General features: G+C 50.4%; 4 protein-coding genes, 1 long non-coding RNA gene and 1 other non-coding gene across 7 annotated transcripts; 3 read left to right on the forward strand and 3 right to left on the reverse strand.

Annotated features, from left to right (window-relative positions):
• Window positions 1-3,668: 3,668 nt before the first annotated feature.
• TMEM119 (transmembrane protein 119) lies at window positions 3,669-9,959 on the forward strand. The gene is made up of 2 exons (XM_028146838.2): window positions 3,669-3,723; window positions 7,813-9,959. Exon 2 carries the CDS (start codon window positions 7,824-7,826, stop codon window positions 8,667-8,669), a length of 846 nt encoding a protein of 281 aa, XP_028002639.2. The 5' UTR covers window positions 3,669-3,723; window positions 7,813-7,823; the 3' UTR covers window positions 8,670-9,959.
• Window positions 9,960-24,566: 14,607 nt separating this feature from the next.
• Window positions 24,567-31,118, reverse strand: ISCU (iron-sulfur cluster assembly enzyme). Its single transcript, XM_008142503.3, has 5 exons — window positions 30,970-31,118; window positions 29,292-29,405; window positions 28,348-28,458; window positions 26,427-26,505; window positions 24,567-25,071 (listed from the first exon to the last, which is right to left on the reverse strand). Exons 1-5 carry the CDS (start codon window positions 31,081-31,083, stop codon window positions 24,986-24,988), a joined length of 504 nt encoding a protein of 167 aa, XP_008140725.1. The 5' UTR covers window positions 31,084-31,118; the 3' UTR covers window positions 24,567-24,985.
• Window positions 31,119-32,449: 1,331 nt separating this feature from the next.
• SART3 (spliceosome associated factor 3, U4/U6 recycling protein) lies at window positions 32,450-57,639 on the forward strand. The gene is made up of 19 exons (XM_008142501.3): window positions 32,450-32,845; window positions 36,573-36,699; window positions 36,975-37,079; window positions 40,143-40,327; window positions 41,010-41,061; window positions 42,275-42,399; window positions 45,790-45,945; window positions 46,625-46,763; window positions 47,207-47,314; window positions 47,984-48,061; window positions 48,188-48,246; window positions 49,448-49,557; window positions 50,537-50,649; window positions 51,437-51,513; window positions 52,098-52,263; window positions 53,840-54,291; window positions 54,727-54,879; window positions 55,700-55,890; window positions 56,227-57,639. The coding sequence occupies exons 1-19, from the start codon at window positions 32,528-32,530 to the stop codon at window positions 56,402-56,404; spliced, it is 2,892 nt and encodes a 963-aa protein (XP_008140723.2). The 5' UTR covers window positions 32,450-32,527; the 3' UTR covers window positions 56,405-57,639.
• On the reverse strand, window positions 54,186-55,704 carry LOC129148140 (uncharacterized). The gene is made up of 3 exons (XR_008555322.1): window positions 55,627-55,704; window positions 54,862-54,985; window positions 54,186-54,257 (listed from the first exon to the last, which is right to left on the reverse strand). It is a non-coding gene; the product is annotated as an uncharacterized LOC129148140 (long non-coding RNA).
• Window positions 57,640-58,171: 532 nt separating the features above from the next.
• Window positions 58,172-65,738, reverse strand: FICD (FIC domain protein adenylyltransferase). 2 transcript variants are annotated; one of them, XR_003617877.2, is made up of 4 exons: window positions 65,680-65,738; window positions 63,795-64,155; window positions 59,055-60,486; window positions 58,172-58,651 (listed from the first exon to the last, which is right to left on the reverse strand). XR_003617877.2 is itself a non-coding variant. In XM_054712822.1 (3 exons), exons 2-3 carry the CDS (start codon window positions 64,093-64,095, stop codon window positions 59,411-59,413), a joined length of 1,377 nt encoding a protein of 458 aa, XP_054568797.1. In that variant the 5' UTR covers window positions 64,096-64,155; window positions 65,680-65,738; the 3' UTR covers window positions 58,172-59,410. The 2 variants fall into 2 exon arrangements, 1 of the variants encoding a protein (XP_054568797.1); XM_054712822.1 differs by having other exon boundaries at window positions 58,172-60,486.
• A 2,201-nt stretch (window positions 65,739-67,939) lies between these two features.
• Window positions 67,940-68,069, forward strand: LOC114231967 (small nucleolar RNA SNORA33). The gene has a single exon (XR_003618002.2). It is a non-coding gene; the product is annotated as a small nucleolar RNA SNORA33 (small nucleolar RNA).
• Window positions 68,070-140,981: the final 72,912 nt, after the last annotated feature.

Here is a 140,981-nt window from a genome sequence, read left to right on the forward strand (position 1 = left end):
CAGTCAGATACTCTCTTGTTTGTTTACTTACTTCCGGGAGGCCTCCCCTCGGCTCTGTAAACTCTGTGCCTCTGTTTGCGCATCCCTGACTCCCAGGGCGTGACCCGAACGTCAGAGTGTTGGAAGCAGTGCAGGCGGGCTGGTGGCAGACAGCGAGTGCAGCCCCACCTGTAGATGCAGCCCCGAGCGGGGCGGGGGTTGGTCCAGCCACCCACAGCTGATGTGTGAGCTGGGGCTGGAACTCCTGGGTCCTTTTTCCTCCCAGCGGGGGCTCACCTTTTTGCTGTTCTGACCGCAGATGGCGGGGTGGGCTTGTGGGTTGGCTGAAGGAGAGCATGTGTGTCTTTGCGGGTGTGTATGTGAACAGGGCCGGGGGAGGTGGCACTGCTGTGGGGGATGAGGCCCCGGCGGGGAGGGTCACTGGCCTGGCAGCTTCAGTTCCAGATGAGACACGGGGGCTGGGGCAGACGGGGCTCTGACCCTCAATATGCTGCTGCATCTCGGTAGGTCATGCTGCTGTGAGCCTCAGTTTCTGCATCTGTCAAATGGGCTTCCCTCATCCCTTCACCTCTCCCCAAGCAATTATGGAGCCTGCGCAGTGGCAGGCTCTCTGGGAGGAGGAACCCCAGTGCTTTGGAGGGTGGGTGACCCCAGCAACCCACGGAATAGGTCACAATATTCCACCTCCATGTGGGAGACGGCCACATCCCAGTCCCTGGAAGCTGTGGCTATGAATATGTCACCTTGCATGGCAAAAGGGATTTGCAGGTGTGATTAAACATAGTCTTAGCCTGGCCAGTGTGGATTAGCCATTAACCGGTTAATAATGCAGATTTTGTAATAAAAGAGAACACGATAATTTCAAGAGAAACATCGAAAGTGCTTTATTCAAAATAATATCCATCGCTAGCTACACATTTCCCCCATCTGTCAGGTAATTTGTGGATACCGTCCCAATAGAACTTTTCTTGTTTTGAGGCAGACCATTCAGAGACCCAATTTTCCACTTCTTCGTACGTTTTGAAGTGCTGCTCAGAAAGTGCATGTGCCATTGATCCGAACAAGTGGTCATCTGAAGGAGCAAGGTCTGGTGAATACGGCAGGTGGGTTAATACTTCCCAGGCAAGGTCTTTTAACGTGTCTTTAACTGGTTTTGAAGTGTGTGATGGTGCGTCATTATGAAGCAAAATTACTTTGCTGTGTCTTCTGGCCCATTCTGGCCATTTTACGATCAAAGCGTGGTTCAAATTGATTATTTGTTGTTGGTAGCGATCAGGATTAATGGTTTCACTTGGTTTTAGAAGCTCATAATACACCACACCTTCCAGATCCCATCAAACGCAGAGCATTGTCTTCTTTCCGAAGCGATTTGGCCTTGCAGTCGACGTTGATGGTTGACCTGGATCAACCCGATTTTGGGATTCTCAAAATAAATCCACTTTTCACCACCAGTCACAATTTGATGCAAAAAAGACTTTCTTTCGTGCCGTTGAAGCAACATTTTATTGATGACTTTTCGGTTTTCCATTTGTCTTCCGTTCAGTTGATGTGGCACCCATTTTCCTTCCTTTAAAATCTTTCCCATTGCTTGTAAACGATCGGAAATTGTTTGCTGAGCAACATTTAATCTTTCTGCAAGTTGTTTTTGAGTTTGACACGCATCTTCATCCAATAATGCTTGTAATTGTTGGTCTTCAAACGTTTTCAGTTGACCTGGATGTTCTTTGTCTTTCACATCAAAATCATCACTTTTAAAGCATTTAAACCAGCGCTCACAAGTATCTTGAGATGGAGCATGTTCACCATAAGCTTCCCGAAGTATATGACAACTTTCAGCAGCACTTTTCTTCAAAATAAAGTAATGAATTAAAACTTCCCGCAAATGCTCTTTTTTTGGCATGAAATTCGACATTTTTAAGCATAAAAATATCTATGATGTTAACACCGTCAGAAAATTTGACATATGAAGTTTTGAAGCTTGCTGTCAATACAACAAAAGAGCATACATATCAAATCGCATGTATATCAACATAGGTGTCCACCTATTGAAAAAAATCCGCATTATTAACCGGTACACCTGGTACTGCCCAGCACGCTCACGCCCTCCGTCTCCCTCCTCAGAGGCTCCGTGGGGGGCAGGGCAGGATCTGAACCCGGGTCTGTCTCCCTCTGGCTCCTGGACTCCCTTTGGGGGCTGCTCTGCCCCTAAAGGGGGAACACAGAACGGACCCTGTCTTAGGCTGGATGGGTGACATTCTGGGACTCCCCCCCCCCCCCCCCCCCGGCTCCCGCTGACTTCCCAGCCCTCATTCCCTGCTCCTTCCTTTCGTCCACGTCTCCTCCAGCCCCTGGGCCTTTACCCAGCCTGGTCCTTCCCCCTGGAGTGCCTCTCAGGGTCTCTCCTGTTGAGACTCCGCTGGTTCACGGTCAAGTCCTCCAGGACCCTTCCCTGGCTCTGTCTCTCGGGGACCTCTCTTTGCCCCGGGGGTCCCCGAGCACCTGGCCTGGCCCCTCTCCTGCCGCAGACCCATTTCTGTTTTCTGAGAAAGTAGTTTGTCTAAGTGTCTTTCTCCCTGGAAGTCTTCAAGCTCCTGAGGCCTGGGCTGGGCCTGGTTCACCTCTCGAGCCGCGGTTTGCCGCTCGGTTGACTATTGAGTTTGCCGACCCCTGTCATATACTGCCCTTTACCTCTTTGCACAGAATATGTCACAATTGCCTAATCCTCACAGCTTCCAACTACTCGGTAACATTTAGTCTAGTCCAGGGGTCGGCAAAGTCATTAGTCAACAGAGCGGCAAACAGCGGCTCGAGAGCCACATGCTGACCACTGATCTAGAACATTCGTCTGCTGAATGAATGGATGAATGAATGAATGCAGGGGCCGCTGGCCCACTGGACTCCTCAGGTCAGCCAGAGGTCCCGGTTCCAGGGCTACTGCTGACCTCTCAGTCCTCTGATTGAGCCACTTGGGACTCATCTGCCTCAACTTTCCCCATCTGTGAAGTGGGGCCGCAGCTCCTGCTCGAACCCCTCCGAGGCCACTAACCTTAGAATGTCATGGCTGAGGGAGCCCAGCAAGCTTCCCACCCACCCTGCCAATGGGCCAACAGAGGCCTGGAGGAGGCAAGGCCAGACAGTGGCTGCCATAACGAGCTCCCTGCCCCAGCCGGGACCCCCCAGCAGGCCTCACTTATGCTCTGCCTTACACACACCCCGGCTCCCACTCTGCACCCCAAGCCTCGGAAAACCTGAGTCACAGCTGGAACCAAGGACTGGGAATTTCCCCCTCACTTCCAGGGGCCTCCGAACCGCCTGACCTCCTCTTCGGAGGAGGAGGGTAGGACCCCAGCTTGCTGTTTTTTTTTTGGGGGGGGGGGGGCCATTGTAGGACAGCCCTGTCTGTCTGTGTGCCCCAGCCTGCCCTGGGGACCATGGTCAGGGAGGAAGTGCCCCATCTGGGCTTCCCCGGAGCGGAGCGTGGAGGGGGCGCCTGAGGGAGTGTGAGCGAGGGGGGATGTGTGTGGCCCAGCAGAGCCCCACCCCTCCCCCTGTCCCCACCCTAAACCCCCGTAATGAAATCAAGCTGGCCCCGCAGCCAGGGAGGGGGGAGGGAGGGAGGGGGCGGGAGGAGGGCGGGGCGGCCGGCCCAGAGCAGCCGGGCACTGGCACGGACTCGCTCTCGCTCCACCTGGCGGGAGACCAGGCCTGTGTGCGGAGGGACTGGTGAGTCGGGTCCCCTCCTGCCCCCTCCTCTGTCCGGGGAGCCCGGACTTGTCTTGGAGTTTAGGGACTGGGGCCGGCGGGAGTGCTTTGGGGGGGGGCGTCTCTAAGTGTGTGTGAGTTTTGAGGGGGTGCCGGATGCCGTGTACGTGTGTGATGTGCTGGGGGTGAGGGGTGCCGGACGAGGGTGCCCCCGTGTGCCGGCGAGCTGTGCGTGTGCACCGCGGCCTTGCCACGGGGGATGTGTTGTTCTTGAGAGTGGACGCCCGGGAGGTCGCTCCCAGGGTCGGCGGGGGGTGGTGTGGCTGGGACTGTCCCGGCTGGTCTGGGGGGATCCGCGGGGTGACGGGGTTGTGATGTGCACACGCTGTCGGAGAATCAGCCCGTTGTGTGTTGTATGTTGTGTGTCTGTGCTGGCGGGCCTGTGAGCTCGCGGGGTGCCTGATGTGTCCGTATGTTGTGTACATGTATTGTGTGTCCATGCTGCCGCTGCTCTGTGTGTGTGTGTGTGTGTGTGTGTGTGTGTGTGTGTGTGGCGTGAGCCCCCAGGATCCCCATCCCTCCCAGGCCTCCCTCCAGGGCCCTGGTCCCTGCCCTCGGCTGCCCCAGCAGGGGCCACCGCGCTGCAGCCAGACCCCTCCCCCAAGGCCACTAATTGAAGCCAGGTTTTCCTGGGCCTCCCTTCCCCTCTGGCGACCAGTCTCGGGGTGGGGGTGGAGCAGCTGCCGTGGCCCCTCGGCCTCGGGTCTTGGGGTACCTAAGTCTTAGGGGTGGATTTGCATCCTTGGCATCCGCTGGGCCGTCACATTTTAAAACGCTAAACCCTGTGACGGCTCTAAAGAGAGGCCCTGCTCTACGCGGGGTCCTGGCCCTCCCTGTGGCGCCCACTAACTGACACCTACTGTGCTCTGGACACGGCTGTCTGGTCCTGACAGTGGTCCCGGGAGGTGGCCTTATCCCCACTCTACAGATGTGGAGACCGAGGCCCGGAGATGACACGCGGACACAGTGGGGTGTTCCGAGGGGCCCCTCCATTCTGGGTTCGGTTCAGGGCTCCTGACAGGCTGTGAGGCCGAGGGCAGCCCGGTCCCCGTTTCAGTCCCGTTCCCTCTGCGTAAAACCAGACGGTTGGCCTGACCCCAGCTGTTCATGGCCAGTGAGTTCCCAAGTCTTGGAACAAATTCGGACCCAGGAAGGAGGGAGGGCAACGGATGGGCTGCGGCCATTTCAGAAATGCCCAGGCCAGTGCACCCATTCCACAGATGGGAAGCTGAGGCCCAGAGAGGGCAGGGTCACACAGCGATCACCTGAGAGGCCCAGCCAGCTCCCACACTTTGCCTGCATATTTCCTGGGGGGCCAGGCGGGGTGGTGGGGTGTGGGGGCCCCTGAGAGTCGGGGTCTCGGCCTTTGAGAGCCAGAGATAGTTTGTGTGGCCTCTTTCTCTGTCCTCTGTCCCCCTCACCCCAAGGCTTCGGGGCAGGGAGCACTTTTCTCTGTCCAGCTCTCTGCTGTGCATGTGTGTGCATGTGTGTATACATGTGCATATGTGCATGTGTATATATACATACGAGTGTGTGTGTATGTGTGTGTGTGTGTTCCTAGATTCCTCGGTGATCAGACTTTAGGAGATTTCACCCAACGAGGTAAAAAAGTCGGCCTGTCCTGGAGGTGGGGGAGATATTGAGCAAATGCACACCTCGGGTGAGGGTCATCATTTGTTGACTTTTGTGGGGACATGCTGGCTGACCCTGGAGCTCTGCTGGGGTAGCAGCAATTCGGCTGCTCCCAAGTGTCACCTCCCAGCATGCCCCCAATTTACAGATGAGGAGAGTGAGGCCCAGAGGAGCTGAGATGGAGCCCGGATTCTAATCCAGCCTCCCCGGCCTCCCTGCTTTGGCGCCTGCAGACCTGCAGTGAGGGGTCTGACTCCACAGTCGGCCCCTGGGGAACCCCTGGTCTCCAGCCACCGCTGGTCACGGCTGAGGTCTGTGATGAGGTCAGCTGCCACCCCGAGAGGTCTCTCCGGGGGCTTGACTGCAGGCAGGGGCAGGGTGGGGACTGCTTAGACCCCGAGATCAAAGCTGAGTGGGACCTTTGCTACCAGTGCCAGGGAGAGGGGGGCCGAGAAGGCTCCTGCGGTTCATGTGGCATCTCAGTCTTTCTCCAGCTGACAGGTGATGTGAACCAGGGGCGTGAGGCCAGCCCCGGGCCCGAGATAGATAGATAGATAGATAGATAGATAGATAGATAGATAGATAGATAGATAGATGATAGATAGATAGATAGATGATAGATAGATAGATAGATGATAGATAGATAGATGATAGATAGATAGATAGATAGATAGATAATAGATAGATAGATAGATAGATAGATAGATAGATAGATAGATAGATAATAGATAGATAGATAGATAGATAGAGATAGGACACTTGGGTCACACAGAAGAAGGTTCAAACCCCAGCTCTGACATGTATCGTCTGTGCATCCTTGGGCAAATCACTGTCTGTCTCTGAGCCTCGGTTTCCTCCTCTGAAAACAGACGGTGGCAGCTTCTGCAGGCTTGCATCCACAGAGGGGCTCCGAGGAGCGGCCTGTGAGGAAAGCACTGACCAGCTCACTGGCAATGACCCCTGAGCAGTGTTGCCTCCTCTTATGTCCTGGAATTATCCTTTGTTTGTGCCCTCTGAGCCACTTTGTCCAGAGTCATGTCCGCCCAGTTCACGTCCATGAATGGCACTTTCATTGAGCGGCCCCAGCTCACTTGGAAAAGCCACTCAATGGCCTGGCGTCACTCCTGCCTCGTCTCCTGAGTCCCCCAGGTCACCGTGAGGCCAGTACATCACCCGTTTAATGAAGTGGGGCTGCTGGCCCAGGCGCCCAAGGGGACCTGCAGTCAAGGTGCTGGACACCTGACTTCCTTCTCCAGCCCGGGGACCTGCTGTGTGGCTTGGGGCCTGCCCCTCGCCGTCTCTGGGCCTCTGTCTCCCCATCTCAGTTCCCCGAGAGCCTCAGACTCGATCCTAAGGCTTTTCTATCTGGGAGCCTCTAGCTGCACCCAGTGTCAAGGTCCTGGGCCCTCCACCGGGCCAGGATGGGGTTCTCAGGGGGGTGACTTGGGGGCCACAGGAAGGGGTCCCTGGGTTTATCTGAGCACCTAGCCCCACTCAGGCTGGCAGGGAGGGTCAGTAAAGCGGGGCCATGAGGAATTTATTAGCTAGCCGGCTGTCTGGGCCAGATAGGGTCTAAGGGTTCATGTTGGGAGCTAGTGAGGTGCAGGGCTCAGCTGGTCCCCATTTAGAGGCGGGACTCAGGCTCCAGTGAACTCCAGCTCTGTCTCAGGCACGGGGGTGGGGGAGGGGGTTACCCTGCCGCCTCCAGGGCCTGCTCTGAGCCCTGAGGGGAAGTTAGCCATGGGGCAGATGCTCCCAGCATGCTCCTGGCGTGCAGGCCCTCTGCTGAGCTCAGAACACACGCAGGCTTCCCAACCTATGACTCTTCCCGAGAAGGGAAGGGGACCCCAGAGGGGCTAGGGGCTGCTGGGGAGGGCTCCCCATAAGAGGGGGGTCCGCTGACAGTTACTCAGTTTCTCACTTACTCAGCCCTGCCATCTTCAAGCCCCTGTTCTTCCTTGGCACGCCACGGAACCCCACCTGAGCCTCAGTTTCCATACCTGGAAAATGGGCGAATAAAAGTACCTCCCCCATTGGGTGGCCCTCAAGCGGCAATGAGAAATTCCATGTCAAAAAAAGATAAAATAGTACCTGGCACGTGGCAAGCAGAAAAAGGCTAAATTATTACTATTAAGTCAGTCAAGATACATTTATGGAGCACTTGCTGTATACCAGATACGGGGCCAAACCCCGAGGATGCCGAGATAAATAAGATCCAGACCCTGCCCTCCAGGACCTCAGAGTGGAGTGGGGCGGGGGGGCAGCTGTGAACCCCAATAGGAAGGAATGGGGGTCCTTTGTACCGTGGGGAGGCTCAGGCCTGAGGAAGGAAGTGACTTTGTATTTCCTGCACCTCCTTGGGGTCCCCTAAGACCCGGAGTCCCCCCCGTGACCTCTCTCTGCCTCGCTCCCCCACAGGTCCCGGCAGCATGGTGTCGGCCATGGCCCCCCGCCTCGTCGTGTCGCTGCTGCTGCTCGTGAGGGTCCTTCCCGCCGTGGCCCACTCCGTGCCCGTGCAGGTGTCCTTCCTGGAGGACATGGGGGGCAGCGGGGAGGCTGATGACTCCTCAGCCTCCTCCCCGAGCCTCCCGCCGCCCCGGACCCCGGCCCTCAGCGCCACGTCGGTGGGGCCCCAGCCCACGCCCCTGGCGGGCCCCAGGCCCCCCACCAACTTCCTGGACGGCATCGTGGACTTCTTCCGCGAGTACGTGCTGCTCATCGCCGTGGTGGGCTCGCTGGTCCTCCTGGTCATGTTCACCGTCTGCGCCGCCGTCATCACCCGCCAGAAGCACAAGGCCTCCGCCTACTACCCCTCGTCTTTCCCCAAGAAGAAGTACGTGGACCAGAGGGACCGGGCCGGGGGCCCCCAGGCCTTCAGCGAGGTCCCCGACAGGGCCCCCGACGGCCGGCCCGAGGAGGCCCTGGACTCCTCCCAGCAGCTCCAGGCCGACATCCTCGCCGCCACCCAGAACCTCCGGTCTCCCACCAGGGCGGCCCTGAGCGGCGGAGATGGAGCCAGGATGACGGAGGGCAAGTCGGAGGAAGAGCAGACAGGCGGCCAGGAGGAGGACCGGGACGCCCCGGGGCGTGGGGTCCCCTCGGAGAAGCCAGGGGTGACGGAGGAGCCATGCTCAGGGCTGCCAGAGGGGGTCCTGGGGGCCCGAGAAGGCCCAGGGGAGCCAGAAGCGACTCCCTCGTTAGCCCAGGAAGCCGGGGACCCAGCTGGCCCCCCCCAAAGCCCCTGTGCTTGTGGCAGTGTCACCCCTAGCGTCTAACAGGCCCCCGGGGCTGTGGCCCTGACTGTCGGACCCCTCGTGGTCCCCTCCTGGGCCACCCCCAGCTGCAGATCCCAGCGCGTCCCCTCCCACAGCGAACAGATCCTGGTGTCCGCTCCCCCCGGGAATCTCACCACGTTCTAGGCCGTTTGCCTCTGCAGCCCCAGAGGGCTACATCCCGGCGGGGCTGGGGCTGTGTCCCCCTTACAACCACGTCGCTTAGGAAGCACCCTTGGCGGGTCCCCTGTGACCGGGCCAACATCACCATCGAGGGTAGAAACGTAAACCGACCAGCTAGGAGTTTGGGGAGACTGTAACCGGGAGACAAGGAAGTGGCCGGGGCGCGGGTGCGGTTAGTGCTGCGGCAGAAGTGGGCCTCTCACCTGCTCACCTCATGGCAGGTACGAAAAATGAGCATTTCCCAAACTGGGTTCCCTGCGGTACCCTGACAGGTACGGAAAAAAATGAGCATTTCCCAAACTGGGTTCCCTGCGGTACCCTGACAGGTACGGAAAAAAATGAGCATTTCCCAAACTGGGTTCCCTGGGGTACCCTGTGGAAAAAAGATGTTGGCGTCCAATGAATTGAGGAAACGCTGCCTCTCGACTCCCAGCACCCCCTTCGACCACCCCAGGGCTCCAAGTCCTGCAGTCAAGGCCCCGTGGAACCTGGTTTCTGGTTTCACAGCCTTTCCCAAACTGCTTTTGACCAGGGAGTACTTTCATTATTATTATTATTATTATTGTTATTGTTATTATTTAGCAGCTACAGTGGAAACTGCTCCAGGGCGCACTCTGGAAATGACTGCTCTCAGTGTTCCGGAAGGCGTCCCGCAGCGTCTGGTTGGCCTGGGTGTGGGATGTGGGGGCTCAGCCCGCTGCTGCCGTGGGGATCGGGGGTGAGGATGAGGTGAATGAACTAAACCTTTTTGTCAGCCTCCCAAAGCAGCCTCGAAGCCCGGGGCTCTAAGTGAGGAGACCTCACTCTGGGGGGGGCGGGGAGGGTCTCTGACGCCTGGCCTGGAGCAGGGCACCCAGTCCTCCCTCCCCGGCACCCCTCGCCCGTCCCCCCCGGCCCCCCCGCCTCTGCTCACACTCGGTGTCCGGCAGCCTGTGTCCACAGCCTGCTTTAGTCTTCGACCAGGGAGCCTGAGCTCCGTCCTGATTTGATATGGGGAGGCTCTGGGGGGGTCCTCTTCCTCATTCCTCCATCTGGGGTCCCCCCCCCACCCAACCTCTGCACAACTTTCCAGGTGCTGAGCTATAGCAAACCAGCACAATAAACTTTACTCCGGCCTGAGTCTCGCTGCTTTCCTGAAGGGGGAGCCATTCTCCTGGGCTGTCCCAGGGGGTGGGGCAGCTTTCTCGGGGAGACACATCATTGGGGCTCTAGGGGCTGAATCAAGCGGGGAAGGGAGGCAAGATGGGTGTCCCAGGGGGTGGGGCAGTGACGCGTGTCCCCAAGGCTGAGACTGGCTCTGACTGGTGGCCACCAGCCAGGTTCCATGCGTGGCGGCCACAGGGGAGCCCCCGAGGAGACACGGCAGTGGGGGGCTCCCAGCGGAGGCTTCCGTTTCCCATCCCCCTGCAGAGTGGCTGAGGATGGGAGGATGGGTCCGAGGCAATGCCACACTCACCGCACCAGCACCCTCCCTGGCGCCTGGGGTTGGAGGCGGCCCTGGCCTTTGTCTCCTCGCCATCAGGCTGCTCCTTGCCTTTGATGGCAAGTTCCTGCGGCCACTGCTCCCCCTCTGCCCCGAGCTGCCAGCTGGGATCCAGATGTGGCTGTGCTGGGAGCTGTGCTGGAGCCCCGAGGTGATGGGGGCAGGGAGGCCATCGCCCCCACCCCCCTTCCCCCGCTGCCCCTCTCCTTCTCTCTCCTCCTCCGACCCCACATCCATCCGGAGGGGGCCGGATTTGGGTTTCCCAACACACAATGGCCTCTGTCTGGCTCAGTGGGGAACGGCCCTTCCTCCCTTAGCCCAGACCAGCCCCCGCCCAAGAACGTAGGGAGAACTGAAGACAAACACTGAACCCCGGAGGCTGTGTGGCTCTGACCAAGTCACTCAGCCTCTCTGGGTGTGACAGGATCTCGGCTGGTTCCTGAGCCCCTGCCGGGGTGTGCCTAGGAAGTGCATTAAGCTTCCCGGTGATGGCAGCAACCAAGTAAGACAGGATCAGGATTGGAGATGTTGGGGAGTAGGCAGGGGTGATTTCCCAGTCAGCTGCTCCCTGCTCAGTGGCTCCCCTCAATGCTCAGCTGGGCCCTCCAGAGGGTCTCCTTAGCCATAGCCCGTGACCCCTGGATCCGTGGGGGCTTAAGGAGGAGGTCTGAGCTCCAGCGCAGGAAGAAAAGTAAACTGAGTTGTGTTTTTTTTTGCTGCCACTCCCTCTGCCTATAACACCCTCCCACCCCTTGCCTTGTTAACTCCCTCTCATTCTGGCTTAGATGCCCCCTCCTCCGGGGAGCCTTCCCTGATGGCCCCTGACCCGCCTCTCTTCCACAGTCTCCTGAGCTCCATGACAATAACGATTGCTCACAATTAACAAGCACCTGTTACGTGCCAGGCACCGCTCCAAGCACTGGACTTGCCACCCTACGAGGTGGGCACTATTATTAGTCCCATGTCACAGGTGGGAAGACTGAGGCCCAGAGAGGTGAAGTCAGTTGCCCGGGTCAAACAGCCGGGATTCCAGCCCTGCAGGCTGATTCCCGAGTCCGAGTTCTCTGCTGGGCTCTACTGCTTTTTTGATAAATGAATGAGTGAATGAATGAATGAATGAAGTCCTTGGTGGGGGACAGCAGGGCCCCACTCCTACTTAGAGCCCCTCCCATCTGCTCCCACAATTGCAGTGCAGTTACCCAAGGAGAGCCTTTTATGGGCACACATCTGGCTGGGCACCAGTGGGGAGTGAGCCATGGAGGGAGACAGTGGTTGGGGGGCATGTGTGGCTGTGGCCGGGCCAGGGGGGAGAGTGGGCTTGAGGTTGGGGGGTGGGGGGTTCCTACTGTTCCCAGGGATCCAGGAATCTGCCAGGGCCTGAACAGGCCCCTACTGTCCCAGGGCTTATAAAACCGCACAGCTGCCCTCAGCCTGGAGTCTGTCCCAGGGCCAGGCCTGGTCTCCATAAAGGGGGAGAGAGGAGTGAGTGAGCCAAACTACCCCAAGACACGGGCCCCAGCTCAGTGTGGGAATGGAAGCTTCTGGGGTAGTGGATGGGGGTGGGGGGTCCTGAAGAGCCCCCTTCCCCGCACCCTGCCCCCCTCCGATCAGTCTTAGGGGCTGGGCATTCGCTGGCGGGGAGTCATGTATGTATCAATATTTCACTCCTTTTTACTGCTGAGTAGTATCCCCTTGTATGGCTGTATTACAATTTGTCAGTTCACCTGCTGATGGACATTCGGGTGGTTTCCAGCTTGGGGCTATGACAAAGAAACCTGCTGTGAACTACGGATGTTAGGTTACTTCTCCCTCACAACCTTGCTAATGAGATGGTCATTATTTCTCCCCATTTTACAGATGAGAAAAACAGAGAACCCGAGAGGTCAAGTAACTTGCCCAAGGACACACAGCCAGTAGGTGGAGCATAGAACCTTAGACAGTGGGAATGTCTGAGCTAAGTGACTTAAGGGAACCTCTACAGTTCAGAGGGTCTCAGAACCCCTAATCCAGACCAGCCCCTCAATCTCTAAGTGGGCATATGCAGACCAGATAGGAGCTGGGGCCTGTCCAGAGCTGGTGAGAATCGGGGTCTCTGGTGGGCAGTCTGGCGCTGTGTCCAGCCCTGCTCTGCCTCATCCTGGCTCTTCACTGGGTGTGGGGGAAGGATCGGGCCTGTTTGGAGTGGGACAGGGATTTGCCCTTTTTTTTTTTTTCCAGGAAGTTTTCATTTCAGGATTCCTCCGGCTGCTCAGAAATAGCAGGAAGGATTTGGCACTGGCTCCAGGGCCCGGGCGGTTCCCCCGCAGCTGCGCCCCTCTCCCCAGGCCGGCCCAGGGTTTATGGAAGCAGCTGCAACGTATAAAATAGCCCCGCTCATAAATCTGCTCCTGCCAGGGGCCCTGATGCCAGAGCCCCCTGTGATGCCCGGCACAGACCCCACTACCCCCGGGGACCCTGCAGGGACGCCTTTGGGTGCCCTGCAAGGCTGGAGGGTCCAGGTCTAGGAGAGGCCACCTGGGGCATCTCCCTTGGGGTTTGGAGAGCCAGACTCAGCTGGAGGGTCTGGAGGGGAAAAAGGAGAAACAGGATTGCAAAGGGGTCAATGACTGGTCACAGCAGGGGAGGAGGAGGGATAAGGAACCAGGAGACCCAATTAGGCCCTTCCTAGCTGTGTGGCTTGGGGCAAGTCAGCTTACCTCTCTGAGCTATGGGTTCCTCCCTTGCAAAGCTGGGGCCACGGCCCTTGCCTCGTCCCAGGGACGCCCCCAGGATGCTGAGAGGTTACTAGATGCAAATGTACTTTACAGTGTGCAGGGCAGTGTAGCATGATGGTTAGGGGTTCAGGCTTCGGAAGACCTGGGTTGGAATCCCAACTCTGCCATTTCCCAGCTGTGTGTGGTCTTGGGCAAGGAACTCCACCTCTCTGGGCCTCAGTTTCCTCATCTGTGAAATGGGAACAATGACGGCACCTACCCTGGAGGGGTGGTGGAGGCAGAGTTGGCTCGCTTAGAGTGCTTAGGACAGTGCCCCCCCAGGTGCTCCAAGGATGTGAGCTTGTCAGCTGTAAACTGTGAAGCGCTGTGCCCGAAGAGGAGGGACAGAGATAACTCCTGTCTCTCAGTGTTGGCAGTTCTGTGAGTTACCTCTTCCTAAACAGGTTTAGGTTTAGAAGCTTCATGAGATCAGTGATTCTTAGATGCTTGACATTTTCGTCTTGACATCTTTCCTTGGGGGCTAAGGCAGCGGGTTCTAGAAATGCCGGTGAAACCAGAGCAACGCCAGCAGCCAGGGGAGGTGCTGTGGACTTCAGGGAGGGGTGGAGGATGTGGCCAGAGAAGAGACAGGCTCACGCTGCCCTTTGGGCGATGTAAGCTCCCCCACCCCCCACCCTCTGCGCCCCTCTGCAGGGGTTTGGCGCCCAGAGGGGGCCCGGGGTCATGACGCAGCTGTTCCCTGTCTCCCTCTGGGGTGTGGTGACCCCAGCCAGGGCTTAGGCATTGTCTGGGCTGGCAGAGCTGGACACATGGCTGACGACATGGGTTGGGGAGCCCAGGGACTTGGGCCCAAGGGGACAGGCGCCAGGACTATTTCTCGGGGGCTGGAAAGGGGAGGGGGGCCCCGTGGGATACGTTGCCAGGTGACATGGACTGGTCCTCTCCTGTGTCTGTTGTGTTCCCACCTGGAAAGCAAACTGAATTCTTATCAGCACCGGCTCTGGCAGGAAACTCCGCCAGGCACGTGGTCTGCACGGCAGAAGGGCAGCCAAGGGAGGACATAGGTGTCTGCATCCCGAAAGACTGGTGTTCGAATCCCAGGGTTTGAACCCCACTTCCGGGCGGTGTGACCTTGAGCAGCTTCTGCCGCCTCGGGGAGCCTCGGTGCGTCCCCTGTGAAACCACAGGCCCTGGTGGGTCGCAGGCTCCCAGGAGCGTGGCCAGGGCCCGGATGGAGAAGGAGTCCAGGCTCTTGGGTCTCCTGATTGTCCCTGTCGCTCCTGCTGGCAGGAAGCTCCAAAGAGGTTGGTGGCGTCTCCTCCAAGCCCTGTGGGTCCAGCCCAGCATGGGGTGGGGTACTCAGCAGGTGCTCAATGAATGCTTCGAAGGGAGTGCTGAGCTACCATTGAGGAGCTCCTTGAATGAAGATCAGAGGGTCCCCATTGAGGACATTGGACAGGCTCCAGGAATTCCCCCCCTTAATCCCCCAATTTTGGGGCACCCACTGTATAGCAGACAAGGGTCCTCACAAAGCTGAGGGAGGCATGGATATTATCCACCTGCTACAGAGCAACACACAGACGCTCAGAGAGGTGAAGTGACTCGCCCAAGGTCACACAGCCAGAAAGTACCTGAGCTGGGCTTTGAACCTCCTGGGGCTATGGGTCCCCATAGCCAATAGGACTGCTCCACACTGCCTGCAGCCCTATTCACGAATGAATGAATGAATGAATGACTCCATGAATGCATGAATGAATGAGTGCATGAATGCAGGAGAAGGGGTTGAAGGAGGGGCACAAGGCCATTGTGTTCAAACTTCCCCGTGGCCCCACAGCTCAGCTGGCTCAGGTGTTTTCACTGCTGCCGGGGGCTGCGCGCCTCGTGCCTCGCGTGGGCTGCACGGCGGAAGGGCAGCCAAGTGGGCTTCGACCACCCAGAAGCCTCCGCGGGCTTAGGCGCTTCCGGTTCACAAACAGCGCATGCGCCGCATCTCGGCTGCTCACCCCGCACGCAATGCCTGCCCGGGCACCGCGACCCACCGACCCACCGACCCACCGACCCACCCGACAGGCAGCCCGAGGCCACGTGGCCGTGGCCGGGGAATGACCAAGCCAGTCTGCGGGACTCGAACGCCCCGTGGCGCTGCCCCAGGTGCTGCCTGCAGGAGAGACGCTGAGTGACCGCGGGGTCGGAGGTCAAGCCACGGCCCAGGGCTCTCCGGAGGCGGGAACGTGGAGATGGGGCCTGGGAAGACCTGGCCTTGCTCCTGGAGACCTGCTCTGCCTCCTGCCTGGCTGGGCTGCCTGGCCCGTCAGCCACTGGCAAAGGGAAGACGGAGGTTTGCTCTGGATTTCAGCGGGCGGGCCTCAGCCTGCGTCTGTGTGAGGTGTGGGCACCTGGGGGCAGAGCCGCAGGATGCCCTTTCCCTCACCCAGTGGTCGGCAAACTCCTTAGTCCACAGAGCCAAATACCAACAGGACAACGATTGAAATTTCTTTGGAGAGCCAGATTTTTTAAACCTAAACTTCTTCTAACGCCACTTCTTCAACATAGGCTCGCCCAGGCCGTGGTATTTTGTGGAAGAGCCACGCTCCAGGGGCCAGAGAGCCGCATGTGGCTCGCGAGCCGCAGTTTGCCGATCACAGCCCTAAATCAAAGGAATCCCTTGACTCTTGGACCAGAAGATCTTGGGAGAACCTGCTTCTTTCTCCCCCTTTCATTCATCCCAGAGAGACCAAACTCCCCACCTCCCCCTTTTTAAGAGACCCCCTGGAAGAGATCTCCCAGATTCTCTGGTCGCCTCCTCGCCGGATCTCAGCAACCCTACACCAGCAGGACGTCCCTTCTTCCAGCGAATCCCGGAAATCGGGCCCGGATTTCCCCGCCGCCCGGCCTGCAGCAGGGCTCTGGCCGGCGGGCCAGGCCAGCCGCTGGACGGTCACTTAGAAACACTTGAATTTTTCCCATGACCTCTCCTGAGATAAGAACATTTCGTCTCTGCCCAGATCTGATCTTCGCACTGTCTGGTTTTGAGCAAGAGAGAAACGGCCCGTTCTGGAGGGTCCCGGGGCAGCATCTACCAATATGGTACATTTCCTTGCCCTTTGCCCCGGACATTCTTTCCTGGAACCTGCCCCCAGACACCTGCCTGTGGACCCTGAGATGGACGTACAAGGATGTTTGTGCCGCTAAGTTTAGAATAAGCGAGCAAAAGGAAACCACCCACGTGCCCATCCGCGTGGGGTGGTTAAAGAGACGGGGTCCTGTCCTCGGAGAGGACACTCCGAGAGGATTGGCTTTGGGACCAGGGTCTGGAACATAAATATAGCCAATATTTTCCAGTCTGCTTCTCAGATAAATGATTTCGTGTGAAAAATCGCTACGAAGTCGGTTTGATCAGCGTCATTTAGCCGACGAGCCATCTCTGCTCAGTGACTTGTTGACGAGTGCGAGGTAGCACAGCTGGTGAGTCGGGGAGAGGTGTCAGGTGCTAGGTTCCACCTGGCAGCTCACCCTCCGTGTGGGTTGGGGTCAACCTTGCGGGAGCGGGGAGAGCTTTGTGCTCGAGGGACCCGCCCTGATGGGATGGACTCGCCCAGGAAAGTCACCTGTTAGAGGTATGAGCCCAGCCTTCAGCTCACCTGGGCTTTGGGTGTCTTTGGAGTGGAGCCGGTTCAGGGTTCCTCTGGGTCCGAGTGGAGGCCGGGGCAGGCGCTGGGCCAACAGAGGTCACGGATGGCAGAGCTGGGGGCCTTTGCGTCATCACACGTGTCCAAGGACCTCCCGCACATGCACGCCTTTGCAGACACGTGGCGGCTCCTAGGCCCTGCTGGTGGACCGCAGGTGAAAGGGGACGTGGGTACCATTTTCGGAGATGCTGCCAAGTGGCATTTCCAAAATGCGTCACCCATTCCCATTCCCGTCTTGGTCTAAGACAGCGGTCGGTAGACTGCGGCTCGCGAGCCACATGCGGCTCTTTGGCCCCTTGAGTGTGGCTCTTCCACAAAATACCATGGCCTGGGCGAGTCTATTTTGAAGAAGTGGCGTTAGAAGAAGTTTACGTTTAAAAAACTTGGCTCTCCAAAGAAATTTCAATCGTTGTACTGTTGATATTTGGCTCTGTTGACTAATGAGTTTGCCGACCACTGGTCTGAGAAGAGTGTTGTCGTTTTCCCACGCTTACAGCGCTGCTCGTTTCCCGTCTTTTTTCCAATAGGTGAGAAGTGGGACTGCGCTGTTGTGTGAGTGATGGAGCTCTGATTCCCGGTGAGGAAGCGGCTTTTCCTCATGGAGTTCCTCTACGAATGATCTGTTTCCATCCTTAGTCCCTGTTGGTACTGGCTGTGTATCTGCTGATTTTCATCTTCTTTGAGCCCCAGAACTCTTTGTTCTACTAGATTCTTACTAGGAGTGCTAACATATGTTGAATGCAAGTCGAGCTGGAAGGGGGGATGGGATACCCAGGGGCATCTGTGTGCCTCCCTTTGCCTCTTGCAGGGGCCCCTAGGGCTCAGTGGAGCATAGTTTGCAAATAATTGGCATAGTCCTACCACTCAAGTTACACATGGGGAAACTGAGGCCCAGAGTCACCCAGAAAGATCATGGCTGAGGCAAGTCTCCAGTCCAGGTCACCTGAATTGATCAGCGCTCATTCAAGGAGGAACTCTAGGGAAACATGATCAAAGCATCCAGGAGTGACTGTTACATTCCTGTCTACGCTCTTCACTTGTGGGGTGTGTGTGTGTGTGTGTGTGTGTGTGTGTGTGTCTTATTGCAATGGCTGGGACTTCCAATTCAATATGATTGGTGGATGTGGTGGTGGAAGTGATGGTGATGATGGTGGTGGAGGGAGGTGATGGTGATGATGGTTGAGGAGGTGATGATGGAGGTGGTAGAGGTGGTGGTGATGATGGTGGTGGAGGTGATGGAGGTGGAGGTGGTGATGGTGGACATGGCAGAGGTGGTGGTGATGGTGTTGTTGGAGGTGATGGAGGTCCTAGAGGTGGTGACAGAGGTGATGATGATGGTGTTGTTGGAGGTGATGGAGGTCCTAGAGGTGGTGGCAGAGGTGGTGATGGTGTTGTTGGAGGTGATGGAGGTCCTAGAGGTGGTGGCAGAGGTGGTGATGATGGTGTTGTTGGAGGTGATGGAGGTCCTAGAGGTGGTGGCAGAGGTGGTGATGGTGTTGTTGGAGGTGATGGAGGTCCTAGAGGTGGTGGCAGAGGTGGTGATGATGGTGTGGTTGGAGGTGATGGAGGTCCTAGAGGTGGTGATGGTGGTGGTGACGGTGTTGTTGGAAGTGATGGAGGTCCTAGAGGTGGTGACGGAGGTGGTGGTGATGGTGTTGTTGGAGGTGATGGAGGTCCTAGAGGTGGTGACGTTGGTGGTGACGGTGTTGTTGGAAGTGATGGAGGTCCTAGAGGTGGTGACGGAGGTGGTGATGGTGTTGTTGGAGGTGATGGAGGTCCTAGAGGTGGTGGCAGAGGTGGTGATGGTGTTGTTGGAGGTGATGGAGGTCCTAGAGGTGGTGACGGTGGTGGTGATGGTGTTGTTGGAAGTGATGGAGGTCCTAGAGGTGGTGATGGAGGTGGTGATGGTGTTGTTGGAGGTGATGGAGGTCCTAGAGGTGGTGATGGAGGTGGTGACGGTGTTGTTGGAGGTGATGACAAGGCTGCTTGTGGTAGCGCACATTCTTGCCTGGTTCCTGATTTCAGTGAGCACGCTTCCAACATTTCCCTGTGGCCGAGATGTTTGCTGTGGTTTTCTGATAAATGCCCTTTTCCTAGTAAATAGAAATTACTGTCTGTTCTTGGATTGCCAAGATCTGGGGTCGCACATAGGTATTGAAGTTTATCCAGTGCTTGCCAGCATCTACTGCGATGAGTCAGGTCTCTCCTCTCGCTGTGAGGAACGAGAGGAGGCCATCCCTAGGGAATCTGAACGAGCTGCTTTTGTGTCCAGGGACGTCCCTCCCTCGCGTTCACTTCCCCTGCCTCTTCTTTCTCCCCACAAGGCAGACACTTTTCAAGGCCTGGGGAGCTGGGCACTGGAGGAGGGCGAGGCATCAGAATAGAAATGATCTCCTCGTGCTAGGTCAGCGCTTTCCGCCAGCTCGACTTCTGCCTGTTTCCTGTGCTAATCCCCGGGGGAGCTGCTCCCCTCACTTGTTCCAGACACAGCCCCAGACATTCTGAGGTTGCCTCAAAATGCTGGTGGCCGACAGACAGGGGATCTTGAAGCTTTGCATTCCTCTGCAGGATACTAGAGGGGGCGGGGGAGGGTGGTGGTGAGGCTTACAGGGTGTGTGGTGGGGGGAGGAATTTTTCTTGGGGGAGGGGGAGTTGGTTTGGGGTGTGGGGAGAAGGGCTGGTTGCTAGGCACAGTCGGCAGAGATGAATCATGTTCTGGCGTGAGTGGGGTATTGGCAAAAAATGCGAAGTTTGTGGAATTTTTTGTTTGAGCTGGAAAGGAATATGGATGTATTGGGTCCAATCCCTCATTTTGTAGATAAACTACAAATCCAGGGAGGGACAGAGGTTTGCTCAGGGAGTAGGGACGGATCTCTCGCCTCCTAGCTTTCCAGGGGTGCAGGCCCGTGGCCAGAGCAAGCCGCTGGGAGCGGCTCCCATATTGTACGTAGTCAAGTTCTAGGCATCGGAGATTAGGTGGCGACCCCCAGACACACTCTCCCCGAGCAATGCAAATCCGGAGTGGTATGTGCTTCGAAGGAAATGAACAGCGTGATGGCTGAGCGACTAGCACCAGGTTTCTGCTTAAACCTGGGTTGAGGGGGTGGCCTGTCTGGGGAGGTGACACTTGGGGTGAGAGACCTGAGTGGAGGAGGCAGCCTTGTGAAGCTCTGGGGAAGAGGGCTCTGGGCAGAGGGGCTGGAAGGTGCAAAGGCCTTGAGGTAGGAGTGAGCTCGGTGAGTCTGAGGGACAGCAGGGAGGCCAGAGCCCCTGGAGCGGGCTGAGCGAGGTGCAAGGCGGGCAGAGCCGGGGTCAGGCGGGGCTTGGAGGCCATAGGCTCCACGGAGAGCTCTTGTTCTGCAGAGTAGAGGCCTGATCTCCCTCTGACTCCTTCTCGTGCCCCGTGGTGCCCGCTAAGGGCCTGTCCTTTGGATGAATGAGCACTTAGTAAGCACCTGTGGTGTGCCAGGCTGTCCTGGGCACGTTGTCTATGCAACCTGAGTTCATCCTCTCAGGTTGTCCAGGTGAGGAGGACACGTAAGAGAGGCCTCCACGGGCCCGGGACCACCGAGCCCAGGCATCCTGACCCAGGCTCTCGCCCTGGAGGCCCTCAGCTCTGTGAGCTCAGCCAGAAAATGACTCGCCCACACGAGCTGATTGTCCTTTGGTTCAGCAACCTCGAAAAAGAGTGGGAAAGGTCAGGAGGAGCCTCAGATCCCGGCAGCGGAGCAGGAATGCTGGCCAGGCGGCAGGGCCATGCTGTCCCATGCCTTTAGGGTTAGAATGGATGAGCACCCACTTGAAGGGAGATGGTCCTCAGGGGCCCAGCTGCTGTGGGAAAGTGAGCAAGATTCTGGGGCTGACGGGCAAATGGAACAGTGTGAGAAGCTCCCACAAAGCTCCTTTGCCCCCAGATATTAAGCTCAGCAGATGCCTGGAATTCCAGCATTAACCAGTTATTCTTTGGTGGTAAGCATTGCTCTTGGTTCCTTCACTTGTAAAGTACAAATGTCCTTTGGAAAAAGAGGAGAGGAAGTCTCAAATCCAATAGCGCGGTATGTTTAAGTGATAGGGGCTCTGACCCTGGGCAACTCTTAGGAGCCATCAGATTTGGAGCTCCCCATGGGGTCTACAGAGACTCTTGCTGGGCCTACACTGCTGCCCATCGCCTTCCTTTGCCCGATTCTGTGTTCTTAACTGCCCTTCCCACAGGCTTTGATCCCAGGGACACTCCCCAATAGACACCTTGTGTGCTAATTTCCATCTCAGGGTTGGCTTCCTGAGGCATCTGACCTGTAACAATGATGGTGATGATGACAATGATGGTGATGATGATGATGATGGTGACAATGATGGGGACAGTGTTGCTGCTACTGCTGCTATTGGTGATGATAGTGATGATGATAGTAGTGATGGTGGTGATGACAATGACAACCATGACAGTATTGAGGAGGGTTATGGTGGTGACGGTGGTGATAATGGTGGTGGTAGTGATGGTGATGATGGTGGTGATGATAGAGATGATGATGATAGTGGTGATGGTGGTGATGTTGATGACGATGACCATGATGGAGTTATAACGATGGTGATGATACTGATGATGGTGGTGGTGATGGTGGTGGTGATAATGATGGTGGTGATGATAGTGATGATGATGGTGGTGATGGTGATAATGATGGTGGTAATAATGGGGATAGTGGTGATGTTGATGACGATAATGACATGATGATGGTGCTGATAGCTAACAGCATGCACTTACCACATGCCTGGCACTGTTCTTTTTTTTTTTTTTTTTGCTAGACATTTGATAATTTAATCCTCACAACAGTTCTATGCCTTAGGAGCTAGTTTTCTGCCAATTTTCCAGAAACGGAAACTGAGGCTCAAAGAAGTTAAGGTCACATGCAGAGATCATGGCAGAGCTGGGACCTGAACCCAAGCTCCTAAGTCCCCATCCAAGGTTGTTTTTAATGTCCCGAGGTGCTGCTCAAAAGGGGCCAGTGACACAGGGTGGCACGTAGTGTTTGGGCAGAGGGAGATCCAGCCCAATCCTTTGACCCATTGGCCTGAGGCCCCAGGGCCAGTAAGGGAGGCCCCTGCAAGCTCCTTTGCACCGTAGCTCCAGGCAGGAAGAGTTGTCCTCACTGGGGTGGAGGGCTTTGGGGTTATTCTGAGAGCTGGGCTTCTCTGAAGTGAAGCCAGGGGTGGGAGTGTCTAACATGACATTTCCAAAGATAGCTGGGCGGGCTGCCGTGGTGTTTGAGGCTAGGCCTTGGGGAATAGCTGTGCCGGGTGGTTGGCCAAGCACTGTGGAGTGAGCTGGCCTGTCAAGTGGTATGTGACAGAAGTCACATGGGTGTGTCTCCTGCTTGGGTGCAGCAAGACCCGCTCTGCTTACTTTCGGAGGCCTTGCTGTGAGGCTGGTCCCACGGCACACACAACATAGGTTGTTAGTCTAGAGGCTACAGTGTTTAAAAAATAGTAATGACAGTACTACTACTAGTAACAATAGTAGGGATGGTAACAATAGCTACTATTAGTAATGGCAATTATGTCAATGCTAATATAATAATGATAATAGCAGTGGAGAATGCAGCCGTAGCCTTGGCCTAGAATCCTGCCCCCACCACTTCCCCGCTGTGTGATCTTGGACACACCACTTAACCTTTTTGTGTCTTCATGTGTAGAATGAGATAATCATAGTGTTCAGGATTTCTGTGAGGAGTACATGAGGTCCCAGCAACTGTGCCTGGTAGAGTCAGGGCCGAGGTTAATCATAATCATGACAACGGCCGAAACAGTGATGCACTCTTTTTATGTGCCACGTGCTTTACATGCATGATCTCATTTAATCCTCACGTCACCCTGACCAGGTAGGCCCTATTTTCACTCCCAATTTACAGATTAATAAACTGAGGCTTGGGCGGTTGAAGGCCTTTGTTCAAGGTCACACACTGGTAGCCAACATCTGAACTCACCCTGTCTGACTCCAACGCTAAGGCAGATGTGGGGAAGTGGTGGGAGGGGTAGAGAGGAAGAGCTCTTTGGTGATGGGAAGTGACCGATATCTTCTCACAAAACTGTGAGCATCCATCAGAATAATTTGAGCAAACTGCTTTGCAACGTGCACAGCGCTTCATGGTGGTTCCCACCCATGAGTGCACATTGGAGACTCCTGGGAGCTTTTAAAAAACACCAGTGCCCAGGCCCCACCCTGAGGGCTCTGATGCACAGCCAGGGTGAGTTGGCCAAATGAATGAATTGGGCTCATCCTGTTGGCTCACCTTCTTCATGCCAACGCTCAGGGCACAGGTGAGCCCCTGCTGTGCGGTAGAATCCCCGGCATGTTCCGCCAGAAGGAAATGAGGAGGGAGAAGCATGGGCTTTGGGGTCACCCAGCCCAGGTGAGCCGGCTTGAGTCCGTTGACCTGTTGAGTCAGTGTCCTTGTTTGAAACAAACCTCAGTGGGTGGTCATGGGAATGAGCAGGATCACAGACGTCAGGGCCTGGCACAGAGCATGGTGCCGGATGGACAGGTGTCACTCACAGGTCACAATCTCTGTGGGCGAGTCCACGTGGAGAGGCCGAGACCCATTTGGAGACCCAGAAACCCTAGACCTGAGCTCATCGGAGGGTGCACGATGCCCCCGTGTGGTTAAAACTAAGTTTGTCTCGAACAGGAGTGTCTCGAATGTAAATTTAAAACAATACTCATTTCTTTTAGCGGCACCACCTCATACTTGAGGTTGGGGCTATTCTGGTAACATCGTTTTGGCTGTTCACAAGCAGCTTCTGAGGCGTAGAACTCAGCTTCAACTCTCAGGGGATGTTAACAGGGACAACAACGTCTCATTTAAAAAGTCACAGACGTGTGGTGGGGAATTGTAGGGTTGTCCCATGTAATAAAGGAGAGACCGCGCAGCTGGGAGGGCTGTGAATTAAACAGAACATGCCACCCGGGGCAACCTGACATGGCCCCACCCGGCGGCTCTAATTTGAGATCCTGCCCTGTGGTCTCCCAGGCTGTGCGCGCAGGGAAAGGCCTTTGAAGTTCTGAGCCTTCTCCAGAACCCATGGGGTCTCAAAATATCTGCGCATATTTTAAAAAGAGGTGTATTTAAGAGAAGAGGAGCTTCTGCCCGAACCAAAACCACCATCAGGAAAGACAAACACAGCTTCCTTTGGAAGGGTGGAAGGTCTGAGACCGAGCTGGAGTTCCAGTGTCGCTTCCCTAGGAAACCAGGCCGCCTCTGGTGGGATTTTAGCTGGCGCTCGACTGGGGGTGCCTCAGAAGCCACCCCTGTCCTGAGCTCACGGTCCGTGTGCACACAGTTCGGAATGAACGATGTGCTATCACCCGTGCAGGGCAGGGCCCGGGACGAAAGCAGCTTCTTCCCTGTGGCGTGGCTCGTCTGCCACCGTACACATTAGTGTCACCTGCCCAGACCTAACCCAGAGCCCTGGGCTGCATCCTGTATTTTACACCCAGTCCCCAGGTGCTCTGTACCTGCATCTGGTCCACAGCTTCAGGGTATTGTCTGAGCCAGCATTTGTAGATTTCAGGATTTCATAAATGAGTGAAATGACAAAAAGAATCTTCTGTTCTCATTTCGAGGTGTCAATCCGTTGTTATTCTGCAGAGAACACCCCAAAGTGCTGGCCACCTCCTTTCGCCCTCCCCCTTGTTTCCTAAGCATGGCAGTCTCTGTGCGGTCCTTCCCGCCCTCTGTGCCCGGGAAGGAGCACTGTCGCCATGGGAACCCAAAGGGCTTTGGGCAGCACTCTGGGACGAGTGAAGTACCCAAGAGATAAGGCTTAGGGGAGAAAACGGTTGTCTCACATTCTTTAATTTATTATATATATGCAGATCTGTTTTATGTACAATACTTGGTTCTATCAAACAATCATACAAGGCATTCTATTGGTAATCCTCCCCAAAATAGATTCAGATAAAATAGATCTTTGTGCACTTCGTGGACTAGCAAAACTCAAGACTTACCGATTGCAGTTTTGAGGCTGTACACTCAATTCAAAATATACAGAATTAGGATTAAGGCGGTAAACGTGGGCTGAAAGAAACCACAGGATTCGGAACTACTGAACTGTATTCTGCTTGCATCAGAGCCACAGTGTGAACAGCAAGTGTCATGCATATGGCCTTTCACTGCCGTGAGGAGCGTCCTGAAATCTAAGGTGACAGCGCGGGGCGGGCAAGCAGCTGAAGGCCCTGCTGGAGGCATTGCCACGGGCTCATTCCTTCTCCGCCTCTCCTTTCTTGGGTGCTTGCTTCAGTTTGTAATCAGCCAGGGCGGCCTTGATTGCATCTTCAGCCAGCACTGGAAGGACAGGAAGGAGAGAGAGCCTGAGTTTCTAGACAGAGAGAAACAGTCTTAGGAGTGGAATTTCTAAGAGGCGAGGGCAGTGGTGTTGGGCAGGGCCTCATGGTTACCTAGGTTAGTTTCTGAGCCTCTGTGGATCGACTTTCTTTTCTGTACAACTGGACAATCCTGCTTTTCTTGCTGGGACTGTGTGAGGACTTACTAGTGGCTGGCACACAGTAGGGACACAACAAATATTCGTTCTCATCTGCTCACAGGAGAGACTGAAGTGAATGTAGTGGGTGCTGGTTAAGCTAGCTGGCATAACTTAGGTCATGTCGTTTGTTGATAGGATGGTGTCGGCCACAATACTCTCTAGTGATCTTAAACTTGAACACTTACTTAGGAGTGAGGCTATGGAGGAAAATAAAAATCGAGAGGGCTGGAATGAGAGCAGAAAGCAAGCCAACGGCAGAGCCTAAGCTCAGGTCTCAGGACCCGAGAAGCTGGAAGAAGAGGCTGGGGTTTTTCTGAAGTGTGTGAAAATGTTTACAAGCTATGCCCTTTATTCATGGCTACTTGAAATTCCAACTCAAGTGGAAAGAACTTGGGTCTTAGCAGACTTCCTGAAGACTGCATCTGCGTGTCCCTGTCCCAGTTCTCGGCTCTCCTGTGAGTCCTCTCCTGGCAAGAGGTCCGGCTCTCTGCTGGTGTTTAACTAATTTGGTCAGTAAACCCCCATCAATCTGTTAGGAATGCTGTTTCTCATTCCCTCCTTTCCCAAGAAGGTTGAGAGAAGAGGGAAATAGCTTTAAATTTAAGTCAGAGACTGAGCTGCAAAGCCAAACATCAGTCTTAAGGCATCTGGGCTTAGTCATCCCATAGATGCAGATACAGAGCAACGTATGTGGACAGGGAGTGAGGAAATACACACGAACGGGGTTATGTGGAAGCTGAATTTTCTCCTCTGTGGCCCTCACTTTCCTGCAATGGGGTGGGAACAGCACAGATTCTGGAATCAGAGACTGGGGCGTAGATCCTGGCTTTCTCACTAAGAGCTATGTGACCGGTGCTTAACCTGAACCCGTTCCCTCATCGTAAGGGGAGAGGAAATGGCGCCTTCTGTGGCCTGGAGGACGTCGCTGAGGTTTTCAAATGATGCTATGGAGTGCCCAGCACGAGGCCTGGCACACACCACCTCCCAGAGGCTGTCCTGGCGATGGCTGAGGCTGTGGGCTCGAGCCCTCGAGAGGTTATAGACGGACTCCATGACCACAAAGGACTCGTCATTACTCTGTCACAAATGCACGTTGACTCCATTACCTAATTCCTCCCAAGTGCCCGGCCGCTGGCCTTCAGGGGCAGAGACTTACTGGAGCAGTGCAGCTTCACGGGGGGCAGGCACAGCTCCTTGGCGATGTCTGTGTTCTTGATGGTCAAGGCTTCCTCCACCTGAGGCACATGGGAAAGACACGCAGTGTCACACGCAGTGTCAGCGATGCTCTGTCTTGAGGGACAGACAATACCCTGGGAGGCCCCAGGGGCCCTCAGGACAGGGTGAATCGGGTTGTTTCTGTTAATAATCCCAAAGGACCTTCTCAGGACCCCACCTGGGTGTCAAGGCTGCAGGTGGGATTCTCGGGTAGGAAGTGTGTACAGTGGGGGGCTGGGGTGAGCAGGGCCAGCACAGACACCCTAGGAGCTGAAGAGGACCTGTGAGAAGTCTCTTAGGAATCAGACTTGCTGGAGGCCAGAAACATGAGTCTTTTTCTTTAAAAGGCAGTGACTTCCTATGCTGGTTTTGTGAATATCAGCTTCTCTGATGTCCTCGTACCCAATGTTTAGAATAAGTCCCTTCAACTAGTAGTGCTGATGGCACTAGGCGGTCAGAGGGGTGGACAGGCTGTGGCACTCCAGCACCGTGGCAGTGGCACAGGTGGGTGCTGGGCTAGGAGCTCCCTTTAGGCTCACCCTCTGCTGAAAGGAGATCAGCTCCACCCGCCTGGGGCTCGGTCCAGAGTCCGAGGGCAGAACAAGAGGCCGGTGGTTCCTTGCCCACCTGGAACAGTCCCAGCATCTTAAGGAAAGCCAGCTTGCCCCACCTGTCCCCTAACTTCCCAATGCCACTAATTCTACTCAATTATGACTTAAGTTCTGTTCCTGGGAACTCAGATGGGAGGATGTCAAGGTCAAAGAAAGGTCCTCTTTCCCCATTTTCTGACCACAACTCACAGGCCCCTCGGGCCAGGTCCTGGGAACACAGGTGCCTTGTCTCCCCTTCCCCCCTTTCCCTACAGACAATTGGTGACAAATCACCGCAGAGCCACCTCCTGCCAGACAGGTCAGGCCTGTGCTTCCTTGGCCCAAAGGTGCTTGCCAGCCAGAAGGCCCCGAGCCACGGAAAGCAGGTGGTGTGTGGCGTGGCATATGCTTTGCTGTCGAGCTGCCCAGCTCCCTGAGCACTCTTCTCTATAACCCTGAACTTGGTCCCTCGGGGCTACAAGGATGAGCAGCCTTGGGTTTAGCTTTTCTGAGAGGTTTGAATGACTAGATTTTAGAAAATGACTAGATTTTAACCTGCTGTACAGACTAGTTCTTTACTGGGCTTGGGACCTTCTACTTCTGCAGCTGCTGGGGAAAGAGGCCTGGCAGAGAAAGGGATGGAAAAGATGTTCCCGCTTTCTTTTCTCCACTCGCAGGGCCTGCGACCAGCCACCTGGGTCACTGTTTTGATGTGCTTGCTCACCCTGCCCCTCCCCTCGATGTGTGTTTGATTCTTCAATCCCTCTGTTAGTACAGGCCGGTTTGTTATTCCATGAATCCTTAAAAGCCACCTGCAGTCCTTCCCGAAACAGGATGGGAGGAAATAAACAAGAAAACAAACCACTACACAACACTCCCTGACCTTACCGACACGCCTAAGAAATTATACCGCCAGCAACCTTGGAGAAAGCAAGGTTTCTTTTAAGCTCTATCTTGTTAGATGGAGAGGTGAGGATCTTTTTTCTATTTAATTAGAAAGAAAACATCACAGAAAACCCCAAATAAAAATTATCCAACAACACAAAAACCCCAAACTAAAAAACACTTAACAAAACAATCCACTGTTCCCAATGTGGAGAATTTAATAAAAATCTGGGTAGGAGAAATTAAAAAGAAATTCTCAGAATGTATTTTTTTTAAATCAGTTATTTCTGCCCCCCTCCGCCTCCACCCACTAGACCCTTCCCTTAACTGAGAGCCATGTTTGTGGCAAACGTGACTTGATTCTGTCAGGTTTGCGAGTGACCTTACCGTCTTTCCTTTCACCCATTCGGTGGCCAGCGAGCTGGAGGCGATGGCGGAACCACAGCCAAATGTCTTAAACCTGGCGTCCACGATCTTCCCCTTCTCATCCACCTGGATCTGGAAGAGACGGGGCGGGGCTGTCTGGAGAAGCGGCACTCACAGGGCTTCCCCCAAGACCTCGGTCTTGTTTCCACTTGACGTTCTGGCATTAATGACGATGTTTCCTCAGTTTGCTTTGTTTCGAAGAGCTCAGGGATGAAGAATTAAACAGACAATCGTATGGGCCTGCTGTACAGATTAGTTAAATAATACGCCCCTTTGAAGTTTTGGTTTTGTTGTTTTGGAACCCTCGCCTGCTTTTTGGCTATGAAGTTCTGCTCATGCTGCTGTGTCACTCTGCCCTGGAAACGCCGGGGGAGCCTACGCTCATGGTCTCTAGTTAATGCTTTGTTCTTGGACACCAAACTGCATCTAGTGGTCCCGCCCTGCCCTGCCCTGGTGGTTTTCTGAGACAGGTAGGAAGATCGGCACGCTACCCTCCCTCCATGATGAAGCAGATTGTGAATGAAGCTACGGTTTACCCAGCCTTCCTGTTGCCTTCAGTTTGGGGGAGGTCTGATTGATTGGATTTCTTATCTCACAGGGGATGGCTAGCTCAACGGCTGTGGTTTTCCTTTGGTGAAACTCAGAACCTTTTAACTGACGCTGGAATTTAAGCTGTTTCAGTGAGCAGCTCAGGGTGATCAGTTTACTGTATCGGAAAGGGTCAGCACAGAGTACCAGCAGGAGCGCTAGGACAGGCTCTGCTCTGAGCATGCACAACCCGCCTCATCCCGCCTCACAGGAGTCCAACTGGAGACCAAAGGAGATGATGGTGTATGCAAGTGCTCTGTGAACTATGAAGCACCGTAGGCCAACAGATTCCCATTCCAGATGAAAACCAGCTGTACCTGTAATTTCATCACATCGCCACACGCTGGAGCCCCCACCAATCCAGTGCCTACATTTTTAGATGTCTTGTCAAGAGACCCCACGTTTCTGGGATTTTCATAATGGTCGACAACCTGAAATGAGAGTTAAGAGAAATCATGATCACTCCTTTTTGGTCTCGACTTAATGGTAAGCACCAAGTCAGCAACCTGAACTTGGCAGGCAATCACTAAATGCCAAATTTTACCTGGGTGGGAAGGCTTACGCTCAGGTCAACGAGAGCCGTTTGTGACCCAAAGTCTTTTTGCGTCTCCTTTCCAAGGACCCTAAGAGGTTTGTGATACTGGAGGGAAACCATGTATTTGTTCCACAGGCTTTTTAACCACCTGTAACTATTGGACCTTTGCCCACCTCAATGGCCAGGGCTGGGCTCCAATGGCATTTTTGTGATTCCCAAATACAGTCTCTTCTCGAAGGATAAGAATTATTCAAAAATTCTAAAAGTGACTATGAGCCATAAGTTGAAGGCTTTCCCAGAAGCCTCGAGGAGACTGCTACAGGGGAACCATGCTGTGAAACGTGTCCAAGTGGGTACGATGATTAAAAATCACAGTCCCATCACTATTTCAGGGCCCTGGAACCTCCCCGGTGCAGCAGCGCACCCCGGTGGCCAGGAGCCTGCCAGCCCGAATCCATCCAGCGGGCACTGTCAACAAAACACACCCCTGGGTGGGGGAGGAGCCAAGTCCTGGGCGACGAAGAAGCCAGGAGAGAAATGTTTATTCAGACTGGCACACGGAAGGCTCTAATAACCTTGAGATTTTTTTTTTTTTTTACCAGTTAGCCTAAGTGTACAGATCGTCCGGCCCCCCTACCCCCACCGTTCGGACAAGGATGTCAACTCCAAGCCCAAGCACCTACAAGGTAATATCCAATCTGTACTGTGGGCCCCCAAGTTGATTTACCACATTCTTTAGTTAGTTGTGTCCGAGTGCTACAGTCTCCTGTCCAAGGGACTTTACACGTCTCTTCTCCCCCTCTTCCCCCACCTCCCCAAGGCAAGGGCTGCAAGTTACACACCCATCCCTATGCCCCGCCCCAAACAAAACAGGAAAATAAACACATGACTGTGTTGGCTCCACTGGGAGGCTCTGAGCTCCTACAAGAACCACCACAGCGGCACCTAAAAGGTCTCTCTGTGCTGGGCACCCTGCCGAGGCCCCCGCAAGCATCACCTCGGGCAGAGGGCTGCTCAGGTACCCACTTTACAAACGGGGAGGCAGGCTCGGCGAAGGACAGCGACTTTCCCAAGGTCACTTGGCCAGGGCAGAGTTCCAGGAGTCAGGCTGGCAGGTCCTAAGAGGACCCTCCTTCCTGGGCTCTTGGGATGTCCAAGGGCTGGGGTGCATGACGTCGCAGCCAGCGGCAGGGCCCACGGACAGTTTTTTACTTCATGCGCGGTTCGTGTCACTGCGCAGCGAGGCAGGTGGAGGCAGTGTCACGCGAGGGGGGCGATCCCTCCACCCAGGGCCCGGCGCCATCCCCACCCCGGGCCACAGTGGGGGCTCCCCAAGCGGCGCAGAATCCCGCGGCCACTCCTCCCTAAGCTGGGCTTCTGTCCGGCACCAGCACCCACCAGTCTCCTCGACGGCCCCCGTACTCCCGCCCCGATCGCCGCGGACCCCGCGCATCCCCTACCTTCTTGTGATAGAGCCGGGCGGGAGCCGACAGCTCCCGGGCCGGCAGGCGCGGGGTCTGGAGCAGCAGGGCTGACGCAGCCCGTCTCAGGCGGCCCGCTCCAGTCGCCGCCATCTTGCCGGTTTGCGCCTGCGTAGGCCGAGGGCGAGGGCGAGGGCGAGGCCGAGGGGCGGGGCGCGCCTGTGCGACGTCACCGCGATTGCGTGCCTGAGCCCTCACGCTCGGGGCACGTGCCCCGCACGTGTCCGCGCTTGGACCACGCCCCTCCGGGGAGGCGGGGCGCGGAGCGGGGAGGTCTGACGTGCGGGAGCGCTGGTCCTTGGTGCTGGGTTCTGGATGTCAGAGGGTCTCGGGCCGGAGTGCGGGACTCACGTGTACGTCCACCAAGCCCACCGCCCGAATACGGCGCAGAGGGCCAACCAGTCCATCTTTCTTAACCTAATGTGCAGCTAAGGGCTCTTCGGTTCCGAGCGGCTCAGTAACTTACCCAGGGTTGCTCAGAGAGTTAGATGCACTTGGGATTCAGACTCAGACAAACTGAGTTAGAATCCCGGCTTTGCTCCTTCCTGGTTGTGTGGGGTAAATGACATTAGCTCTCTAAGCCTCGATGTTTTGTAACATGTAATTCAAGGTCAGTTTTTTCATTCCTGGGCAAATACTTACTATGAGTCAAGGCGCTATACGAGGCTTTGGGCATCTAACGGAAAGGAAACCAGACCTGCCTCATTAAACGTACTGGTGAAGGAAAAAAGGCAATAAGTAAACACACCAAATACTCCCCTACCTCAAATTGGGAAGCTTAATTAAGAAGGAAACAAACATCCTATCCTGATTTTTTAAAAATGCATATGTCTATGTTATCTATTTCTGTATAAACAACAGTAAACTCAACTTATATATGACAATATCTGGCAATTGAGAGTTTCTAATTAAATGCCTAGTAATGTAATTTATTAATGTTGGTGTGCAGAATGAGATCTTATAAAACGAAAAAACTCTCGCGTGTCTTTAACGCCTACTAAGCATCAGGCATTACATGAAGGGGGAAGAATCTTTTTGGGAAATGTGTTTTTCTCATGAATGGTGCATTCGATTCCTGAGGACCTGGGGTTTCCTCTGCCCGCGTTTGAGGGTCAGTTGGTGGGGAAACTTGAACCACGCGCCAGGTCACACCAGGCAGTAAGGTGTTTACTCCCAGAATCATTTTGACCTTCTCAAGATGGCGCCAAACCCTTAACTACAGTCATCACGCTCACTCCCGGACTTCCTCTGATGGTCCTACTTCCTGTCCAAGGACCCCGTTCTGTCCGAAGTTGAGACGGAACACATGCCGTGTTAGGGAGGTTGTTTTTTTTCCTCAAGAGAACTTTCATAAGTGTATAAAAATAATATGATTTTCTTGTATTTAGAGATTTTCCCAAATGTCACCTGAAGCTCACATTTTCCTTTCAGGCGGCAAGACAACGAGGTTTTTGGTCAGGCGCGCGCCGCGGACAGCCTCTCCCTCAGGGGGTCCTAGGCGGCCCAGGGAAAACCCGGGAGTCGCTGGAAGCGCAAGATGGCGACGGCGGCCGCGGCATCGGCTGCTGAACCGGAGACCGATCCCAAGGCGGGGCCCGAGGCTGAGGGCGAGGAGGACGAGGTGAAGGCGGACAGGACTAGGAGGAAGGTGTTAACGCGCGCTGTGGCCACCGCGACCTACAAGACCATGGGGCCAGCGTGCGACCAGCACCAGGAGGAAGGCGTGAGTGAGAGCGATGGAGATGAGGAGTTCGCCATGGCCTCCTCGGCCGAGAGCTCCCCCGGCGAGGACGAGTGGGAGTACGACGAAGAGGAGGAGAAGAACCAGCTGGAGATTGAGCGGTTGGAGGAGCAGGTGCGCCCGGGGGTGGGCAGCGGGGTCCCCCTCTCCCCCAGGTTCCCAGGCCTGACCCTCCTCCCGGGCCCGGAGCGGTAATAAAGCCGCCGGGGCAGCAAACCCGCTATTCACCACCGCAGCTCCCAGCGTTTGGGGCGCTTGCCTGGGGCTGTGCAGGCGTTATCCCATTGCATCCTCACAACGACCCAGGGAGGCGGACGTGTGTCCCCCCGTTTTACCGAGGAAACGGAGGCTCTGAGTGGAGGGAATTCTCTGGCTCAAGGTTACACTTCCTGCAAGTGGGGAGTCAGGTCTTGCACTTGGAACCGACTCCACACCTCCCACTCCTAACCACACCGGGAAGCTATTTCCCTGTAGGAACGGCGATGAAGGATGATGTGGTAGGAAATGCGATATTGACCTTGAGGACGATCATAGAAATGGAAAGGTAGGGATTTCAGCGTCTGGAGGCTAAGGCCCCCAGCTGTAGGAGGTCCCCAGCTGTGTGTGCTTGACCGGGTTTCTTCGTGTCTTTGAGCCTCAGCTTCCTCGTCTGTAAATTGGGCGCAACACTTCCGTGTCGTGTAATTGCGATTGCAGCAATGACAGTCAGTTGTCCGGCACCTCGTGATCTCTATCTACTCTGTTAACTCCGGTGTAATCGAGCGTCCCAGCAGGAGATTTAAATTAGAATAATTTGTGGAAAGGTTAATAAAGGGACTGCCGTGTTTTGTGAAGGATGGGCAGGGAAATCGGGAGGGACGGTTAGAATCCCAGGGCTAGTCACAGCAGGACCAGTGTCCATCTTCAGGCCTGAAGAGGGGAGGGGCGGGACACCGGTTTTTTGAAAGGTGGTGTGGATAGGGCGTGTGAGAGGAGCCAAGGCCTTTGGTCAAGGGGTGCAGCCTGGTTTCCAGTCAGGGGCCGGGTAGGAGGAGGAATACCCTGCCTACCTCTCTGCCTGGCATCTGCTGGTGCCTGCTGCTGGGCACACCCAGCTGGAAGAGAGAACCAGAGACCCATCTATGGGGTCCACGAAGGGGGTATGAGGGGGGGGCGTGAATTTGAGCACATTCTTTCTCACGTGCAAGTTATTTCAGTCTCAGAGCCTACGGTGTCCCAGTTGGTAAAACGAGGGTCGTTGTAGTGTCCCCCCCTCCCCACACGCAGGGCTATTGTGGACCTTAAGTGACACAGTGTGTGTAAAACTGCTGGCAGAGTTTGACACATAGTAGGTGCCATCCAAGGCCTGCTCCTTTCTCCTTTCCCTGCCTTTCCCACGCGTAGCATGTGTCCTTTCACAGGCCTGTTATTGCTCCACCCCCCACTCCAGGTCCAGGGTGTGCCGTTAGGGAGTTAGGAAATCAGTTAGCTCACTCTGTGCATTGGCTAAGCCGCCTCCTTGTGGAGAGCATCCTTTGTTGTTAATGAAGTTCTGAGACCGGAATAGACCAGCGTGTGTACTCACTTGTCAGTGCTGAGTGAGCTCTGTGAAAATACCTTTTCTAAATGCATCTCAGCATGCATTTCATGTACAGACTTTCAGAGCACCTCCTATATATGCTGTCGTCATTGTTTGGGCCTAGAAATCAGACATTTAGACCCAAAATCACCTTAGAGGCAGTTCCTCTACTTCGTGTCTTTTATACCTTTTTCTTCTGAATTACACATGGTGCTCATGTGAGGGATATTTGCACAGGCATTCCTCACACTAACCGGTAAGGGCTCTCCCACCCTCTCCATGCTCAGAAAACATTCAAACCCAGGTAGCTGTGAGTTGGTGAGGGACAGAGAGAGCCTAGAATGTTCTTTAGTGAGGAAAGCACATCTTTCACAAACGTAACTTTTTAAATTCTTGTTACTTGTGTGCCACACTTGACAGTCAGTTTTGACCCGTCAGAGTCGTGACAGCCACTCGAGAACCAGAGGTTCGCTCCAGCTCCTTCCTGGTGCAGGTGAGGACACTGAGAACCAGGGGAGACAGAGCGTTCGTGTCCTGGCCTAGTCCAGCCCCTTTCGAACCATCACACAATCATGGGATGGGCTCAGCTTGTCAAGCTTTATAATCACGTGTAAGAGAACCTTACTCCAAGTCTTTGAAGGTTTTTGAAAGAATTAGGTCATATTCTTATCTGTTATTATTCTTCTTTATCTTTTATGTGAATTGATACATACAAGCACAGTTCACATCTGTAAATGATACAGTGTGGTAATCAATGAGCACACTTACCCCATCACTCGTCTGCGGGTTAGACCTGCATGGGTACTGCTGCATGTGTCTGTGGGCGATTCCCCCTCCCAGTCTGCCTTTCCCTCTCTCCCTTGCCCCCTCCTAAAACCCAGGTAACTACGTTCTTGAATCTTGGGCGTTTCCTTCTTTTGGAAAACATACAGTTTTATCACTCAGGTATGCATCCTTAAGCAGTGTGTTGTCCACTTTTGTTTGTTTTTGAGCTTTTAAAAAAGTACGTCATGTTATACATAATCTTCTGGGACTGCTCTCCACCCAGCAGAGGGTTTCTAACGTTCATCCACGTTACTTGTCATTGCAGTTTATTCATTTTGACAACTGTTTGATCAGTTCTAGCATTTGGATTGCTATTGTAGTCCCCCCCCTCAACCCCCCATTACAAACAGGCTACAACAAAACATTGTTTCTGTTGAACTGTGCTACTGTTGAACATGTATAAGAGTTTCTCTGCATTGGTGTTTTTCAAATTTTTTTTTTGCATTTATTTTTTTGCATCGGTGTTTTTCAAACTGGGGTCATGGCCATGGGTCATGAAATCAGTTTATTTGACTTTCCCGGTATTTATGTTTTACCACTGAGTGAGGTGTGGAAATTTGCCTTCCATTTATGCTCTTTTGCCATCCCTGCTTTTTAAGTATCATTGTTTTGGGTTTCAGATAGTCTTAAAATGTTTGCTATTACATACAATTTAGAAAACACATAAGGAGAAGGGTAACTTATACTTACCCACTTTTCTGCTCTTTCTTGTTCTTTCTCCTTGATGCCAAAATTTCTTTAATCATTTTCTTCCTGTTTGAAGAACTTCCTTTAGCTATTCTTTAAGAGTGTAAGTCAGATAGTAACACATTCTTATAGTTTCTTTTGTCTCGGATGTATGATAGCTTTTTAAGCACTTATTTTAATTTATTGTTTTAATTTTTAGTTTGAAAAGTTTCAGGTATAGAAATAGATCTTCATGTGCTTATTATTCAGCTTCAACAGATATCAATCTGTTGTCATTCTTATTTCTACCAATAGGGATCTTTTTATTTTTTATTTGGTAGAAAAGAGCTATTACCTGTGTACCTGACATATGCTAAAGCACGTTACTAAATTATGTTTAGAATCCTCACAACCTTATGGGTCAGAAAACAGTGATTTCCCCATTTAAAGGTAAGGAAATGGAGGCTTAGGAAACTTAATAATGTGCCTAAGGCCACACTGTTATTTGTTTCATTAGAATGTTTCCTGTATTTCAGAGAGAACCAAGTGTGTGCTGACGGGAATTGTGACGGACTTGAGGGAACTTTATGGTTGTTATAAAAAGCCTCTTGTATTGATCTTTTTTCTTCCTTTTCCTGAGGATAAAGGTTTCATTTCTGTTTCAGAGGCTCTCCCAGGTAGCACATTTATTTTGTTTGTGACAGACGTGTGCATTGTCACCAATGGTAAAAAAAGCTAAGTTATTTTGATGATGGCATTTTAAATTTCAACTGCTCTTTCTTTTCCTTTTAGCTGTCTATCAACGTCTATGACTACAACTGCCACGTGGACCTGATCCGGCTGCTGCGGCTGGAAGGGGAGCTCACCAAAGTGAGGGTGGCCCGCCAGAAGATGAGTGAGATCTTCCCTTTGACAGAAGGTAACACCTCACCAGCCAGGCTGCTTTTATGGACACCGAATTGGCAAACCATGAAGTGCCCAGCAATGTAGAATATTATGATTTTAGTGATTTGATCTTATCTGGGGCCATAAACTTCTGTGCTTCGTGCAGGCTTTAAGAATTGAGTTTTTGTGACCTGGCCAGGTTGTGTAAGATGATGAAACGCTTGCCTGCTGATGACTCGCAGTGCATTGCTGCTTTCAGACCGCCCTCTGGGGAGGGAGGTGGTAACACAGGAGGCTGTTGTCTTGTAGAGCTCTGGCTGGAGTGGCTGCACGACGAGATCAGCATGGCCGTGGACAGCCTGGACAGAGAGCACGTGTACGACCTCTTTGAGAGAGCCGTGAAGGATTACATATGTAAGTTCTCGGGGCGTTTTCCAGGGCGCCCGGCAGTGTCACCTGCAGCAGTCTCTGCTGTGTGGATCGTGTTGTGAGATGCTGCTGCTCAGAAGACAGCATTCGTCTAGCAATTAGGAAGATTGAGTTCAGCTATTATTATTGTTGTCTAGGGTTTTCAGTTGAAGATACTTGGTTTTAAGACATAGGCATACCTCACTGTATTTCTTGCACTTAGCTTTATTGCATCTCACAGATGCTATTTTTTTTTTGTTACAAATTGAAAGTTTGTGGCAAACCTATGTTGAACAAGTGTATTAGCACCATTTTCACCAACAGTCTCAGATGAGAGTTAGCATTTTTTAACAATAAAGTTTTAAAAAATTAAGGTATGTACATATTTTTAAGACATACTGCTATTGCACACTTAATAGACTGTAGTATAGTGAAAACATAACTTTTATATGCACTGGGAAACCAAACAATTTGTGTGACTGGCTTTATTTCAATACTTGCTTCGTTGTGGGGGGCCTAGAACCGAACCTGCAATATGTGAGGTCTGCCTGTACAAGTAGAAGAAATATTTAAGTAAGTGGATGAATATACTCACACCCAGCATTTATCTGGCAGGAAGAATTTAGTTCCAGATGACTGAAGGTCACCTTTTACACATTGAATAGGTTTTTAGAAGTTTTGAACAGAATTTTTATTTTTCATATTAAAAACCTTAAAATTTCATATTTTGAAATAATTCTGTATTTATAGAAAATTGCCAAAGTAGCACAGAGAAGTCCTATGTACTTATTTCGTCCAGTTTTCCCCAATGTCTTATAACAGTAGTACAAAATCAAAACCAGGAAGTTGACCTTGGTGCAGTATGTGTGTGTGGTTCTGTAGATTTTATCCGTGTAGCTTCCGGTAGCCACCACTGCATTCGAGGTACAGACCCTCCCCCACCACAGAGCTCCCTGGTCTGGTGCTGACCGTTCAGCAGTGCAAGTGAGTGTGGATGCCTGACTTCCCCTTAAGTCCCTTTACCCTCCCTGTTGATGGTTAATTCTCTAAATATTGTCTCTACAGACATTGGGGAGCACATCAGTGCTGTGGACAAAATGCTTTAAAAAGCATTAAAAATACCCCCCCCCTCCCAGCTCCTTTAATTAAGCCCTTCTTCCCCATCTGATTTTCCTCAGTCTCCACTCTGGGCATTTCCCCTCGAGAGCAGTGTCAGCACTTAGTAGGTAGACTGCCCGGAGGGGGAGGATTTTTGTGTACCTTTACCAGCCAAGAAGAATATAAACTTTTTTACTTTTTATAATTCAAATAATGAAAATAATAGGTGTTTGGTGAATATAAAATTATACTGAATGTGCCTTTAAAAGGTATCGTGTGTCTTGGCTCAGATGGTGCCGGCCCTGTGGCCTCTTAGAATCTCTGCGTTCCAAGTACATGATGTTCCCTTGTTTTCTGCACGTCTCAGAGTCATTAACGGCACCAGCTCGCTCTCTAAAGGATCTTTTGTCCTTCCCCAGACCGCCCGTGATGGTTTCCCGTCCCTTAGGGTTTGCAGTCCTCCCTGCCGACAGGTCTCCGCTGTCACTTAGTGCTGATGACAGCGTGCCTGCCCTTCCACCAGCTGCTCCGGGGCTGCTGTGGGTCCGGGACTAGCTAACCACGCTCCTTAGAGGGTGTCTCATAAGTAGTTTTGAATGGGAGCCCAAGGGGTCCTTGTGTTATTTTCGGGAGCTTCAGTGTGTGCAAATTGTCACTTGTTTTGAATGATCAGAAGCCACTTTGCCTGCTTTTTATTTATTTATTTTTCTATTCTTCGCATTTTAGTTTTTAACTATGTTTTTTCATATTTGAAGATGCCAGGATGGCCTTCCTTATTTCTCAGCATGTACTCAGTAGTGATTTCTGGGGGTGGTCCATGCTCCTGTAGTCGGAGATGGCTCGGCCCTTTGGGTCCTCAGAGGTTTTGAAAACCAGGCTGGGTCTTGGAGGAGCCTTGTGCGGAGCTTCATGCCTGTTGGGGAACTTGGGATCCAGTGACACCTTCCTTTGTCTCTCAGAGTCATTGTGGGCTCTGTACGCTTGGGCTTTCTGAGTTAAAATGCTGTTTATAATATTTGTCCCTGTCTAGATTATTTAAGTGTTGAGAGGGGCCATGATGTAATCTGTTGAAAATTACCTTCTCTGAGAGGAGGAACCGTTTCACAGACCATCTGTAAACTTGACCTCCCCTCACTCAGGCCTTCACCTCCAAGAGCTAGCTCATTTCCGTTTTTATTTTGCAGCCCATCTGGCAGCTCTTCATGGGTGCATGACACAGAGTGGCTAACGCTTTGGCTAAGTTCTTGAAATAAACCTACTTCAGGAAAAAGCAAGCCTCAGGAAAACATAGTCATCCTCAAATTGGCTTCTGTATCTTTCTGGTATTTTTATTTTACAAAGTTAGTGAATAGAAAATATTTTCAGGTCTTTGAAAAGTATAGGCAGACCATGTACAGTAAGAATTGATGCATTCATAAAGATCTTTAATTCATTGGTCTGGTCTTAAAGTTGTTGTATATAAAAATTTAAAAAGAGTGAAAGGAACAAAGCAACCAAGCCTTTTTTTGTCGTCATTGTTAAAAATCATTAAAAATAGAGATTTTAAAATAGATTTCTATTAACAGTATTGCTGCTTTTAATTTTTTTCTTTCACTTTGAAAAACTCTAGGTTTTGAAATCTTTCTGAAGATTGACTCAGATTCTTAACTATTTTCATTGAAATCTATCACTGAGTTCCTTCAGTTTTAATAAATAAGCTTTGTGATCATGGTCTTTTTACATATTACCACGTGGCATATAATGTTTATTCAGCAACATCTCAACGAATATACCTGCTAGGAACATTGTTTAGGTATACTTTCTTTTTAACCTGCAGCATTAGAATAGGTGAATTGGGATGCTTGTTGATGATGCTGTTACCTTTTTGCATGAATGAGTACTATTTTGGTGGGCACATTTCTTTTGTTATGCCTCATTTTTGGTATTTGGGTATTTCATGTTGTGAACTAATAGAACTCTTCTCATTTTTAGGTCCAAACATTTGGCTAGAGTATGGCCAGTACTCAGTCGGTGGGATTGGTCAGAAAGGTGGCCTTGACAAAGTCCGCTCTGTGTTTGAAAGGGCGCTCTCGTCTGTCGGTTTACATATGACCAAAGGACTGGCCCTCTGGGAGGCTTACCGGGAGTTCGAAAATGCGATTGTGGAAGCTGCCCGGGTGAGTTCCCCGTCTCCGTGGCCTGTGCTGGCCTTTGAATAGTCGGGCTGTCCCTGTAAGTGCTCTTGGAGGGACAGAGTTAATAAAATGGTCTTTGCCAATTTGGCAGATAAGAATGATTTCTTTACTATAAAGCTCCTGACCCTACAATTTGTTCTTGATACTTAAAAATACTATTTTAGTTACTGGTTCCAGAATAAAATACAGAAATAACCATGTCACAACCTCTTACCCACCCCCTTACCCCAAAAATGTCCAGTAATAACTGTGAGAGATTTGACGCCATCAGAAATGCAGTTTTTAGACTACAACTTCCAGAGTCTTACCGTCCCTCTCCACTGTGTGTGTGTGGGTGCACACAGTTACTGATACGTAGTGAAGCCCTGTAATGGTTAGGTCGTTATTGTTAAAGTAGCCCCGGTTCATTCTTGAATTACGTCCCTGTTGAAAAATCGGCAGTGCTGCCTTCATGTTTACCGAGGCATTACCTCGTGTGTGAGAGGTCATACTTTTTTTTTTTTTTTTTTAGTTTGAACTAAAAATGTGTTGAAATAATTTTTTTTAAATGAAATAATTTTGAGGTAGAAAGGACCAAAGTTTGTCATTTACTACAAATTTACTTCTTTAGCCCATGGCTGGCTTCCTTTCCCCTTTTGACCGGGAACAAACCTTTGATTCACAGCTGGAGAAAGTGCACAGTCTCTTCCGGCGACAGTTGGCAATCCCACTCTACGGTAAGACAAGAGCCAGCCCTTCGTGGTTTTTAAAATGCTTTGGGGTATGTCATGTGATTAGGCCTTTCCCAGCATCCCAGGAGGCAAATGTGGCTGGTGTCCTTATTCTCACTGGACAGTGTCACTATGGACGAGTCCCTTGGTAAAATATATCTTGAATTATTAATGCTCAATTTAGTTATGAGGATCAGAGGCAGGAAGTCCCAGTCGTTTGGACATTGTTGGAGAGGCCGAGAGGGGGGTCTCTGAAAGGAATAGGGAAACTGACTCCCTGCGTTTTCTGGGGAAGCTGGATTGAGCAGAGTTCCATTTGGAGCATTTTCTCTTGAGTACCCTCTCCCACGAGCTGGGGAGTTCACGTGGGCCGGGATCATCCCTCGGTGGGGTGATCTGGTTCCGGAGCACCATGGATCGCAAATATTCATACCTGAATTTCCTGGGGTTTGGTAAGGATTCTCCTTTTTGGGGGAATGTATTTTGGCAAGCCAAGCCTTTGAGGTTCTGGAGCTGGAGCAGGAGCAGCGCGGGGAGGATTTTTCCGAGCACGGGAAGAGTTTGGCGCTGCCATCTTGTTTGTTCCCTGGACCTGGTGTTCTGTGCACCCTCAGAACCTCTGGATAACCACTTGAGCCAGGAAGTTATTTCTCATTTTACTTCACAGCTTATTTGGATTTCATTTAACAAATTATAAAGTGTCTCTCCAGTTGAATCTTTGGGTGTCATGCAGAAAAGGCTAGAGTGGAACTGGCTTATAGATTTCATCTCATCCCAGTGTGAGGCAGCATAGCATAGTGAGTAGCGCATGAACTTGAACCAGACTGCCTGGGTTCAAACCCTCGCTCTGCCATTTCCTGTGGACAGTGCAAAATGGGGAACACAGTAGAACCCACCTCATAGACTTGTGAGGATCAGACGAGTTAATGGCTATGATACTTAGAACCTAGGAAGTGCCAGGTAAGTGTTGTTCAAGCTTTGCTATTAGTTTCATTAATTCTGATTGATTAATTGGTAGGACTGCCTGGGATAGTATTTTGAGACAGAGTCTAAGGCCAAATGTGAGCTCAGCAGAAGAGCTCAGGATTTGGTCAGTAAGAGCTGCTATGGCCACAGATGTGGGAGGGGTTAGTGGCATTTGACTCTCAAGGTTTAGTCTATGTTTGGATTCTTAAGATCCAATTACAAGACCCAAGGGGCTGAATCCGTTTTTCAATAGATATGGAGGCAACATTTGCAGAGTATGAAGAGTGGTCGGAAGACCCAGTACCAGAGTCGGTAATTCAGAGCTACCACAAAGCACTACAGCAGCTGGAGAAATACAAACCTTATGAGGAAGCACTGGTAAGTGTTGGCTGCTTTTACAGTAAACTTCTCTCTGTAAGCTTTTCCCTGATCGGTAGTTGCAAGTAAAACAGTTTCTTTAAAACATGTTTTATTGTGAAATATATAGAGTGTATAAATGCATATCACAGTTTACATACTAATAATAAAGTGAACGTCCATGTACCTACCACCCAGGTTAAGAAATAGAACATTGCCAGTACCTTAGAAGTCTCCTATGTGCCCCTGTCCGATTGCCTCCTCTTCCCTCTCCCGAGGTAATCACTTTCCTGACTTTTGTGATACTCATTCCCTTGCTTTTCTTTATAGTTTTACAACCTGTGAACGTATCCTTAATTAATATATTGTTTAAAGTTTGTTTCTTGTATATAGTGGAGTCATGCTGTATATTTTTTTATTCAACCTGATTTGGGGTTTTACTCATTGATAAGTATAGTGACAGCCCATTTGTTTTGCTATAAAGTTATCTGTATGTAAACAATCTATCCATATTCTTGGTTGGGTTATTTCCAGTGTCTGCTAGCAGCCACGGCGTTGCTTTGACATTGCACGTATCTCTTGGACACGGGGAAGAGTTTCTCTAAGTGTGCACCTAGGAATGGGACTGTTCGCCAGGTTACCAGTGTACACTCCTCCAGCAGGACCTGAGATGTCTCCTTGCTTTTGTTATCTTGAACATTGACATACTTAAATTTAGCCAATCTGTTGAGTCTGAAACTGGTGTTCTAATTTGCATTTCCCTGATGACTAATGGGGTTGAGCATCTTTTCACATCTATGGGCCATTCAGATTTTCTTTTTTGTGAAGTGCCTCTGTGGTGAAAAGTGTCTTTGACACATTTTCCTTTTGGTTTATCTTTTTTCCTTCTTTCTAATTGATTTGTGGGGGTCCTGGAACTTAAATCTTCCTTTCGATTGTAGCTATTGCAGAATCTGCCCCCTCTCCCCCACGTTTGTGGTTATCTTCTTACTTTAAAAAATGGCATCTTTTCATGACCAGTCTTAATGTTAATGTACATGGATTTATCATTCTCTTCCTTATTGTTTGTGCTTTTGTTATGCTTAAGAAATCACTCTATACTCTGAAGTCATTAATGTACTTAGCTCTATTTTTTTCTGGAAGTTTATAATTTAGTGTTTTATTTTTAGGTCTCCATTTGGAGTTGATTTTTGTGTGTGGTATGAAGCAGGGTCCAGTTTCATTTTTCCATATGGAGAACCAGTTGTTTCCGCACTCATTCTGTTAATTCACTCTCCCCTCACCCATGTGCCGCCCCACATCTCTCATAGATTAGCTGTCCATTTATGTGGGGGTCTATTTCTGGCCTCTCTGTGCCATCCCACTGGTTTATATTATATCTTTTTAAAGATTTTATTTTCTAGTTGCTCCTGGTATATAAAATGTAATGTGTTTTTATATTAATTTTTTTACCTAACTTGCTAAATTATTACTAATATTAATAATTTATGCCCTGGCGGGTAGCTCAATTGGTTAGGGTGTCATCCTGATATACCAAGGTTGTGGGTTCGATCCTCTGGTCAGGGCACATACAAGAATCAACCAGTGAATGCATAAGTAAGTAGAACAACAAATCCATGTTTCTCTCCATCCCTCCCTCCCTTCCTCACTCTCTAAAAATTAGTAAATAAAATTAAAAATAATTGATGGATTTTTTTGGATTTTTTGTGTTGACTAGTAGTGATTTTTTATACAGTATTATTTGTAAGTGGCATTTTTTTCTCTTTCTTGGTCTGAGAATACTTTTAACTTCATTTACCGGTCCTCAGACTTAGTCTTTTGTGATCTTTTATTTCTTGCCTTTTTGTTTGATCTACAGGCATCGTTAATTTTGCATCGCACAGTCTAGTTTGTTTACATTTACTACATGCATGTGTCCTGCTTTCTTTCCTCTTCCTTCCTGCGTCCTGGATTTTTCATCTGGAATCACTTTTCTGTTGCCTGAAGTCTATCCTTGAGACTCTCCCACACTGGACATATGCTTGTAACAGATTTTCTCGGTTTTTGTTTGTTTGTAGAAGTTAAACTTTGTTGCTCTCCTTGAAAGTTAATTTCTCAGGATATAGAATTCTAGACTGACAGTTGTGTTCTCTCAGCAATTAAATATATCTGTCTGTCTTTTGGCTTCTGTTGTTGAGAAGTCAGCTGTCTGTCTAACTCTTGCTTCTTTGAAGGTAACCGTTATTTTTTTTCTCTGGTTGGTTTTAATATCTCACTGGTTTGTGTGATGTCCTACAATTTCATTATTGTAGGTCCAGGTGTGAATATCATTGTATTTATCCTGCTTGTGGTTTGTTGGGCTTCTTGGCTTTGATTTTGGTCTCTCTCATGGCCTAAAGAATACAGATATTGAGAGCCAGGCTACCTCCAGTTTGAATTTTAGCTCGGCCATTTAGTAGCTCTGATTTTGGGCTTGTACTTAGCCTCCTTGTGTTTCATTTGCATTGAGTAAAATGGGGATAGTAATGATACCTGCCTCATAGGATTGTTGTGAAGATCAAAAATATATCTAGGCCAGCAAAAGCTTACCCTTCACTTAACCACCTTCACTTAGATCTTGTCCTTAGTATTTCTTTACCAGTTTGTTGATGATTTTCAGGATGCTTTTTATATTTAGTCCAGCAGTTTTAGTTTTCAATGGCACAATGTGTCTGGGTCACTAGTTTGTCATTATTACTAGGAACTGCAGCTCTAAGACAGCTTCTTTCTATGTTTAGAACATGTGTGCTCTCTCGCTGGTCTGCATGTGCTTCCTCTCTCTTTTACATGTAAATGATTTGTATGTAATTTATTTCAGAAAGCCTCATTAATGACAGCCTCAGCCAGTTCAGTTTTGTTTTCACTATCAGCAGAGTGTGGCTGAAAAGAAAACAAACAAGTCAAGTAAGAGGGTTTTGTTCAAAAAGATTTTTGATCGGGTCAGTGAACATTCAGCGTAGCCTCTTCCATCTTCTGCGTGTACCTGTGCTTGGCAGGAGCTGATATTTGGAATGAGAAACCTGAACTAGCACAAGGCCCCGGGGTACTCCAGTGTGGTTGCTTTCTGTCCTCCACTCAGTAGGCCATGACAGTAACTTCTGTTTTGGAAGGATGGCTTGCATTGGTCATTGGCAAGAGTGTTTCTCTTTCATTCCGTTCCTCATTTAAATTCCCTGTAGTCCAGGGATGGATTTAGAAAAGGGTTTGAGGAGCTTTTGTAGCTAATGCAGTGACGGGGCACTTTTGTGGACCCTGATGTGCAGAGGTTCTGCGAGGGGATTGGTGGTGGTTCCTGGAGTAGCCAGTCTCACCAGATTGAATGTGGAGACGTGTTGTGCTTCCTGACAGTGTCAAGCAGCTCGTTTCATCTCCTTTGCCTTCTCCTTTGTCCAGTTGGAGGCAGAGGCTCCCCGGCTGGCCGAATATCAAGCATACATCGATTTTGAGATGAAAATCGGCGATCCTGCTCGCATTCAGTTGATCTTTGAGCGTGCCCTGGTTGAGAACTGCCTGGTTCCAGACTTATGGATCCGTTACAGTCAGTACCTAGTAAGATAACTATTCCGGTTTCATTTCACTTGTACCAATTTGGGGTCTATCTAAAGAAAACCAGTAAGAGTGCTCGGAGTTAGTTGTATGCTGCTCATCTCTGCTGGTCCTCATTTTTCCTTCAGCCTCCTTCTTTGTCAGCTCACTAGGGAAGTCCTCCTAGTGTTTTAGGATTACATAGTCTCACTATTGAAGACTTTATCACAGATTAAATTTTTAAAAAAAATTTTAACCTTTTATTATGGAAAAATGCAATCACATAAATGTAGACAGATTAGTAAACTGCAACCTTATGTACCCATCGCCAGCTTCAACAATGACCTAATGGCATTAATGTAGTTTCACTGTATCCTTACCTACTTTTCCCATTCCGTGTTATTTTATATTAAATCCAGAAATCACATTTCCTTGGCAAATACTTCACTATGTATGTGTAACAGATTTGAATCAGGATCCAAACGAGATCCATACATTATGGTTGGACATTTAATCTGTAGATTGCCCTCTCCACCTCTCTTCTCTTTCACTCCCTTTGTGATTTCTTTGTTGAAGAAATCAGTCACAAGAGACATTTCTAAGGAAATTGCTTTTGTCATTTGGTGGTTCTGGAAATGTCTCGTGGATGGTGAACTTTTAACGGTAAATTTTTATCTCCTAACCCTGGAATTCTTTGTCCTAGGACCGGCAGCTGAAAGTAAAGGACTTGGTTTTATCTGTACACAGTCGCGCTGTTAGAAACTGCCCCTGGACAGTTGCCCTGTGGAGTCGGTACCTCTTGGCCATGGAAAGACATGGAGTTGACCATCAAGTGATTTCTGGTGCGAATGTTTCTATTGGAAGCCTTCAAAGCTTTTTGTCCCAAGTCAGAAGCTAGAGGAAGTCATTGAATCAGCATTCCCCAGGGTGTTCCTTTGGGAGAGTGGGTAGTAGTGACAAAAAGGGCTCTTAAGTGGGAGGTAAACTGGTTGTACTTTTGACTCCTTAGAGCTTTTTAACATGCTAATGTTTATTGTGATCTCCCTGGAGTCTTTTCTCCAAACGTACTTGACCTGGAACTCATACTGCCTTTTCTAGAACACAGCGTGTGCCTTGCTGCAGTAACTCTCCTTTGGAACATTTCTTTCTAGCACATTGCATCTTATTATGATGTTGAATCATATAGTATTTTATAGTCAGTAAAGGTTTTTATAATAATCTTGATAACTTTATATTAGTTTCTTTTTTAATTGACCACAAACCCTCTCTTTTTCTTCACCTCCAGTGACCTTCGAGAAAGCTTTGAGTGCTGGCTTCATTCAGGCCACTGACTATGTGGAGATTTGGCAAGCATACCTTGACTACCTGAGGAGAAGGGTTGATTTCAAACAAGGTATTTAAGTTCATGTGCTTTATATCAGAACTGTTTTTTCTTAACATATCTTTTAGTGAGAGGTTCTAGTTGCCCACATACATTGTGATTGGGCAAATGTTATAGACCAGCCATTGGTAACCACCCCCCCCCCCCAAAGTTTTAGTGGTTTAAGTCTTTAACAAGTCATGCTGTGGATTGTAAAGGAAGGGAGTAATGGTCCTTATGTTTTATGCTGGCTCCTGCTAGCTTCTTCTGTCTCATTTTGTATTTTCCTCTTCTCTCCCTTCTATATGTCCAAAATAGTTCTCTAAGTAAGACTGCTGTGTTTCTAGTAAATCTTTAAGCCTCTGCAGGTCTCCCTTTTCTTTCCCCTTTCCCCTCAAAAAGAATAGCAGCCAGAACCCCCATCTAACTTGTTCTTGCACGTGACCTTCAGCCATTCTGCTGGCTGGGGGAGACCGCACACGGCACCCTGTACTCGTACTTACTGTTGTCACTATACTGCGCGTGCTGTGCTCTGCTCCAGTGTCTCTTGCCCACTTGTGATGAGGGCGGGGGTTGGCAATTTCACTTCTGTGTCCCCAGCATGATGCCAGGTGCATAAACAGGCCCTTGGGAGTTTCAGTGTGCGATAAAAAGAAAGATGTGGTATGTGGTTTCATTAAGCCAGACCTCTTTTGCTTCTAGACTCCAGTAAAGAGCTAGAAGAGTTGCGGTCCGCCTTCACTCGTGCTTTGGAGTATCTGAAACAGGAGGTGGAAGAACGTAAGTGTGGCCCCGACCCCCTGCTTTGTCCAGTTGCATTTCTTGCTCTGGGTTGAGGTGCCTTTTCAGGCAAAGGCTCTTGGTCTCTAAATTACTTTCTAATTTTGATTAATTCTGTTTTTAAAGGTTTCAATGAGAGTGGGGATCCAAGTTGCATGATCATGCAGAACTGGGCCAGGATCGAGGTAAATGTTTTTTGACAAATCCGTCGGTTTCATCTACCTTTGAAGGGCCTTTGTCTACTAGTGTGGCTGAAGTTGAGTCAGAATCCCAGCTGATGGTCTAGGCCAGTGGTCGGCAAACTCATTAGTCAACAGAGCCAACAGTACAACGATTGAAATTTCTTTGGAGAGCCAAATTTTTTAAACTTCTTCTAACGCCACTTCTTCAAAATAGACTCGCCCAGGCCATGGTATTTTGTGGAAGAGCCACACTCAAGGGGCCAAAGAGCTGCATGTGGCTCGCGAGCCACAGTTTGCCGACCACGGGTCTAGGCTATTTAGGGACCTGTGCTATTTACCCAGCTTCGTGCACATTTGTTTATATCTTAGTGAAAATATTAGCTCCCAGGAAGAAGGTGTGCAGCAAAGTCTGAACGCCAGGCGTTCACTCATGTACTTCTCTCCCTTGCCCAGTGTCTCATTCATGAGAGTGTATCAGGTGGGTACTGTTTGCCCAGGCACTTGACTGGGTGCTGGGAAAATGAGGTAGACATGGTTCCCTGCACTGGTAAGATTTAATCTACTGTGGAAGACAGGCGATTTGACAAATAATCACAGGGTATCATGAGTTGACTGGTATTACTGGACCAAGGACCCCAAGTGGAGGAGGACATGGGACCTGCCCTTGATCATCAGCTCATAGAATTGTAAAATTCCAGTATTTTATTCTCTGAGGGAGTCAGGCCAAAGAAACACTCACCGGGTAGTTTCTGGGTGGGTGTTTGTGTTGTCATTTTCAAGATGAGGCAACTGAGGTTCAGAGAGATTAAGCAACTTGCCCAAGTCACTTAGTAAGTGGGGAGCTGGCATTTTCTTCTAGATCAGACTTTCTTTCTCTACACTGCCTCTCAGATTAAACCCATATAGTTATGTTTGATAAAAATAAAAAACAAGTAACTAGTCCGTACTGTTGTAGTGCCCACAGGCTCCCACTCTGTTCTCAGCAAGAGGCCTAGGCAGACACAGGCTGGTCACTGCAGAAAGGCTGACGTGGTTGGCCTGGGCCTGTTACCATGGAGGGCAGCCTGGGGAATGCCAGGAACTTACGTCAGTGATAGTTAGGGGATGGCTTTTCAGGCTTATCTGTCTGAAGTCTGTTTTGAAAGGGGTGTTGGTGTCATAAGGTTCAGGTGCTTTCCTAACTGGGCCTTGTAATGCATCTTAGGCTCGACTGTGTAATAATATGCAGAAAGCTCGGGAGCTCTGGGATAGCATCATGACCAAAGGAAACGCCAAGTATGCCAACATGTGGCTTGAGTATTACAGCCTGGAAAGGTAATGAACTGGGTGGGGTGGCGGTGCGTTGTCAGGAGTAACTTGTATTCAGTCCTGGCTGATCTTGGCTGACCTCGGCTGGCTTGGGCTTGCTCTTTGCAGTGGGCCACCACCTGCCTTCATCTCTCTCTCTCTCTAGTGGACCGGGCTAGAGAACCTAGCATAGTATTTTGTGTCTGTGCTATTACAGCTAGGTGTTTCTTTTAAATTTTGGTGGGTTTTTTTTTGGTTGGTTGGTTTTGATTTTTGGACATAAATATTTTATTTGACTTTTTGGGGAACTATTTATTTTTATTATATTTGCTTTGTATAAAAAGTGTAAAATACTAAAAAGCACAGAAGAAAAAAAACTCCAAATTATTTACAATTATGAACCCAGTCGTAATCACCATTAATTGTTAGGGTATCTTCTTCGAGACTTTTCTGTTTAAAAAAGGAAAATGCAATTGTAGTGCACCTGTTACAAAGCTCTAAATAACTTTACATAAATAAGGTATGCCCAGTAATATTGATAACATGGGGAAGACAAAGAATATGACCAGCTTTGTTCTTCAGTAGATCTTGAACATAGAAGTGAAAGTTTCCTATATTTCCACCCCCAGAGATGACACTGTGAAAGCTTGTTGAATTTTCCTTCAGGTCAGAGGTTCTCAAACTTTGGTTTCAGAACCCATTGGCACTCTTAAAATTTGAGGAGCCTCCCCCCCCCCAAGCTTTTGTTTCTGTGAGTTATCTAGGACTCTAATATTTACATATTAGAAAGTGAAAATGGTGTTCCATGGAAAAACTAGATTAGATTGCACCCCGGACACCAACAGTGTTTTCTTTGCTACAACATTGTACTTGGTGGAGGAGCCCTCTATGTGGAGGGGGCTGGAGCCAGAGCTGCGGGTCCTGTGGCTCTGCCTGTGAGAAGCTGCCCCTCCCTCGTGTGCCTTCTGCTTCTGTCCTGGTGGCAGCCTGTTTGCTTTCTGCCCAGGGCACACGGCGACACCCAGCACTGCAGGAAGGCTCTGCACCGGGCCGTCCAGTGCACCAGTGACTACCCAGAGCACGTCTGTGAAGTGCTGCTCACCATGGAGAGGACAGAAGGTGGGACCCTCGGCTCTGCTTCTGGCTCGGAGTCTGTAAGGACAGACTGTGTACGGCTGCCCCTTGAGTGGCACTCTGTGACTTGACTGTCACGTGGTGCTCCCCATGAGATCGAATCCTCTGAGATCTCCAGATCCAAGGAGGACCCTGCGTCGTATAGTTCTAGCATGGGTTTTCAGAATTCTTTGTAGAGGGCCCGTCCTGTGCATCGTAGTGTCTTTAGCAGCATTCCTGGCCTCCCTACCCTCAGTCGTGACAATAAAAAATGACTCCAGATGATCCCTGGGGTCAGGATCACTCCAGTTGAGACCCTCTGCTCCAGCACGTCATGCACGCCAAAGGAGCACAGGCGCAAACGAGTGATGTGTGCATCACCTGCGAAGTTTGGAGCCTGTTTCCAGGAAGAAAATAGAGAATTTGTCCCTGGCAGTGGTCTGGAGTTTGGGTGGGAATCCCTCAGAACTTGAAATGAAACATCCAAACAGCATTTATCATTTGAGATGCTCAACTGTCTTAATGTAAATGTCTTACACCTTTTGCATTGGAATGTTTTCATAATCTTTGCCAGGGAGCACCCGTAATCATATTCTGGTTTTCAAGTCTCTTCTGAAAGAGAAGGGACGTTTTAATCACACCTTGGAAGGACTATTGGAATTCTAAAACTTTCAGTGAAATCACCTTAAAATGGGGAGCTGACTCTCGAAGGGGAGAGCTCTCCTGAGGGTGGGGAAATTAAGAAAAGCTTCCCAAACCCCCAAACTGAAAGTTTGCTTCTTTTTCTATCAAGGTACTTTAGAAGATTGGGATATAGCTGTTCAGAAAACCGAAACTCGATTAGCCCGTGTGAATGAGCAGAGAATTAAGGTAAGGAGGTGTTTATAGGAAGCCTTGGGACCCTCTGATCGCTGTTTTGACTGTGTTTGCGATGAATATTTTCTGTCAAAACCTTTGAGGTCTTTCTAAAACATGTCTTTTGCTTAGAAAGTATTTATTCTGACATATTTGAATCAATATTTAAATCAGTCTTTTATTATTTTTTAGAACAGCTTTAAACTTTAGCACGAGCAATAGTACTATTTTATGTAGTAGGGGAATTTTGTCCCTAAAATTTACTAGAATAAAGGAAAAAATAATTAACAAGAGCCTCACTTAGCCTAGTGATTGGAATATGAACACCCCAAGTTAATTAGGACCCCAGTTTCTTAGATGATTTTCTTTCTCGTGGTGAATAAGTACGGGGCTGTTGTGAGACATACTGTGGGTTTGAGAGAGGGATCCCGAGAGGCCGGAAAAGCCCTGGCAGGGAAAGGTGTGAGCCCATTTTCCATGATCGCGTCCTGTCACTTGGGTAACGAATTCCCACTCCCTGGCCCCGTTGGTCCATTCTCATCACAAGTCGGTAGAGTCATTGCTGCGTCCAGTGATGCACCATATGCCCCATTTTCCAGGCTGCAGAGAAGGAAGCCACCCTTGCCCAGCAAGAGGAGGAGAAGGCTGAGCACCGGAAGAAAGCCCGGGCTGAGAAGAAAGCGCAGAAAAAGAAAAAAACCAGAGGCGCAGACAAGCGCAAAGCAGATGAGGATGACGAGAAAGAGTGGGGCGACGACGAAGAAGGTAAAGCTTTTCATAAACACTGTTTTGGAACATCTCAACCTTCCAGAGAGTTGCAAAAAAACAGTACAAAGAACTTTTTTTTTCTTGAACCATTTGAGAACAGGTGCTGGCAAGACACCCTATCACCCTTCCTGTCTCTGCCTACCTCTGTGCCAGGTACTGCCCTGCAAGGGACCTGTGCTCCACTCCCTACACTGTGCTGTTGCCTCCACTGCCCTCCTCTGTGGTGTCATCCTCACTACTCGGGCCTCCGTACCCCAAGCTGTTCCTGTCCCATGTTGACATCCCCTTCTTCCCGCCCAGGGTGCAGTGTCCCGTACCATTGCCTAGTCCCACCTGCACAGACACCTGCCTTCTTGCCCTCACCTATGGTTTTGAGTCGGTAGAGTTTTCAACCAGTGTTTCTGTCAGCCATGCAACTTCAGGAATGAGCAAGTGTGGGTCAGATTTATTTCAGCAAAGTCAGTCAAGGTAAAGAATTGTCTCTAGACATGAAGGAACTCTGTACATTTTCCTGGTACAAAGTTGTCAGCCAGAGGGAAATGGGAATGGAGCCACCTTTTGGGGCCTTCAGAAATGACCACGGCAGCTCATTGCCCCTCAGAGCTCCTGGTCTAGCAGGATAAGGCAAACGTGCCACGTGACTGGTGGTGGTGTGTAATCGGGACTGTGGCAGGTGAGATGTGAATTATGGTGGAAGTCAAGGCATGAGTGGATCAGCTCCTACAAGAGAGTTCATGAGAGTGATGTGTGCACCTTGGCATCGGGGGAGGAGTGAGTGACTGTTGAGAGGGAAAGAAGGGAAGCCAGAGCCGTTGTCAGCACGAGGCACAAAACAGCCTGGCATTCTCTCTGAGCAGCAGATGACTGGGTGTGTGCCCGGTGCATGCATGGGTGGTGAGGCTGCAGCAGCAGGCAGGCCAGCTGGCTGGGCCCCACTCAGGGATGCTCTTGAATACAGTGTGCAGGGTTAGACTTCATCAGGAAGCAGTGGGAACTTGGTGGAAGGGTCTGGAAGTGGGGGTCCAACGACAAATGGGTTTCAGGGTTGTGCCTCTGAAGAAAGCGGGGAGATGGGTTGGAGTAGAATGTTCAACTCTCTGAAGGACACGACAATAGTGGACGTAGTTAGGAACTGTAAACCCTTCGTAGAGCTTTCCAAAGTGTGGCCACGTGGAGCACACACTCAGAATCACCTAAGTGCTTGTTTAAACGCAGGTCCCCAAGCCTTGTCCTTGCTGACCTGAGCCTTACAGGAGAGGGGCCTTGGATTGCCAGCTGTACTTTTCAGACCCCGTGACTTTTAGAGAACTAAGTGTACAGAGAGGACTTACTGTTTCTACTTGAGTGAGCCCCCTCATCCGAATGTCATCAGAGTCAGAAAGTGGTGGGACAAGCCTGTGGGCCAAGAAAGACTTGGCAGGTGTGGTGCTTGCAGGTCAGCAGGGAGGAGCGGGTGTTGGTCACGTGCCGCTGCTGCAGCCTGGCCGTGTGCAGTGGGCAGAGCACGTACGGGGACCGGCTCAGTGAAGGCAGGAAAGGTCATTGTTGCGGCTTTTCTCCCGACAACCTGTAGAGCGGCCTCCCAAGCGCAGAAAGCTGGAGAACAGCGTTCCTGCAGCTGCAGAGGCACCAGACCTGGAAGCGGAAACGGGACTCTTTGGGAAAAGCGCATCTGCAGACGGCACCCCCCCCTCAAAGCAGGAGAGGGCCGCCGCCCAGAAGAGGGACGTGCCCAAGGTGCCCCACGACAGCAGCAAGGACAGCGTCACCGTCTTCGTCAGCAACCTGCCCTACAGCATGGAGGAGCCGGACGTGAAGCTGCGGCCGCTCTTCGAGGCCTGTGGGCAAGTGGCCGAGGTCCGCCCCATCTTCAGCAACCGGGGCGATTTCCGAGGCTACTGCTACGTGGAGTTCAAGGAGGAGAAGTCGGCCCTGCAGGCGCTGGAGCTGGACCGGAAGAATGTAGGCGGGAGGCCAATGTTTGTTTCCCCCTGTGTGGATAAGAGCAAAAATCCTGACTTCAAGGTATGTTTGTGGGGGAAAAGGAATGACTTTCATGCAGGGCTGCTAGAGACTGACCAAACATTGGTTTTGGTGCAGCAACTAATATTGCAAACATACATGGAATAGCTATACTCTGTTCTGAGCTGGTTAATTAAGGTCTGATTCATGGCTTGTCACTTGGAGCTTGCATTAGCTGATACATAATCATAAAACGAGGAATCGTAATAATGGCGATGGTCCATCGAGTGCATAGGAGTGACAAGGGACTGTGCTAAATGTTTTATGTATCACTTTAGGGGATCCCCACCCAAACGCTGAGAAGAGCTCCTTTCATTGTTGCCATTCTATAGAGGAGGGAAGTGGTGACAAGCCCAGTTAGCAATTCCTAGCACCCAGGTCAGCTCTGGTCTGCCTGGCCGGGCCTCTAATTGTTGGTTTCCCTGCCTTCCTTCCTAGGTGTTCAGGTACAGCACTGCCCTGGAGAAACACAAGCTGTTTATCTCGGGCCTCCCCTTTTCCTGCACTAGAGAGGAACTCGAAGAGATCTGTAAGGCTCATGGCACCGTGAAGGACATCAGGCTGGTTACCAACCGGGCTGGCAAACCAAAGGTCAGTGTCGGAGTGGACGGTCCGCACACAGCCCTCCAGGCTCCGGTGAAGCCAGTTCTGCGTCTGTGCAGAGATCACTGGGGTCTAGGGTGGGTTCCTAGTTTGTCTGCTGAGAAACAAATGACAGGTGAAGGATAGGTACATTAGGCTCTGCTTGCATTTGGAGTCGGATTAATTGCATCTAATTGCACTAAAAATACAAGGCATTAAAAAAAACTAGCATGAATTCACAGGGGAGCACAGTGCGGAGTCCAGACTGTGGGGCCTTGGGGTGAGGGGTTGCCCTCTGCAGTCTCCTTCCTGCCCGGACTCGGCCTCCAGCCATTTCCTCAGCTCCCTCCACCTCCTTCTGGTCTCTTGTTAAATCCTCTTTGCACCCCATTTCGAGTAGTGGACCCATGTTGTTTAACATGAGTTTGTATTACCTTTCTTCTCTGCCCCCCTCCCCTTATCCAGGTTAATCAAGAGTTAAAGTATGAAATAAGGAGGGCACAAAGGCACAGACATTAGGGCACACGTGGGCTGCTCCCCTGTCCAGGCCACCTCAGCCGATAGGATAGCTGGATTTACACTGGTCCGTCGGTCTTTTTCTTTCTTTTGCTGGAGCACCTACAAGAGGTACTGACCTTACAAAGGTTACAGTCCGTTACAGAAGTGAAGAGGAAAGCGTAGGGCAGGGAATAAACCTGTAGACAAAGGATGGCAGTGGTGGGGGAGGTCACCTGTTGATGGGGTGCCTGTCCTGACCTGACTCCCCAACCTCAGGGAGGAAGTTGCGTCCTGGCTCCGCAGCACCTGACCCGGCTCTGGCCTCTTTCAGGGCCTGGCCTACGTGGAATATGAAAATGAATCCCAGGCGTCACAGGCTGTCATGAAGATGGATGGCATGACTATCAAAGAGAATGTCATCAAAGTGGCCATCAGCAACCCCCCTCAGAGGAAAGTTCCAGAGAAGCCAGAAGCAAGGAAAGGACCAGGTGGCCCCACTGTACCCCGACAGATATATGGAGCGTAAGTATGTGCATGCTAGCCAGTGCAGACTCTGTCCCGTCATACCACGGGGGATTGGTTTCCTCTTAGCACAGCACGTTAGGACAGCCAGCCAGGGTCTGCTGTCCACTGTAGTCCCCGGAGCAGGGTGTCCAGAGCATGTCCCCACAGCACAACCCTTCCTGGTGTTTGCCAATTACACTTGTGATGTCTTTAAGGTCACATTTTCTCAGTCTGAGTATTTTAAAGTCCTCTTTGCTAGTTGCATCCATGTGTTTAAACAAAGCCCGACAGCCAGATGCTGGCCAGGGGTCACAAATTACTCTGAAAGGGTACATTCAGTGTTTGCTCTTCCAGGCGGGGGAAGGGAAGGACCCAGCTTTCTCTGCTGCCTCGCGCCCTGCACCGCCCGAGCACTACCGGAGCTCAGGCCGAGAACGGCCCTGCCTTGAAGCCAGCGGCCACCACCTCAGAGGCCACCGAGGCTCCCAAGATGTCCAATGCTGATTTTGCCAAGTTGCTTCTGAGAAAGTGAACAGGACTCAGAGAAGGGAGATGCCTTACTTCATGCCGGCCGGGAGGACCACCGTCACCCAGCTGTACCCGGGTACGGAAGGGCCCAAGGCAGCGCGGTCTCCCCTGGTGTAGACAAAGGGATCGGTGTCGGAGCAGAGAGGCTTTCAGTGTTCCCTCACATTGAGGGTGACAGGAGGAAAACAGTCACTCCAGGGGCTGGGCACCAGGTATAGTTCCTAAGGTATTTTTTGTCTTTAAGAGAAACAGGAGTGAAACTTGGACACACCCTTTTGAGACACACTTGTCCAAATGTTTCAGCCAACTCAGGCCCCTTCTTGTAAGACACTTCTCTTACACTCTGCATAGTCCATATGCCAGTCACTCTTTTAATTTTTAAAAGACAAAACGGCAAATGCCAGTAATTTACCAGAATGGCCTATTTTAGTAAAGGGGTGAGGGGGGATAGGGCAAGTCACCTAAAAAACATTTGATGGATTTTTGTTTTAGGGGCTGTGCGTTTTATATTATGTATTTGTAAGTGACACGTCAACTCATTATGTTTCCTCAAAGCAAAATATGTGACATTTGTTTTATATAGGAATTCTGTGTGCCACCTGCTGTGGACCATTTTCTTTGCCTAGTAAATAGTGGACTGTGTTGTTGTTTGTCTAAATATTGAGTTTCAGCCCTTAGGTTTTGTTTAAATACCATGTCAGTGCAAACTCCAATTTTTCTCATTTAGCTTTGTTTATTAAACCGAAGTTCTCTTAAGAACCTCTTGCAGAATGGTACTCCGCTGTGCATTCAAATATGGGTGTGTTTTGAAATTCATGTACCTGGCTTTACCTAACAGACGTGTAAGTAGAACTTTTAAATCAAAGTGACTATGGGATTTGACTTACAAATCTTTTCAGCTGTGATGTGTCTTCAGCTTTAAACTTCATAAAGAAGAGGGCTGAAGTCCTGACACAATCCCTCCTGCATCCTTCTGACAAATGGGACCATCTCTTGAAAAAGACAACAAAGTAGTCTCAGGCATTTATTTAATACAATAAAATACTTTATTAGAGTCAGTTATTTGTTAAAATAATATCCTTCACATAAAGCTAAAGTGCCAATTTCTATAGTAAAAGCAAGCACTTCCATCAGGCTTCCTTGGTGAGCTTATAAAATCAAGACGATAGATTTAAGGTTAATACCTTAGGGCAGTGGTCGGCAAACTGCGGCTCTTTGGCCCCTTGAGTGTGGCTCTTCCACAAAATACCACGGCCTGGGCGAGTCTATTTTGAATAAGTGGCGTTAGAAGTTTAAGTTAAAAAATTTGGCTCTCAAAAGAAATTTCAATCGTCGTACTGTTGATATTTGGCTCTGTTGACTAATGAGTTTGCCGACCACTGCCTTAGGGCAGCATACAAGTATGAAAATATTTTTATAAAGGTCTGAGTAACTATCACTTGGGGCCATTTCATACATCTTTATACTTATTTTCCAGAAAACCATTCTGAATGTGCTTGTTCCAACAATTAAATAACTATAAACTAAACACTTGCTACATAAGAGCAGTGACCTCATTACTATCAGGATCTGAATTCTCAAATCAGAGACAACATTATGTTCTCACTGACATTCAAAGTGCAGCGCAGGGTTAGACATCACGGCTCTGCCCCTGGACGGGGAAGCAGAGGTTTCTGGCCATTCTCACGAAATAGCAGCAGCTGTAGTGGCACCTGGGCCGTACGTGATTGAAAGAGACGATTCTACTTCACAAAATGACAGCTTGCCCATATGACATAAAACATTTTATAAGTTACAGAGTATGGGGTAAAGTGGGGAGTGTTCCAGACAGTGTTCCCTAAGCTGTGACTTATGAATCACTGCAAATAAAATGCTAATAACTGTAAAAAAAAAATAACCCCCACATTTTATAAGTTAGGAAAGTAAGGCCATTCCAAGACAATCTGTTCTGCTTCCCCCAGGGGGATGCTGGGCATACAGGGGCTGTGGGAGGTGGGGACAGGTGAGCAAGTGCTGTGGTCAAAGGGTTTTTTTGTGGTTTAGTGCAAACTGGTGCTCTAATTCATTAAGATGCGTATTTGGTGTTGACATGGCATCTGATTTCTTTAACATCTACCAATAGAAGATGTTAAACTCAGAGTGGGGGGTGAGGGCAGACTCGCCCGACTGCACAATACCTGGTTGGCAGCAGGATTCAGCTGTTTGGTGAAAGCCCAGGGAACTGTCAGACTAACACATATGGTCTGAGTTGCTGCAAATGAAGTGAGAGAAACATCAACAGAAAAACCAGGGTGGCCATTCCCCTATTAGAAAAATAGTCTTAATATGGAAAAATAGCCTCTGACACTAGAGTTTGCAAACTGTGGCTCTTCCCTGAAATAAGCAAGGTAAAACTAGAAATGTCAACACTCATTTCTTTCATTTTGTATCTCGGAAGTTTGCCCTGACAGAAAGAATTAGTCACACCACTAATCTTTGTAGGGAAGCAAACACCTTGACGAAAGCAAGCTTTCAATCATTTCTCAAAATTAGGATCAGGTTTTCCCGGGAGTGCTGGCCTCCAGGCAGTCACAGAGCCTTCCAGCCAGCCTCAGAGGAAGATCTGGCGGATTCGTCCTGTCTGTGGACCTCGCCCAGTGTTGGCCTCTCCTTACCTTAGTGCAAATTCTGCTCCAGAACTGGTCTGGTCATGCAAGGAGCACTGGTGCCCCCAATGCCTGCTGGGACCACCACAGAATGGGCCCCCAGCACAGATGGCAGACACATTTACTGGCTCAAAAGAAGAAAATAAATAACTTGGCTGAATAATAAGTTATCTTAGAGACAAGGCTTAATAACTTAGTTATTTTCTTTTTTAACTAAAAAAAATCCCACATTTGGAGGTAAAGAACGTTTAAGTTCCTTATCTGTTTCCTTTTGCTTTGGAGATGACAAGGTTTCTAGAAATGCTAAGTTTTGATTTTTTTTTTCTCCCCCTTGGAAACCTGCCACCAAGGGAAGATGTAGAGGGTTAAGGTTTCACAGGTAGCGTCTCCTTGAACCCAGAGTGATTGGGTTTGGCCTCTGGCAGTGCCACTGGGTACTCTGTTGTGGCAAAGAGCAGGGTGTCCAGGGTGGTCTCTGTACACTTGGCAATGAAGCGAATGAATGGCCTCACGTCGCCTTCATTGGCGACTTCCAGTACGTGGTAGTACTCAGATCTCTGCTCCTTGCGGATGGTGATGGGTGGGTAGCCCGCCTGCATTAGGATGAGGTTCATCAGCAGGCGTGAGGTCCTTCCGTTGCCGTCAATGAAAGGGTGGATGTAAACGAGTTTATAATGGGCCAAGGCTGCAAACTCCACGGGGTGCAAATTCATAGCATCCTCGGAGTTGAGCCACTGTATGAACTCCTGCATCTGCTTTTCCACATCCTGAGGGTGGGGAGGGATGTGGTGTCCCACAAGGACCTGTGTTGTCCGAAACCTGCCGGCTTCCACGGGATCCACATAACCCAGCACCCGCCTGTGGATCTCCAGTATGTCGCTGATGGTGACGGACCCCATGCGGGAAACCAATGTCGTGTTGATGTACTTCATCGCCGCGTGCATGCCAATGACCTCGTTCTGCTCCTCCAGGCTTTTCCCCGGCACAGCGTAGCGGGTCTCCAGGATGTGCCTGATTTCCGAGAGGGTGAGGGTGTTGCCCTCGATGGCAACCGTGTGGTAGATGTGATGGTAGTACGTTTCCTCCATGATCCTCTGCAGCGCGGAGTTGCCCTTGGGGATGGACATGACCTTCCTCACTTTGTCGTCGATGATGCTGAAGTACCTCTGGTCGATCTCCTCCACCAGCGGCAGCGTCCGGTCCCGGTTGATCAGCGCTTTCTCGTGGTAGGGCGAGATGGTCAACGCTCTGGTGTACAAGTAATCTGCCTGGATGATGTCCTTCTCCTCTTCTGAGAAGATGCCAAACTCGGTGAGCGCATCCACCGAGTCTGGGTCCATGCTCAGGGCGTGCAGGAAGAGCTTGTGGGCCTTCTTCCGCTTGCCCTGGCGTTTCATTTCCAGGGCTTGGTGCAGAGCTGCTTTGGCTTCCAACCTGGCGGCTAGAAAAGAGCCAAAGGAACATTAGCAGGGAGGGCAGGGCGTGGCCTAGGACACTCAGGTGACCTGTCAACTCTGCTGGGCCCCAGGGGAAGACATGGCCTTGGGGTTTGTTCTAGGCAGGCTGTTCATGCCCGGTACCACTGCATGTAATGGACCTGCAAGTATGGACGTGGTTGTTTTCCATGTGTCCTCAGAGCCATTCTCTGTACCCCAGGAGGTATCACCTGGCCCCCTGCCTTCCGACTGCCATAATGAGTGGCTGTGACCCATCATGGCCCTGCCTGCATCTTCTCCAGCTCTAGGCTGTTCTGGGGATCCTTCTGATGGTGCCTCCCCTGCCTCTAGGCCGAGCTGGGAATAACTCCCCGCTGATGCTGGCTCCCTTGGCCTCCCCATCCCTGGGCCCTTAACTTTAATTCCTTTAATCTTCAGCCACACCTGCTTGACATCTAGTCTTCCTCCCACCCGTCTCTCACTGCGCCCTCCCCACCCCCACAGCCAGTATCAGCCACACACACTGGGACTGGGCTTCTTTTAGTTCCTTAAGTGCTCCAGGCTCTCCTACCCTCTGGTCTCTGCTGGAGCACTCTCCCCTCACAACTGTTCCACTGGGTCACTCCTGCTTACACTCGGTCTCAGCTTAGGCGCCCCCTCCTCCAGGGAGCCTTCCTGGTGTGCTCCTCCTGTGACCTCCCCTTTTGCTCCCCATCACCACACTGGTGGCGCTGTACCGGTCACCTGTCTGCCCGTACAGACTGGGAGGTCAGGGCTGACTTCTTCACTGTAATACCCGTGCCCTGCCCACAGGACATAGAAGACACTAAATATCTAAGAAATGAAGAGAGTAATGTCAGTATCATGGGGGAGTGATTGTTTCTCCCTTAGAATGTACAAAAAGACCACTGTAACTCAACAAAGGATCACCTCAACACGCAAATGCACCTAAAAGATCCACGCACAGGAATGTCCGAGGATGGGAAGTAGGGGAGGTGGGACAGAGGAAGGACAGGGACAAGACGAAGTTCAGTGTCGAGTGTGGTAGATAGAGATGGAGAAGTGTGTGCAGCCTGCAGTGTACGGGGCAGGGCAGGTTCCCGCCAGGTGGAGGCGGCTGGGAAGTCTTAACACAGTGGTGCCCACAGCCTCTGCCGCTGGCGGGGGGGGGGGGGGGGGGACCGAGCTGTGAGACGGCAAACTTGTCTCCCCTGCCCCAGACACCCCGGCAGAACCTGGGAAAGGAAGCTGGGAAATGAACGTCCGGCATGCCAACAATTTGGGGATGCAGCAAAAGTGCAGAGCGACAGTCATCTACACAGCGTGGCACTGGCAGGAAAACAGACCAATGGAACAGGACTGAGCCCAGAAATAAGCCCACACGTACAGGGCAGCCCCCCAAAATATACAGCCCCCCAAAATCACAACGTTTGTGATTCTATTACATTTTGCAAATGAAATGTATTTTAATAAACACTGCTTTTATAATTCAAAGTGCGTATACATAATTTGGGGACACCCTATATATACGGGTAACTAATTTTCGTAAAAGGAGCCAAAACATACACTGGAGAAAAGGAAAGTCTCTTCAATAAGTGACACTGGGAAGACTAGAAAGCCACATGCAAAAGAATGAAACGACTGCTCTCTGAGACCAAACACAAAAAGTAACTAAAGTGGATTAAAGACTTGAATATAAGACCTAAAACAACAAAATACAGTCAAACCTCGGTTCTCGAATGGCTCTCATCTCAAACAATTCGGTTTCCAACCAAGTTGTTCACAGAAAGTCTTGGTTGTCGACCAAAACTTCAGTTTTCTACCTGACAACCCTTTCATGCTGACACCTCAGCATGACAAAAAGCATCTCTTAAGCGACAAAGGAGAGAATGCTTTTGTTGCTGGTGAAATGGACAATTAGCACAATTTCAGAATATAAAGAGGCCATCAACAGCGCTAATGTGTGCAAGTGCTCACAAAACAACAATCAGGCAATTGAATAGGTAGAAAAACCTGTTAACTGGGTAAATGATAAGCAGCTGGTGATAGCATTTTGGAGGCAGTGGTTTAAGGCTAGTAGGGGGTGATTTAATAAATTTAAGAAAAGTATTTATAGATTAAACAGTCCATTAGATATGTACTGTATATAAGAAAGGTTAAAACGAAATCATTTGGGGATCTGGAACAGAGTAATTCAATTTACATTATTTCTAATGGGAAAAACGATTCGGTTTTCGAACAACTCGCTTCTCAAGCAGCCTTCTGGAACTAATTGAGTTCGAGAACGGAGGTTCCACTGTATACAAAAGAAAATATGAGCACTGAACGTACAGACCTTGATCTTAGGGGTTTTTGTGAACTTGACCCCAATGGTAAGGGAAGTAAAATCAAATAAAATGAATGGCACTGCATCAAACCAAAAAGCTGCACGGCAAAAGAAACCATCAAAACAAAAAGGCAGCCAACGGAACGGGAGACGATATTTACAAATCACACCTCCAATAAGGGGCTAACATGCAAACTATATAAAGAACTCACAAATTCAACAACAAAAAACACGATTAAAAAATGGGCGGAGGACCCGACTAGACATTTTTCCAAGGAAGACATAGCCAACAGATATCTGAAAAGATGCTCAACATCACTAGTGATAAGGGAAACGCGAATCAAAACTACGAGATACCATCTCATACCTGTTACAATGGCTACCATATGACCCAGCAGTCCCTCTTCTGGGTATCTACCCCCAGAATGTGAAAACAACTTATTCATAAAGCTACCTGTAGCCCTATGTTCACTGCAGCATTATTCACAATAGCCAAGACAGGGAAACAACCCAAGTGTCCTTTGACGGATGAATGGATAAAGATACGGTACACACACACAACGGACTACTACTTAACCATAAAAAAGATGAAATATTGCCATTTGCCACAGCATGGATGGATCTTGAGAGTATCACGCTAAGTGAAATGTCAGACGGAAAAGGACAAGAACTGTATAAATTCACTCATGTGGAATATAAAGCAAAAAGCAACAAATAAAACAAAATGGTGGACAACAGAATGGTGATTTCCAAAGGGGAAGGGGGCAGGTGGTGGGAGGACGAAGAGGGTACATGGTGACAGAAAGAGAATATACAGATGTATTATAAAGTCGTACACCTAAAGTTTAGGTTATTAACCAATGTGTCTCCAATTTAAATATAATTTAAAAAGTGTGAACAACATAGATGATAACAGATCAATAAAATGTGGCACAATCCAAAAAACAAAAACCCAAGAGTTGAGGAGAGACAGCCGCTCTGTCTTACCTGGGGAGGACGCGGCCTTGACCACCAGCAGGGCCGCATCCTTGGCGGTGACGCTGAGCTCCGTGGACGGGCTGGTACACCTGCTGACGGCATGCTGGGCCCTGTCCCACTTGCCCCTGAGCAGGGAGAAGCCTTTGAGCAAGGCCAAACACTGCTCCTCCACGGCCCCCAGCGGCAGCAGCAGGGCCAGCAGGGACCCCAGCGCCATGCTCAGCAGCATCACCCACAGGAGGCGGCCCCAGATGGGGACCCATTTTGGTTCAGCCACGGCCATCACTGAAGCCATCGGCATGAGTGTCATCTGGACTCAGGGGTGCGCCCCTTGCACATACCCACAGTCGTCTGAGAGAGAGCGCCGGACCTGAAAGGAACCAAGAGTTGTAGGAGATGAGCCAGCGGAACCGATATGTTTAGGACATGTTTCAGTCTCCGCTAGGGCGTGGAGACCCCACACTTCTTAACTCCCTATGACCAGGGGGTGGGGGCAAGCAAGGAGTGGATATAAACGGGGGAGGGGCCAGCCTGCAAAGCAACGCTGCAGTTGCCCAGCATTTATTAAGCACTTGCTGTGTGCCAAGCACGAAGGACCTACACATACCCTCCTGCAATGTACAACAGGAGCCGATGCTACGGTCACCCCCTCTCCAGATGAGGAAACAGGCTCAGAGAGGTGAAGTGTCTCTTGCCCCAAGTCACCCAGTGAGCAAGTGGCAGCCTTAGGGCTTGAATTCAGCACCCTGTGGCTCTAGAGTCTTCCCCCTTCATCACAAATTCTTTTGTGCTGAGCGTCTAGGAAAAAAAAATAATACACATCCAAATTGGCCAAGACAGTTCTGAGGCCCATCTTTTTTGATAAGCACAACTGTTTGGTGGCCTTACTGCCAAATGGCGGGCCACCTCTTCCCGCCCTTACCCTGGTATTAGCCACAATGCCAATCCCTCTCTCTGGCCTGCCTGCCTTTATTGGCTTGTCCCCCAGAGACGGTGGGGTCCCTGCCTAGAGTTTGGGCAGTCAAGCATCTCAAAAAGAACTAACTCAGGGTGAGGGTCAGAGCAAGTGACCCCTTGTCCTCTGTGCCAGGGGGCCTGTGGTTGGGGCTGGCGGTGGGAGGGGGGGGGCAGGGATGCAAGCACCATTATGCTAACAATAAGCATTTATTGGGCAACTATGGTGTGCTGAGCATTGAGCTGAGCGCTAGCCATGCATTATGCACAACCCTCGGTCCCTGAAGGAGGAAAGCTAGCCAGCTCCATTTTACAGAGGGAGGAAACAAGACACAGGCAGGGTAGGCCCATCCCCAGAAGGCCCCCAGGGAGTAAAATCGAGGCACTGGGTACGAAGCCCAGGTGCGTCCGGGCGCAGGTGCCCGAGTCTTCCCCTCCCCGGTATCCACCACCAGGGCCTGTGCACCCGCTCCGGGCTGCTCCTGGTGCTAGGCCTCCCCGAACCTGAAGGGGTTCATGAGGTTTCTGATTGCTTCGGGCTGCGAGTCTAACGGAGGAACCTGGCTCGTTATAACGGGACATCAGAAATGGCTTGGTACGCGCTCTAATGGGGGGTACGGAGACGGTGTGGGTCCCTGCTTCGTCCGGGTGGTCTGCGCCCGCTCCCCGAGCGACGGGCTCCTCGGCGGGGCTGGAGTTCGCCGGGGGCCCGGGGGTGCGCCAGGAGGGAGCAGTGCGCTCCCGGGGGCGCGAATGCCTCACCCCCGACTTCGCCAGGAAGGGAGACACCGAGGCCCAGAGAGGGAAGTAGACTGGACTAAGGTCATTCTGGGGAGCTGCCCCTTTCCGAACCGCCCTCCTCCTCCCCCCCGGACCTCGGCCCTGCCGCACCCTTCCCGGCTCCATCCTCCCAAGGCCCTCGGGCTCGCCCCCTACTCACCGCGCACCTCCGCCAGGCACCGCCGCCGCCTCCTTCCCGGCGTTCTGCGGCTCCGCGGCGCGAACTCGCAGGACCTCCTCCGCCGCCGGCCTTCTGACCCCGCCCTCTCCGACTCGCCATTGGTCGGCTCGTCACTCTCCTCACCGCGGGTTGGCTCCCCTCACTGGTCCGCCCCTCGCACTTCCGGGTTCTCGCGTTGACGTCGGCTTCCCGGGAAAGACTCGCCGTGGGCTACTCCCATTGGTTGGCTTCTGCGTGGCTCTCGAGCCCGCCGCAGCCAATAAGCAACAGGAGAGGCGGGACCTGGGAGACGGCGCGAGTAGCGGGTGCGGGTTTGGGCAGGTTAGGTGCAGGCGCGGGAGCGCGGGAACTCGCGATCCCGCCCGCATCTCCCCTGGCCTCAGTTTCCTGGCGGAGGTGCGCGGTGAGTAGGGGGCGATGACTTGCACCTCTCCACCCTGCTAATCTGACTCCACAGCCCAGTTCTTATCCTCCACCTTGTGCTACCTGGATTACCTTTCCCCCTTTCTCTCTCTCCTTTCCTCCCTGACTTTTAAATTTGGATCCTCCAGAGAAGGGCCTGGCTGCTTGTTTTGCTTCCTAGAGAGACAGAGGATTTTTTTCCTCCATGCAGAAGCCGAAACCTCCATCTTAACTCACAAATATTGAAACATTCAGGACCTGCCCAGTAATTCTAAGCATTAAGATGTTATGTCAGCCCGGCTGGTGTGGCTCAGTGGTCCAGAGCCGGCCCATGAACCAGGAGATCACGGTTCAATTCTGGTCAAGGGCACATGCCCAGGTTACCGGCTGGATCCCCAGTAAGGGGCGTGCAGGAGGCAGGCGATCAATGATTCTCTCTCATCATTGATGTTTCTGTCTCCCTCTCCCTTCCTCTCTGAAATCAATAGAAATATATTTTTAAAAAAGTTGTTATGTCAACCGTTGGTCGTTGGTGTCAATTCAACGCTAACTGGAGTCTCCCGTTTGGGCGGTGGTGAAGTGAGAGACTATGCAGTGAGAACAGCCCCGCGGTGAAACAGCACAGCTGTGGGACAGCAGGCTGTGAGGTGGCCTAGTAGAGGCGGCCCCAGTTTGGCATCGCAGCCCCCATGTGACAGCACTCCTCTCTGGTGAGCTAGCTTTGGTGCTACAGCTCAGCTCTGGCCGTCAAGATCTGACCTCCTCGACAACACACATTCCCTTCCGGGAGCCACTCCCAGGGAGTGAGGGGTTGTGGGTGTCACCTTTGGAGTCACACAGCCCTCAGTTCAAACCCTACGTTTCCCACTTGCAAACTGAGTACATTCAGCGATTTGACCTCGCCGATCCCGGTTTGCTTTTTGCAAGATTGGGACAATGTGCTGGCAGTACAGCCTCTGGGGTCTTGTGTGAGGGCGAAGTGACGAGTGTCTGCTATGGCAGTTGTTTCCCAGAGGAGGGCCTGCTACGTAAGCAGCTAAAGGACGGGGAGTGGTTGGCGGAGTGGAAAGCAGTGAGGCTCTGGGGTCAGACAGATGTGTGTTCACATGCAGGGCCCAGTACTTCCTATCGGTGTGACCTTGAGCAGGTCACTTATCCTCACTAAACGGGGCAGTATGGGGCTTGTGGACCTATGTCCCCGCCTCCGAGGCAGAAGGTGATCGAATCACCTACTTTTATTATTTTTTAAAATATAGTTTTATTGGCTTCAGAGAGGAAGGGAGAGGGAGAGAGATAGAAACATCAATGATGAGAGAGAATCACTGATCAGCTGCCTCCTGCACGCCCCCACAACCCGGCATGTGCCCTTAACTGGAATTGAACCCGGGACCCTTCAGTCCTCAGGCCTGACGCTCTATCCGCTGAGCCAGACCAGCTAGGGGGGGCAATCATCTACTTTTAGAGGTACCATCCCTTCTTCACCCCTTCTTGGGATGCCAGTGCAAACTCTTTAATGAGTTTAGGCAGGCCGTGGTAACAAATCCAGAAGCTATGTCAGAACTATTGGTGAGCCAATAGGGGAAGGTGGGGAGTGTGGAGAATGAGAAAGCACCTGTCTTGTTCAAAGTGGGCAGCAGCTTCTCAGCTCTAGCCTACATTTGTTATGCTAGGGTGCAGTCCAGAAATTGGCAGATTTCCCCCCCCCCTTTTTTTTCAAAAGATGTGTCAGGCCTAGATTTTTCAACAAAATCTCCAGATTTTTAAACAGTTGGCATGTTTACTTGCCGGCTACAGAGAGCTGCCAGATCCCTGCGTAAAGGCTTTTGAAATGGGCGGGAAGCCAGCCCATGAGCCTGCTTACCTGAATGTGTCTCTGTAGGAATTTAGAGAAAGCTGGCAATAGAAAAGCCATGTTATGAGCCTCAAAGACACTGAAGTCATTAAGGTCCCTGAAAATAAATATAAGAAAAAAAATAAATAAAATGGACAGGAAATGATGGCAGGGAACACAAGAAGCAACTCCACAAATGATTGCACCACTGTCTTTGGACACCAGGGGGCAGTAACTCACCTGGCATCCCTTCCCCGGTTCAATCCCCATTGTCAGGAGAGCGCACACTCAATTTTCTTCCTGGACTTTTGTCTGCATTCAGTTGTGTTAAATTGCACAAAATATGGTCCCTGAAGCGATACTGAAACGCTGTTTTTCTCCGTCTTAAGTATTCTGTGTTGGGTGGAAATTGCCTCCCCGTGGCCCATAGAGGAGGTTTCTAAAAAGCTTACCTTGACGCTTGACAAAGAACCTGGAAAGTGGCTGTACGGGAAATGTGTCCATTACGCAAAACCAGACAAAACCAAAATAACCCTTCGGCGTCTTTAAGAAACAGCTCTCAAGCACTTCTTGCTGGCAGAGGCAGATCCAATGGCTTAGAAAACACAAAACCCCCCAACTTGAGGCTGGACTGCACCGGAACGCGACTTCATTTAAAGGAGATACACCACCCTGGTTCTCCCTCCCTTCACCCCCATGCTCCTCTGTTTCCCAGCCTGCTCGGATTCTCTCCCACCACCCCCCAACCTAAGGATGCTGCAGAAGATGCAACTCTAGCAGCCCTCCTCCCTGACTTATTAGGGATACCCAGTGAGGTCAGGCCCAGTTTTTGTGGCACCTCCAAGAGACAGACGTTTGGGGACCCTAAGTCGGCCTGGGTTTAAATCCTAACTCTGCCGGGGAGTAACAGGCTGATCTGAGCAAGCTACTCAGCTCTTCCGAGTCTCAGTTTCTTCATCTGTAATGCAGAGATAATAATAGCAGCAGACTTCTGGCCCAGTGTTCACATTCCCTTAATCTAATTAAGGGAAGGGGAAGATTTCCCCCCTGGCACTTCCAGCTGCATACTGCTCTGCTATTTACACTAATAGCTCTTTCTTGGGTGTTAAGGTTAAGATGAGAAATAGAAAGCATGAGCCACTTTTGGTCATTTAAATCCCTGTTCTCGATTCTGAAATTCGGTATAAAGGACCATCTTTCCCAAGCTCCCTTGCAGCTGGATGCAGCCCTGTCCGTGAGTTATGGCCATTAAGAGGCAACGGGAGTGGTGTCTAAAACTCCTGGGAAGCGCCTTCTTTTTCCTACTTCCTGGAAGCTAGAAGGTGGGCGTGATGACCGGAGCGGGAGGACCCATTTGGAACCACGAGGAGGAAGACTTGTATTGAGGTGGCAAAGCAACAAGCTTGAAGGAGCCTGGCCCCTGAACTCCTTAACGGCAGCTTTTGATTCGGTGACAGAGAAATAAACTGCCATCGTGTGTAAGCCATCTTTAAACGCCGAGTTTTCTTCTCAGAGCAGAATTAATTCCGATGTGCTCATTGTGTGACCTTGGGCAGACTTTCTTCATCTCTCTGAGCCTCCGTAACCGCATTAACAAAACAGGTTAAAACATTCCAACCCCTCAGAAACGTGGTGGCTCAGCCGGTTGGAGTGTTTTTCCATGCACCAAAAGATTGAGGGTTCGATTCCCGCTCAGGCATATACCCAGGTTGCCAGGTCAGGGTGCGTATGGGAGGCAGCTGATCGATGTTTCTCTCTCACCTTGATGATTTTCTCTCTCTCTCCTTCCCGTCTCCTCTCTAAAAATCAACAAACATATCCTTGGATGTGCATAAAAAAATAAATAAGTAAGATCTGTGATGATGCCATTGAAATGTTGGCCTTCAGAGCCCATGCTGAAGTGTCTGAATCACCAGGTCTGATGATGGGGCCAATCCATGGCATCTCTGTCAAGTTCCCAGGTGAGGTGATACCCGGACAGGCTGGGAAGCAGGATGCTGAGAAGTTCACCCTTTCTTCCCCGCCTTCCAGGGCGGAGGGAACGTGAAGACATGAGGGTGCACACCTCGCCAAAGGGGCCCGCCTGCCTGGAAGCGGCCTTCCGAGGTCTCCAGCCCAACCCGGACACACCCCGCTGCAACCACTCTTCATAGGGAGGGGTGATCTACTGGGGAACGGCGTGGTGTGTGCCATCAGCAGCCACCAGCTGCTCAGTCCGGTCTGAACCGCTTGCTCGGAGTTTGTGTTTAACATGCAGCGGCGTCTGTGGATTATGGCTTGCTGGTTTACAGGCTCATGATGGATCATTTAATCTAATTAAGGGGAGGCAAAGATTTTCCCCTGGTGCTTTCCGCTGCAGAGAGCTCTCGTGTTTAAGCAGAGCTTACTGGCTGAGAGCACTTGTTTGAGGGGCGGGAAAACCTGGGCCCTGGCGCTGGCTGTGTGTCCCTGGACACATCACTCAACCTCTCTGACGAGTCCGTCTCCACCTCTAGGAGCCGTGCTCTGGGCCAAGCCCTTTGCAGGCACAGGAAAACCCTTCACCTCCCCACGAGGCAGGTGTCTTCATTATTCTCATTTTACAGACGGGGAGACTGAGGCTCAGACAGGGAACTCAATAGCCCAGACCACCCAGTGAGTGAGTGCCGTGAATTGGATAGAACCGTGCTCGGCAAACGGCGGCTCGCGAGCCACATGCGGCTCTTTGGCCCCTTGAGGGTGGCTCTTCCACAAAATACCACGGCCTGGGCGAGTCTATTTTGAAGAAGTGGCGTTGGAAGAAGTTGAAGTTTAAAACATGTGGCTCTCCAAAGAAATTTCAATTGTTGTCCTGTTGATATTTGGCTCTGTTGACTAATGAGTTTGCCGACCACTGGGATAGAACAATGATATCTGGCGGGTGGACTGTTCAGAGGATGGATTAGTTGAATGGCTCTAGAGAGTTCCACGTGGCTGTTACCCAGTTTATGCGTCACTTAACTGTTGTAACAAGTAGCTACTATGGTTATTGTCGTTATTATGTGGTTTGTCATCCATGGAGGTGACATGGGAGCCAAGGAGCATGGGGTCCTACACAGAAAGCAGCATTGTCGTTCAGGTGGAGAGTGCGGGAGTCAGAGCAAGACCTATGGGTGGGTATTGCAGACCCACAGCACTGCTGTCCTGGTCCTGATGTCGGCTGATGTCCCCGGGGATGAATGAACATCATCATCAGACACGGTCTCTTGGCCCTAAAACGGTTTTGGCGGCAGAGACCCTGTTATTTGGGTGAGCACCTCAGTTGCCTTGTTTGTTCCCATTCCAGCCACACTGGATCCCTCGATGTGTCTGGAGCCAGACATGTCCATCCATTCTCTCCTGATTGTTATTCCTCTTCCGGTCAGAAGTCTAAGGAGAGGAGAGATCAATGAACAACTGACTGGAAACCCACCACTTAAGAATCTACCCTTAGCATTTTACTGTACTTGAATGATCACATCTCTTCATCTGTGATGTATTTCAAAGTAAACTGTAGACATTCGTACTCAATACTTCAGCGTGTTCGTAAAGCTTCAGAAGCCTTTGTGCCAATGGGACCCGAGCTGGCAGCCCAGTGGGTGTGGCTCAGATGGACACAGAGCCGCTTGGGTGGAGTTGGAAGGGGGTATCTAGGCCCTTGACCCCCCCAGAACCACCTTCTCATCTGAACAGATGCCCAAGAACTTGGGGGCTCCAAAGAGTATAGTTTGAAAGTCATTAATGTTCATTTTATGGAAAAGGAAACTGTGGCTTGGTGAGGGTGGGCCCATTTTCCCCAAGTCCATCATCAACTCATCCAGGATTTGTTAAGCTGGCCGACTCCAGGGTTCTTACACAGTGCCCTTGGGTCATTGGGTAGACGTAATGGATGGTTCCCTGGGAAAATGCACAGACAGTAGCGGGGTGAGATTCACAGGTCCCTGAATCCCTTCATGATTCTCCAAGGATGTTACAGTACACCAAGACCCTTCAGCTATGTGGTCTCCCCACGATACTAGGGTGGGGGTTCCCTGATCTGGAGGCCTCTCAGACTGCTAGATCACATTGTACCACCTTGCTAAAGAGAATGTGAGATGAGAGAGAGATGAAAGGGAGCAGGTGAGGGAGAGAGAACAGAGAAGTGAGAGAGAAGAGATGGGAGAGGAGGAACAGAGTGGAGGGAGACCTGGAGAGAGAATAGAGAAGCCCCTTCCCCAGGAGACCCTGGGCTGGCAGCAGGGAGCTGGGCTCACTTGGAAGGCAGCCGCCTGCTGGCCCTGCCTCCAGCAGCCTTCTGAACCGCTTGCTCGCATGCTGCCAGCCTCCTGCAGACGCCAAAGCAAATATTCTCAACCAAGTGCTTGGAGCCTGAAAGGAGGGAAGAGAATGCCATCCCTAGTAGCAGCCCAGCCTTTGTTGAAGTCGCAAAGCAACCTCAATTTCACTATCCCTCCTGCCCCCCTGTTTCTGACTCTAGAGGTCCCCGAGGTGAGTGGGCTTCTCAGTGGGAGAGGCACTGGCCTGACACGGTGGGCTCTGCTCCACAGGACGGGTGGAACCACAGAGGCTTCTGGGTACCCCTGGGTGGACATACAGAATGAGGGGTCAGGGTATGGTATGTGATCCCAGAGAGTGTGACCAGATCCCAAACCTGGAAGAGCAAGAGGGCAGGGCAGAGAGCAGGTCTCTGGTCTGAACTGTTATGCTCACTCAGTCTGCAGAGCACAGGGAAGGTGGGAGAAGAGGGGAGAAGAGGAGAGACAGTGAGAGAGCAAGAGAAAAGGAAATAGCGTGAAAGCCAGGGAGGTGGTTAAAAACTTGATCTGTGGAGTCCCTCCCTCTCTCCACCCATCCATCCACCCACCCACCCACCCATCCACCCACCCATCCATCCACCCATCCACCCACCCATCCATCCATCCATCCATCCACCCACCCATCCACCCACCCATCCACCCACCCATCCATCCACCCATCCATCCACCCATCCATCCATCCATCCATCCATCCATCCATCCATCCATCCATCCACGCCCATGTGGTGTGTGTGTATGTCTCTGTCTGTCTGTCTCTCTTCCTGTACATACATTCACCAACTATTTATGGAACATATGTCATGTGCCAGGTGTGTGCTAGGCACTGAGGATATGGTAGAAAATATGACTATTTATGGAACATATGTCATGTGCCAGGTGTGTGCTAGGCACTGAGGATATGGTAGAAAATATGACTAAACAGGTCCCTACTCTCAAGGACCGGATATCGTAGAGTGAAAACACTCAATGATCAAGTAAATAAATGAAAAAAAAATCAGAAAGTGGTAAGGACTCTGATGAGAATAAAAACGTGTGCCAACTGGCAGGCCATAGCTGTGCATGAGTGTCAGGAATCCTCTGATTGTGAAGGTCCTTGGGATGGATGTTGGTGAACTGGGGAGAGAATTCTGGAAAAATCCCAAGTCAGTTGCCCCTCCATGGCCATTAGCTTCCAGAGAGGCAGAAAGAGCCATGCCCTGGGCTGCTGCTCCCACCTCGGGTAAACTGAATCAGAAATAGTTTCCTGGCTTGGCCTCTAGATGAAGGAACATAAATCATTTCCCTTTGACACCTACTTCAGGCCAGAGGGGCTCCATAATCTTGTCTCTATTCAGAGTCAATTGAACACGGTATTGACATTCCTAGGTGGAGGGAAGTGGCCGAAGACAGATGGCCTCGGCCGGCTCTAGGAAAGGTGGAACTTATGTTTCAAGCAACTGCTGAAAAGGGGAGTGTCCCCCCCGCGTGTCTGGGGAAGGTTTGGAGAGTGGAGTTTTGAGTTGGGTTCTGCTGGAAACTCCCTGGCCCTCTTCTCCTAGAGTCCAAACCACCTCTTTCCCAAGGGGGTTCAGTTCATGTGGCTTGGTAGGGCCAACCCCCCACCTTGGCCAGCCAAAACTATGGCCGTGCAGCCACGTGCAGTTCACCAGAATATCCCTTCCTTTCGGTAACAGTGATTGGTTAGAAGGTGGTTTCATGAGCCACGTGGACGAACCAGAGCCCTTCCTCGGATTTTTCTACTGGAGTCCTTGGGAAAGATGATGGTTTTCTTGCTAAGACAGCTTAAGGACAAGGTGAGTCCACAGCTGCTAATGGCTGTGTTTCCTGTCACATCATGAGAACAAAACAGAGAAGAGAGATAAAGAGGCAGAGTTCCCTGATAGAGTTCAATCTGAATTCCTGGATCCAGCCATGTCTAAATCCCTAACCAACTCTGTGATTTTGTATTACATGAGCCAGAATATTCCAGTTTTTCTAAAGCTGGTTTGGGTTGGGTCTCTCTCACCTGCAACTCAAGAGAATCCATGCTGACAATAGGTCCAATATGCAAGGGATTATAACCTTTTATGTGGCCTCTGGTTTGTAGCCTACCTGACAAGAGTTCCCTTCCATCCCATTCCATTCAACTCCACTCCACTCCACTCCACCCCATCCCATCCCATCCCAGCCCAGCCCAGCCCATCGCATTCCATTCCATTTGATTCCACTGACTCTATTCAATTCATGCAACTTGTTTTGAACACCTACTCTACTAGTATAATGGACATTTTACTAGGTTCTATGGATTCAGAGATGAATAAGTGCCCATCTTTCCTCTTAAGGAGTTGAAAGTCACTTATAAACAGTCACTGAACAATGTGATAAATGTTCTTATTTTTAAGTGCAGTGGGACCAAAGAGAAAGACAGAATTCTCACAGTTATGATTTATCATTATTTTTGTTATTCACGTGGGAACCATGTGGTTTAGCACTCAAGAGCAAAGACGTTAGGAGTAGTCTGATTTATCTGCTTTATTTATTTATTTTTTTAGCTAGGTGACCTATCTGAGCTTTACTTTCCTCATCTGCAAAATGGGGCTAATAATATAATCTATATGGTTTTGCTGTGAAAAGTCAATGGGAGAATTAACAAGTCGAGTGCCTGGCACACACCGAGTGCTCAATAAAGGATCATTACCTCCATCTTCTCTGGTTGTGGGGAGTGGTGGGTGGGTGGGGAGGCAGAGAACAGTGGGGTCCACAATAGAATTCTCTCTACACTCCCTTAGATACCACAGCCCTAAGGCCTTGTACCCTTCTGTCACAAAAAATGCTTAAAACAAATTTACAGTGTGTTGAATGGAAAGGTAAGAATTTCTGAAAGCAGACAGAGGCCCAAGCCCTCAGCAGGGGCTCAGTGTGTCAGAATTTCTCTCCAGAAGGGGCCTCGGGGTCAAGTTTGCCTGAACCATGGGCTGGGGGCTGGACATGAAGCTGCACAATGGAAAAAGCCCTTTTCCTAAGATTCAGAAAACGTTCCTTTATATCCACAAATAGAGGCAGGTGATCGGGGTTGTTTGGGGGGGAGGGGGATGTCTGAGTCCTCTGGGGAGGGTCTCTCTGTCCCACTCCAGAGCTCAGAGACCTCCTGGTTACTTGGGGGCAAATGACAAAGAGCTGGAAGGAAGCTCAGAGGTCAGCAACCCAGTGCAACAGCTTCCTTTCACAGAAGGGAAACCAAGGCACAGAGAAGGCTGTCCATGGTGACCCAGCAGGTTCCCGACAGATCCAGGTGTGAGCTCATACATCCTGTCGTTTTCCCATTCCACGCTCCCCTCCCGCTCAGAGATTTTCATGAGACTTGAGCCAGAGGGAGAGGGAAGCTAGCGTGGGATGGGGCAGGAGGACAGCTTGAGGACATCCTGTGCCCTCTGCTTTCCCTTCATACCCCATCAGGCCTTTCTCTCCCCACCTGTTTTCCCTCCTCTTCTCGAGGGACTACTTCTTTGGTCTCACCTCTGAATGGTCCGCCTCTTCCTTCAACACCTGTTGTAACCAGTCCTGCCTTCTTCAATCCAGCCCCCTACAACAGGGAACAAAAACGCAAGTTTTCAGAAGGGCCGGGCCCGTAACAAACGAGAGAGCCTGGTGCGGCACACTAGGGAATGGTGGGGACTGTGGCAAACGGGAGAGTCTGCGCCGGTCTAAAAGGGGCAGCTGCTCACTCCTCTTACGCAACGCACACCGGTGCAGCCTCAGAAAAAGCCAGAAATGGAGGTGTTTGTAACATTTCCTATTTACATGTCTGCTGGAGGAGGTGGCCCTCAGCTTTCAACTTGTAGCGAATCTCTCTGACCCGCTGTTGACCCAGGCCTCGGAGAGTGAAGATTAGCCTCACAGACAAAATAGGAAAAACGGAGCCGGTCAGGGGCCTCGGCCTGCAGTCAGCAGCTGAGAGGAAGGAGCCTCAGCGAAGTTGCTGAGTTTCTCAAACCCCAGACGCCCGCCCCGTGCTGCGATTTTTTTTTTTTTTCCTGCTGCACACAATCAACTTCTGCCAGGCTCCTGGATGCTGACAGCCCAGGATGTGGGATTTACTTTGAAATGCTAATCGGGGAAAAGTGATATCCATGCTGCCAACTAATTAAGGTGGCCTGCTTTAAACTTGGGAGGGCTCCTGCCTGTCTCTGGCCTTGGCGGGAGCCCGGGAGGAGGCTGTTTTTATTAAATTGGAGAGATGAATCAAACGGCCTAAGTGGACAGGGGCAGTGGAGGGTAGAATCACAGCACGTGGATACCGTAAGTTCTTCACAACTCATGCACGGAGACGGTGACAGCAGGGACACGAGTCTCAGAACATGAGCCCTGGAGCCACCTCCCTCCCATGTGCGCTGATCACAGTGAGGGGACGGAGTCATGGGTCGGGCGACAAGACCTGGCTTTATTGGAACTGAAAGCGGCACAAGGCGACTGAGTGGTCAGCCGTGACATGCGGGAGGTCTCATTTGCAGATTTTCTCGGTGGGGTCCGAGTTTCCCTTGGAGACTGTCCAGAATTAGTAGCTGGAAGACGGCTGGCGTCCACAGCCTGTGAAGGCCAGCACCCTGGTAGGAAGAAAAACAGGCGCAGGGCTGTCTCCCCACTGCCCCATGCAGAACTTTCTGGCTCCTGGATCTCTCATGACAGCCGGTGCCTACTGTGGGCTGGCCAGCTGATGCCCTTTATTGTTTCCATTTTACAGATGAGGAAACTGAGACCCAGGGAGGGTCACACCGCAAGTGAGCAGCAGAACTAGGATTCAGACCAGACAGTCTGACTCCAAGGTCTTCGCTCCTCAACTCTGCGGCCCTGTGCTCTTCCCAATGCCTGGCAGATGGGAGATGCTGGATATGTTCATTCATTCACTCATTCATTCATTCATTCATTCATCAACTTGTATTAAATGCTTCCACATGCTATCTTATTGGACCCCACAAGACCCCAACCAAGAAGCATCATTCCAGGCAAAGGATGTCACACTCAGTTTGCATCCCCCAGGATGCCTGGCGCAAAGCTGAGCGCGTTCATTCACTCGTTCATTCAACAGATGTGTGAGTGAAACGCCTTTCTTGGCTGTGCTGAGAGATGGGAGTAGAGCCATGAGCCCGGTATACATGGTCCTGCCCCAGTGAGCACAGCAAGGGATGGAGGTGGGAGCGGGAGCTACTAAATTAGTGTTTATGCCTCTCTCGCCAGAGCGATGGCGAATGAGAGGATTGAGTCAGGCACTGGAACCTGGAGTTGGAGGGATGGGGTCTGAAGATCAGAGAAATTCCCCTGGTATATTAAGAGTATTTGCAGCTATAGCCTCGGATCCAGTCAGGCTTGATTTGGGAATCCTCTTTTCTCAATTTAATAGCCCTGTGTCCCCAGGAAAGCCCGGGCACCTCTCAGAGCTGGTTTCCTTCTTGTAGAATGGGTTTCGTAATCCCTACTTCCCAGAACTAGAAGAGAAAAGGTATATGACACACTGAGGACAGAGCCTGGCATGCTGGGAGAACTGTAGACCCATAGCTATTGTTGTTATTGTCAATGACATCCTTGGTGTAACTATCAATATGTCCTCCATAGACTCTGAAGGACGCCCGCCCACACTTGCCGGCCTCGGCTACTCTTGCTGCCTTCTTCCAATTTCCTTGCCTCCACTGTTGACGCTGACCGACGCTTGCTCTGTCCTGCTCCCGAGCCCCCAGCTGTGAGCTCTGCACTCTTGCAAGTGGCTCCCTTGTACAGCACTGGCTCCCAGGGTCCTGGGAGGTCACAGCCTGTCCATCATCTGAGCTCTCCATCTGGAACTTGGTGCATCCCCAGGACGTCTGTCTGGTCAGGTGGTCGAGATGAGTATTTATGGCTCAGTGATCAGAAGGCGCTGGGATGCTCTATAATGGCACGGACTGAGAGATTGAAAAGTCAATGGTTCTCAGGCCGGCGTCAGTCAAGTGCAATGAATTGCAGTTTTTGCTCTTGTCCCAGAAGGGATATTTCAATTTTGTGCTAATCACCTCGGGTTCCCGTTAATGCAGCCCCTGAGCTCCTGCTGTCAGGAAGATGATCTGGTTTGAAAGTGGCCAGAGGGTTTGCTCAGGCCACTTTCAACCAGGGTCAGGCCTTTTGGTTTGTGTGGCCCCTCCCTCCTCACCCCCAGATTCTGACCATTCTCTCTTGAGATGACATACGGGGTACTAATAAGGATGCTGATTGCTCCCCCGTCCTCCTGCTGCTTGGGCCAGAGGCCTTTGTAGACCTCAGCAGTTGGAAAGATGCTCACGCCAAATGGAAATCTAATCAAGCAGCATCGAGAGATTGATTTTTCGGCGCCTTTGGGGATGTGCTAGGGGTCTAGGCTTGGGCAAAAGTGTTTTCCTTTCCAGGCCGAATTCCCTGACCTCCCCTCCCCGTGAGCATGCTTTGGATTGATTGGTCACGTATTTTCCTGTAAACAAAATGCTTTCAGGTAAAGGTGGACTTTCATTTGATTGACAAGTACAGACTGGTCTTGAGACTACAACGGGACCCCTGCTGTCACTCAGGGGATCGCCAGGGAAAGAACTTACCCTAAGGGCAGAGGTGACCTGGCACAGTAACAGCCAAGGCTGGGTTTTCGTGGCGCGTGAGGATTCTGAGTGGGGAGATTATGGCATTGTGACTCTCGCTCACATTCACCCCCCACCTCGTGCTCTAGACTCGCGTGCCATGGGGAGAAGCAAAGGAGCGGCTTGCTAGAAGGAGCGTGACGCCCCAGCGGCAGCTGTTCACACCCTGCTCTTCATCCTGGACTAATGGGCAACGTGAGCATAGGGGGAGTTCGGCTCCTTATTGTGAGTTCCTGGCGGGGCAGCCGGAGACATGCAGGAAGACAGAAATAGTGCCTGGTCTCTGCTTTGCCCGGTGGAGCCATGCGGGAGAGGTGCCACGGCTGAAGGGGAGGGAACTTGGGGCACACTGCTATCTCACACAGTCACTCTGGATGGCTGAGGGGGGCTCTGTGAAGGCCCAGTGACCTGGGTATTGGAACCAGCTTGAGAGGTGAAGAAAAAAGAAAGATAAAGCAGCACTTTGAGAAGAAAGAACATGTATTTGCAGATCAGGGAACAGAGTGGGTCGCTCAAAGTCACAGGACCACAGCGGTTGCCAGAGAGAAGCACATGAAAGGGCCGGAGAGAGGCCAAGAGGACAGGGCTTACCTGCAGGGAGTGGCCAATTACGGGGGACTTTTTAAGCCCGGAAGTTGAGGCCCAGCGAGCAATCGATTCTCTCTCTTTCTCTCTCTCTAAAATCAATCAATGAAAAAATTTTTTTAAGTAATAAGTTGAACATTACCTGGTACAGAATAAACTTGCAACAAGTCCTAGTTGATTATTGTCCTTTTTGTGTGGCTGGAACTCATTACTCCAGACCCTTTAGTGTTGGATTTTACTCATGGTTCATTCAGACTTGGGGGCTCGGATGTCTCAATTCATGTCTCCTTGCTGGTGAGCCTGGCCTACATCTTCAACCCTGTTTCTGGACAGCAGGAGGACACAGTTCTGAAATGCCCACACCATTTTGATTTCCCATCGGCAAGGCCTCAAGCAGATTCTGGGAGGCCAGACTGATGTCAAGCATTGAGAAGGAGGGCATGAATTACGGCTTTCCAGGGAGGTTCAAATCCAGACCCTGGGCAGTTGCCAAAGATCACAGAGGAGGATCAGGTTCTGAGCATCCTGTAAAGCTGGATTCGTTCTTGGCTGTGATAAGTCTGAACCCTGGAAGGATGAATATCAAAAGCCCAGTCAGGCCCGGCCGGCGTGGCTCAGTGGTTGAGCATCGACCTACGAACCAGGAGGTTACACAGTTCGATTCCCAGTCAGGGTACATGCCCAGATTGTGGGCTCGATCCCCAGTGTGGGGTGTGCAGGAGGCAGCCGATCAGTGATTCTCTCTCATCACTGATGTTTTGGTCTCTCTCTCCCTTTCCCTCCCTCTCTGAAATCAATAAAAATATATTGTTATTTTTAAAAAGCCCAGTCAGCCAGCCTGGTTGTAAACACAGACACTGGGTGGCTAAGAGGATTACATCAGCCTGGGCCAGAGGAGAAGGTGCATCTACTCCACTTTTTTTTTTTTTTATAAGTGTAACCCTATTTGATAACACCTTTTTTAAAATTTATTACTGATTTTTTACAGAGAGGAAGAGAGATGGATAGAGAGTTAGAAACATCGATGAGAGAGAAACATCGATCAGCCGCCTCTTGCACACCCCCTACTGGGGATGTGCCCGCAACCAAGGTACATGCCCTTGACCAGAATCAAACCTGGGACCCTTGAGTCCGCAGGCCGACGCTCTATCCACGGAGCCAAACCGGTTTCGGCTCTACTCCACTTCTGGTTGAGAAAGCGGCCGCCCACTCACCTGGCCCAGGTGACCCTGGCTTTTTCTAAAGTGAGCAGATCGTGGAAGTTCTCTCTTCCCAGAGAGACTGAGAAAAAGATGAATTTTATCTTTATCCCATAGGTCAGTGATTCTAAGATGCCCATTTCCCCCCACATTTTGACATCTCTGAAATCAGGATGTCTCTTACCCTCAACTGACATGCAAGTGTTGTGTCATAAGGCAACTGACACCATTTTCTCATTTCTAGTGCTTCCTGAACTAATATGTGTCTTACAACCAGCAGCATCTTAGATTTGGTGCGATAGGATCCTTTTTTAAAAACAGCTCATATTTATACAGATTTACTCTGTGCTCAATTTTGTAATTAGTGCTTTACATGGATGAAGCTCATCAGAAAGACTTTGAAGTGATCCTCATTTTGCTGGTGAGAAAACCAAGATCAGAAAGGTGAACTCACTTGTCTAAGGATACACAGCAATGGAAAGGCCCTCACCTTTTTTGTTTCATGCCTGAATTTATTCCTCTTTAGTCTACTCTTCTTGAACATTCAGTTTGTTGATTAATTAGATCGGGGTTTACTTTGAAGATGTTCTCTCTCTCTCTCTCTCTCTCCCTCCCTCCTTTCTCTAATTTTTCCTTCCACCTTTCCTCCCATTCTCTCTTCTTCTACAAATGCATGCACACCTCAGGCATTCTTGAGTACCTGGTCTCTAACTCTTAACCTATAACATTCCTGAGAAATTGCCTTCATTCACTCAATCCAAACATATTTATTGAGCATCCATTATTATTAAGGTGCTGGGAAAATAATTCCCAGTGAATGAGAGATGAATAAATCTATCTCCTGGTCTCATGGAGTTTATAATATCACATTAGATAAGACTTTTGCTTTTTGTCGGCCATTTAAAACCTTATTTTAAATGCACTAAGAAAAATCTATTGATCAAAAAATGGTGGATTTGCACCACTCTACTTTAATGGATATAGCAGGTGCCCTGCCTGATACTTACAAAGGTATAAAAATCTTGCTGGGACCAGCAGAGGCTGGAAAAATTCTCATTTCATAACTGGAAGAAGTCTTCAGCCTGGTAAGTGGTGGGGAATTGAAATGCCCTTTGGGGCAAGCTTTTCCTTTGTTTTGAAAAAAGCACCTAGCCCAGCCAGCATGGCTGAGTGGTTGAGCGTCAACCTATGAACCAGGAGGTCACGGTTCGATTCCTGGTCAGGGAATATGCCTGGGTTTTAGGCTTGGTCACCAACAGGGGGCATGCAGGAGGCAGCTGATCCATGATGAGGCAAGTTGAGGAGAAGAATCACGTTTGGGCTGAATTTTTTACCAGGCAACAGTTTTGACAAGAAGATAAGGATGCACAGTGTAGAGAGAAACACAATGGCTTTGGTTTAATGTTGTCTTACAATTTTTATGTCTGCATTAGCTTCTTTTTCCCTTCTCTCTCACTTGAAGAGAACAAAAACTCTGATACGGTGTCCACCATATCACATAAGTACATTTCCAGTTCTTGGTCCTGTTACTTAAAATGGTGCAATTATTCATTGTACATGGCACTATATTTCTTTGTTCCTGATTGCCTCCTAGACCCTAAAGCAGAAAAGAAACACGCTTTAATAAAAACTCTCATATTGCTTTCCCAAAGCTGCGAGGCTGTATTATTAGGGATTGTAGACTCGTTGAGGTTTGGGAGGTTTTAATGAATCATTGACTAATATTTCTCTTCTTGTGACACATATGTGATTAGTAAATGTTGTCTTCTCGCCGATTAACTTTGTTTATTTCCTAATTTGGTTTAGGATCAGCTGTTTTGCAGTTATAGAAATAATTGTCTGATTAATGTGTGGAAATTTACATTTTCATTACGCTCCTAAGTAAGTTCTGTCCCAATTAGCCGCAACACCCTCTGACGATCTGGGGCACTGGAATTGCAATATTCACCCATTAAGTAATAACCTGTTATATTGATTGGTGATAATTGGGTGCAGATAGTAAATACACATTAGTAGAATTTAAATTATATGCCAACTGGCTCTTTCAATTTGCTTGCAGAGTAGCAAAGTTCTAGAGACGGGCACCCATGGTTTGGATCAAGTAGGGACTCACGGAACTTGCTCTTTATGATCCATGAATTCCAGGAAGTTTCAAGAGAAGCTGCAGAAATCAGCCATCTGCTGGTATTTGAGCTTCAAGTTAAGTATCTCCTTCAGTTTCTCCCTATGCTCCCCACCTGCCTCACCTGAGTCCCTCCCCGTTTCTTTGTCAAGAACCCTCAATGGCTCCCCAGTGCTTGACATTATAGGTCTTAAATGTGCTGGCTGGTGCCCCCAAATCTTCCAAATACAACTCCCTTCCTACCCATCCATTCCATTAGCCTTTCTCAGGTGAACAGAGTCCTACTCAAGGAATCCTGAACAGGAAACGAGCAGGATTCACTGTAAGGACAGTGCGGAGCGGAGGTAGAACAGGAAGTCCGTGAGGGTAGGTAACTCGGGACGTGCCTTACTCTCTCTTTCCGTTTCCCCATCTCTCCCTTGGTCTCCCTTCTTTCTTGCTCTTTCCTCCTTTAGGTATATTTTTTTCAAGTCGTATCTCACACCAACCCGTGTCCCCACCCTCTGTGTTTTTCCCTCCCCATCACGCCCTCGGCCTGCACGTGGCTTTAGTTTGTTGTGGTTCCGACCGAACCCTCCCCAAGCCTAACTTTCAGCCCCTCACCAACTCGCCCGGCCGTCCATTTCCCGCATTTCCAAGTCCCGAGGGAGGCATTCACCATGGGGGAATCCTTCACCTCCCATTCTTGTATTATTTGCCACAGACTCCTACCATTTAAAAAAAAATCAACTCGTATATTTTAATATTACGTATCGTAAAGGGAACGTTTTTTTATCAGCATTATCAACAGGGAATCTGCATTTCCCTCATAGACATTAAAATAAAGGCGTCACAATTAAAAATTTTTTTAAAACAATCATGGGGGCCAGCTGTACACCTCCTCCCGGCAAGCACCACCCCGGACGCACGCTTCCTTTCGAAGCCGCCACGTTGTTCGCAAGCAGCTTCGCGATTGGTTGTCTCCGATCACGTGCCTGTCCCTGTCCAATCAGCTGTGAGCAGGGGGGGGGAGCGGGGTCAGGGTCACATGACATGCCCAACTTCGCCCTGAGGGCTAGCGGCTGACTAAGCGATGCTGCCCGCAGGTGCCGTACTTTTTGCAGCCAAGTTTCAAGCCAGATGCTCACAGTTCGTCCTCACGGCGCTCCACGGGGCCGGAGCAGCCCCCCTTTCTCTGCCCTTTAAAGCCTAACCGAGCAGAAAAACCCCCAAGGGCCCGAGGGCCGCTCATCTCGAGGCCCCGGGAAGATGCGGTTGCATTTGGGACCATGCACAGACAGGGCTGTCAAGAGCTGTATCTCTCTGCCCCAGAAGCCAAGGTCAGTCCCAGTGGCCTCGGCAAATGGAAAGCCTCCCCTCAAAATTCCTGAAAGGTGGACCTGCCGTCAGCCAGGCCATTAGCCGTCTGCCAGCCCGTCGAGGAGGCTTTTCCCTGAGCCCGGAGGAAAAGCGCCTGGGGAGCGCTGGGAACTCTGGGAGAACCACCTCGTGCAGAGGGGATCCTCTGCCGCTGATCGCTGGTGACCTTGCCATCCGGTGGCAGCAGAACGGGCGCCGCCAGGAGGCGAGGTAGGAGGGCAGCTGTGGCTGCGGAACTTGCTGTTTTCTTGCAGCTGGGCTGACCTCACTGCAGCCCTCTGTCCACTGCATTTAATCCACCCCCACTCTGAGGGTTACATCCAGGGCATTTCCTACTCACCCCTTATTTCTCCTTCCTCAGCACAGCCCCCAAGTTTCTTTTCTTTTCTTTTCTTTTTTTATAAAATATATATATTTTATTGATTCCAGAGAGGAAGGGAGAGGGAGAGAGAGAGATGAAACATCAGTGATGAGAGAGAATCATTGATTGGCTGCCTCCTGCATGCCCCCCCCCCCCCCCCACTGGGAATTGAGCCTGCAACCGTGGCATGTGCCCTGACCAGGAATCCAATGGCGACCTCCTGGTTCATAGATCGGCGCTCAACCACTGAGCAATGCTGGCCGGCTGGGTTTTTTTTTTGTTTTTTTTTTCCCCCCTAGATGAGTGAGCTCATGTGATACTAGGAATACACTTACAGGAACCGAAAATGAGACAAGCAATAATGGTTATGCTGAGAGGCAAATGAATCAGTCTATAGTGAGTTTCTTCCTGGGCCAACAGTTCTTTTGAGTCCCGATTTCTATGTCCAACAGTTGTTTATGTGTACATAACAGCAATGATATTTCAGTTCTGGATTGTGGAAAAATGGTGGTAATGCAGGTCCGACCCTCTCTGGTTTGGTCCTGGGCAATCTGCAGTGACGCATATCTGCTGACTGCTAGTATGGCAAGGCATCGTCAGCGTCTTCCATCTCTGGACTGTTTCTCTTCTGACTTCATGGCTGGAGCACTCCTGTCAATTCCTGTCTGTTGCAGGAATCCACATGGTCTCGGAGTTGTTTTCCTCTTGTCCCAGGTAAAGTGATGCTTTGTGACGGGAGCTGAAAATACAGCTGCCACCTCTAGCTTGTCAACCCCAGAGGGGAGAACTTAGCTATGACGTTGGCAGTGGTGTTGCTGGTGCCTGGCACAGCACCTGACTTGCTGTAGGTCCTCAGTTACGATTTGTGAATGGATGGATGGGATAGGATGGTAGGTGTGGCCGAAATGAGGGCGGCCCTCTGGAGTAAATAGCCACAGAGAGAGAGAGCAGATTCTGCACGCTTAGTAAGGATATGACCAGAATAGAAGGAGTTCAAAATAGAACAGAGAATCACACTGAGCATCTTTTCTGATGGGATCAAAAATATCGGTTTCCCCTGAAGGAAACCAGAATCATTTTTCATTGCAGCAGAATTCTCGCTTGGAGGCTTAGCCAAGAAACATAACTGCATGATATAGTTTTCCAAGAGAAAGAAACTCCTGCCTTCCCCAGCCCAGCTCACAATGGCCCCCAGACCATACTCCCCAAGGGGGCAGGTGGTCCACCCAGCCCAGTGTGGAGTACAGGTTGACTAGGCAGGTTCTGTATTCCGACTCCCTGGGGTTGAACCCTGGCTCTGGCATTAGCTAGCTCTGTGGTCCTGGTCCATGCACCTAACCTTGATAATCCTCTGTTTCACCTAATTGTAAAATGGGGATCCTATATAATACAAGGCTAATATGCAAATTGTTCCCTCGATCGGGACTTCGACCAGGGGGCAGGGCCGACTGGCCAACCTCTTGCGTCCCCCTTCCCCCCCACCCCCCCGCCCCTAACCAGCCCTACCAGATCATCCTGAGCGGGGCAGGCTGCCAGACCCCACCCGTGCACAAATTCGTGCACCTAGTTACAATCATAGCCACCTTGGAATATGGTGAAGAATAAGTAACAGTCCCTAGCCCAGGTAAGAGCTCAGTGATGGCTGATAATAAATTCCCACTTTTCCTTCTGGGCCTGTCTGAATTTCTGGATTTGGCAGGCTGTTTCGGGCCAGTCTCAGCATATCAATAACTAGTGTTTATAGTTGGACCGGCCCTTGTGGTTCTTATGATTGTAAGAAGCCCTTCAGCAACAATCACTCTTTATTAGTTTAATAAAGAGAGAGAGTGGGAATTTAGAGCACGGGAAAAGGAAAAACAAGTGGCCCAAATGGTTAGTTGTTGAAATCAATGAAGACTCTCCAACAGAGGAGCCTCACTGTGGGGAGGCAGCCTGGCCCTGTAGCTCGTGTATGTCTGGCCATGGATTTATTCAAGATAGAGATTGAGGTCGGTGCCTCTTTGAAGGCGATGCCTTAGCAATCAAAGCTTAAATCAGGCACTTGCATTACAAAAATGAAGAAAAAAGAACCCACTGTCAGGGTCTTCCATGACACACACTATATCTACTCGTCCCTCTGATGGTGGAGAGATACTGTGTTATGACTTTGTGTTACAGAGGTTCCTGGCTGAAATGGTGGAGGGGGTTGGACATGGAGAAGTGCAGGGGTAGGAAAGAATGTTCTCTTCTGAGACCGTCTGATTCCAGCCCTAGTCCAGTGCAGAAGATGCTGGTGAATGTGGGCCGTGAATGAAGCGCAGTGTTGGGTAAACACAGAGCTGACTAACCATCTCTACCCTCCCAGAACACACTGTCTTCTAGAAGAGATACTGGTCCATGTGTGTAACCAGCCTAGCAGCCTTGGGTGGTCCCACCATGTTGGGCCACCTTGTAATTTAATGTTGTACGAAACCAGTCACCCATCACTACTAACCCATTCATCCATTAAAAGGCATTAGAATCAGGCTTTTGGTGAATTCTTGGAGGGAGGGTGACCTTCCAGGTGGAATAAAAATACTGGGACACAGGGTCTTTTGTGTTCCAGTCGCTGGGCCCTCCCCGGCATGTCACAGCTTGCTAAAGGCACGGGTCTCTTTTCAGCCCTTTCTGATACGCCATTTAAATATTTGTGGTATAAAAGCATTTTGAGTATGAGCTTAAAGATGGATAAGGCAGGACCCGGGACCAGGGCAGGGGGAAGAGGCTGAGGCCTGATACGAGAATGCTCAGTGGGCAGTGGAGGACAAGGCTGGTTCCCTGGATATGATGGACATCCAGGCTGAGTGAGCCATCCCTGGGCCATTGGGGTGGTCCCCCACAGAGCTGTAGAACAAGGATGGAAACTTTGTGGTCCTAGACCCCTATCCGCATCACGTGTTCTGACAGACACCATTAATCAGTCACAGCGTCTGTCCATCTGATCCCTGGTGCAACCTCAGGCTGCCTTCTCAAATACAGCCAGTCACCACCTATCAATCTGAATCTGCAAGCGGATGAGACGCATGCGCCATCCCTCCTAAGATCCTTAGCATCACGTGATAGAAGGCAGATGTCAGAATCCCAGGAGGCACAACCGCAAAATGACAGAGGGGACAGACAGATGGTCAGAGAGAGACAGAACACGAGAGCAGGAAGAGGCTTTAGCGGGGGGTTAAAGTGACAGGTCAGAGACGGGATGTTTCTTCTCGGGGTGTTTTCTTTAGTCCTGGAATCCCGGTGCCTGAGCCTGCACAGGACCCACCCTGAGTCCTGCATTGGCTGGAGCCTGGGTAGCAGCCATCTCTTTAGAATCCCTTCCAGGGCTGTGCATCTGGGCTGGGGTTGAACCCTGGCTATTTCACCCAGGGAGGCAGGTTCATTTAGAATTCCGAGGGCCCGATTCATCTTGCGCTGGGCCGCCAGCTGGTAATGAATGGCCGGCCATTTCACCAACCGCCCTGTTTCCCGATCATTGCTCTCGCTCAGCCCCTCGGTCACAGAGGGTTTCACACGGGAGTGTTTGGGAGCCAGCTCATCCATCTCCCGCCCACGGAGGGAACAATCTCCCTGCACCAGCCCCGGGCCTGCTCTCCCGAAGATGAGAGAACGAGAACCAAGTTGACACCGCTCCCCCTAGGAGGCAATTGGCAGAAGCAGAAGGAGGTTTAAGACAAATGCAAAGAAAACAGGTCCATCCATCTTCTCTTTGTTTCTTTATTCATCCCACAAACATTTGCTGGGGCCCAGGGCAGTTTCCTAAGACCCGGGGGAACGTGGCTTCTCTCCTCAAGAGTTTACACAGCGGGAGGCTGTGGCAAATGGATCAATAACTGGAATACTTGATACCATGATGAAACGTAGGGGCGGTCACGTCACATTAACTCCTGCTGGGAATCCTACAAAGGCTTCCTGAGGCCTGTGAATGAAATTGGATTTCCTGACCGTGGCCCATAAAACCTGGTAGATCGGGCCCCACCTACCTCTTGGACCTCACCTTAGCCTCCTTTTCCTGCCACCCACTCTGCTCCAGCTACGATGGCCACATGGTTCCCAGCCCCTCCGCCGTTTACACCCCAGGGCCTTTGCATAGCTGTTCCCCTGCCTGGGATGCTCTCCCTGACTTCCGCTTTGTCGGCTCCTTCTTTTCCTTCAAGACCTAAGGTCCCTTCTCAGAGCAGCCCTCCCTGGCCCTCACTGATAGTTGCCACTTCCCTGTTTTCGTCACACTTGTCCTATCATTCTCCTCGGAGCCGTTCTTGTTGATTGGTTTAGCGTCTGCCTCTCCTCCAGAATCTGACTTCTAGGAGAGCAGGGACTCTTTTGTTCTTGACTATGTCCCCTGCACCTGGCACAGTGACATCTAGTAGATGATCGCTATATATTTTAAGTATATGGGTGTATAAAAATGTGAATGTATGCATATTACTACATACACTATTTCTCAAAAAATTTTTATACAAAAATTTTTTTTTATGCCATAATACAAAATGGTATTATACTCTTGGTAACTTCCTTTAAAAGAACACCCAGACCTAACAATATATTCTGAACGCCTTTCCATGTCATTTACTACTTATCTGCATATGACTTTTAACACATACAAGTTATTACACTGTATGAATCCACCATCATTTATTATACCAGTCCCCCGTCTTTAGACACCTAGATCGGCCCCAACTTTTCACCGATATATAAATATTGTTGGATTAATATCGCTGAACGTGAGTCTTAGCCCACATCTGCGTGTTTGGGATGGTCGTCTTCCCAGTTCCATTTAAAGCATGGACGTCATCAGGATAATAGTAATAGCAGGGAGCATGCTGGATATAGGCAAGTGATGCCACATCCGCTTCTCTATTCCCAGAGCCCAGGCTTTGCTTGTTTTCGGGGACAGTGGTTCTTTCACCCACAGTTTGGAACCTGGATTGCTGACTTTGTCACTCGCTAGCTGTGTGACCTTAAGAAAGTCACTGCAGCTCTCTGAGCCTCAGTTTCATTATCTGTCCAAGGGGGAGGATAATGCCATCTCCTGTACAGACTTGCTGTAAGGATTAAATGAGATCGTGCAGGCAAAGGGCACAATGCCTGGCACATGGAAGGAACTCAGCAAATAGTAGCTACTCTTATTAGTCTGCCCGTGGAACTAATCAGGAATGAACATTACTCTTTTATTCCCACAGTGGGGAGTGCTCACCCAGCTTGTCTTGAGAGTCTCTTTGTCACCCACCTGTAATTGCGATTTCTCTTTTTGGTCTTCCAATGCGTCTCATCTGAGGAGTGGAGTGGGGGGTAGGGGTGGGGAAGCCCCCAGGATTCCCTCCAGCCTGCAGCTGGCTGCAAAAATCCAACGGGAACCTGCCTCCGGAGGGGCTGGCTTCCCATCTGGCTGTCACCTCCCGCCTGCCACCCAAAGCGCGAGCACCTCGCCGATTAGGGGCATCGGAGGCGGCCTCTCCAGACAGGGCGCAGCAGCAGGGACGCCGAGTGGTGCAGAACCACTTGCCGAAGCTAAAATTAACAAGCTTCTGGGGTTGAAGGTTTTAATTAAAAAAATGCTAGAGAATTATTTCCTTAATTCAGACACTTCTTCTTAGTAATCGCTTCCCCTGGTGCTTCCCCGAGACTTCACAGCTCCTTTAGCGGATGGCCTCAGCAGCCGGGGCTGCCCGGGACCAGTGGCTGGCGTTTAGGGACACGGTTGTCAGATTGGGGCGGGTGCTCCTCAGGGCTCCATCCTGGAGTCTCAGATCTCTGCCCGCTGCGCGTTCCCTCTGGGCCACATCACCCTGTCCCGTGGCTTTAAGTTCTGGCCATGGACTGTTGGCCCCTTCACCAGCTCCATAGCCTGGAGGTTTCCATCATCTCCAGACCCACGACCCAGTGGCTCACCGGAAACCACCATGGACAGCCACAGGTCTAAAATAATCTCCTCCTCCTCTTCCCTTCCCCCATTCAGCACATGAAGTACCGTATCTAGATCCCCAAGCCAGGATGCTGCGACGCCCAGGATTCCTGGGGTCGACATTGTGTCCTGACCGCATCTCTCTCATCCTTACCACTTCAGGGCACACCAGGCAGGCTTCATCTGCTGGCACCTGCCTCTTGTCGCTAGCGTCCTCTCTGTAACCTATACAGCGGCTCAGGTGTGCTGGGGAGCTGTACCCACCTCATGTAGCTCTCAGTTTATACCGACAGGAGCTGGCTCCCTTGCTGCCCGAGGGGGATTCCTCTGTGGTCATGTATCCCACGGTCCCCAGAGCTCCCCACCAGGATTAAGTTCCATTTGCCCCCCGCTCCGTGGCAGCTGACTGGATCTCCATTGGCTGTCTTCTCTTCCTCTCTCACCTCCTCCTAAATGAGATTCTTACTCTTGATTCTTGTCTCAAGTTCTCCTACTGGGAAATTCAGGATTCTCCTCTCTCTCTCTTTGTGTCCCCATGTCCATTCATCTTCAGCACCTGTCTCCTTAAATATCTCTCCAGTCTGGCCTCTTTTCTTCCTTCCTGCTGCTGCTTCCTTCCCCAGCATCTCTGATGTGGACCCCTGCCCAGCCTCCCGCTTTGCCCCCGAAAGCCATCATATAGACGCATTCAAGGCGACCTTTGTAGAATGACACCTCTCACGCCATCCCTCTGCTTACTACGACCCTCTCCCCGACGACAACCCATTGCCTCCAGGAACTAGAGAAAATTCTCCAGTTTGACTCATGACATCCTCCATGATCTATTAATTCTAAGTCTTCCGCATGGCGTTCCTGTGCCTGGGAATCCCCAAGCTTTCTTCATGTTGCTCCGTGATAACCACCTCTTCTGGGAAGCCTTCTTGGATTCATCCTCTGACCCCCACCAAACTGAATTAGGTGACTGTGTGAGTCTGCTTGGGCCGCCATAACGGAACACACAGACCGGGTGGTTTAACCAGCAAACATGCATTTCTCACAGTTCTGGAGCTTCCAAGTCCAAGATCAAGGGGTCAGCACATCTGGTTTCTTCTGAGGCCTCTCTCCTTGACTTTCAGACGGCGGCCTTCTCTCTGTGTCCTCACAGGATTGCACCCCCTCAATCTGTGTTGTCCTAATCTCTTCTTAAAGGGACGCCAGTCATCTTAGATTAGGGCCCACCCCAATGACCCAAGTCAAATACAGTCACATTCCGAGGTCCCAGGGTTCCAGAATTCACTGTGTGAATTTTGAGAGGGACACAAGTTCAGCCCATAACAGCTAACCTTTCTCTTTGCTCTCACGGCCCCAATCCCACACCTTTCTCTAACTCAGAAATGATCACGCTCTACCGTATGGCCTGTGTCCTTCTCTTTCTCCCTGACCAGGCTGTACCCCGGTGAGGGCAGGAATCGGGGTTTTCACGGCTGTATCTCCGCAGTGCTTAGGACACTGCCTGGTGCACAATAAGGACATTTTTGTAAAGCACGGGAATATATTTGTCATCTTGGCCATCCTCGGGATTAAATGAGGAGGGAGAAGAAGGAAGACTCACTTTTATACCCAGCTAGAGGCTGACCTTCAGCCGGCGAGGGTGGGCTCTTGGTGCATGCCCACACCCCCACGCCCTGTGTCTCCTTTGGTACAGCATCCCTAGCCACATGTTTGGCCGATCACCCTGTCTGCCTCATTCTACTATCTCACCAGCCAGGCCGGTGTGGAGAAGATACCTAACAGTGCCCGCTGATGGCCGCTGTGAGCCGCCCAACTTCCTCCGGTCGTAATCATCCCAGACAGATCAATAGGGGCCTTTCTCAGCAGCTTCGAGGAGAGAAGCAGTTAATCTTGTTCAGGATGGGTCACCCCGCTTTAAAGGTTAGGGTGGAGGTGAAGACATCTGTATTGTTTTGTGTCCGGCGTTGGCAAATCAAGTGATATTTTCTTAATGACTTTGTGTGAACATTTCAGAGATGACTGCCTTTTTTTTTTTCTCTCTCTCTCTCATTGATCCTCTTGCCAGCTGCTGTCATCCTTTAATTATAAGTCTCCGCTCCCCTCCCCGCTCCCAGCCTCTCTGACAAATAGATAATAATGATCTGTAAACAATCATGTCCGTGCACCAGGGGAGCAGCGCTTGAGAAGAACTCTGCCCGGCAAGAGGCAGGCAGGCGGGCGGAGCAATGAGGTTGCTCCGACCACGGATAGAATCACGGCTCTGCACGTGCCAGACCGGCGGTTTTCCACCCTTTTCATTTCATGGCACACATAAGCTAATGACTGAAATTCTGCGGCACACCAAAAATCGATAGGATATTTTTTTTGTGATCTGACAAAAAAAAAAAAAATAGTTATCATTTTGATGCATTCACACCAGATGACTGTTGTTGTGTTGGCTGTTATAATTTTTTTTTTTAATTTGCCCACCTAAGGGAAAAGAGGTCAGTGCCTCTGACTAACTAAATAGTCAGATCCTGCATGTTTTAAAAATTCCTGCGGCCTGGCCGGCATGACTTCAATGATTGAGTGTTCACCTATGAACCAGGAGGTCACGGTTCAATTTCCGGTCAGGGCACATGCCCGGGTTGCAGGCTCGATCCCCGATGTGGGGAGCAGGTGTGCAGGAGGCAGCCAGTCGATGATTCTCTCTCGTTGTTGATGTTTCTATCTCTCTCTCCCTCTCCCTCTCTGAAATCAATAAAATGCATATATTTTTAAAATTCTTGGCGGCACACCAGTGTACCATGGCACACGGGTTGAAAATCACTGTTCTATACCAACGCCATCGGATAGAGCATTCTGTGATGATGGGAAGGTTCCACATCCATGCTGTCCAGTATGGTAGCCACGAGCCACATGTGGCTCTTGAGCGCCGGAAGTGTGGTCCGTGTAACTGAAAAACTAGGTTTTTAATTAGTTTTAGTTTTCATTAACTTACATCTAAATAGTGACATGTGGCTAGTGGCTCCTGCCCTGGATAGTGCAGCTTTAGAGGCCAGTCGTGTCACCTCTCTGAGCCTCTACTTCCTGCCCTGTAAAACAGGATACTGTCCTCTATTGTATTGGGCAACACTAGCTGCTATAACAAACAGGCTCCACCGCACAATGACACCAGCAAGTCAGACGTATCTTTCTTGCCCATTTAATAGTCTACTAGGGCATGTCTCCTCCCAGGAACGTTCAGGATGAAGGGCCCTGCTACCTCCCACACACAGACATTCTGGCTATCCCAGTTTAGTCAGCAGGAAGGGGAGCGCAGCAGAACTCCAGGGCTAGGGAGCTCGTCTTATTGCAATTGAGACAGAAGTTGCAACATCATTTCCACTCTTCCGGTTCTTGGCAAGGACTCATTCACATTGCCATGCAGAACTGCAAGAGGAGCTGAGAAATTTGGTCCATACCTGGGCGGCTCTATCCTAGTTAAAATGCTCTTGCTTTGGGATAAGGAAAGGACACATTTTGGGAGACGGATAACTGTACCCATCACACTTACTTTAAAAGGCCATTGTAAGGGTTACATGATATTCTATACATCACACAGTTTCAGCTTTTGCTGTGAAAAAAACACACAAAACACACAACACACACACACACACACACACACACACAAAACCCCAAACAATGCTAACATCTAATGTCTTATAACAATAATTTAGCTCACAGTTACAATGGGTCAGGCTCTATGCTAAAGAGAGTTGGGTGTGTTAGGCATTGAACTGCCACCAAGAAGTGAAGTTAATTTTTATGTCATAAAAAAGGGAAACAGACAAGCTCCAGGACAGTTGCTGGTTCTCCACCCTTCAGCCCTTGACTGATGCCCGGCATCCTCTTCTCCATTCCTGGTCCCTCCAATGAAAAGGTACCTTGTTAACCGCGACCCCTGTTGTTTTGACTGTGGTGTGGTCATCTCTCTGGGCCCCGGGTGAATTACCAATGAGGCTTGCGGCTCTGTCTGCTGTTGGGAGGCGCTTGAGGATGAAGCTGGATGGATCCAGCCCCGTCTGACAGAGGCCTTTGGGACGAGAGAATAAACAGCCCATTGATTGAGAAGGGCCATAAAGGGAATCCTTCCTGCTTCGGCAGAAAACGACTTGTCTTGCCTGCAAGATGAATCAGAAGCATAAAGGGTGATAAACGGGAGTGATTTCCCGAAGCACGGGCAACTATCATGTGAAGTCACATCTGGTGACTGCGAGGTACCTCTTGCGTCCAATGACATCGATCTCTGTCTCTCCCTCAGGGACCAGTAGCCTTGCTCCCACTCTCTTGCTCTCAAAACCAGCATTCCTGAGAACCTCGCTGGTGAGGTGCCCTCCGAGGACTCCCCAACAAAAAAGGAAATGCAAGCTGGAGGCTGAGATGCCCCGGAGAGGGGGCCCCTGGGAAGTGAAGCTCTCCAGGCTCCCGTCTTCCCCTGCCTTGCCTATCTCTTGCTTTGGGCGTCAGGGTGGCTTATCCAGGAAGTAGATAGGGACCCTTTGCATCAAAAAAGAATCATTCCTGGGGAGATTTTTCTCCCCGACATTTTATTATGAAAAGTGTCAAACCTATAGCAAATTTGAAAGAATTTTATCTGACGTAAAGATTCGACCTCTTAACATGTTATTTTTCTTGCTTTATCACGGATCAACCCCCCCCCCCCTTTTATTTTTCTGATACATATCGAGGTAAATTGCAGTCAGCAGCACACTTTGGCAGGGGCTTATAAAAAAAATCCTCATATTGTGGGGGGTGGCAATGGTAAGATATGTACACATAAATACCTTAATAAAAAAATTGAAAAAAAAATCCTCATATTAGGTGTGGAAAAGGCAGGGAATAAGCAGTAAATGACATATGCAGGTAAACGTCACAACAGGCTCACTCATCCATTCACAGGGATTACAATGTCATGACCTTGGCCAAGCCCTTTAGCCTCTCCAAGTCTCGGTTTCCTCATCTGTAAAATGTCACTGTCATAGTACCTACTTCCAGGGACTTTTAGAGACTTAATGAGATAGGATATGTAAAGTTCTTAGAGCAGGGCTCGGTGCGGCATCAGTTTCCCAATAAGTATTTGCTGTTATGTTACTATCATTGTTAGGCCACAAACAGTAGCCCTTATTGCCTTATATTATTCATCACATTTTTTCTTTTTCTTTTTAAAAATATATTTTTTATTGGTTTCAGAGAGGAAGGAAGAGGGAGAGAGAGAGAGAGAAACATCAATGATGAGAGAGAATCACTGATAGGCTGCCTCCTGCATGCCCCCCACTGGGGATCGAGCCCACAACTCAGGCATGTGCCCTTGACCGGGATTGAACCCAGGACCCTTCAGTCCTCAGGCCGACACTCCATCCACCAAGCCAAACCGGCTAGGGCTCATCACATTTTTCTTAAGTATGTATCTTGCCTCTTGAATAGGCAGTGAGCTCTCGAGGGCAGTCAGACTGCTTGGGATTAGATCCCAAACTTATTTCTCTCCAGTGTGTGCCCTTGGGAAAGTCCCTTCACCTTCCTGAGCCTCAGTTTCCTCTTCTGTAAAATGGAAATAATAGTAGCATCTACCCTGCAGTATTGTTTATATGTGTGCAACCTGCTAGAACCGTACGTGGAACATAGTTAGGGCTAAATGATTGTTGGCGCCTATTGTTGTTATAGTTACTGGCATTATTGTCAATAACACTATCCCACTGAGCGCTGAGCTCCCGGATGGAGCTCAATATATGCCGGTTGGTTGACAGGTGACCCCTTCCAGGTCACACGATCAGTTACACTCCAATCAGTGGGTTTCCTCTCTCTGGCAAGGCGCACGGGCCCTGCTGTAATACATACAGCAGCGGATCCAACATCACCCTGGCTGGTCTAGGACCAAGAATCCGGGGTGAAAACAGACACTGAAATATGATGCTTCCGGCCCAATAAAATTGTCAGAGGGGCTGCTCTGAGCAAGTGCCTGATTAAGCGAATCTAACCGCAGTCGTAGGTTATCCCTTGGCACCATTGATGAGCTGGGAATCGATCGATTGTCTGGGCTGGAAGCAGAGGCGGTGCAGGTTGCTGAGGGTGCCAGGCAGGCCTCCGCTGGCAGAAACAAATTAATTATGTCTCCAGGGCCGCCTGGCAGGAGGGCCATAAATCATGGTGGTAAATCGATGGCATGGCGGGTAGACAACCCTGAGACGGGCATGGGGTGGAAGGACCAGGGTTCCGGTGGGGCCATATCAGAGCAGACCAAATGGCCCCTGCTCTTTCTAACTGTGTGACCTTGGGCAAGTCACTTAACCTTGCAGGGACCATTTCCTCATCTACAAATCAGGACTATTAATACCTCCCAGGGCTCCTGGGAGGATTATATGAGAGGCAGGCAGTCTGCCACTGCCCTGTCCACTGTGGCAGCCACGTGTGGCTACTGAGCCATTTACACACAGCAGGTCCAAACTGAGATGTGCCACGAGTGTGAAAGGACACACCAGATGTGCAAAACTCATGATTTTGCTGGTTGATTGCTGAAATGGGAAATACGTCATGAATGCTTTTCATGCTGATTGTGTGCTGAAATAATATTTTAGATATAGGAAATAACAACATTGGGATATATATTTACACAATACTAAGTAAAATATATTATTAAAGTTCATCATACCCATTTCTTTTTCTTTATCCTTTTAAAAATATGTGGCCACAAGAAAATCTAAAGTTATAGACGTGACCATCATTGTATTGCTATTAAATGACCCTGGCCTAGCCCTTTCTTTCTCTCAGATGTTTTTGCTTCATGAAGGTTGGCGAACTGCTGTGCTGTCCTGGGCACATCTTTTCTTCCTCCCTGAGTCTCAGTTTGCTCACTTCTCAGAAAGACAGGGAATAATTATAGGATCCAATTTATGGATCCTTTACCATGCACTGAGCACTGTTCTAAGCATGTGGCCTTTGTTGGCTCATTTCCTCCTCAGAAGGACATTATGAAGCAGATGAACCCATTTCACAGCTGTGGAAACTGAGGCTCCCTTTGGGAAAGCCCGCACTGAAGTTGTGTAACCAGCAAGAAGCAAGGAACCAGGATTGGAACCTGGTCCTACTTCACTCCAAAGCCTATATTCTTCACTCTGTACTTGCCCATAGACACTTGCTTAATTGGGGGCCTCAGTCACTTCAGGACACGTGGGCAATTTGCGTGCTCCGTCAAATTCCTCATTCAGCCAGCGAGTTCCAAGGGCCCCATGGTAATATTTTCCTAGACACTCTGGGCTGGAGTCTTCCCACTGCTGAGAGGTGGGCTGTTCGAATCTGAGAACAGATTAGCCCCCAAATTCCTCGCACTCCCCCTACCTGACGTCCGTACAGCTTTCCGAAAATATTACTCTTAATTCCTGAAAGGGAGAATTCCAGATAAATAGGCTGCTTTATTTGCCTTTTTCTCATTGAGGAGGGGTGCATGTTTGTGGCTGCACGTGGAATAATTGCATTACCTGATGTGGGTCTGTTTTTAAATTCCTATGTAGAGGAAGAAGAGCGGGGACTGGGCAGCCACATTATATTCTAGGCCAATAAGCCTGTCTTTCAAAAGGGCAATTCAGTTCGTCTTGCATGCTTGGCTTTCTGTGAATACCTACTGACTCTTTTATGTTTTATATTCAGTATTTTGTATTCATTCCAGGTGTACAGCATAGTGGGTAGACAGTCCTATACTTTACAAAGTGATCCCCTCGATATTTCCAGTACCCTGCACCATGCATAGTTAGTACAATATTCTTGACTCTGTTCCCTATGCTGTACTTTATATCCCCGTGACTATTTGATAGCTACCAATTGATAGATCTTAATCCCTTCACCTTTCCCACCCAGCCTCCTAATCCCTTCCGCTCTTAGGCGCCGGGGTTTTTAAAATGTCCCTCGATCCACACACTCTGGCGTTGGTGGTGGCGATGAGGTGGCGATGACGTGTTTCAGCGCGCCTTTCGCTCACTCAGCCCCAGCCTCTCCCCGTCTGCCTGGTGTTTTTCTTCCTTTCCTCTCTTCAAGCTTTTCTAATCTTCCTTTCTTGCCTTCACCCTGGAAAACTGTTATTCTTGTTGTCTAATACAGAGCCGCTTCGGACTTCTCTCTAAAACCCTTGGGACAGTGGTCGGCAAACCGTGGCTCGCGAGCCACATGCGGCTCTTTGGCCCCTTGAGTGTGGCTCTTCCACAAAATACCACGTGCGGGCGGACGCGCACGTTCAGTGCGATTGAAACTTTGTGGCCCATGCGCAGAAGTCGGTTTTCGGCTCTCAAAAGAAATTTCAATCGCTGTACTGTTGATATCTGGCTCTGTGGACTAATGAGTTTGCCGACCACTGCCTTAGGAGATCTGACATCCAGGCCCGAGTCTTTTCCCTTCCATTTCCCACCCTGAGATTTCGGTAGCCAGCTGTTAGCATCATAATACTTGTCCCACTTAATTGCCTTGATTATTTTTAGCTATGACCACAGGTCATCACAGGAACCCTTATCTTAGCTTCTCCCGCTACTCTCCTCACTGCCCCCCAAGAACCAGGGATCTGTCTGAAATGCGGGACATCTGCTGAGAACATGAGAATCGGGCGTGTTCAGTGTCACTCACCATTGAGGGAGGGGGTTAAAAGAGAACAGCCCCAGTTTACTCTGGACCCGCTCTGGGCCAGGCCCTGAGCCAAGCACTTTGCCTGCGTTGCCTCATTCAGTCTTCATGAGGACCTAGGGGGCGGGTACCAAAGTGACCCGCTGTGCCCAGACATGGAAACTGAGGTTTGGAGGAGCCAGGAATACCTGGGCCCCCAAATCCCATGGCCTCCCCTGTTGGCTGCCTGCAGCTGGAACAGAACTCATTCCAGCCCCCAGCTGAAGGCCTCACTCCCACCCCGACGTGGGCATTCGCGAAATCCATTTTCGGATTATTTTTGCCCTCCAAGCGGCTTGGTAACAGACAGAGCCCTGAGTCCTGCTCATCATGCTCCAAATTAAATTACATCCATCAGCCCGGCGCCAGCGCTATTGTTCCCAGGGCCTTCCCAGCTTTAATTAGAATATTTTTATTTTCCCTGGGAGAGGGAGGACAGCCTATCTCAGCTTCAGTAACCTTGCCAGGGGCCAGAGCCTGGCACTGCAGGGCTCAGAGGCAGCGGCTGGCAGGAGACTGAGTGGAGGGCCGTGATTCTGTGTTTGCGTGGGCGCCCCTCTGCCTTTTCCCACCCTCAGGGAACCGGTGCGATGCTGAAAGTGGTGAAGAGGGAGCCCAGAAGGAAATACCTTTGCAAAGGACATGTGCCTGCATTTGTGTGTGTGCGTACACGTTGGCACACACATACACCACTCACACACACTAAGGAGTAAGGAACCGGGAGTTTGCTCGTCAGCTTGTGCAAGTTCAAGTGCAGCAACATCACTCCCAATGCTGGCTGCAAAGCGGTGCAGTGGTTGGCGCAGCACTGCCCACTAGAAATACAATGCACGCCTCATATATGATTTTAAAATTTCTGGAGGAGGCTGGGAAAGGACAAGGAAACAGCTGCCCCGGCTCTGATTCCTTCGAAGTAGAAAGTTGAAAACAAGAGCCCTAGTCCCTGCTCTTCCAGCCAGCTGAGGTGACCCCACCCACAGTAACAAGATTATTCCTCATTGCTCTGTGCTAAGATTAGTGCTGAACTCCTCCCATGCGTTCTCTCATTGGATCCTGACGCCACGGCTGGTATTGTGCCCATTTTATAGATGCAGAGCCAAGGCTCAGCGAGGTCAAAGAACTTAACCAGCATGACAGGCGGAGTCAGGTTCCACGGCCCCCGCTGCTAACCACGACCCCTCCTCCGCGCAGCCGCCTTTTCCCTCTGCAGCCCTCTGCCCTGAACCCTGCTGAGTGGGCGCTGAAAATAGACACGCAGTCATTGCCCCGGAGACGGGAACCTCAGGCAGGGCTGGCCTCAGAATCCCTCTGCTCCTTCTCGGTAAACACACATTTTCCTTCCAAACAGAAAATGCTTCATTGTTCTGTTTTGATTAGAGAAGCCATCTGTGGCCTTCTAACGCGTGCAAGACGATACACGAAGGTGTACAGAAAAGCCGCACTTCACCATCCAGAGACTCATGTATGTGAATGTCATTGAGCCCCCCTGCGGGTCAGACCCCCCCTCCGCCCCCAGGCTCCCAGGAAACCCTTGAGAGCATCTGGACACAGATCCTTCCAGCCTGTTTTCTCTGCAGTCACACGACGCACATATTTTACAAGAATGGGGCCATGCTATAGAATTGCCACGATTTTTCTTACTATCATCTAAGGATGTCTTTCCACTCCTGCCCGGAAAACAGGCCTGCTGAGAGTGTGGACTCCCTGGCGCCGTCTGGAAGCTTTGGTTTGGAACAACCCAGGTCATAGCCACAATCCTCTAGCCACAGCCCGGCAGGGGTTGCCTGGCCTCTCTGCTCTACTTGACCCATCCCTGAAACAGACAGCACTTCCCAGCCACATCCATTGAAGAGCAGATGATGTAACACACCCAGAGCACAGTGCCCGATACACAGTAGGTGCTGGAAAAAAAAAATTACTGGATTTCTTCTGCTAGGATGTTATTTTGCTCAAGAGCCTAGCAGAGTACGTTTTGTTTTGGGTTGTGTTTATTTTTTGGAAGCTTGGGGTGCTGAGGTTTGTAGCGTATGGCACATTCACACTAATGTCTGTACGCGTCACCCGTGGGAATCCATTCATTCATTCCCATTGATCCTCATTGCCCCACTCTCATCCCCTCCCCCGCCAGACACACACCACACAGGCAGCCAGTCTAATCTGTGTGATGTCTTTCTATTTGTATTTATTCCTGTAAAACATGCTTGGTTGTGCATGCGTTTTCCATTTTACCTAAATGGCGCTGTGCTGTGGGTTTCATCCTGTTGGTGGTTTTCTTCCTGAGCTGTGATTTTAAGAGCCACCCGTGTTGTCATGCCTACTGTACATCTAGGTTCTCCCCGGTGTGTCCATCGTGTTTTACTCAGATTTATTTAGGGGCAGACACTAGAGGGCCCCGGTGTGCTGCCACCACAGACTGTGTGGTATGGAGCGTCCTCCTGTGGGCCCCGGTGTGAATTTCTCTGCCGTGGACTGCCCCCCACCAGCTGCCCTCCCAATTAGTACGTCACTTGATGCAAATGTCAGCAAGTATCTTTGGATGGATCCCACCCGAGTCCGGCTGCATCAGGCCCCTCCCTGTCTTCTGCTTAAGATCGTTCATGAAAAGCCAGAAGGTCAACATTTAGTTGTAACCCTGTAAAGGTCCCAACAGCTCTTCTCCACTTCAGAACTGCGGTGGCTGAACCGCATTGTCCTCACTTGAACCATGAGGGGTGGGCAGGGGGGGTGTCAATTAGATCATCTAGAAAATCAACAGAGCAGAAAGAGTTGGAAGGGTTCTAGTCCTAGCTCTGCTACTTACCAGCTATGTGCCCAAGAGAAGCTGTAAACTTTGTCATAAACATAGAATATATTTACCATTCTGAGCCTCAGCTTTCTCATCTGTAAAATGGGTACCTAATAGTACCTATCTCCTTGTAAGAGATGATGCACCAGAACGTCTGAAGGCCTTGCCCAGCCATACCCACCAGCCCCTCTTACTGTTCTTGATGTGAATATTGATGATGGTTACAATAACAGCAGCAGGAGAACCAACAATGGAAATGTTCTGATTGATAGGAGTCTCTGATAATGGTGGTGGCTCAACTGATTGCCTTTCGTTTCTGCCCCTGCATTTTGCCGTACCACCTTGAGGGAGCAGTAATGAGTCACAGGCCTGCGGTCTGAGCTCTGAGCACTCAGGAAATTCATAGAATACCCGCTGCTGAACCTCTTTCTATGGGTTTCAAACCAAGAATCTTGCTGTTGGATTTCTTTTCTGTGCTCGCCCCCGCCCCAGCTCCATGCCAACATTTCTAAAAGGCTGATGAGTTGAACAACATATTTTTATTAGCAAGGCAGTGTTCTAGCTAACCTGCGTGGTTCCACTAGCTTCCCGTTTATATTCTAATGTAGGTGCTTACATGGTTTGCTATGCACCCGGGCCCTCCTCTAACGGGACAGTATATCTCATCTTTATAGAGCAGCTGCCTGCCTGGCTGCAGATTGACTTTTCCCTAAATCGTTCTTTCACGCTGGATTCTACCTTTTAATGGATGCACGTATTGATATAGTCCACGAATATTTATTGAGCACCTACGATGGTCCTGACACAGTTTGGCTGGAGTAAAACATTGTTCTCCTGAAACTTTCCATCCAAAGAGAAAGGCAGAAAGTAGACAACTAATTACACAGATAATTTAAATGAAAAAGTCACAAATTTGTTATATTGTGTTATATTATACAAACATAGAGACACAGAGAAATAAGTATAAGAGGAGACACAGAAATGTGAATGTTGATTTTCTTTGGGTGATGGGTGTATCGGACAGGATTCCTTCAGTCGCAAGAGTCAGAAACTTAAACTCTTTTGAGTTGGGAAAGGAATATGTTGTCTCAGCTGTTAAGTTGAATGATATGAAACTGTCATTGTTTTAGGTCAAAAACTGTCAAATCCTGGCAATTGTATGTGTTTCTGTTCAATAACTGAAAAGTGTTCAAGGGCTGGCTTCAGGTATAGTTGGATCCAGGTGCTCAGACACTGTCAGAAATCTTTCTCCACGTGCCTCAGCTCTCCTTTCCTCTGTGGAGTTGGCTTCGTTCTCAGGCAGGCTCTCCACAGACTGGGGCAAGGATGGCCACGCTCTGCTCCAGCCTCTTTGTAGCTTAAAACAAGGAAAAGAAGGCCTCTGTCCCAGTGATTCCAGGGAAAGTTCTGGGCAGAGTTCTAATTGGCTGGTCTTGGTTGTGCTCCCTTCCACGAACCAGTCACTGAGACCAGGGCCAGATGCTCTGATTGGCGGCCATTTCTGGATCCCATGCTCCTTCCTCCCCACCAGCCTGAGGGTAGAGTCAGCTTTGAAGTACCGTATTTTCCGGCGTATAAGATGACTGGGCGTATAAGATTTTCCTGGGTTAAAAAGTCATCTTATACTCCGGAAAATACGATAGTCCAATATATCTAATCCATTATATCTAATCCCATCAATATAGTCCAATATACCATATTTTCTGGCGTATAAAACGACTTTTTAAAAATATATATATTTTATTGATTTTTTTAGAGAGAGGAAGGGAGAGGGAGAGAGAGTTAGAAACATTGATGAGAGAGAAACATCAATCAGCTGCCTCCTGCACACCCCCTACTGGGGATGTGCCCGCAACCAAGGTACATTCCCTTGACCGGAATCGAACCTGGGACCCTTGAGTCCGCAGGCCGACGCTCTATCCACTGAGCCACACCGGTTAGGGCTAAAACGACTTTTTAACCCAGGAAAATCTTATACGACCAGTCGTCTTATACTCCGGAAAGTACGGTAGTTGGGTGGAGAGGGAGGCAAGTATGGTTTCCCAGAGCAGCGCTTGAGGATAGTGGTTCCACCTTACCATGGTTTTGCTTTCCGTGGTTTCAGTTACCCACAGTCAGCCTCGATCCCAAAACATTTATGGAAAACTCCAGAAAGAAACAGTTCATCAATTTTAAATTGCATGCTGTTCCGAGTAGCATGGTGAAATCTGGCACTGTTTTGCTCCATCCTGTTCGGGACACGAATCATCCCTTTGTCCAGTGCCTCCGTGCTGTGTATACTGCTCACCTGTTCGTCTCTTAGTAGCCACCTTGGTTATCAGATTGACTGTCTCGGCATCACAGTGCCTTGTTCAAGTCACCCCTATTGTACTTAATAATGGCCCCAAAGCCCTAGAGTGGTGATGCTGGCAACTCGGATATAAGTTATGGCCAAAGAGAAGCTGCAAACTCTGTCATAAATGTAGAATATATAGTGTTCGGTACTATCCAAGGTTTCAGGCATCCACTGGGGGTGGGGGGGGGGGGTGTCTTAGAACGTATCCCCCTCGGCTAAGGGGGGACTATTACTGTACCACTACTAGATGTAATGGGAAGAAATGATTGCCTCAGGGAGATTTCGGGCAATTATTTTCTTTCTTTATTATTATTATTATTTTTTGCCTCTCTGCATCTCCGAAATTTCTACAAGGAACATGATTTATTTGCAAAAAATAAAAATAAATAAACAAACAAACATTTTGAAGTTACTAGAAAGAAACCCAGGGAGATTGAGAGTAGAGTTTGGACAGAGTGTGGCCTGGCTTTGTTCCCAGCTGATATTGGCTTTCTGTGTTATCCCTTGCATTTTCACCGGAGTCAGCCTGCCGTGACCCCAGGGAGAGTGTCCTGCAGGAATTCAGGGCGCTGGGCAAAGCCCGCGAGGCCCCCCCAAGTCCATTGTCTGCTTCCCCTGGGGCCATCCTGCCCTGGAATCCAGTTGACCTTGACAAGCTTGCGTGAGGATGAAATCGATGACCTCAGAAGGGGCGTTCGGCTCTGAAACTCAGTGTCCTCACCTGCCAGATGGGACGGGTAGCGGTTCCTTCCTTAGACGACGGCTGCGAGATGGAGGCGCTAACACAGGTCAGCCCAGTCCGGAAGCCGTGGTCACCCCACTCCTTCCCCTCCACAGGCCAGCTCTGCCATTTGCCAGCTGTGCAGCCTCAGGCAGGGCACGTAATGTCACTGCATCTGCGTCCCCTCGCCTGAAACACGGGCGCGAAGTTGCCCTTCGTGCAGAGTTGAAAGTATGTGACAGGGTAGCATTTCCATGAAACGACTTGACGCTTAGTGGACCCTCAGTAAATGCTGTTCTCATTCCCTTCCCAGGGACTTTTGCCCCAGTTCTTTCCCGGAGGCATCAATAGAAAATGCATCCATGTAGGTAGAGACTGTGTCTTTCCTACATGTATTCACATGTGTAATTGTGATCATTATATAACGCAACAAGGAGATGGCAAATCTCCCTGCGTGTATGTTGGATGGGACTGATTATTTCAGTAGGATAAAAAAATGCTGCCGTAAACTTCCTCCTGGCAAATCTTTGCACTCATTTAAATTTCCTTTTGATAAACTTTTAGGAGCAGAATTTTCTGGATCAAAAGAGAAAAGCTAGGCAACATTTTTCACTTTTTTTTAAAAGGAACTTGGGCAGACTTCAGCAGGCAGTATTGAGAAGGCCAGTTTCTTCACACCCCAACAATACTAAGAATGAGCACTTAAAAACATGGTTGCCCATTCTGGGAAAGGCCAACTGATAGTGATAGTACAATGAGCAGTGGATGCTAGGGGCATGGGGAGAGGGTGGAAGGGTGAATAAGTGGATCACTGGGGATTTTTTAAGGCAATACAATTATTCTGCATCATATTGTCACGGTGGATACAAGATATTATGCATTGCCGAACCCGGTTTGGCTCAGTGGATAGAGCGTCGGTCTGCGGACTGAAAGGTCCCAGGTTCGATTCCGGTCAAGGGCATGTACATTGGTTGTGGGCACATCCCCGGTGGGGTGTGTGCAGGAGGCAGCTGGTCGATGTATCTCTCCATCGATGTTTCTAGCTCTCTATCCCTCTCCCTTCCTCTCTGTGAAAAATCAATAAAATATATATTAAAAAAAAGATATTATGCATTTGTCAAAACCCATAGAACTTTTCAGCACAAAGAGCAAACCTTACTGAATGCAATTTTAGAAAAAAATCATTTAGGAGGTCAGGGATCCCAGGAAGGAAGACTGTGAGGCAGAATCTGATTGTGACACAAATGTATGAAAGGACCATACTGAAGGGGATGGGAGGGACAGGTGCTGACCCAAGTCGCTTTGGAAATGGGTGGAGTCTGTGAGACCACAGGCAAAAACAACCGCATAGCAGCCCCGTCTTCTGGTTGATGAGGTAGTTTCCATGGGGCACCGGTTACCAGTTCTGATACCACATGGACCAGAATTGAAGAATTAAGTAAACGCAAGGCTCACGGTGGGAGCCGGGTTGCTCACTGTGCGCGTGGGAGTTTACAGATCAGCAGGAGGAGGAAGGAGGAAGGAGGCTGGGTGATCCATGCCGTGGTGGATTAGAGCATGAATTCATATGAGCAGACCTTACTGAATGCAATTTTAAAAAATCATTCAGGAGGTCAGGGATCCCAGGAAGGAAGGAAGACTGTGATGCGGATTGTGCCCTAGCCGGTTTGGCTCAGTGCAGTGGTCGGCAAACTGCGGCTTGCGAGCCACATGCGGCTCTTTGGCCCCTTGAGTGTGTGTGGCTCTTCCACAAAATACCACGGCCTGGGCGAGTCTATGTTGAAGAAGTGGCGTTAGAAGAAGTTTACGTTTAAAATATTTGGCTCTCAAAAGAAATTTCAATTGTTGTACTGTTGATATTTGGCTCTGTTGACTAATGAGTTTGCCGACCACTAGCTCAGTGGATAGAGCGTCAGCCTGCAGACCAGAGTCCTGGATTCGATTCCGGTCAAGGGCATGTACCTTGGTTGCAGGCTCCTCCCTGGCCTGGGCCCTGGTCAGGGCATGTGCAGGAGGCAACCAATTGATGTGTTTCTCTCACATCGATGTTTCTCTCTGTCTTTCCTCTCTCTTCCATTCTCCCTAAAAATCAATGGAAATATATCCTTGGATGAGGATTAACGCCCCCCCCCCTCTAAAAAAAAAATAGATGCGGATTGTTACAGAGTCAGTAAGTAGCACATCTAGGCTTTGCGCCCACACCTGTCTAACTGCACCTGTCTAACCCAGAATTCCCTAAACGCCACACTACACTGTGAAATACCAAGTGTGACCATGGCAGGGGGAGGGGCGGGAACCCTGGCAGCTCGCTGGTGACAACCTTCGTTCTGTGCTTTAGCGTAGGGATGACAGCGCTCCAAAGAGAGGCACCACACGGCCAACTAGAAACGACATAGGAAGTCCCTGAGCGGCCGCTGTGACAGATGACTCACGAGGGCACCGAACTTCCTGTCTCCAGCAGAGGGACGAGAGTCGGTCACTCCAGACTCTGCTGAGGACAGCAGAATGGACTCTCTGGAGTCATGCCTGGAAGCAATGTAATTGTCAGGGCGCACAGTCCCACGTCATGCATCACCGTCATTTAATGTTGAGGCTCTGAAAGCCGAAGCCAGGAGGGAGGACCTCATCCTCGCAGAATGCTTAACTAGCGTCCAAGCTATTGGGGCCCCACTCCCAAGTACCTGCTTAAAGGGCCTTGACCTCAGGAGTTGGGGCTGAATCCCCAAGGCTCCGGGCTCCAGGCTCCAGGAATGGGGCTCGACCTCTGGCCTTGTCTGATTGTCTTGTGCAGCCCTGGACGAGTCAGCTCACCACTTGGGTCCTTGGTTTGTTCAGATCAAAATAGGAACCATCGTCCTTGCCTGAGGGACCTCACGGAATTTTCCAGCAGATAGGTAACAGCGCTGATGGCTCACCGTGACTGCATGCTCTCTGCTGAGCAGCGCTTGGCACGCATCATCTCATTTAACACAGCCATTTTAGCGAGCATGTGTTTACATTACCCTCATTTTATAAAGGCAAAAACAGGTCCCGAGGGATGACGTCACTTGTCTGGCGTCACCCAGCTTGCAAAGATGAAGTCGGAATTTAGACCCAAAGAGTTATGTCACTAACCACATCCCAGTGTGATGCAAGATGGAAAGAATGCTTGAAGGACTTGGGACTCCCGGGGAAGATGTTAGGGGCAGCTCGGAGAAGCCAGACAGGGGTGGGCATGGCTAATTGCTGGGACTTGGTATTTATCCTCTGGGTGGGTGTGCAAGTTGAGGGGGTTTGGAGAACCACGGTGCAGAGAAAAATAAGCTTGACCAGAGAGAGCCGGCAGGGAGGGAGGGAGGAAGGAGAGGCGTGGCAGCTGCCCGAAGAGATGGGAATCTGGGGAAGACGGAGTTATGGACAAGGAGGGCTTAGGAAGCTTTGTTCTCAGATACGCTTTGCAGTCTCCATCCTCTGGCTCCCCTAAACCTTCAGTGAAAGAAATCTCCGCCTTTTGTCAATGCCCCCAGAGGTGGATCCCGGTTTGATTTGGGAGTCGACTCTCTGTAACTGGTCACAGATCAGGTGCTGACCGATAGGTCCTCCCTTCCCCCAACTGGTGGGCAGAGTATGACGTCACCTGCGGCCTGGACATAACCTGAGTACCTAACCAGGCACCCTGTATGGACATATACATTGACTAACCAATCAGCACCCGCCAAATGCCCTAAGCCCTTGTTCCCATACATTAAGCCACCAATCAGCGTGTGCCGAGTTCACTAAGTCCCCATTCCTTCCCATCCCTCCCCTCAAAAGGCAGGTTCACCTCTGTCTCTGTCCCCCCATAAAGCCTGTAATCCTGGTTTTCGGCTCCCGATTCTCACTGACCCAAAGGGGCCAGCCCCCACCTGTCCTGGCCCATTTCCTGAGCCTGCCTCGGGCCCCAGGCTGTCCCAGGGGTGTGCAGGCTACTGTTTTGGGGAGCCCTGGCTCCGGGTCCCCTGAGGACAATGGCTTTTTAACGGGGTTAGCTGTGCAAGCTGTAGGCTCCTGGCTGGATCCTGGCGGTTTTTCTTGGACCAATGTAAGTGAATTAGACGGAGGCAGAATCGTCCATCTCCCTCCTTCCCTTCCTTCCCGCCTGCTTGTTTTCTTCCTGTTTCCTCCTTCCTCTCAAGTTCTTCCTTTTCTTCTCTCTCGCCTCCCGTCTTTTCTTCTTGCTCCCCCAAGCCCTCCCTCCATGTTCCAGGGCTGACCTCTCAGCCACTGTGTGCAGGATGCTATGCTCTGCCCCCGGCGTGCGTGCAGGGGTGAGCGGCATAGGCGTCTTTTTTATTCTTACGTTTATCATGTGCTCACTGATAGATCCTCCCTTCCCCCAACTGATGGACGGAGTATGACGTAGCCGGACATTCCTGAACACCTTATATGGACTGTACATTGAACCACCAATCAGCACCTGCCATATACCCTAAGCCCCCAATTCCTAAATCCCTAGGCCCCTAACCATGTACCTTACATGAAGCCACCAATCAGCGTGGGCTGAGTACCCTAAGCCCCGTCCCCTCCCTTCCTCCCCTTAAAAGGCACTCTCACCCCGGCAAGCGCTCTCTCTCTCTCTCTCTCTCTCTCTCTCTCTCTCTCTCTCTTCCTCTCTTCCCCTCTTCCTTTTTTCCCCTCTGGAAGGCGGCCGGCAGGGTGATCGCCAATAAAGCCTGCGTCCTGGTATCCCATGGTCTCTGGCCCTCTGTTTCATCTTTCACTCACCACCAGGCAAGGCGACTAGGAGCTGATCATAAATATATAAATATACCTCTATCTGTTCTTCTATATATCACAGTCCCTGTCCTCCCTTGTCCAGACTCAGTGTGGAGGCAGCTAAGCCAAGTCCGCAGGACACGCCCCTCCAAGATTGCGCTCTCCTGGACAGCCAGGTCCTTGTGAGATTTCTTTCTCGTTTGGTGAAATCCAGGGTTTCCCACCTTCTACTCCCAGTGTTACTTTGTAAGCGTTTCTCCGTGTTGCTACACAACCTCCATCCTATTACCTTAATGGCTGCATGCATAATGTGCCACTAAGTAACCCCATTTACATAACCGGCCCCCTATTGTGGGCCTTTAGGTAGTTGCTAGTTTTTTTGTGTTGTTTTTTTTTTCTTTTTACCTTTCTAGGTAAAATTATTACCTTTTTCAGACCAGCTCTTTTGGGGGTGGTTCCTGGGTCCAGTTTAAATGGGGGCATGAACGGCACGGGGTAGAGGGGCGGTGTGGCGTAGTGGTTTGTCCTGGACCATCTGCCTACCCTTTTCCTGGTCCCCAGTGCAGCTGTGAGTATACAGCAGGTGCTTCATGAACGCGGACTGAGGACGCCTGCCCTGCCTTTATTCTGGCATCTGTCACATTGCCTTAGAAGTCTCCCACCTGGCTGTGACCTTGTGGTGGCTTTTTCATCTCGATGTCTCCAGTGCCTGGCGCCAGGTAGCCCCTCAGGAACGGAAAGGAAGGGAACAAGGACAAGAGGGATGAAGCAGGAGGACCATTTCCCCTCTGACTCTGGACACGGTTCCTTGGTAGGGCCTGTGATCGCCGTGGGGCATTAGCGACTGGTCACGTGTTGACATCGTGGAATTTATTAGCCTGAACTATACAAATGAGACCATCCCCTCAGGACTGGCCCACAATGGGAAGCTGCTTTTCATAAGTGTATCCTGGGGACCCAAAGAAATAACCAGAGAAACAAAAGCCTCATGAATTTTTAAAAAGCTTCATGGAATGTGGGGGGGGGGGGGGGGGCGTGGAGGGGAGGGGAGGGAGAGGGAACCTGGTGTTGTGAGTACGGACGTATCCAATACATCAGCATTCGTTCCTCTTTACCCTCTTAAATCCTTTTTAATCCTCCTGCTGGCCGGTGTTAACCTGTGTGTCTCCCCCCCCCCCCGAATTTACCTCCATGAGGGTCATCAGGAGCACAGTCCCCACAGAGAGGCTTCCGGCATCTCAGGCCACACTGTGGGGACCCAGGTGCCCAGTCCCCTGGGGGAGGCTGGGCCTTGGAATTCAGAGGTGCCGCGACCCCATTCTCTGCCTGCACCTGTTTGGGTGAGATTAGAGGTGTGTGGTGGCCTCGCTGAGCCCCTCAGTGTCCTGTGGGAAAAAGCTTCTTGGCTGTGAGCAACACCCGAGCTTATCATCCCCCGAATGTCAGCCTTGCTGAAAGTTAAGCGGTTTACAAGGTCTTGCTGAGAAATCCCATGTACTGGAAGCTAATAGAAGGTCAGCATTTTTCATTTCGATTTTTTCCCTTCCCGCTGCCCAGGCTCTAGGCAATGCTCCCTTCAGCACTTTGAAGACGTTCCTACAAATTCTGGCCAGGGAGCTAATCACCTCATGTGATGTATCGTCTCCGGAGCCTGGGAAACAAGGATTGTCATGGTTTTCGTTTTGTAAATGGGGAGATGGAGGCTGGAACAGAGAGGGAGCCCTTGCCCTAAGTCACACACAGCAAGTGATAGACCTGGGCTCTGGACCCACATGTCTCTCAATCCAAAGCCCATGATTGGATGCATTTTGATGACTTCCTCCACTTGGCAAGTCAAGAATGCTCCCTCTGCCCTGGCCGGGTAGCTCAGTTGGTTAGAGCATCATCCCAATGCGCCAAGATTGCAGGTTCAGTCCCAGGTCAGGGCACAAACAAGAATCAACCAATGAATGCATGAATAAGTGGAACAACATACTGATCTCCCTCTCTCTCTCTCTCTCTCTCTCTCTCTCTCTCTCTCTCTCTCTCTCTCTCACCGTCCCTTTCCCACCTCTCTCTCTCTCAAATCAATCAATAAATTTTTTTGGTTTGTTTTAGCCCTAACCAGTTTGGCTCAGTGGATAGCGCGTCGGCTGGGGACTCAAGGGTCCCAAGTTCGATTCTGGTCAAGGGCATATGCCTGGGTTGTGGGCTCAGTCCAACGTGCAGGAGGCAACCGATCAATGATTCCCTCTCATCATTGATGTTTCTGTCTCTCTCTTCCTCTCCTTTCCTCTCTGAAATCAATAAAAATATATTAAAAAAAAACACAAAAAACTAGACACTCACTTAAAAATATAAAAAAAATAAAAATAAATAAAAAAAGAGGGAATGCTCCCTCCCCTGCCCCACATCTCCCTTTGCAGCCTGAAATCCACGCTGAAGAATTGTAGTAGATGTTCCATCTCTCGTATCCTCTAATTTCCCAGAGCAGACATCAGCAAACTACAGCCCATGGTCCAAATCTGGGCCGCTGCCCATTTGTATAAATAAAGGTTTATTGTCACACAGCCACACTTAATCATTACACATTGTCTATGGCTGCTCTCACTCTGCAAGAGAGTCGAGTTGTGCAACAGACACCATCTGACCCACCAAGCTTACAATATTTGCTTTTGGACCCGTGGAGAAAAGGTTTTCTGGTTCCTGGAATCTGGAGTCATTGTCGTCTATTATCTCAGAATCCAGGGGAGCCGATGACAGCAACAATCCTATAAATACATTGCGTTTCTTGAGTGCTGACTATGAGCCAGGTGCTCCGCTAGTTGCCTTTTATGGGTGATCTTCTGGAATCCTCCAACAATATGATCAGACAGGTCTCGGACAGGTGAGCACCTCCCCACAGTCACAGGGCTGGAAAGTAGGGGTCCAGGACTCCACTGTGGAGCCCGCAGGCGAGCTCTTTAGAAAATGAAAAGTACAATCTTAATGGCATGATTTCCCAATAGATTGTCTACCCAGAGCCCCACGGGATGCTGCATGTCGGCCTGGGAAGTGGTATGAGCAAGGGGACAGTCTCTATCCTTGGCAAATCCATGGCCTTGTCCGGGTGACAAGGACGCATCCGCCTGGGACCACTCCAGGCCTTCCAAGGAGTTTCCAGTTTGGGGCGGGCTCCCCTGGGTCTCTGAGAGGGGCATTCTAGAAAAGGCTCCTACTCTGCACCGGTGCTCAGATGGTAGAACCCTGTTCTTGTGCCAGGAGAGAACGACTCTTCGTTGTTGGTCATTCGATTGGGTGGGCAGAGACGATGGGGCAGGCCCAGCCTTCGGGGCCATTCACATCCCAGCTCTGCAGCTTGCTGGTTGTGCGACCTTGGGCAAGTCCCCTAATTTCTAGAGCCTGAGTTTTCTCATCCGTAAAATGGGAACAGTGACTCCTGTATTATGCAGTCATTACGATGGCAAATATAGCCTGCCATATAGTAAATACCCAATATGTTTATTATTGGCTGTTTTTATTATTGTCAGTGATCAGGTTCCTATATGAGTCAGCTTTTGCCGCAATAATGCCCACAATTTGTGCGATATATAAGAGCACTGACTTATTTTTCTCATAGTTCCATAGTTCTCATGGAGCCATTGGGAATGGCTCTGCAGGTTGGATTTAAGCCTGCTCCCCTTGTCTTTCCTTTGGAGACCAGTGAGCCACTCAGGATATGCCCTCCTAAAGGCCGGAAACAGAAATTCCAAGATGAATGAGTGAAAACACAGGGGCCACTTCAGGCTTGAGCTCAGAACCGGCCCACGTTTACTTCATCGTATCCCATTAGCCAAAGCAAGTCACGTGATTCAGCCCAATAGCCCCCGGGTAGGAGGGTACACGTCCCCCACAGGGAACTATAGTAAGGACGGAGAAAGGAAGAAGACTCGTGAGCAAATTGTACCACTACCACAAATGTCAAACCTCAGAGCGTGACTGTCAGCTTATCCCATCACCTACCCAACATCGCTGTCTAAGGCTTAGCAATTCGCCAAGGGTCCTCGCCTTAAGGATGGAGAAACTGAGGTGTCAGCCCCTTCCTCTGGTTGTCTCCTGTCACAGGGAGTCTGTGGATTGGCAGATTGCCACAAGGACACTACGCCGACTTCCAGTGGGGTTTTGATGAGTAGCCTCCAGCATGAACTCCCAGCGAAATCCTAATTGACTGCCAGAATGTGGTGAAGGCATCCACCCTCCCACTCCTCCTGTGGGTTTAATGTGAGGGGGAATACACCCGGAGTAGCCCCCTGCTGGATAGTGACCCCTGAAATATCAATGATCGGGGACCAACACTGCCCATTCAGTTTCCTCTGGCTGAAGTTTTTGGTGGTCCCACTGCCAAAGCCAGCCTGGCTGTTTATTCTGGACGACACCAATGGCTGTCGTTAACCGTATTGATAAACAAGGCTTCCTAAATCATCTCAATTCCAGGAAGCGCTCATTGGAAAAAATAGCAGCAGCAGCAGCAACAACAAAAGCAACATCAGTCATGTGGAGTCCACCCTCACCCAAGGGAGCCTGGGGATGCGGTGAGGAGTATTTTTGGATATAGACAGCTTGGACCTGGCCCGGATCCACTTATTTCCTCAGTATCTCTTTAACAGGGTCCAAACTATGTCCTAATTTGTTACAGATACACCATCTTCTGTGGCTTCATTTGGACGTGGAGGTCATCAAGAGATGACTGAGTTGGGAAATGGAGAAAGCAGGGGAAGGAACGCGATTCTTCATCTGTTCGCTCACTCACATATTCACTCACTCATCGCTGAGTGCCAACAATGTCCTAGGGGCTGGGGATTCAGCGTTGAAAGGAGCAGATGTTCCACTGTGCTGGCCACACTTAAATGCAGCTTTTCAAGATAGGTAGTTGGCTTCCCATCAGTCACTGCACTATAGACGATCGGTTTAAGCTGATCGCAGCCATACTCTCCTCTTGCCAGTGACTGGTTTAGGGGTGAGCATGTGACCCAGTTCTGCCCAATGAGAAGGGAAAAGGAGTCTGTGGGTGGCTTTTGAGAAAGGTTTCCCCATTGCTAAGAAGGAGCTACGGGAAGGAGCGGACCCTCTTCCCCATTGCTTGGAGGATGTTGCAGATGTGACAACCGTGACTTTGCCAGCCACCTTGCGACGAGCCAGGAGATAGAAGAGGAGGCTCATTCTGACGCTGGTAGAGTGGAAAAGTGACAGCAACTACATCCGCATTGACATTATTGAGATGCTATGTCTCTAACCCCCAAGTTCACTTGCCCCTTGGCCTTCCTGTTACGTGGGATAATAGATTTCCTCAGTGTTTTAGCCAGTGTGGCTTGGGATGTCTGTTCCCTGCATCCCAGAGCATCCCAATCACTGCGGCATGATTATTGCAGAACCTTCATTTGTCCCTAAAGGAGCAGGCTCAGAGAAGCGGGTTCACTTGGCTAGGGTCACACAGCTGGGAAATGACTGAATTCGATTGTGAACCCAGGACTCTTTCCCTGCAGCCTCCTCTCCCCCGAGGTGATGTGTAGCTGGCCTTTGAGAATGAACAGTCAGCAAATAACAGATGTCGAGCATCCGCCACGGGCAGGGCTGGGTGCTGAGTGGTTACAGAGCTGATACCCGAAGAAAGAGAAGATGGTGAAGATCCTGCCAGAAAAGCACAACTTGGTGGGGGCAAGGGGCCACCTGGGCTGGGCTGAAGTCCCTCTCCCATACGCCCCCCCGTCCCCCACTCCCATAGCCAGCATCTGCTTTACCTGAGGGATTCTGGTACAGTGGGAAGCATTCTTGTTTTGTATTTAGATAGATCTGGGTTCAAATCCTATCTCTTTTTACCTCTTAGCTATATGGCCTTGGGTGTGTCCTGTCACGTCTCTCACTCTCAGTTACCTCCTGGTGGTGGTTTTGAGGAGTGGACATGACGTATGCCCATTGCTGGACACTCAGAAGATGCTCATTGAATGATGAGGGTGCAGGTGATGGTGACAGAATTATTAGGAACTTCGAGAGTCACCCAGCAGAAAGAGTGCTGTCCCGATGGCAAAAAAAAACCCAGGTTCTAGTCCCAGCTCTGACCTGATGAGCTGTGTGACCTTAAGCAGTTCCTGCCCTCTCTGAGCCAATTAGTTGCCCCCGTTGGTAAAATGAGGGAGCTGGGCTTGACCAGTTGTTTTTGAACTCTGCTCCATGGAGCTCTTGGTGTTCACTGGATCTCTAATGAGAAAGAGGCAAAGGAGCAGGGACTGGAATCCCCTACCCCAGCGTCCAGTGGGGCTTTTGTTATTTCCTTCACGGGATCGGTGTTTTCTGTATGATGTTCTTTGTCTTTCTTTAAATTGAATTTATTGGGGTGACATTGGTTAGTAAAATTATGCAGGTTTCAAGTGTACCATTCTACGATGCATCATCTGTGTATTGTATTATGTGTTCACCACCCAAAGTCAGGTCTTCTTCCATCATCATTTATCCCCCTTTACCCTTCCCTACCTCCCCCTTCCCCCTTCCCTCTGGTAATCACCCTACTGTTGTCTATGTCCGTGAGTTTGGGGTTTGTTGTTTTTTTTTTACTTAATTCCTTCACCTTTTATACCCAGCCTCCCAGCCCCCCTCCCCTCTGGCCAGCTGTCAGTGTGTTCTCTGTATCTACGAGTTGTTTCTGTTTTGTTTATTTTGTTCATTAGATGCCACATATAAGTAAAATCATACGGTACTTGACTTTCTCTAACTGGCTTATTTCATTTAGCATAATATTCTCCAGTTGCTAACGCCTTCTCTCTCTTTCAAGAAAAATGGCATTAAAAGATCCTTATTCCGTTTTCTGATGACAAGGGCACGCATGCTCGGTGCACAAGGCTCCAGCAATGCCGATACCCGTGATCCAGTCCTACAGCCCCACTCGGAGTGGGACCTTCCCACTGTTGACTGACCCCCAGACTTTCCTCTGTGCCCATTGGCGATCTCTTTGTCAAATACAGAGCCGTAATTGCCACAGCAAACACGGAGTGGTCCTATCACTTAGCAACAACCACGTGGCTGTCTTTCTCCACGCAGTCAGTGGGATGTATATCAAAATCATCCAGAAAGGAGCGCATCCGCATGCATATTCCTAGGCCTCGTTCCTAAAGAGCCAGTTTTAAGAGGTCTGAAGGGAGGTTCAGAAACGCGTGTTTTTTAATAATTGTAGATCCACATTATTTGTATTTTAACAGAATCTCCTTGCCTGCTACTAACACTAGGTGATGGAAAAAGAAATACCCAAGGAAAGGAATGCCTAACGCAGGGGTCCAGACACTGTTTCAGGCAGTAGGAGAGATAACCGCGGCCCTCCTATCACCTGAGGCGGCCCGCCTTGCCCAGAGAAAGGATCCTTCGGGTTGGCTTCAAGCCACACTTTCTTTGGCATCTGCTCAGGTCTGGGTCCCTATGTAACTCAGGTGTCCTTGGGCAAGTGGCCACCTCTCTGAGCCTCAGTCAGCTCCTCTGTAACATGGGAATCATTCCATCTGCATGGCAGGGCTGTTGAGAGAGGCAATGAACTCACACACATAAAACTCACCTTTGGGTTGGGCTCACAGTAGGTCTTCCATAAACATCCTCCCTTCCCCCAGGCGACAAAGGAGGGCAGGGACTCAGTGGGCGGTTTGGGGGGAAGCCAGAGAGTCCCTGAAGGGAGCAGCAGCCACACTAGGTATCTTGATGAATTAATTATGGAAAATTAGGGCAAGTCAGGTTTCTGCCTCCAGGAATCTCGTATTAAGGTCTGGCCGATCGTGTGGGATTTTTAATCATTCTCTGGGGACTGGTGACAAGAAAGGCTCTTCCTGCTGGGACAGATGATAAGTAGGGGAACCAATCAGAATATGCAAATCCAGCCGAGGGGCTGGCTTAGGGACACCTTCAGAGAGAGCCAAGGCCTTTTTTGGATGTTTGCCGGCTGGGGACTCTTACCCAGGCAGAGCCTAAGGGCACATACCTACCTCCTGACTTCAGAGCTATAGATAACAGACAGAAGCAGAAATGGCCACAGCTCCCTCCCCTTCCCTCTATCCACTGCTTTCTCAATGGGGTGGTGAACACACAATACAATATACAGATGGTGTATTACAGAATTGTCTATCTGGAACCTAGGTGATTTTATTAACCACATGCCACCCCAATAATTCAATGAATAAACAGGAGTCTGTTTCCCGAAGGCCCTTGAACCTGGGCTGGTCCTGTCCGTTGTTTTGGCCCATAGACTGTGGTAGGAGTAACTGTGACGGTCCCAGGCCCATGGGTCCAGAGGACTAGGATGCTTCTGCTGTGTTTTAGAATCTTGCCCCGCCACCGTGAGAACCGGCCCAGGCCAGTCTGCTAGACCACGAGAGACCTTGTGGAGGAGAGCCCAGGCGAGGCCGCTTCGGTTTCAAACGTGTGCTCCCTCTCTCCGCTTTGTACACATGCCAGTAGAGTCCCCAACCTCTACCCCTGTCACCGACCAGTTGGCTGGGATAATGCATAACTATTGACCACCACCTCTATTGGCTTTTATGGAAGAAACATTTTTTTCTCCCTCATAATAATAAAAACCTTTTATTAAATAAATATTTTGTATTATCATCCAGCAAATATTTACTCTTGCCTCTGTGGTCAGTGAGGAGAGTGTATTTCCTCACCCCATGGATATTGGGCTTGATCATGTGGATTGATTTGGCCAATGGAATGTGGGCAGAAGTGATGGCGCAGTGACCTTCAGGCATGGCTTTGTGCTCCCCCAGAGAACAGCATGCCCAGATAGGAGCTGACCCTTCACCCTGGGCCCCAAATGAGAAGACACATGGAGCATCCCAATTCTGACCCAACTGACCATTAGACATGTGACTTAGAAATAACTTTGTGGGAGCTCGTGATGTTTGGGGGCGTGTTTGTCACACAGCCTTATCATAGCAAAAGCTGACTAACGCAAACACTCTGCTCCTGGATTGTGCAAAGCATTTTCCATGCACGAGCTCATTCAATCCCCCAGCCACTTCTGAGGGAAGTGCTATTAAATCCTCTGCTGGTCTATGAGCCCTTTTTGCCCATCCCAACCTTAGCAGAGCCTCACACACTGCCTGGTACACAGTATATGCACAATAAATATTTTAGGTGAATTAATAAGGTGAAAGTAGGAACCGTGAGGCACTTACCTGCTTTGTGACCAACATCTGAGTAGTAATAATGAACTATCGTGTGTCAGGCACTGTTAGGATTTCTTTACTTAAGGTATTTCAATAAATGTTGATTGAGCATCTAACTTATTCAAGGCATTATTCTAGGTGCTGGGAATACAGCAGTGAAAACGAACAAACAAACAAACAAACAAAAAAAACCACAACAAAACAGACAAAACCCAGCTCTTCTTGGAGCTGAGATTCTACTGGGAAGAAGAGATAAACAAAATGTAAAAATCCATGACAAAATATATTCTTAATACATGTTATGGAAAAAATAAACAAAAGCCAGGAAAGGAATTGGAGAGGCAAGGGGTGGAGTTGCAATTTCTAGCAAGGTGGGGAGGAAAGGTCTCTGGGAGGAGGTAGCATTTGAACAAAACCTTGAGAAAGGTGAGAGAGTCAAGTAAACATCTGGGGGCAGATTGTCCAGAGGGAACAGCAATCATTAATCCACGTTATGGTTGAAGAAAGGGGATCAGAGGGATGAAATTGCTTGCCCATTGTCAGATGGCAGGTGGCAGAGCTGGGCCTTGGACCCAGAGAGCCTGACCCCAGTGTGTGGGCCCTTAGCTACTCCATGGATGGCCTAACAGGGCTACTCTGCCTCCACACTCAGTCCTGGGAATCCGTGCACTGATCCGGAGGCCAACCCCGCGGGCCCCTGAGCTGTATTGTCATCCGATGTCAGCTGAGGACACTGGGAAACCACTTTGGTCCCTAATGGAGTCGGCACTCTCTGAATGCTCCGTCGTGGCATTAGCTGTGGAAATGGGCTTTATCTCGTCGCTGGATGAAACGAGCAAGCAATCCACCTCCCTAAGCCAAAGGTGATTTAAAAACATTGCAAGAGCCAGCCTTGCATGAGGCTTATGCAAACAGTCTCCTTGATTTGATGGGGGGGGGGGGGGTGTGGCCCTCCCTGGGGGCCTTGGGTCCCCACTGTAGGCAGCAGGCAGAGAACAAGCACCCTAGGCTAGGTGGTCAGTATCACCCCTCCCCCCCCCCCCCCCCCCCCCCCCCAGTCTCCTCCTGCTGGTGGCTGGGAGCAGGGTGAACCTGGAGAAGAGATCGGGTCCAGATGCTGTCTCCCGGCTGCCAGTGGGCAGAGGCAGAGAACAGCGCTGCAGACCTTTTTAGGAGATGTTAGTCCTGCTTGGATGTTCCGAGAGATTCCTTTCCCTTCCTCCATTCTTCCTGTTTCTCCTCATCTTTTTTCTTTCTTGGCTTGACTTGTGCGTCACCAAGCATCTGTGCGTGGAAAGGTCTTAGTCGAGCATTCGTGTTTGTCTAGCTCAAGAGCCACATTTGTCTACGTGTGAACACTGGAAACATGGGAAATTCACATGGAGATGGTCTGCAAGGTAACATTCAGGTCAGATCTTGCAGACTTAGTGGAAGTGTTTTTTAAAATCTCAATAATACTTTATATCGATTTTATATTAAAATGATACTATCTTTGAGAGGTTGGGTTAAGTCAAATATTCAAAATAGTATCCCACCTGTTTCCTTTTCCTTTCTTCACGGGGCTGCTTGAGAAAGTTTAAAATTGCATGTGGCCCTGGCCGGTGTGTCTCAGGGTCATGGGTTCAACTCCCAGTCAAGGGCACGTACCTGGGTTGCAGGTTCAATCTCCCGTCTCCGTCAGGGTGCGTGTGGGAGGCAACCAGTCGATGTATCTCTCTCATCAATGTTTCTCTCTCTTCCCCCCCCTCTCCTCCTCCCTGTCACTGGAAAAATATCCTTGGGTGAGAATTAACAAAAACAAAAATTGCATTTGTGGCTGGCATCCTATTTCTTTCAGAGAGCACTAGCCCAGCACCTCTTTTTCATCACCCCATGCTTATTAATATTTTTTTCCTCATAGACACCTCCCAGGATCACTGTACCAGGTTGACGTGTGGGCAGTGAATGAAATGGAAAGGCACCGATGAATGTGCTGGGGGCACCGGCGCTGTGCCCAGCTCATGCTGTGAGGTTGACTTAGACCAGGGTTTCTCAACAGCGGTGCTGTGCACATGTGGGGGTGGGTGGAGGGGGGGGTCCCTGTGCATTGGAGGTTGTTGATGCTGCAATTACCCCCCCCCCCCCCCCCCGCAGTTGTGACAACCAAGAACATCTCCAGATCTTGCCCAGTGTTCCCCGGGGACAACATCACTCTGGCGGGTCACTGGCAGCTCCTACCACGAGGGGGTTGGGGGTGGGGGCTGAGGGTCTGCTCCCTAAAACAGCTCTGACCTCCAGGAATGCCCCGGGCATGGGTGGTTTCCCCGACGAAGCCAGAGAGTGTAGTATGTCCCGGAACTGCGCAAACCGGGTTCACATGGCAGGGCGTGGGGCTCCCCGCCTCCTTTCTCTGCGAGCAGAGGAGGCCTCCGAGGAGGGGGGGGAGGTGGCTGGTGGGTTATTCTTAGCAGCGAGCTCAGGGAGGAAACTCACTCTGGGCTGCCAGGGCTGCACAGTACCTTCCAGAGGGCGCGGCCAGACCACAGTCCTCGGGGCCTGCCAAGTTCAGACGGAAATTCTTCGCGCCCCAGGCCCTGGAGAATTTGGGGAATGCGGGATGGGCTTTCCGAGATCCTTCAGTAAAATGTCTCGGCTCCTCCGGTGTCAGAGCGGTGGTCAGATGGGCCTGGCAAGCGGGACCCCTGCGTCTGGGCTTCCGGCCCGGCTGTAGTTTTCCTTCTCCTCCCCGAATGCTTTGATGCGTGCAGGGACTGGTCCAAGGAGGCCGAGGGTTGTTGCTGAAAGGGCGCGTGCCCTCCACACCAAGGTGGGAGGCAGGGACATCTGCTGAAGGACATCCCAGCCTTCGAAGGTTCGGGAAGAGCTGGATCCAGTTGCGATCCGGCCTTTTGGTCCACGCTGTTGTTGCCATCCGCGATGGAGAAAAGGCAGCAGCAGCGTGGGTAAGAGCAAAGGCCCTGGACTCGGAGTCCTGGGTTCAAATCCCGACTCTGTCACCAACAAGCTACGTGGTATCGGACAGGTTGTTTAACGTAGGTGCTGGGCCTCGGTTTCCTCGCCTGATAACAGTCCCTACAGGAGGGGGTTGCTGTGAGGGTTAAATGAGTCAATCCAGTGCTTAGATCAGAGCCCGGCATACAGAAAGCACTCAGTAAGTAGAAACCCATGAGCCTGGCATACAGAGTATATTCCACAAATAAATGGTAGCCATCATGGATAACGGCTGTTTTTTCCCTTCATCCATCCAGCCGTAGGTAGAGCGTTTTCTGAAGGAAGACAGACCTGGCCAGGAATCTCTGAGTTACTCATTAGCTGTGTAGCCGATGACTCAGGTCATAGCCAGTGAATCAGCAAGTGACTCATCTGTAAAATGGGATGAATCGTAGCTGCCATTTCCCACAGTTGTAGTGAGGACAGCGGAGATGAATAGAAACTGCTCAGCACAGGGCCTGGCTCTCAGTAAGCACACAGCACTTACTCATTTCTGTTATTATTTTTTATTTATTTTTGCTGGAATTACTCATCAGGCTTCTCACTGTCATCAAACACTTTCTGTGCTTCGGGCATCAGCTTCGGACAGGAATCGAACGCGCTGTTACCCACAACAGGCCAATTCTAAGTATCTGTGCTTGCTCAGGAATGAGGGGTTTGTTTCTAGAAGAAAGAGGAGAGGAGAGCGGGACGGCAGAAATAACTAACGCTGCCCACTCCAACTCCTGAGCCTGGCGGGTGGTGGGGTGGGGTGCCGGGGGGAACGATGCTGGGAAGCAGGGCTCCCTCCGTTCTTTCTGACTGAGTGGTAGATGGGAGGGTAGATGGGAGGTAGATGGGAGGGCAGAGGCTGTTTCTCCTCCTTTGAATCTGGGCGGGCCTTAGTGACTCATTCCACCAATAGCATGTGGCAGAAGTGACGTCCTGGATGCCCAAGGCTGGGCCGCAGGAAACCTGTTGGCAGTGGTCACAGCGGCAAGCAGCGTCTCCCAAGTGGGCTCCAGACCCCTTTTCCTGAGACCACCCGGGGACAGAGGTGCATTTTAATGAAATAAACTTGGGAAACTGCACAATAAACCTGCCTCCCCACCTCACACACAAGAGTGTTCGTTCCCCGTACACTTGAGCATTGGAAGGCCCTGAGAAGTCCCGCACGAAGGAATCTTTTCATCTCTGTTTCACCCAGGCACCTGGTAACACCTACTAACATCTCCCCTTGGAATCTACGAGCACTTGACTAGCCTTTGGGGCAGAGGAGTTTTACAGCTTGGAGAAAAGGTCCTTGTCTCTCTTCCTGCCCTGCCCCGCGCCCCTCCCCCTCCCCACCCCCCAACCCCACACATCCCCAGCCTCTTTAAGCCTCCTTTCCTAGTCTATCTTGTGAGTAGAGAGGCCAAGCATGGCAAACCAGCTTCCTCAGCTGGTCCCGCTGAACAGAAAACGTGGCAACTCTTACGTGAAGTCCTGCCGCAGGCCTTTTCAAATTACCTATCCACTCAGGAGACGTGAGCTGGGGGTGAGGCCCAGAAATGGGGGGGAGGGGGGGGGAGGGCGGGGAGAGATGCAATGCATAATAAGACCATTCAAAAAAAAAAATCCCAAAAAAACCAACAAAGGAAAATAATTTGGAGGATTATTGACTGCCAGAACCCCAAAGCTATAAACAGGATGTTTGAAATGAGTTCAAGCATAAAGGTCACAATCTGCAATTTAAACGGAGAGTTTGTTGCCTTTTTTCTTGGTTATGGTTGGGTGCCGCCAATTAGTTGAAGAGTGTGTGTGTGTGTGTGTGTGTGTGTGCGCGCGTGTGCGTGTGTGTGTGTGTGTGTGTGTGTGTGTGTTTTCAAAGAGCGCATTGGGCTTCTGCATCAGGCTGGGTTGGTTTGACAGCCTCGAAGCCCACGCAGGGGCGGGCACATCCTTGACAGCATGAGAACAGACAGAACTCTATGCTACCCAGGCAGGGCCTTCTCCGTCCTCCTGGAAAAATAAAAATATAAGGCAACACCAACCCCTGATCGCTCCAACTCTCCGCAGCGGCTTTACCCTGAAGAAACAAATCGTTGGAAAGTTGTCCCCGGGGTGGCATTGCTGCCAAGCCCCCAACCTCGTCCTTATTAACGCAAATCCCGTTGATCGACTTGGCGAGAGCAATGCAAGGGAGTCTGTTCAGCTGATGTGGCTCCTTCGGGCCTCTGCTCCAAGGACAGACACCAGTTTTACTCTGTGGCTTGGGGAGAGGTCGGTGGGCCAGTTGCCGGGCCGGCCTGCACGTCCATCTCAACGCTGGGACCCTCTCTGATGCTCATGGGAGGGTGGTTGTGACGGAGTTAGGCAGATGGGGATCAACTAGGAGTGGCTGTCGGGGCAGGGTTTCTTCGACTGTAATGTGCACGTGGGTCCCCTGGGCATCTACGCTACACAATTCCATAGTATTGCCGCCTCAGCATCCATTCGTGTGGTCAACTGGCCTGCAGGGGCCTTTAACTGATAGGAGCCCCTCCCACTAGCCCGTGCCCCACATAACATTGTCTGCAGAGTCATAAGGAAATGTAAGTTCCTGACAGGACGCCCCCAAATCTTGTGATGCTCATTCTCCCTGCCTCCCAGGGCCATGAAGCTTACCCAAATCCCGCTCTTTTTGGTTTGAATTGACCAAATCCAGCCTTAGCCTGCGAAGCCCAAAGCACTCAACCCACAGACTATCTAATAAAGGCATGGACCCCTTGTCCTCTGCCTTGACCCCTCCACGTGGCCCCTTGAGTCAGCTGGTACGTCCGCTGGGACTTGTGCGTGATAAAATTCTCTATGTTCCTTGCAGTCTTTTGTTTAACTGTGTTTCAGCATTCATCCCCACCCCCCTTCCTCCAATTTAAAATGTTAATTCAGCACAGCCACAGCAATGTTGAGTGCAGATTCGGACTCAGTAGGTAATGGAACATGAGATGATGCATTCCAACAAACCCCCAGATGAGGCTGTTGCTGCTGGTTTTAGGAATAGCACCGTGTCTAGCAAGGATCTAGCTAGACCATTCGATCGCGGTCCAATAGAATGTTCTTGTGCGGATGGCAACGTTCTGTATCTGTGTTGCTCAATTCGGTAGCCACCAGAGACGTACATGGCTATTGGGTACTTGTTAGATTTTAATTCATTTTAATTTTTTAAAAATCAAACAGCCACATGCGACTAGCAGCTATAGCATTGGACAGCACAGCTCTAGATCAGGGGTCCTCAAACTTTTTAAACGGGGGCCAGTTCACTGTCCCTCAGACCGTTGGAAGGCCGGACTATAGTTTAAAAAAAAACTATGAACAAATTCCTATGCACACTGCACATATCTTATTTTGAAGTAAAAAAACAAAATGGCAAAAACACCCACATGTGGCCCGCGGGCCGTAGTTTGAGGACGCCTGCTCTAGACAGTGAACTCTGTGAGGGCAAGGACCATATTTTTATCTCACTCTCCACTCCCCATCCCTTAGCAGAGTGCCAGGTTCACACCCGGTCCTTAATAAATATTTATGGACCACATAATGACATAATACAGTTTTAGAAGGAGTTTTAAACCATGTTTGTTAGAACCCTATGGTTATAAGTGACCAAAACCTACTTTGAACTTGAACCTACCAAAGGCTTTATTGGCTCTTATGATGCAATTGCGTAAAGATCAGGGGCGGGTTGGAGCCAGACACTAATTCAACAATAAATTTTTTTTTCTCTCTAGCCTTTTGTCTGCATGCATGTTGATTCATTCCCTCAAGCTAAGTCATGCTCACTGGACTCAAACCAGTGTCATAGGTAGCTCTGGGCCTCTAAACCTAGAGTCACATGAAATAGGGCCTTTTCCCAGAGAAGTTCTCTGATTGGCCGATCTTGGGTCATGTGCTAATTCCTTGACCAATCACTGTGGCAGAAGCAATAGATGCTACTGGCCCAGCTGAACTCAAGGATGCCCCTCCCCCATTGGGGATTGTCTTCCTCCAGACACACCAGGTTGGAATGAGGAGAAGCATTTCTCACCAAGATGGGGAGAGGGGTGGAGTGAGGGTTTCCAGCTTCTGTAAATAGTTGTTGAAACATATTTCTTTGAATTAGACCGAAGATAGGGAATTGTCTTCTCTGATGATGTCAAGAGGTCTTCCTCTTCTTTCCCTAGCGCCATGTAAGTGAGGCCATGGGGTTCTGGAAACCAAGGCACGCCATGGGCAGGCACCATTGGATATTGAAAGCTGAGCAGGCGTTTGTTGGACTGAGACGTGGAAGGAAAGAACGTTCCAAGGAGGAGACACAGCCTAGGCAAAGGCAGGGTGTGGCCCGAACACTGCCTGTGGGGGAGGAACGAAGAGTCCGCTCCGGGGCGTGGACGAGAGCGGTGGGCAAGGAGGGAGCAGGAAGTGGACTTGAGGCCAGACTGCAAAAGGCCTTGAGTGCTGACTGAAGGAGCTTGGGCTGTCGGCTGTGGGACATGGGGAGCCATTTGGAGGGCTTACACGGAGGGGTGATGTCGTCAGAGCTGTGTGTGCTCTCAGATTGCTGTGTCTGGATTTGGAGGATGGACAAGCTGGTGATGGGAGGCAGGGTGCCAAGGATGAAGGCTGTCCCCATATGTCTTTAAGGAACTGCTGCCTCCGGGGTGGGCGGCGGAACGCCACGCTCTGTTCCGGCTGCTGGTGTCCTCTCCCCCTGTCCCGCGTGCAGACCTCGCTCATGCTGGATCCTGGTCTCCGCTGTGCCCCTTCCCAGCTCTGTGACCTGGGGCAGGTGACCTTATTTCCTGGAGCCTCAATTTCCCCATCTGGGAAATGGGGGCAGGAATACCTGCCCATGAACATGGCAGTTGTGAGATTGCAAGGCTAACATGGATGTATGTGATGGCTCCAGACCAGTAAACCCCAGACGTGCACATAGTAAGAGCCAGGGATGGTGCTATTGTTAGGAATGGACTCTTGCCCCTGAGTGTACTTGCATGTAAAAAGTTTGAACAGTGAAGACGTGGAGGGCGGGAGGGGAATGACATTCAAATTACGAAGCTTCTTGGAGCAGCTCTGTAACCAGGTCAGGCTGACGTCTCCTTAACTCCAAGGTAAAAATCCTCCAGCCCACATGCCCATGGTCCTTCCTCGCTTCTCCCCGGAGACTCATGTGTCTAAATCGGAATGTGCCAGGAGAGGCTGGTTTCCAAGAGCATTTCCCCGAGGCCAGGCTGGAGTCTCCGGGGAGAAGTGAGGGCATCGTCCTGCATTTTAGACTGCACCTGGGATTGACCTATTTGGCAGTCCTGAAAGCCACATGTCCCAGTGGAAAAACCCCAGCGCGGAGCCAGGACGAACCAGGCCTGGAACTGCAAGTTCGCAAGTTCAGGCAAGTTGCACTTCACCTCGGTAGGCCTCAGTTTCTCCATTCGGAGGATGGGTACAGTACCATCCACGTGGGGCTGTTGGGGGATTAAGTCACCTAATGCACGTGGCGCATGGTCACATGGCTGTGTCTCCAGTGTGGGATCAGGAATGTGCATGTGCCCCTCCCCCCCCCGAATGGCCCCTCCCCATTGCCGGCCCATTCAGCCCCCATCAAGGGCGGGCCAGCCGGACCCCACCTGTGCACGAATTCGAGTACCGGGCCTCTAGTAATAATGATAAAGTACTGTGATAGCAGTATCTCACTTGATCTTTAAAACAAACAAATAGTATCTAATGGGTAGTTATTGTCCCTGTTCTACAGATGAGTTAACAAAAGCTCAGAGGTGAGATGACTTGCTTAAGGTCACACCGATCAGAAGAGCTAATTCCCTGTCCTCGTCACTAAAATACACTGCAGGGAACAGCCTCAGGAAATGTATGGCAATCAGTGAACTCTGAGGAGCGTGGCCAGGGGAGTTTGTCAGACCACAGATATGACGGAGCATCTACTACATTCCAGACTTGCTGTCTGCACGGGCTGCTTCCTGCCCTTGTGCAGCTTGCAGTCCGGATGCTCTTAAGAGACACTGCTCCCCTGTTCACAACCAATGTACCAAATCGACTGATGCTCACTCTGCCTTCTATAAACCATGCCGACGGATCCATGATCTACTAAAGATTAGCAGTCTGAGCCATCCCTGTCCAAGCTGGGACGCCACCAATGGACAGTCTTTGCTCTGGGGCGCCTGCGGGACTGGCCTTTCTCAGAACTCCGCTGCAGCCTGAGGCTCTTCCTGCCCAATCTTCTTCCTTCTCTTTCTCCTTTCCCAGGCATTAGATCGGCACCCCAGTCTGAAGACTCTGCCTACTCAATCCTGCTCCCTCTCTCTTTCACCTCCTCAAGCGTTTCCTCCAGTGAGTCCGTGCACTTCTCATTCCATCTCGGTGCCTGCTTTGCAGAGACCTCGAACTCACTGGGCATGCTGTGGAAATGAGGGTTCCTCGGAGTAGCTGATGGGTGAGTAGCTGGGGTGTCAGATGGGAACAGTGTTCCTGGAGGATGGGATGGTGGGAGAGGGCGTGGTGGGGAGAGAATAAGCTCAAAAGTAAATGAATCTGCTCCTTTATTTTAAAAATAAGTTTTTATTGATTTTTTTAGAGAGAGAGGAAGGGAGAGGGACAGAGAGATAGAAACATCCATGAGAGAGAAACATCATCCATTGGCTGCTTCCTACATGTCCCCTACTGGGGATCAAACCTGCAACCTGGGCATGTGTCCTGACTGGGAATCGAACTGGTGACCTCTTGGTTCCTAGGTCGATGCTCAACCACTGAGCCACTCCAGCCGGGCAGAGCCTGCTCCTTTCTGGTGTTCACACTTGCGTGACTCAGTGAACCCTTCTGCGTCTCAGTTTTATCCCCTGCGACATGGGAATAACAATAATAAGGATATTACCTCCTTCCTAGGGATGTCACATTAAAAGAGATGTGTGCTTACCTGGCTGGCGTGGCTCAGGGATTGAGCATCAACCTATGAACCAGGAGGTCACAGTCCAATTCCTGGTCAGGGCACGTGCTCAGGTTTCGGGCTCAATCCCCAATAGGGGGGGTGCAGGAGGCAGTCGATCCATGATTCTCTCTCATCACTGATGTTTCTATCTCTCTCTCCCTCTCCCTTCCTCTCTGAAATCAATAAAAATAAATACATTAAAATAAAAGAAATGCATGCTTAATGGCTCAGCTGTGTCCTTCAGAGGCCGTGGAGGGGAGAGCCTTCGTGCAGAACCGGGAGGAGGCCTGCCTGGATGGACATGTCTTACTCTTCAGTGACCTCCGCAGATTCTCAATGATCTCCCCCAGCTCCTTTTGCAGAAATTAGACCCGGATGTGGCATGGGCCTCTCTCCTCTCTGCCCACAAATATGGCCCCAGGGAAAGGGTCCACCTCACGGGTGTTTTGGCGGGGACGTGTGGTGTCACCATGGCAGACTGACCATTATCTGGGTCATTCGATCCTGGGCGGCTGCCAAATCAGATAAGTCGGATGGTTTGCCCGCCTCTCTGGATCAGATGTCCTGAGTAATGGCCCTTATCTGCATCTGGCCGGGTCCTGGGCAGACAATCCCCCTTTCAGTGAGCCTGAAATGAAAGCTGGTTTCAGCAGGTATGTTCAAGGTCAAGGCTTAGGAGAGGATGCTGATTTAGAGGCCTGCGTTCGCCCTCTTTATTACATGGCTTGATTCATGACGGTACATAGGCATCGGTAACTAATAAGGATTAAAATGACTGGAACTGGCTAATTTTCACATTAAAATATTTTAATTGAAGTGCAGTACATGTCCCTGCGAGTACAAATAATAAGTGGACAGCTCATGCATTTTCACAGAGAAGACCCAAGTCACCAGCACCCAGGCCAACGAAAGGAGCATTATCAGCCCCAAGACCCTTCTAGCAACAACCTTCCTACCCCCCCCCCCCCTGCCCCAAAGCATAACCACGGTACTGACTTCTATCAGCCTGGCTAGTTTCGCAGTTATTGAACTTCATATAAGTGTCAGCAGACAGCATCTTTGGGGCTGGCTTCTTTTGTTCACATTGTGTTTGTGACATTTACCCAAGAGGCAGTAGTTCTTTCGTTCCCATTGCGGGTAGTATTCTGTTGAATGCAAACACTATCCATTCTTCCATTGATGGACATTTGAATTGTCCCCAGCTTGGGGCTATTACAAGTACTGCATTCTACCTGCCATGCGTGTTTTTGTGATCACAGATGCATGTTTGTGGTAGGCGTCAGGTTTCTTACTTTAAAAATATAAATTAGAAATGGATGGACTTATTATTCTCGATCTCTTTCGTGATGATATAAATAGACGTTGGGATTGGGATATAAAGGGCGCAGCCACATTAGGGGTGCCCTGCTGCCTCTGGGATCTGTGTCCCAACCTTAGCACGTTCCCCATATGACCATCATTGGCTCCTGGAAGGAACGAGGGTTTCCGTAGGTTTTGTGGGAAGAGCTCCGTAGCGGAGGGGTGGCCTTCCCCACTGGGGTCCCTCCACACCTCAGATCCTCAATTCTGCCTTTACCCACTGCATGACCTCACACCATTTATTCAACCTCTCCAGCCTCAGGGGTTTCATCTGTAAAGAAGGTTAGAAATGGGTGATCTTTTTAGATGTTTCCAGTTCTCAAATAATTTGAAATTGACTGCCGTCGGTGATTAATTAAGAGAAGAATAGCTATCTTTTTTTTTTTTTGAGTGATTACATTGCTTTAAATAATTTATGCAAATTATTTCATTTCATTCTTCCAAGATTTATTAGCCCCATTGTAATGATGAAAAAACTGGAGCTCAGAGAGGTTAAATCCCGTACTAAAGACACACAGCAAGGGTCAGAACAGGGGTAGGAATAAGGCCAGTGCTACTCTAGCCTTCACTCTCAGCTGCTGCCTCAGTTGTTTTTTCCTTTAATGAAATATTTCAGGCATACAAAATAATGCAGAGAACAGAACTTCTACGTATCCACCAAATTGCCTTAGAGATGAAACATTAAAAACACAGTTAAAACTTTCTGGACTCCTCTCTGCTCCGTCCCCTCCCCCAGAAATGGTAACCTCTCTCTTGAATTTGGTGTTCATCATTCCCACATACGTTTCTATATTTTTACCATACATGTACATACTCACAAAAATAGACTGAGTTGTTTTTCAGGTTTTTGAATTTTATTCAGTGGTATTGTTCTGTATATGTCCTTTTCGCTAACTATTTACCCCAACTCAACACTTTTGAGCTTTCTCCACCATGAGAGAGTTCTGGTTCATTAATTTTCACTGCTGCCTAGTGTTCCCCTTTAAGGATATATTCGAATTGATCCATCTTTTCCATTGTTGATGGGCATTTAGATTCTTTCCCTTTCCTGCCATTAAAATCTGCTGCAGAACACTTTCTACCTCATTTATGTACTGTTGCTTCTTTAACCAGAATTTTTCTTTTTAATCCTCACCTGAGGATATGTTTTTATTGATTTTAGAGAGAGAGAAACAATGATGTGAGAGAGAATACTGGACTGGCGCCCCTATTTTGTTATATGTGTTGAAAACACTGCGTCTGTTTTCTATGGTTTGACTTCACTCTCTTTTTTTTTTTTTTATATTTTTATTGATTTTTTACAAAGAGGAAGAGAGAGGGATAGAGAGCTAGAAACATCGATGAGAGAGAAACATCGACCAGCTGCCTCCTGCACACCCCCAACTGGGGATGTGCCCTCAACCAAGGTACATGCCCCTGACCGGAATCGAACCTGGGACCCTTGGGTCCGCAGGCCGACGCTCTATCCACTGAGCCAAACCGGTCTCGGCTTCACTCTCTTTTTAATGGTGTCTTTTAATAAAGAGAGGTTCTTCTGATTTTAATGTAAGGAAATATATCAGTGGGTTTTTTTTATGGGTATGCAACCCAACCAAGGTCAATTTGTGTGTATGGTGTGAGGTAGGGGGATGGAAAAACGCAACATTAGAAAGATGGCAAGTGTCCTCAAATTGACCTGTAAACTCTGTACCATCCCAATCCAAACCTAATAGGTCTTTTGTTGTTGTTGTTGAATAAAGGACTTGATCAACCGAATATGCTAAAATGTATATGCTAATACACAAGGCCAAGAATAATCTTCCAGGGGGAAAGGGAAAGAACACGTTTTATTGATATCAAGACTATTATAGCCGAAACCGGTGTGGTTCAGTGGATAGAGCATCGGCCTGTGGACTCAAGGGTCCCAGGTTCGATTCCGGTCAAGGGCATGTACCTTGGTTGCGGGCACATCCCCAGTAGGGGGTGTGCAGGAGGCAGCTGATCGATGTTTCTCTCTCATCGATGTTTCTAACTCTCTATCCCTCTCTCTTCCTCTCTGTAAAAAAAATCAATAAAAAAATAAAATAAAAAAAAGACTATTATGAAACGGTAGCAATTGAGACCATTTGATAAAAGATAACCAAATATATAGCACCAAGATAACCAGTTGGACCAATGGAACTGAATGGAGAGCCCTGACCTGGCCCCTCCACACACGGGGGCATATGGTGTATGACAGAGCCGTGGGGGAAAGACCGTTCTTTCAGTAAATTGTGATGGGTCCATTGGACATCCATACGGGGTGCGGGGGGCGGGGGGAGGGAACAAACCACGACACGATGCCGTCATGTTCTGATCTTTCATGTTTTTATGATGATGAGAGTGATGATGATAACATCATCATTATATATATTTTTTATAGCTTTTGCCACTCTCAAGGTGTTTTCTAATCTATCATTTTCCCAACAGCCCTATCAAGCAGGCAGGGAAGACATTATTCATCCTTTCACAGATGATGAAACGTAGGCTCGAAGGCGCAAGTGACCAGCCCAAGGACCTTGCCTAGCAGCTGAGCCTCATCTGCTTCATTGCAACCCTTGGGGCTCTTTTACTTCGTGGGGAGCCCAACTCCCATTTCTAGGGGGGAATTAGGGAGGTTCTCTTTGAGTCAACAGCTTTTACACGTCGGTGTAAAAACAACCACTGGACAGAGATACCTGAAGATGTTAATAACCGTTATCTCTGGGTGGTGGGAATTGGCTTCGTTAGTTTTCCTTCGTACGTTTCAGCGTTTTCTGAATGATCTACAGTAGAGAATTAAGTTGGGAAAACAATGTGCTTTAATAAAATCAGCGCAGATACCGATTCTTGTGGCTAGTCCCAACCAAGACTCTTCTGCCCATGGCCACCTTAGAACCTCTCCTTGAGCCCAAGCTTAACAGGTCCCGGTTTGGAGTCAGAAAGCCCAGGGTTCAAATCCCAGCCCTGCTACTTTCTAGCTGTGCCAACCGAGGGTGAGCCTCTTAACCTCTCTGGGCCTCAGTGCTCCCATCTGAGAAATGGATCGGGAACTAGCTGCCCCCTGGGTTGTTTAGATGATGCAATAGGATCAAGTGTTTACAACCACATAACGCGGTGTCTGGCGCTGAGGAGGCTGTCAGTCCATGGTGGATCTTGCCACAGGCCACATCAGAAGGTGGGCCCCTTCCCCAGAGATTTGCTGTAGGTCCTTTGGAAGGTGGGCGTGTCTGTCATTATTTCTTGTTCCCACTTTACAGATGAAGAGACAGAGGTTCAGAGGGGATGCTGAGACATACCCAAAGTCACAGAGCTGGGAAGGGGTCTTCTGAAACCGGCTCAGAGAGGGTAAGTGATCAGCCAGAGGCCACACAGCTTAAACCTACTGCCTGTGAAAACAACAAACTAAAGACCAGAAACCAAACTGCCCTTTGTTGCATGTTTACTATTTGTGAGTCACCCAGTTAATCCTCTTGAACAGCAGCAGCAGTGAATACTCTGCTGTTTGAGTGCTTACTCAATGCCAGGCATCTTGGTCCTCGGCACAAGAGTCTCAGTGAATTTTCCAAACGACCCTAGGACATGGGTCTCTGCAGCCCATTTTCCAGAAGAGTAAAACCGAGGCTCGGAGGAGGCGGCCCTTGCCCGAGCTTCCCAGCAGGCCTGGCACTGGCTCTGCCCAGCTACCCGGGAGGCGGCGGGAGGGCCAGGTGGCATGCAAGGAGTTAAGCGGTAGGCAGTGCTGTGGCTCCGCGTGAGGAGCGCGCCGGGCTGAGGCGCTGCTGGCGCGGAGGCAGGAGCGCTGGGAGCTGGGGCTGGAGACGTGAAGTCCGGGGCGAGCGGGGAAGCGAGGACCGAGGCTGGAAGGAGGCAGCCAGCTAGAAGCGAGGCGGCCGGATCTCCCGTCCAGCGGCAGCCGATCCCCGCGCCCCGCGCGCCTGGGGCCTGGGCATCCCTGGGACGGGTGTGTGCGCGGGGCCTCGCTGTGGCGCGGGGTCCCCGCAGTGCCGCCCGCCTGAGCGCCAGGCTCGCAGGAGCCGGAGCCGGGCTTTCACTTCCTCTCCCCTCCGCCTGCCTCCCCAGCTCGCCGCCGGCTGGCGTCGCCACCCCTCCTGGTCCCCGGCCACCGCTGTCGCCGCTGCTGCAATCCAGGACGCACACTTCACTTTCCCGCTGGAGGCGGAGGATGCCCCTTGCACCAGCCCCGGAGAAATAGCCCCCCGGGGCCCCGCTGGAGGAGCCTTGGCAGCGAGGAAGGAAATCTGGACTCCGCTTTCCTTGATGCCACTGCAGCAGCTGGCAGCTGGGAAGGCGCCCACAGAGCGGGCACGCCAAGCAGGACGCAAGAGTCTCAGAGAGACCCCAGGCGCCCGCTGGGCTCCGCTGGCAGTTTGCAAGTGGCTGACACCCCGCAGGTAAGGGCTGAGGGCCCCGAAAGGGGTCAGAGGGTGGGGAGCCTCTGCGAAACGATCCAGCTTCCAGGTCCTCTCTGTAGGCTGGGGGTTCAGCGCCCAGAGCCAGGTGAGTCAAGAACCCAGAGCGGTGACAGCCCAGCTCTGGGTAAATGACAAACTTTCTCTCCTCTGGCAGAGGGTGGGACATTCTGGCTCCTCCAGGCAGCCTTTCCCTGGACATCCTGCGGGTCCCCAAAGGCAGGCACTCCAGGGCTTCTCCCGCCGAGCTGGGCCAGGGGGAAGGCAGCGGGCACTTTCCATTGGGTTCATGAGCCACCCACCCCCTTCCTGGGCAGCTGCGAGTTCTGAGGGAGAACCGGTCATATTTTCCCATATTTTCCCGTTGGCTTTAAAGGTATTTGTTGGGGATGATACTCTGATAGAGGAGACTCCTTGTGTCCAGGCTGCCCAGGTGATGGGCTTTGTGTCCAGGGCTTTGCAGGCTTGCCTGTGTCCATTCTGGTGTGTGTGTGTGTGTGTGAGAGTGAGTGAGAGAGAGGGAGAGGGAACTGAAGGGCAGGGGGACCCATTCAGTCAGATCACCTCCATCCAAGCCCCGAGTGTCATCCCAGGAGAGGACTCGCCTCCTTGGCAGAGCAACTAGGAGAGGCGGGGATCACCTTCCATTCCTTGCAGCTCCTTAGATGAGCAAAAGATTTGGGGGAAGTTTCCTGGGCCATTCAATGCGACCATTCAGATTGGAGCTTGGGGAGGTGCAAACTTTTTGCAAAAAAAAAAAAAAAAAAAAATAGGAGCTGGAACGGACAGTTGTCTAAGGACTCCTGGCATGCTCATCCCCAGCTCTGAGGATGTGGGTGGTCCCCCCACCTCCATGTCCCTAGAGGCTCTGCTGAGGCCAGCGCATAGCTCATGAGTTGGGCCAGATTATGTTTCCTTCTAATGAAAAGCATGATTCAAAGAGGCCACCTAGTCTCCAAGGATCATTCTGGAGCCACCCTGGTGGTCACAGACCTCTGGAAGGCATTGTGCTGCCTCACGGAGGTTCCAGCCCAGGGCTGGGGTCATCCTGATGGACTGTTTGGTCAGGGAGGCAGGCAGGGGACGCGCTTCTGGCCATGGCCAGGAGGTGGGACATATTCCTGCCATTGCCTGCTGGGGCTGGGAGGCTGCCTCTGGGGAATAGCATTGCCATGCGGTTCTTGGAAAGTGTTTGAGGCATGAGGTGGGGGTCTGAGGGCCTCTTGCCCTCGCTTGGGGTTCTGACCTGGGGCCAGCCTAGGAGTTGCTTGCTTGGGCTGCTGAGACCCGGGTGTTCCTCCAGGGCGTTGGAGACCGGTTCTTGATGTCCTGGGGGAACCCCATCTCTGGGTCAGGAGCTTCAGTTTCAAGTCTGCCCTCAATTTGCTGTGTGACTTTGGGAAAATTACTAGACCTCTCTGGGCCCCCGTAGCTGCTTCTGTAAAAGGAAGAGATTTCATGTATCCTCAGAAGTCCCAGTTCAGGCACTCTGTGACCCTGAGCAAGGATCACAGGTGAGATTTTCAAAATCCCAAGAGTTGGTGTAATTTAGTGTTTAAGAGGCTTGGGACTCGGACACCTCTGCGTTTAACCAACGCTTCACCCTCCAAACCTCCCTCCCTCTGCGTAAATGGGGAGCTCATAGTTGTGACTCCAGGAGGCTGTTGGGGGGACTGAGATGGTGCGTGCAAGCACTTAGTGTATGGAGCGGAGACTGGAGTGGAGCCCCACACACAGCAGCAGAGCGCCCTGTTTTCAGGTCCGGTGCGTGGGCACCCGGCCGCTGTTTCCCGTCAGGGGCTGGCCCTCTCCCACGGGAGCACCAGGTGATCCTCGGCTGGGGGGCAGGGCTCTTGTCCTCTGCAATCACCTGGCACCTGCAGTCCCCACCCCTTCGCTGCTGCCTCATAAAAGCATGGCTGGACCAGCAGCTCCTCGTGGGGAGCCCAGGGCCATCTGGGGAGGAATTGAGGCATCCAGCTGCTATGTCACCATGACAACAGGAGGTGGAGGTAGGCTGTCTCTATGGCTTCAACTTTGCAGCTATGTAGGGACCCAGGGCGGAGAAGTTAGTAGGTGTGTCTGGGTGTCAGGCACTGTCTGCTGAGGCTGTCTGAGCTGGTGAGGCTGCTGTTCCCTGTAGGAACAGCCACGCTGGGGCAAGTGCCTTCCGTGTGTGTGTGTGTGTGTGTGTGTGTGTGTGTGTGTGTGTGTAGGCAGGAGACGGGGTGTTGCTGAGATTGTGGGGGAAGGCAGAAGATTGGTCAGTCTTATTTCTCTCTTGAGTGGTTCTGAGGCTTGGGACATCTGTCCCTCCCCAAACTAGGGTTCTCCAGGGTTCATGCTGAAATGACCGTGGGAAGGCAGACTTCATCTCTGCTGATGAGCGAGTTCATGGGTGTGCAGTAGGGACTGGGCAGGAGCAGTGCCGCCGTGGGCTAGCTCAGTCTGTGGGCTTGCCTGAAAAAAATCAACAGTTTGCTTTCCTGGTGGAGTAGGATGTAAATGTGTGTGTAGACACATGCGTATATTCTCATGCAGGTTTGGGGCACATGTGCTCATGTGAGCATGGCTGACATAAAAACCTTAGTGTATGTGCACCTATGTGAGAACAGTGTCAATATGAGTGTGTATTTATGAGATCGCATAAACATGGATCGATGAGTACGTGTGCGTGTGCATGCCCGCAAGAGAATGTGTGCCTGTGTGAGTCAGCACAAGTGCAGGGATGCATGTGCACTTGTGAGTGTTAAGCAGTTGTTTGTATGTGAGTTGGATGTGTCTCTGTGACTGGGCAGGTGCATGGCTACACAGCTGCACGCATGTGCTGTGTGGGTCTGTGCGGGTAATACTTGTGTTTGAGAAGCTGTGCAGGTCTGCCTGGTACACGCTCTGCTAACTGTCTGTGCTGTCTGCACATGTCCATGTGGGCGCTTATGAGTGTACATGTGTGTGCATTGATTATGTGAGTGTGAGCTGTGGTATGCACTTACAGGCATATCTGTCTGCATGGTTCCCAGTGTACATTGTGCATGTCTCTGTGTGCATATGTGTGTATAGCACTGCACACCTGATTGTCTCCGTGTAAGTGTGTGCATCTGTTGGTCATGGTATAACCTCTGTGATTGTCTCTGTGAGCATGTATGATGTTCAGGGCATGTGTATCTATGAGTGTTAGAGGGTGCATTTGATTGCGTCTCTGAGTATACATGTGCTTTGTGAGTGTGCACATATGTGTATTCATTGTACAGATTTTGATCATCTGTGTGCACACGTGTTGCTGTGTGTGTGTGTGTGTGTGTGTGCCTATGTGTAGCATTGCACGCTCAGTTGTATCTCTGTGTGTTTGTGTGTGTTTCCTGGTGTTGCTATCTGGGTGTGTTGGTTCCAGTGTACATTTGAGTGTGTCTCCGGGTGTACGTGAGTGTCTCTCCAAGGGTGATTTGGGATGTTGCAGTGTAACTGCTGTGTATGAGCATGTTTCTGAGTGTGTGTACCTGGGCTGTTGCACTGTACTTTCTCACATGTCTCTGGGTGTCCATTGTGTGTTTCTGAGCATGTTTGCTTGTCTGTCAGGCCGTGTCACTTTTGTGCATGTCTCATGTGTATGTGTGTGTTTCTGAGATGTGCATTTCTGCAGGTCTGAGTGTCCATAGGGGTGTAAAGGTGTGTGTGTGTGTGTGTGTGTGTGTGTGTGTAGTAAACACAACTCAGAGGCTGCAAGCAGAACACATTTCCGAACCTTTGCAACGACTCTTCCGCCTGCTCCTCAGGCTTGAGCTGTGCCCGTGCTGTGCACCTTCCGAGTGTTGGCTCAGCGATCGGTGCCGGCTCTGAGCAGCGCGCCGGGATGTTGCGTGTTTGTTTTCTATGCGCCTTAGCTCCAAAGCCGGTGTATTCCCCTGTCCCCGGCTCCCTCAACCCCCACAGCAGCCCAGGTCTCTGTGGCCAGAAGCCCGCACTTGAAGACTGCTGCTGAGCAAACTCGCAGATGTTAAGAGCGCAGGTACCGGTTCAGGCAGGAGGTCCGCACGTCGGCAGCCTGCGATGGGCCGCGCATCTCGACAGCAGTGTTTCTAATTAGGAGCAACTTGTTTTCCTTAAATAAACAAATCAAGTGAGGAAAGAAATTGCCCGAGATGAATGGCTCCCTGGAGCAGGTCCAGATGTTGGGAAGGTGGGGCTAGGGTCCCCAAGGCCTACACATGTTACCGCTAAGGGTCTCCCAGATTTTGACCAAGAGCTGATGAGGCAGGGGCCGAAGAGGAAGCTGGCGAGGCGAGCAGGGCAGGGCAGTGCGAGGCAGGGTGTGGCTGCTGTTCGGTTATCCGGGCACCTGCAACAAAGGCTCTTAATTCCTCCTTCCTGCCTGTGTCCATGCCCTCAGCCACGCAACATCGTCATTCCTCCCGCTCAAGGGACAGACGGGGTTTATGTTCCTGGTCCTTTGTTTGGGTTCAGCCACGTGACCAGCTTTGGTCATTTGGGTGAGGCGGAAGTGACAGTGTGTCTGTTCCTAGCCGAGGTACTCAGAGCCTTGCGTGTTTCTGCCGTGACTGGGAGAAGAGCTCCCCCAAGGTGGTCACTGTCCCCGCAGTCTGGCCCCAGAATGAACACACGTCCAGCCTCCCTGAGCCCACCCCTCAGTGAAGAGCCTAGCTCAGCCACAATCTGGGTGGCTAAATAAATGCCTCTCACGGCACGTCGCTGGGGTTTGGTGCTGTTTGTTACGCAGCATTAGCGTGGTTATAGCTAACCAGTCAGTCACAAGCAGTCTGTGTTTCCTTGTCCTGTTTGACCCCTGGTACTCACTCAGAACTGCATCATGAATACCTGTACTTCTCATCACGGATGTCCCATTCCTACCTTGCTTTCTGCTCATCCCAACATTAGCAGTAATCATCCAATAATAATAATAATAATGATAGACGTTTGTGGAGTGTTTACCAAATATTATATCCCATGCCAGAGGCTTTATATATCTCTTACCCGTTACCGCAGGCAGTTTCTTGTCTACAAGACAGTTTCTTCTAGAATCTTCTGTTATAATCTGTGAGGCTCAGAGAGGTGAGTGGGCTTTGCACGGCTCCCACAGCCTGGAAGAGGCACACTTGAGATTTGCACCCAGATCACCTGATGTCAGAGACCATGTTTTTAACCACGATGTCACACTGCCTCCCCAGAGCCAGCAGGCAGGTTTGACATACCGACATCCTAGCATCCATTCGGCATTTCCCCCTTCACTCTCCTGGAGGTTAGGTAGGCAGGAATGAATCTTTCATAGAAGTGGAAAGTGTCTATTTGGGTGTATGTGGAGGGTGGCGGGGGAGGGGAAAGAGGGCATTTGCTCATTCCTTCATTCTTTTATTCTTGAGCATCAGTGTTTGCTGATGCTTAGTATTTGCTCAGGATCTTCTAAGTGTCATACTCGGTGTGGGTACGGACGATGCAGAGATGGGAGACCCCAATTCTGTCTTCAAGGAGCTTACAGTCCGGAGGGGAAGCAGGAGAACCTGGGTTCTGGAGGCAGATTAGACCAAGATCCAGCCCAGCCTTGACCCCTCCCTGCGACCATCTCCAGCCACCGCACCCCAGCCAGGTGGTTGTGAGGTTCAAAGGCGGTCATGTTGACAGGGCCCTTCACACAGTGCCCGGCACGTCGGAAAGAGGAGCCCTTCCTCCTATTCTTTCTCTTCCTTTTCCTTCTTGAGGAGGAGACGGTGGAATGTCACAGCCAGAACAACGTCAAGATGGAAGAAACCAGAGGCCACGGGACCCCAGACAGGGAGACCAGCCATCCTGCTCTGTCTGAAATGGACAGATTTCCCAAACGCACATTTTAGAGCTCAAACCGGGAGAGTCCCGTGCGAACCAGTGAACGTTGGTTGCCCTAGTCCAGTGGTCAGCAAACTGCGGCTCGCGAGCCACATGCGGCTCTTTGGCCAACCCTTGAGTTTTTAGCAAAGGCCAGCTTAGGAGTACCCTAATTAAGTTAATAACAATGTACTTACCTATATAGTTTAAGTTTAAAAAATTTGGCTCTCAAAAGAAATTTCAATCGTTGTACTGTTGATATTTGGCTCTGTTGACTAGTGAGTTTGCCGACCACTGCCCTAGTCCCAGAGGAGGGTGGGACCCAGCTTGGAATGCTTTAGGACAGTGCTTGACGAGCCAGGGCCCCCAGGCCCAATCCGGCTCCCTTCCTGTCTTTGTCAGTAAAGTTTTATTGGGACACAGCTACACCCTTTCGTTTACAGATTGTCTGTGGCTGTTTTGCAGCTGCAACTGCAGAGTCGAGAAGTTGTGGCAGAGATTGTGTGGCCAGCAGAGCCTAAGATACTTACTCTCTGGCTCTTCATAGAAAAAAAATGTGCTCACTTCTGAGCTAAAAAGCCCAGCTGGGGTCCTGGGCCTTGGCGTAGAGAGAGGAGGCCAGAACTCAATGTCCGCAGGTCAGTGACGGTAGATCAGGCTCACATCCATCCACAGGCCGGGCATCCAGA

Source organism: Eptesicus fuscus, chromosome 23 (genome assembly GCF_027574615.1).
Source record: "Eptesicus fuscus isolate TK198812 chromosome 23, DD_ASM_mEF_20220401, whole genome shotgun sequence".
Classification (NCBI taxonomy): domain Eukaryota; kingdom Metazoa; phylum Chordata; class Mammalia; order Chiroptera; family Vespertilionidae; genus Eptesicus; species Eptesicus fuscus.

Coding starts and splice junctions, on each gene's coding strand:
- FICD (XM_054712822.1), bottom strand. CDS start 64,095: ATGACACTCATGCCGATGGCTTCAGTGATGGCCGTGGCTGAACCAAAA. Junction 60,487..63,794: donor CAAGGCCGCGTCCTCCCCAG/GTAAGACAGAGC, acceptor GCTCTTTTCTAG/CCGCCAGGTTGGAAGCCAAA.
- TMEM119 (XM_028146838.2), top strand. CDS start 7,824: ATGGTGTCGGCCATGGCCCCCCGCCTCGTCGTGTCGCTGCTGCTGCTC.
- SART3 (XM_008142501.3), top strand. CDS start 32,528: ATGGCGACGGCGGCCGCGGCATCGGCTGCTGAACCGGAGACCGATCCC. Junction 48,062..48,187: donor GAAACAGGAGGTGGAAGAAC/GTAAGTGTGGCC, acceptor CTGTTTTTAAAG/GTTTCAATGAGAGTGGGGAT. Junction 48,247..49,447: donor AGAACTGGGCCAGGATCGAG/GTAAATGTTTTT, acceptor AATGCATCTTAG/GCTCGACTGTGTAATAATAT.
- ISCU (XM_008142503.3), bottom strand. CDS start 31,083: ATGGCGGCGACTGGAGCGGGCCGCCTGAGACGGGCTGCGTCAGCCCTG. Junction 29,406..30,969: donor CCCGGCTCTATCACAAGAAG/GTAGGGGATGCG, acceptor CTCTCATTTCAG/GTTGTCGACCATTATGAAAA. Junction 26,506..28,347: donor AATGGGTGAAAGGAAAGACG/GTAAGGTCACTC, acceptor CATGTGCCTCAG/GTGGAGGAAGCCTTGACCAT.